This window comes from Pantherophis guttatus, chromosome 2 (genome assembly GCF_059756535.1).
Source record: "Pantherophis guttatus breed Tessera chromosome 2, ASM5975653v1, whole genome shotgun sequence".
In the NCBI taxonomy this organism is placed as follows: Eukaryota; Metazoa; Chordata; class Lepidosauria; order Squamata; family Colubridae; genus Pantherophis; species Pantherophis guttatus.
Genome location: NC_142064.1, coordinates 286,597,486 through 286,734,661, shown reverse-complemented (window position 1 = coordinate 286,734,661; position 137,176 = coordinate 286,597,486). Strand labels below are relative to the sequence as shown.

At 41.1% G+C, this 137,176-nt stretch overlaps 2 protein-coding genes across 2 annotated transcripts; both read right to left on the bottom strand.

Annotated features, from left to right (window-relative positions):
* Positions 1-17,159: 17,159 nt before the first annotated feature.
* Positions 17,160-19,051, bottom strand: LOC148116070 (uncharacterized). Its single transcript, XM_087888188.1, has one exon. The coding sequence runs from the start codon at positions 19,049-19,051 to the stop codon at positions 17,984-17,986; it is 1,068 nt and encodes a 355-aa protein (XP_087744314.1). The 3' UTR covers positions 17,160-17,983.
* A 16,426-nt stretch (positions 19,052-35,477) lies between these two features.
* On the bottom strand, positions 35,478-111,700 carry LOC148116069 (vomeronasal type-2 receptor 26-like). Its single transcript, XM_087885377.1, has 3 exons — positions 111,452-111,700; positions 36,728-36,854; positions 35,478-36,388 (listed from the first exon to the last, which is right to left on the bottom strand). Exons 1-3 carry the CDS (start codon positions 111,698-111,700, stop codon positions 35,478-35,480), a joined length of 1,287 nt encoding a protein of 428 aa, XP_087741503.1.
* Between the last annotated feature and the right edge of the window lie 25,476 nt (positions 111,701-137,176).

The window sequence follows — 137,176 nt, the reverse complement described above, 5'->3', positions numbered from 1 at the left end:
AGTCCTCAACACAGTCCTCTCAGCAGTTCCAAGAAGGCTCCACACCCACTTGCACTACTTAGGTGATCCTGAGAACACAGATCAACCTCCAAGTGGCCTCAATGACTCTCTAAAACAGGGGTATCAAACTCGTGGCCTGTGGGCCGGATGCGTCAAGTGCTGGCCCTGCTCCCACCTGGTTTAGTGAAGGGGGAAAAAGTCTCAGTACGTCACGTGTTGCCACCGAGACGACAGGAGTTTGACACTCCTGCTTTAAAAGGATGCAAATGACCAGATGTCTGCAAGGAGTATATATCCTTCCATTCTCCACCCTCCAGTCAGAGCTAAAGAAGCTTCTTGGATGAGAAGTGAAATGTCTTCAAAGAAAAGCAAAACAGTCCAGTTACCTCTTGAAAAAAGCACTTTTGGGACATCACCATACTAGAAAACTGCACTTCAACTGTAGTCCCAAATGATGGTGAAATTGAACAAAACAAAACAAAATAAAGGGTGAGTAGAGAGGCATTTGTTGCAAGGGGTGGAACTTCCATTTCACTGGGGACAGAACTTTACCTCAAATTTTGGATATTATGGGCATCAAATAAAATACCATCTTTTGTTCCTTAAGCTTTAATTCCTGATTCTGTAGATAGCTTCAGATCCCAATGATGGAGCATCACAATGGAGATGGTTGATGAACTAAGAGGCAATCCCTCCCCCCACATACCCAGCTCCTTCCCTCCCTATTGCTTAACTATAATTCTATTTTGATTCTAGTTTCCATTTTAATTATTTTATTTTTCTTTTATGATTTTAATGGTATAAGTTTCCCAGAGTTGTTTCGAAAGAAGATGGGTGGCAAATAAACTGAATGAACAAAGAAACAAATATACATTTGAAACAAGTTTACCAGTAAGTGGGTGGAATTCTCTTCAGTCCATTTACCATATTTTTTGGAGTATAAGACGCACCTTTCCCCACCAAAAAAAGAGGGTGAAAAACTGGGTGCATCTTATACTGCGAATGTAGCCCTGCCCAGCTTCTCAAATGGAGGTTTCAGAGGCTGAAAAGAGCATCAGAAAAGAAGCTTCAGAAAAGAAAAGCCCCCAAACAGAGCTTCAGAGGCTTTGTGAAATTTGAAAAAACAGCAAACCTCATAAAAAGTGAAACAGAGACCATGAACAAGTAAAAAGCAGATTTATTGTAAGGATATATGTATCCAATAAACTTTTGCAAAAGGATTCTCCCATGAAGGAGAGAGAATGTCTTATCACTCAGGTTACATGGTTTAAATACAGTTTCAGACAATCAGACGCCCCCACCAGATATTGTTTTCAGTTGTTATAATGTTTTGGCTTTCTTCACATGTTCCGCCCTGGAGTTCCCCTCCAAAATTACCCTCTAAAAATGCCCTCTAAATATGTATTCATAATTGTTTGTTATTGTTCTTATTAATTGGGCACTTAGTCTCTTCCTCCTTTTTCAATGGAACTTGGGTCAGCCTGACCAAACTTAGAATGTACCAAAACATCTGTTTCCTCAAAACAGGTATTTCTACATATCTTACTCAGCTTAACAGCTGAGGGTTAGATCAGGTTATGTAAAAGGTAAATATGGAGTCACTTAGGCTATATTCTTTACAGGAATAATTCTTCTTCTCTCAGGCTTTTATTCTGAAGCTCTGTTTCAGAGGCTTTCAGAGCAGGAAAAAAAGCAAGGCACAGAACTCACAACCAAGGAACCTGTTGCTAAAATTCACTTCTGGGAACAGCTGATTGGGAGTATTCCGGGAGGCCGCTCCACTTGCCAATCAGCTTTTTTCTTATTTTCCTCCTCAAAAACTAAGGGGCGTCTTATACTCTGAAAAATACGGTAAAAAGAAAGAATATTACATCTTTTCAACTTTGTAAAATCTTTATTTTTGCAATCTTTTGTAATATACAGCAAAGAGGTTATTTTAGAGTTGTTTTTGGAAAACTTTCCCCAGCTGAAACTGGGGAAAGTCTAAAACTCTTTTGGCCAGGTGTTCAGAGCCATTAATGAACCCAGTTCCTGACGTGCCAGAATGAGCTCATCCTCCCTTGAGCTGACTTCTGAGGAAGAATCTTTGGAGTTGTCCAAGGAGGACATCATACTGCCTGTTGTTTGTTTAGTAAACAAAGACACTTCAAAGTATAAAGGTTCTCGTTGTCTTACATGAATACTGAAGGGCAAGTAGAAAGAAAAAAGTCTATCCACATAATGTATTCCATATTAATCCAATGATACATTTGGCCAATTATCTATTTCCAGACCCTTTGTTTCAAATATCACCCAAAAATTGATATTTGTAGGGCAAATGAAATTTCACTATCACATGAGCAATTTTAAAATCACTTCCAATTTGTGATTAATACATGGAGATCTAAAAGAAAAGTAAATTAATTCCAGTTGGCACCGCGGGGATACAGACGGGGAATTAGTGGACTCTTCAGAGCCCCGCGAAAACCCCGTCTGCCAAGCCCCCGCCGGTAGTTCTTTGGACCTACCCTGTCCTGTAGGGACACGGGGATAGAGAAGGACCCCTCAGATGGCTGAGAGGAACGGGCAGGTTCCTCGGGGCCAGAGGCTTGCCCTCTGTGCCGGCAGTGGTGGAACGGCGGCCATGGTTGCTGCCCTGAGACCGCAGCAACCGGGATACAAGAATGCGGAGGAGGAGAAGAGGAGAAGCGGAGAATGGAGCCTGGAGTTCGCATGCCGGGTGAGTGGACATCAACCCAGGCAGGAACTGCCCACAAACGCTGAATTACAATTAGTCTGCCCCAGCCTTAACAGCGGCTGAGAACTATTGGGGCACAAAGACAAAAGACCTGTTGGTGGATAACATAAATTACTGACTTTTTCGAAATGTTTGACTACAGATCTGGATATATTTTTTCTTTACTTTTTGGTGGATAAATGAGATTGGACTATGTTTGGGAGAGAGGAAGGAGAAGGGGAAATAATTATGCCTTCAAAAGCAAAGGGAAAAGACAAACGGAGACGAATAAAATGGTTGCCAGCTGAAATGTGAAAGTGTAAATTCCAGGCTGCTTGTTACTTGAAAAGAGAAACTTTGTTGCTTGTTAATTAAACTTGACAATTTTGAGGAAAAGACTTAGAGAACTTGACTTAGGATACATAATCTGTCCACTGGAGAATTTATTGAAGATTCGAAAGAAGAAATTAAATGGAACAATGAAAACTGAACTAATAAACGTGGCAACAAAAGAAGGGTGTGGCAATAGAAGAAGGACATGATGATACCATATGTGGAATAGCTTCAGAATTAACTTTCTAGAACTCATAACTTTGATGACATTGAAATGGAAAAGATACATATTTGGACAGACCAGAGAAAGGAATAATGGAATATATTATGTAACAAGACAACAAAATATTATATTTTGATTTAAATGAATGTAATGGTTTCTGGGTAGTTGAATAATGCTAGGAGATACTTTTTTCTTTTTCTTCTCTATGCTCTCTCTCTACTTCTTTCTTTTAATATCTTTCTCTTTGTTTCTTTCCCCCCCTCTATTTTCTTTTTTAATCCATTTGACTTCTTTTGTTATATTTCTACTGTCTTCCTTTTTCCTCTTTCTTTTTTAATGTTGCTTTGTTTTTTTGTATTTCTTTTATTGTAATTATTATTATTATTGCTATTACTCTCTCCTTTTTTTCTATTATTATTCTCATATAAATATATAAACAATTTGATTAAGGAATAAGAGCATAAATGATTGAAGAAAAATATGATTTTTGGATGTTGTAATGCTTTTCTTAAACTTTGAATTTTTAACTAGCATTACCTACAGATGTAATAATCTGGAAGAAAATGTTTACCTTTAAAGGCATTGGATGTTAAAAAGAATTATTTATAGAATTAAGAACCATAAAAATTGATCTTAAAGTGTTTCAAAATGTTTTCTATTGAAAATAAGAAATAAGCACGGAATGGGAGAAAACTTAAGAGAGAATAGGAGATAAGGTATTTATTGAAATATACTTTTATCTTAAATTGGTAAGAGATATGGAGGAGAATAGATCAGAAAACAATATTGGTAACACATTTCAAAGTAATTTGGAGCTAAACAACTGAATAAGAGATAAATGTTATGAATTAGTTAAATAAATGAATTTAGGAGTGGAGGAAAGCATCATACTGGAGATCAGTTAAAGTAAATTGGGAACCAGTTACAAAGAAAAATAAGAGTTAGGAGTGGAGGAAAGCATGGGCTGGAAAACAGTTAAAGCAAAACTGTGAACTAGCCAAAAATAAAAAGTTAGGAGTGGAGGAGACTATACCTGGGGATCAATTGAAATAAAGTTGTGAACCAGTTAAAAATAGGGGCAGGAGTGGAGAAAAGCATTGCTGGAAGGCAACTACTTGAGTTGTGAACCAGTTTTCTCATAGATTTAGGAGGAGTTAAGGAGAAGGTTGGTGTGCAGTTAAAATTATACTGTGAACCAGCTAAAATAATTAAGGTAAGGAGTGGAGTAAAGCATTGCTGGAAAGCAGCCGATTAAGATGCAAACCAGCTAAAAAATAGATTTAGGAGGAAGTGGAAGAGATTTTACTGGAGAATAGTAGCTAAACTGTGAACCAATTTAAATAAATACAGACAGGAGTATTGGAAAATACTCCAATAACTCCAAGAAATTACTAATACTCCAAGAAATTTTTCAACAAAAATTAATTAAAGAAGCTTTTGTGGACTATTACACTAAACTATATGCTAAAGATGATGTGCAGAATGGACTTATAGAAAAATATTTAGATAATAAAAGAGTCACAAAAATTACAGATCAACAAAAGGAAAGAATGAATTATCCTATAACAGAGGAGGAGATATCGGCAGCAATTAAACAATTAAAAACAGCTAAAGCTCCTGGAACTGATGGCTTGACAGCAGTGTATTATAAAACTTTGCAAACAGAAATGGTGGAACAACTTAGAGATTTGTTTTGTAATATTCAACAAGGGGGTAAAATACCCCCATCATGGACAACAGCATATATTTCTTTGATACCAAAAGAACAAGCAGGTCCTAAAAAACCGGAGAATTATAGACCAATATCTCTTCTTAATACTGATTATAAAATTTATGCAAAAGTACTAGCCAACAGGCTGATGCCAGTAATTCAAAAGGTGATCCATGATGACCAAGCGGGATTTATCGAGGGTAGATACATGAAGGAGAATGTAAGGCAAGTAATAGATTTATTGGAATATCTTGAGAGGAATAAACAGGTACCTGCAGTGCTGGTCTTTTTGGATGCGGAAAAGGCCTTTGACAGAGTGGATTGGAATTTTCTATTAAAGACTTTAAAAAAGATGGACTTTGGGGACCAATTTATACAGGCGGTCTCAGCAATTTATCAAGAGCAAAAGGCACAGATTATTATTAATGGAAGTCTGACAACAGAGTTTAAAATTGAAAAAGGAACAAGACAGGGATGTCCGTTATCCCCATTGTTATTTATTTTAACATTAGAAGTCTTGTTAAATTCAATACGGGACTCTAATATCTTGAAAGGTATAACGATAAGGCAAGAGGATTACAGAATAAAAGCATTTGCAGATGATCTGGTCGTTACCCTAACACAGCCAATGGAATCAATAATCCAGATGAAGGACATTATACAAGACTATGGTAAAGTTTCAGGTTTTAGATTGAATCAGAAAAAAACTAAGATGATAGTTAAAAATATGACACAAGATCGTAAACATGAGCTTGAAAGGAGGGCAGGTTTTGAGATTGTACCAAAGGTAAAATATCTAGGAGTTCAGGTTGCAGAATCAAATATGAAATTGTTTCAAAATAATTATGAGGTTTTGTGGCGAGATGTGCAGAAAGATATGGAGACTTGGAAAAAACTGCAGCTGTCTTTACTTGGAAGAATAGCAGCAGTTAAGATAAACATTTTGCCAAGATTTCTTTTTTTGTTTCAAATGATTCCGGTGCTCAAAAGTGATAAGCAACTGAAAGTCTGGCAAACTGGAGTGAACAAGTTTGTCTGGAACGAGGAAAAACCGAGAGTGAAATTGAAAATTATGCAAGATGTTCCAGAAAGGGGAGGTCTTAAACTTCCAAACCTACAGTTATATTACGAAGCAGCAGCTTTGACTTCAGCAAGTGATTGGTTTGGAAGGAAAAAGACTGGAATATTGAATATTGAAAGTTTTGATCTTGAATTTGGATGGCATGCTTATTTATTTTATGATAACAAAGTGGATAAAGTATTTAAAAGCCATATACTTAGAGACTCTTTGATGAGAGTTTGGAAGAAGCACCGATTCAAATGGGATTATAAAATACCGCTATGGCTGGATCTTGGTCATATTATGTGGAATACAAATATAATGTCACTCGGGGGGGGGGGGGGTTATACAAAGAGGTTCTTTTTACAGATGCGGGCAGATGGCAGTTGAAGACACTACAGACACTGTTGGACGAAGGGATTAACTTAACTTGGTTACAATATAATCAATTACAATTGAGATGGAGAGAGGACCAAAAAACTGGTATTATGTTGCATGAGGAAGAATTGGTTAGACATATAAAAGAGAAAGGTCCAATGCATATTAAAAGGCTTTATAATGTTTTGTTGGAAAGGGATTCAGAAACTGAACTGGTTAAAGATTGTATGATTAAGTGGGCACAAAATTTTGAGGAGCCAGTGATGTTGGAAACATGGGAAAAAATTTGGGTTCAGAATGTTAAATTTACACAGTCGCAGAATCTGAGGGAAAATTTCTATAAAATGTTTTATAGATGGCATTTAGACCCCCCAAAATTGTCGTGTATGTATCCTAATGTTCAGCCAAAATGTTGCAGATGTGATTGTTTAGATGCTACATATTATCATGTGTGGTGGACTTGTAGGAAAGTTAAGGCTTTTTGGATAAAAATTTGGTGGGTCATGCAGAATGTTTTGAAGAAAAAAATTCAATTTTCTCCACAATTGTTCTTATTGGGTATAGTTAAGGGTTTTACTAAGGGTGAAACAAAGTTGATATTGTATATGATAACAGCTGTGAGATTATTGATAGGTAAATATTGGAAGAATGAAGTTTTGCCCACGATTGAGGAATGGACTTTGAAGATGGCCAGTTTTGCAGAGATGGCGAAGATCTCAGCATTTTTAAAAGACTGCTCACAAGAGACTTATGAATGGGAATGGAAAAAGTGGATAGATTATGTTCAGAATAAATATCAAACTAGGAAGTACCAAATAGCTTTTAATTGAAAATGATATTTTAAGATAGAAATATTTCAGTGTAATGAAGATGAAAAACTTACAAGGAGGAGGGAGGGGTTCAAGTTTTATATAAGTTTTATATTAAGGGTTTTTTTTTTTTACCTGATATAAGTATATTGTGTGGAAGTCCGGGGGGAGGGGAGGGTTAGGGAGGGTTAGGGAGGTTGGGAAGTTTGGGGTGGGTTGAGGGGGGGGGAAAGGGGTGAAAATATAATTGTAAAACTTTTGCAATAAAAAAAAAGATGCAAACCAGCTAAAAAATAAATTTAGGAGGAAGTGGAAGAGATTTTACTGGAGAATAGTAGCTAAACTGTGAACCAATTTAAATAAATATAGATAGGAGTATTGGAAAATACAGTTGGGCAATAGATATTTAAACTATGAACCAGTCAAAAATTAGATTTAATAAAATATGAGAATAAACTTGAAGTAAATAAAATAAAGTTTTGTAGAAGTAACAAATTATAGAAGGAAATGTTGATTGTTTATGAAATGACTTTAAGAGAGGAGGAAAATACTTTTTGTCAAGATTATGGATATTAGATGTCATTTAAGAGAAGTAAAATATAGATTTGAGGTAATGGGTTTTAGGATTGAGGAATATATATGAAATATTGATTGTTAAAATGATAAAGATTTAGAACGGTGTTTATTGTTTAGAATTTTGGGTGTAATAGTAGAATGATAAATGTTTAGAATAAGATTTTTTTTCTTTCTTTTTTTTTAAAGATGTAAACGGATAAAATTTGGAACAAAATTGATTGAGGGAATGTGAATAATTGTACTCATTTTATGCTGGACTAAACCCTTGCTCTAAAAAGATGTATTTTATGTTTTATGTTTAAAAAAAAATTTTTGGGGGGTGGAAAAAAATAAAGAAAAGGAAAGGAAATTACAAACAGATCCTATTCTTAACATTAGGCAGGTTTCACCGTTGCATATTTCTTTCTTAACATTAGAAGACTGCAGGAGTGGGTTCTAAATATTTTTACTACTGGTTCTGTGGGTGTGGCTTATTTTGTGGGTGTGGCTTGATGGTCATGTGACAATTATTTAGAATTTAGCAGAGGTACTGGTCTACCAGGCTTTTAACTGCTTGCAGAGCTGTACCGATCTACCCATTTATTTTTTGCAGGCACTGGTGTGCCCATTTATTTTTGCAGGCACTGGTCTACTCATGTATTTTTGCTGGCACTGGTCTACTCATTTGTTTTCTTTTAACACTGATCAGCTGTAGGGCGGCCCTTTGAAGCCCCATGGCAAGAGTTTAAACAGTTTTTTTCCTTCTAGCCATCGACTGGGACTCAGGAGGCAGCAATAGATTGAGGATGGGGCCAAATAAAAGGTAAGAATAATGCGGGGGGCGCAGGGGGTGGGTGGGTGGGCGCGGGGAGGGCCAGAACCGGTTCGGTGATGTCATATTGTCACCGCTACCAACTCAGGAGAACTGGGCCGAATTGGGAGAAACCCACCACTGGAAGACAGGCAGTATTAGAATTAAGCGTCATCAACCTAAGTGTCAGGGTTCCAAGTAACAGCCCCAACGAAAGAAGACTCCGAAGCTTGAATTTCCTCAATGTTCCATTTTATTGGAGATCTCATATTGGCACATCTAGGAAAACCCAAATCTGAAAGTTTCCAGGTTTTCCCCACCCAAAAGGAAGTTCAAATCCCTGCCCAGCACCCACATATTCATCACATGATCCAATCAGGCACCATCCAAAACTGGAGATGCCTCCCAGTCACCTCATTGCAGCTGCAGGGCAAGGTGGCCCTGACTCTCTGAGAAAAGAATGTTATTTTGATTACATATCACACGTCCCCTATGCCAGGGGTCCCCAACCTTTTGGACCTCAAGAACCACCAAGTTCATAATTTTAAATCCCGCAGACCACTAATATGAATCCAGTGCACCGCTTGCTGAAGCGCCTGGACTCCCAGGCGCTGGAGTCCTTCAGGCACTCTCCCTCCTCTCTCTCTCTCTCTCTCTCTCCCTTTCTATTTTTCTCCTGGTCCCCTGGTCCCCTCTCTCTTTCTCTTTCTGTCTCCCTCTCCCCCCTCTCTTTCTCTCTCTCCCACTCATTCTCTCTTATTCTTTCTCTGAATCCCTTTCTGTCTCTTTTTCTCTCTCTCTCTCTCATTCTCTCTCTCTTTCATTCAGTCTCTTTCTTTCTCTCTCTTTCATTCTCTCTCTCTTTCTCTTTCACTCTGTCTCTCTCTCTCTCATTCTCTTTCATTCTGTCTCTTTCTCTCTCTCATTCTCTCTCTTTCTTTCTCTCTCTCTCTCATTCTCTCTTTCCTTCATTCTGTCTCTTTTGCTATTTCTCTCTCATTCTCTCTCTCTCATTCTCTCTGTCGCTTTTTTCTCTCTCTCATTCTGTCTCTCTCTCTCTTTCTCTTTCATTCTCTGTCTGTCTGTCTCTCTCTGTCTCATTCTGATTCTCTCTGATTCTCTCCTTAATTCTCTGTCTCTCTGATTCTCTCTCTGTCTCTTTCTTTCTTTCTTTCTCTCTCTCTCATTCTCTCGTACTTTCATTCTGCCTCTCTCTCTTTCTCTCTCTCTCTCCCCCTCTCTCTTTCTCTCTGTCTCATCTCTCTTCCCCCTCTTTCCCTCTCATCTCTCTCCCCTTTTCTTTCTCTCTCTCTCCTACTCTTTCTCATTCTCTCTCTCTTTCATTCTCTCTCTGATTCTCTCTGTCTCTTTCTTTCTCTCTTTCTCTCTCATTCTTTCTCTTTCATTCTCTCTCTGATTCTCTTTCTCTCTCTCTTTCTCTTTCTCTCTCTCTTTCCCTCTCTCCCTCTCTCTTTCTCTCTGTCTCATCTCTCTTCCCCCTCTTTCCCTCTCTCATCTCTCTCCCCCTTTCTTTCTCTCTCTCCCACTCTTTCTCACTCTCTCTCTCTTTCATTCTCTCTCTGATTCTCTCTCTCTCTGATTTTCTTTCTCTCTCTCATCTCATGGGCCAGCCAGTGTCTGGGGGCTGAAAGGAAGTCAAGCATCTCCCTGAGAGACCAAGGTGCACAGAGCACCAACAAGGGCTGGAAGAAACGGCTGCGAGATCCAGCAAGAGACAAAACTTCACTCTTACGCTGGAATATGAGCAAAGCTCCATCCTCTGCCCTTCCTTCGCCAGGCGAGGAGTGACTGGGAAGGGAGGGTGAGGGGTGGGGACAGCTACTGGTGGGTTCAGCTGACAGGAAGCTACAGCAGGGGGAAGAAACAGCCTGGGTTCCTGCCACCCGTTGCTTCGGCCCACCTGCACTGCCACCCCCCCTTAAACCATTATCTCATTCCGGCCAGTTGCAAGTTGCATGAACCTCCCTCTACAGCAGAGATTTACAGCCCCACCATGAGCTGCCTGGCCAGTTCCATATTCCAGAGCTCTAGTCACAGGACTGTCCATTGCTCATACCAGAGCAGCTCCTCCACCCGGGTGCACTGTGGACCACCAACATTTTCTTGTAGAACACCACTGCGCCATGGACCACCGGTTGGTGACCACTGCTCTATGCAATCCCACCTCCCATATTCCCACAATAGAAAATGTGGCAGGCCTGAAGGCCCAAATATAAAAGATGGCTTCCAGGTCTGACACTAAAGTGTAACCAAACTCTATAGTTCTGGGTGATCTTCCCCAGGAGTCTCTGGAGACAAGAGAGTACATTGAAGGACAACACCCAATTTCCTGGGTGTCAAACTATCTTTCTTTAGCATCACTTTCTAGACATGTCCAGAAAGGAAGGACCACAACCACTTCAGACCAGTGCCCTCTAGGGGTATATCTATGATTTTTCACTATGCTTTTCTCCAACTACTCCTCTGCACATGGAGGCCCAGAAGTAGTTCAGGATTCCCAGAAGAGATGTTGCTTCTACAGTAATTATTAAAATCCTGATCTGTGAGATCTCTCCTGATATTTCTCCAGTGATCGCCTTTGATGTAAACATCAGACTGAAGCAACTTGAAAGGGATCTTGCATCAGAAAAGCATAAATGACTCAGGTCACACTTTGGGTGGCACAAATTTTGGGACATTCAGAGACTGTGCTTCTTGAATGTACCTTACTTTTCTCTCCTTTCCCGGTGAAGTTCTGTTAATCTCTCTCCTAGTCAAGAAAGTCACTCTCATTTCCATCTTTGAATGGTGCTTTGAATTCTTCGAATGCTCTTGTTCTTCCTTAGAAACAGGAAGGGGATTGATTCAGCCCCATGAATTATGGACCTCCTCCTTCTGCTTCTGCTGCTGCTGCTGATGTCCCAGCCAGTCTCTGGGAAGCCGAGAATGAAGTGCCTGCTGAGTTTGGAGGAACATGAGGGACGAAAACTATGGAGCTATTACAGGCCAGGAGACCACCTCATTAGTATAGTCTCCTTTGCCACAACAATATCCAATATAATGCTGTCTTTCAACATAGCTCCTTATTCTCAACCTCCCTCGTAAGTCATTCAGTGTGATGGAGTTGCCTTCCTTCCATTTGCAGTCCTAATATTCTTCATTTCTTTCAGTTGCTCCTATATTGCAGGACCTATTTATTTCCACGGTTTCTCTCTTATGTCTTATTTTAAGAGACCCAAATCCAAAGATGGAACAACCCCGCCCCCCACCCCAAGTCCAAATTATTTTCCCCTCTTGTACAATCCTGAGTTAATCACAACTAGCTTATTGAAAAGTTTGTAGTTGCCTCTGCCCAACCCATTTTCCTATCTTTATAACCATTCATTGATATTCAATGACACTTTTGGCTTAAGACTGAATGGGCTTGTGGAGAGAAAGAGGAATAAATGAAAATATATTTTGTTGTTGTTAGAGATGATGCTATGATGAACATTTTTTTACAGTATTTTATTTACTGATCCAGCAAGACTCCTAAGCTTCATTTTTGCCATTCAACAAGTCAACAAGAAATCTCAGCTTTTGTACAATCTCACACTTGGCTACAACATCCATGACAACTATTTGAGCACCCTTGGGACTTCAGATGCCTTGCTGGACATTCTATCTACTGGAGAAGCCAATGTTCCCAACTACAGCTGTGGAAAGAAAGACAACCTGATGGCTGTTCTTGATGGATCTATTGATGACATCTCCATTCAGATGTCAACATTAGTAGGCGCCTACAAAGTCCCACAGGTTTGTTTTTTTGTTTCTCTATCTGGCAGAGTGAACAGGTTGTTGATGTGGGGGGTAATAGATTCAATCATATCATTTCTATGGAATTCATGAGCTGCTTTTCACCATAGCCTTTGTCATGGCTAGGGATTGGGATCCACAGGAGACCTAAACATTTACTCGAGCAAGACTTGAGCAGCTGGACACAATGTTAAATAGGGAACATTTAAGCAAATCTCTAAAATGAACTGAGTTGCATTTGCAGTGCTCTAGAGATAGAAGACATAGGACGTCTATTATCTGAATGTCAATTTTATTAGAAAAGAGAAAGAGCAGTATCTTAGACTCCAGATTAGACAAATAATTATATTCAATCTTCCTAGTATTCTGCATTTTGTATTCTTTATCTTGATATGTCTTAGGGGGTTAAGAACAATAGACTGTTCCTGGTGTCACCAAGACTTCGGACTTCAGGGACCACCAAATTTATAATTTTAAATCCCGTGGATTTTTTAAAAAGATAAAGAGTATTTAGTGGAATATAAAAATGCAAATTATTTTTCTACAAACCACCAAAATTTTCTCACAGACCACCAGTGGTCTGTGGAAAACCAGTTGGTGACTGCTGGACTATTCTAATATGTTCGTGAGAACCACACTGGATGTGTTAAAAGCTTACATTTTGCACTTGATCTGATCTAACCATAATACACCATTCTTCATTGCTTCTTCAGATCAGTTATGGAATTGTTTCAGAGGCTCTGAGTGATAAAAGTCAAATTCCTTTTTTCCATCAGATGCTCCCCCAAAATGGGATCCAGTATCCAGGAATTATCCAACTCCTCCTCCAATTCAGATGGACTTTGATTGGTCTCTTTGCACCAGACTCAGAGGAGGGAGAGAAGTTCATGAGAACTTTCACTCCTATGCTTGTCAGAAATGAAATTTGTGTGGTAATCTCAATGCCTAGACATACAGAACCTCTCAGAAATGCCATCTCTAAGTGGAGAAAAGTCAATGTCTTTGTTCACTTCATAGAATTTTCTTCCATTGTGGATAGAATTCACCACATCCATTTAGCAATTGAAGGTTTGCCAGGACCTATTGAAGGGAAAGTCTGGATCACCACAATCGTGGAGAAAGTGACAATAAAAGGGCATCCACTTTCCAAATATATCCATAGCATTTGGGTCTTTGCTTTGCAGGAAAGAAAATGGCCAAATGATGACTCCTTTCAACCCAACCTTTTTAAGGATTCCAAATTTGAAGACCAGTCTTTTCGCTGTTCTTTTTCAAAGCATGCCTTTCTGTCATTGGCCGGAGACGATGCACCCAGATAGCACCACTGGACATGCAAGAGAAAAAGAATAGAATTCAGATAAAAAATGACCACCGTTTTTACAGTGTTGTTAAGACTCTGGCCCATGTCTTGAATGTTGCATATTCCTCAATATCTAGGAGGAGAAAAATGGAGAAGAAAGAGAGATTGGGGGCTACAAGGCTAGAGCCATGGCAGGTATGCGGTCCTGAGAAGGATCCATCATATCTAGTTTCTATTTAGAAAAAAATTCAGTGCTGATGTAGGAGAACCATTGTTCTAGAAAAAACCAACAGGTTTGGACTAGCTGAGGCCAGATTTAGTTCAAGGTATTATGTTTCAAAGAGCAGGCATTGTGACAATTATATTTTGATATTAAACATTGCTATTATAAAATCATTTAATGTGTATACATTGTAAATAAATTCCTGTACTTATGGGTTTGTAAGTAATGTGATAGAATTTTATATTCATAAATTGCAGCTAAACCTGGGAGCATTAGCCTAACCCCTTCCCAATGCAGAAATCCAGTTAAAGCCTTTCAGACTGATGGCTACTCAGTCTTTGCGTTTAGCCGTGCCATTTATGTGAATGCTAACCCTAACCCTAACCCTAACTCACTGCTCACTGCCAGGAGTTCAATCCTGACCAGCTCAAGGTTGATTCAGCCTTCCATCCTTTCCAGGTTGTTAAAATGGGTACCCAGATTGTTGCTGATTCTATAAACCACTAAGAGAGGGCTGTAAAAGCACTGTGAAGTGATATATAAGTCTGAATGTTATTGCTATTCAGGCAAATAGTGAAGAGGAGACTGAACATCTCTCGTTCACTAGCTCAGCTTTAAAATGGCTCCTCCTTTTAGGATATTTCAACTTGCTTTCAAAATTCCTGGATGTTTCAATTCTAGTTCCATCCCTTTCTGGAGAAGAATGAGTTTTGTAATTTTTCCTGGGAGAAACTGTACTTGGACCAAAGTGGAAATGTAGCAGCAGATCTGAATATCATAAGTTGGTTGGTTTTCTCCAAGGAAGATTCCATCAAAGAGCAACTGGGGAGTTTTGAAAGACAGAGGCTTATTATCAACCCAGATGCTCTTTCACGGCTAAAGTTGCTCAACAAGGTGGTTGAAAATATCGGCAACTTTTCTCTGTCTATAAGGTTGGTGTTAGGGTCCCCTGAAAGAGCAGGCTCAGATATTTTTTAACAGCCCATATCTGACCACAGTTATTCATGTCTCTGTTTCACCCCACTGGGATAGGCCTCCTGCTGCTAGGAAGGTCATCCAAGGTGTTCAATCAATATGGAACCACAATGACTTGTCCGATATGAGATAATGTCTTAAACTAGAAAAATGAAGGACTTAAATTTGCCTTGACTGCCCACCCCCCAAGTCCTTCATGATAATTGTAATAATGAGGGTCAGTCTGTAATATGATGCTACTTATATTTGGTCTTTGGCTTGTAGGCCATCTCAAAACCCTTTGAATGCAATTTGTTATCTTGACTGTCTTACATTAAAACGAAGAATTATCCAAGAGTTGGACACAACTAGCAATTAACAACAAAACTGTAATTCTTCAGTGGAAAGGTCCTTGTCTTGAATACCTCACTTGGCCTTAGAAATATCCTTTTCCCACACAGGGCTCATACTCATTTCTCATGTTCTGCAGCAAAAGAGTTAAACTTTTTGAGTGACATGTTCTCATGATTTCATCTCTACTCATCCTCACTATAATTCTAGAAACTAGACAGTAATCTTTAATCTTATTTCATCAGCATGGCAGCTGTACGAATTGGAAATATAAATGTACAGACATAACTTAATAATACTTCATTTGAATTTGGCAGTCCTAGTTTGTGAGGGATTTTTTCTTTATATTTTAACTGGAAGAAGGATTTGGATTATTTTCAAAGGAGAGGGGCTTTACAATCTTTTATGTTTTCCTGATATATTGCTCAGAAGTGTCTTTCTTAAGCACAGTTTCATTTTAAAATTAATTTTTAAATAAAAATTTGGCAGATATTTTAGAATGAATGTTATTTTTCTGCTTAGTCTCTGCCTCAGTCCAAATGTGTGGACAAGTGTCATCCTGGATTTGTAAAACGGACTCGGAAAGAAGAACCAATTTGCTGCTATGATTGTATTCCTTGTCCAGAGGGGACCATCTCCACACAGGAAGGTGAGTGACACCAGAGGAGAGGGATTGGATTCCACCAGAACCTCTTATCAAAGTGCATGTTAAGAGACAGATGTGAACGTGACTATTTTATTCTTCATTGCTATTTTCAACATGAAAAATATATTCCATAATGGGAGGAATAAGATCTTGAAGAATAAGGCAGGAAAGGATAGAAGAACGTAGTGGATTGGGCAAGATGCATTCTGCTAAAGGAAATATCTTTTCTACTACTCATCTAGGAAGTTTCCTTCCATGTTTACCATCTAAATTCTTTGAAACTTGAGGATTGGTTTCAGGTCAATGGGTTTTGCTCATCCAAATTAATTTTATCTTACAGGCCAAAAGATAGATCAGTCAGACAGTCGGTCAGCCAGCCAGCCAGTGAGTCAGTCAGTCAGTCAATATTTATTAAGATCATAGAACCATATAACCGAAAGATCTACTTGGGGGGACCTGGGAGGGAGAGTGTTTGGGTTCAAGGAACAAGAGAAAACAAAAGACTTAATATTGAAGTTTGCAGAAAACCCACATTCAGTGACCAATATTTTGATTCTCACCACCCACTGCAGTACAGAATGGATGTTATCAGAATCCTACATCACCGGGCTGAAGGTTTGCCTACCAGCAAAGAGGGAAAAGAAAAAGAACTAAAACACATAAAGGAAGCCCTCAGAATGTGTGGCTATCCCAACTAGGCCTTCATCAAATCCAAATAAAGAGCTCCTCCATAAGAGACAATGAAGGGAATAACATACAGAGCAACATTGTCATTCCATATGTTGCAGGAATATCTGAAGTGCTCAGGAGGATTTTCAACCAATACAATATACATCCACACTTTAAACCCAAACATACATTAAGGCAGAAGGGTCAGTTTCCTCGTTGTGCACCTAAGACACATAAGAGGCCATCTTGGAGGCTTCAAGTTTGCCAAGAAGCTTGTCTACTCCAAGGATAAAACACCCAGATACAAACTGAGCAATGTGGTATGTATGCAATATAGTGCAGTGATACATGTGCACATCTGTACTTTGGAGAAACAAAACAATCACTTCACAAATGCATGGCACAACATAGGAGAACAAAGCTATCAGGACAAGAATCAGCAACCCATTTGCATTTGCACAATAAAGGCCACTCTTTTGAAGACAATAAAGTCAGCCATACATACATACATTCATACACATATACATTCATACACATACACATACACATACACATACACACATACATACATACATGAAGCGGGATTCACTAATCCCAAATTAATCAGGAGACAAGACCACAGAGATCCAGAGAAAACAGGCTTTATTGAATATTGCTAGCAATAGGCCCAGTGCAGTAACCTGACAAATACTGAGCCCCGAGCAACGCCCTGAGGCAGGTTTTATAGGTTTCATGATCATAGCATACTTTCAGTTCCTCAATATGCATACATACAGATAGTTAAACTGGAAAAGTACAAATACAGAAGTAACCTGGAAAAGTACAAAAGCAGAAGTATATGGGTATACAATACGTGCCAGTTACACAATTACAATGGTTACAACATTATAGTTACGACAGATTGCTACAAATGTCAAGTTCCCTTCTAGGAGTACAGATGTAGGAGAAAGGGCAATACATTTATAGATGCGCTATAAATGATATAAAAGCAAGGCCTTTAAGATACATACTGTTAGGATACACCATATGAGGGGCTCTCCTTCATTCCCCCCTGTTGAGACTTTGCCAAGTAATACAATTACTGCAAAGTTTCATTTTCGATGTTACTTTCCTCGATAAGTTTCTGGTATTCCCACCAGGCCATGGCTCGGGCCGTGGCCTTTTTCTCAACCAATAAGGACAACGTGCTGGTACCAATGTAGGGGTCGTATTTCCTCCCAACTATGTCCAAATGTCATCCTCTGCGGGGAAGCGTTTGCCCTGGTCAAGAGGCGAAAGGGGACCCTCCAAGTCCAAGCTCCCCTTCCCCCCTGTTCCTAGCAAAACGCGATAAAGGTAAAGAGAGTTAATAATGATACTGAGTAGCAAAAGCACAATAACAACCCAAATGGAAGGCAAAAGGCCACGGCGAATACAAGGCGTCTCACGAATGCGCTGAGCTGGATCCATTTAAGACCAATGATAGGAATATGTAAGAGGTGGTTGACTAAGGGCTGTGAGAACCATAGGAGTTGCCGTTAGGGTAGAGACCCGTTGGCCAGAGGAATTGGAATAGAAGAATCCCTCAAGAACTTGTTCGATAACAACTATGTCACAAATAAGGGCACAGTCAATACACAAAACACAATCAATACAATGGGAACAGCAGCAGGAATCGCAGGGGCAGGGGCAAAACCAGCACATGAAATCAAGGAGATGACGAGGGGACCTGCCTCCCAGAGCGCAGGGTAAAGCGAGGAGCGTTGCCCGTGCGATGGGTATTAGCCTCCGGAGTAATACCTGCAGGGGGTTCCTCTTCGGCTCCCGTTCGTAGAGGGACAGCTTCCGGAGTGTCACCAGAAGGGGCAGCCACAGGTGCAGCGCGTGGACCTGATTAACCACATCCCAGGCCATGTGGCCTGGGAGGAAAACACGAGAATCGGGCAAGACCCACCAACCCCCCTGTAGGGAAGCATCGAGTTCACGGGCTTGGGCAAGTTCAGATGCACTATAATGAGGCTGCATAGAGTCTGGGGGATCCCATAAGGCGAGGCAGTGTGCCTGCGGTTTGAAAGGTCGCAACGCTGCATGGCGAGCCTCCTGGTCAGCCTTATGGTTACCCAGTTGTGTGTCCGAGGGTGATTTCTGATGGCCCCTACAGTGCATGACAGCCACCTTGCGAGGGGCCCAAACACTGTCCAGCAGGCGGAGGATTTGTGGACCATACCTGATGTCCTTTCCCCCTGCTGTAATAAGTCCCCTCTCTTTATACAATGCCCCGTGGACTTGAACTGTTAAAAAGGCATATTTTGAATCTGTGTAAATATTGACATTTAGATTTTTGGAAAGCTCAAGGGCTCTAGTTAAAGCGTGGAGCTCTGCCAACTGTGCACTAGTGCCAGGAGGGAGGGGTTCGGCTTCCCAGACATCTGTTAGAGTAACGACAGCATATCCGGCCTTGCGAACCCCATCCAGGAGGAAACCAGTGCCGTCGGTGTACAGTGCATAGTCAGGACGGGGAAGTGGGACATCTGACATATCAGGGCGGCTGGCATATGTTTCCCCAATAGTCTGAATTCAATCGTGGGCCGTATCAAGATCAGGTTCGGGAAGGAGAGTTGCCGGATTCAAAGAAGTAGATTGCTTTAAAACAATCATGGGGTTGTGAGTGATAAGACCTTGGTATTTGAGCATCCGGGGATTGGTTAACCACAAATGGCCTTTTGTTTCCAAGACAGCCTTCAAGGCGCGAGGGGTTTGTATTTCAAGCTCTTGTCCAAAGGTTAGCCTGCAAGACTCCTGAGTAAGAAGAGCCGTGCCAGCAACAGCCTTGAGACAGGCAGGCCAACCCCTCGCAACAGGATCCAGTTGCTTGGAAAGATAGGCTACAGGGCGATGCCAGGTTCCCAACCTTTGGGTGAGAACCCCAACAGCAACATTTTGTTTAGTATCCACAAATAACTGAAAAGGTTTGTCTAAGTCTGGCAAGCCCAAACTGGGGGCTTGCATCAGAGCATGTTTTAAACTTGAGAAACTTTTCTGTTCCTCTTTTCGCCAGAGGAGCGGCTCTCGGTCACTGCCTCTGGTAGCCTCATATAGGGGTTTTGCAAGGAGGCTAAAGTTAGGAATCCAAATACGGCAAAACCCAGCAGCCCCCAGAAACCCCCGGAGATCCTTTTTAGTCCGTGGGGTGGGGAGGCGGCAAATAGCTTCCTTTCTTTCATGACCCAAGGTGCGTTTTCCAGGCTCAATATCATAGCCCAAGTATCTAACTTTTTGCAAAACCAATTGTGCCTTTTTCCGAGAAGCCTTATAGCCCAGCCGCTGTAGAAGGTGTAGGAGATCATAAGTGTTTTGCCAGCATATATCCTTTGTCTGGCCAGTGACCAGCAGGTCATCAACATACTGCAGCAAGACCTCCGGCTTGGGGAGGTTCAAAGCTTCCAAATCAGCTGCGAGGGCATTCCCAAACAGAGTGGGGGAGTTCTTAAAACCTTGAGGCAACCTGGTCCAAGTATACTGTTGCTTACGACCAGTAGCCGGATTTTCCCACTCAAAAGCAAAGAGATGCTGACTCTTTTTATGGACTGGGATGGTAAAGAATGCATCCTTAAGGTCTATGACCGAAACCCATGACGCAGTCTGGGGAATCAGGCCCAGAATAACGTACGGATTTGGGACCAAAGGATGAATGGTCACTGTAGCGCTATTAACTGGCTTTAGATTTTGGACCATGCGGAAACGGCCATCCCCTTTCGGAATAGGCAAGATCGGGGTGTTCCAGGCCGATTCAGTAGGGGCCAGAATGTCATGTGCCAGATAGAGATCAATGACTTCCTGTATAGCCTGCATAATGTGTCTAGGGTAGGCCCGTTGACGAAGGCGAATTGGATGTTTGGCAGGGAGCTCCTCGACAATGATGGGTGTCTGATGGCTAGCAAATCCAGGGGGGTTGTCCTCAGCCCACAGGGAAGGGACATTAAAATCCTCCCAACCGGAGTTTGCTACAATTTCATGTAAAGCCATTAAGCGCCATGCTTCCTCCTGGGGAACATCCACCGAGACCTTGCCATATGTCAAGGAAGTAGAGCCGTCCGGCTCAAAAGAAATCTGAGCCCTTAATTTACTCAACAAGTCTCGCCCCATAAGGGGAAGAGGGCACTCCGGCATGTAAACAAATTGATGAGTTATCGTTTTACCCCCCCGTGTGACAAATTAGGGGGTTGAGGAATGGGCGTTTGATTGGCTGGCCTGTCGCCCCCTGGACCGTGATGGTATGTGAGGAGGGCTGGGCCAAGGGTTTGGTTATGACGGATCGGGTAGCCCCTGTGTCTACAAGGAAGGGAATAGGCTTGCCTCCAATTGTGAGACTGACCATGGGTTCAGGGAGGCGTGCCGAGCCCGGTCCGTTTCATTCCCATTCCTCGACTTCGGCCAGACCAATGAGGGGGGTATTGGACGCCCCTCGTCCCCTCCCTCGAAAGGGTCTGCCTCGTCCACCTCGGCCGTCTCGGGCATAACCTCCCCGATTTCCTTCCTTGGCACGTTCCAGTTCTTTTTCAGGGCATTCTCCCCTCCAGTGGCCAAATCGCTTGCATATGGCACACTGATTCCGCCCCAGGGGTCCCCCTGACCCCTGGCCCCTTGAGCCGCCTCAGGGGTCCCCCCGACCCCTCAAGCCTCTACCCATTCTTGGCCCATCGCGGGCCACTGGCCCGCCCATCAAAGCTGCAGCAAGCAGTTCTGCCTTTTTATGCATTTTTAGCTCCTGCTTTTGTTCTTCAATTTTATCCCTGTTCGCAAAAACCTTCCTTGCCACTTCCATCAGTTCACTCATTGATTTCCCAAGAGCTCCCTCCAATTTCTGCAATTTTCGCCGTATGTCAGGGGCTGATTGAGAAATGAAGGCCATTGCCAACATGCGAGCATTTTCAGGCTGAGTAGGGTCTATGGGGGTGTACATTCGGTAAGCATCTAACAGTCGGGCATAGAAGGCTTCCGGGGCTTCACTAGCACCTTGGATCACCAAAGAAGGTTTTGACATGTTGGTGGTGGGTTTCCCCGCCACCTGGATTGCCTGCACCACAAGGCGCTGGCAATCCTGAAGGGACCTAAGATCCTCAATCTTATAAGGGTCCCATCTTGGATCCTCAGAGGGAAAATTTCTAGCCACCCAGCGTTCAATAGTCATATCCCGGGCTGGCATAGTTCCTTTTAAGACTTTAAGGGCGGCATTCCTGATCTTTTCCCTCTCTTCCGGATTGAAGATGGTACTCATCAACTGCTGTAGATCCCTCCAAGTTGGATTGTGGGTATCTACAATAGTTTTAATCAAATCAGTAACCTCTGCTGGTTTGTTACAAAACGGACCATAATGCATTTTCCAGTTCAAAAGGTCCGAGGAGGTAAATGGGACGTGTTGAAACACAGAGACAATTACGGGCTCCCTGTTTGGTTCAACGACGGACTGATCTACCCTCCTGAGAGGGCTCAGGATCAGCTTCCTCACTCTGCCTGGTATTCTTTGAGCGAGTTCGATCAGCTATGGGGCCTTCCTGTTCCCCAAGGGGCAACTTCTGTCCCCCCACTGCTCCTTCTAATTCATCAGAGGAGGGGGTGATCTGTTCGCTTTTCTGGGTTTGTCGCTCCTTTGGGCGGGCCCCCTTGTCCGCTCCATCCAAACTGGTTTGGGTGGAGCGGTCAGCTGGGCTTGGTACCCCCGGTGAGTCGGGGATGCCCAAGTCATCGAGGGCTCTCAGGAAGGTATCAGCTCCTTCCCCTGCACTGCTAGAAACTGAGGTGCTTGCCCTAAAGCCTATTTGTTCCTCCCCCCGAGGGAGATATGGCGGCGGATTGGGCAGCTCCTCTGGGCAGCTAGGAAGGATGGTGGGGATTGTTTTTTCCTTTTATATGGCAAGGTGCGGGAAACCAATAATCTACACCTTGCAGCTTTGCACTTTTGTAGCCAAATGGGGGGATGTTGTACCAGAGTAAGCCAGACATCGATGTATGGGGCTTGGTCAGGATGTCCTGTGGTGGGGTGGAAGACCCTCTGGTGTACTTGTAGTACTATCCCTAGGTCCAGCGACCCCGCTGCTGGCCAGCCTACTCTGAGTTCTGGCCAGTCCACCTCACAGAACACCCGCAACCTCTGCCTACTCCATTTTATGCTGTAATCCTGGCTAATGTAGGCATCTTTAAAATATTTTAACATACATGCCAAGGGGGTCAAAGGCGTACTGCCACCTCCACCCATTTTCCTCCCAGGGCACCAGACAAGACAAGTAGGTAAAGGGATTTGGGAAGAAGGTAAGGGGTCCTTCTCTCCCAGGAAAACACGAAGGATTCTCAATCACGCTTCCCCGGCCGCCAGCCCCGGACACTCAACGGTCACTGGACGGAATCGCGGGGTACACTCACACCAGTCGTGCACGACAAACCTCCCACCTTGGGGTCCCTCCGACCCTGGGGTCCCTCCGACCCCTCGTACCTTCAGGGAAAGGGTGATCAGGCACTTCCCCCCCACTCCTCCACCCGTCCAGTTCCCAGTTACCTCTGCTGTCTGGATGAACTAGACCGGCTAGTGGTTATTCCCCTGGGTGACTCTCACCTGTTCCCAGTTACCTCTGCTGTCTGGATGAACTGGCTGGTCCCTATCCCAGGGGTTTAGGTACTTGCCTGCCGGCGTCCTTTTCTTCTCCCTCCAGCTGGATTGAAACGTGCCTGGTCTCGTGGTCTCTCTCTTAAGCGGTTCTTGGAAGCGTCAACCGATGCCGCGAAGGGCCGGCCCCACGGGGATGCCCCTCGGACTAAAAGAGTCCGATGGCGCCTGGGACTTTCCCCGATCCTCCGAGTCCTTCACAGCGTGGCAACGATCCAGAGGAATCTAAAAATTCCGTTGTCTCCTGGCTGGCTCGCCAGAAATGAAGCGGGATTCACTAATCCCAAATTAATCAGGAGACAAGACCACAGAGATCCAGAGAAAACAGGCTTTATTGAATATTGCTAGCAATAGGCCCAGTGCAGTAACCTGACAAATACTGAGCCCCGAGCAACGCCCTGAGGCAGGTTTTATAGGTTTCATGATCATAGCATACTTTCAGTTCCTCAATATGCATACATACAGATAGTTAAACTGGAAAAGTACAAATACAGAAGTAACCTGGAAAAGTACAAAAGCAGAAGTATATGGGTATACAATACGTGCCAGTTACACAATTACAATGGTTACAACATTATAGTTACGACAGATTGCTACAAATGTCAAGTTCCCTTCTAGGAGTACAGATGTAGGAGAAAGGGCAATACATTTATAGATGCGCTATAAATGATATAAAAGCAAGGCCTTTAAGATACATACTGTTAGGATACACCATATGAGGGGCTCTCCTTCACATACATACATACATACATACTGTCCATTTTGCATTCTGCAGAAAAAAAACACACCCTGAAAAATAAAACAGAAAAAACAGAAAAGAAGGGCTTAACACCTTGTACAGGACCTCTTAACCCCCTCTCCGCCATCCAGGCGGACCTTTTGGTTTCTCAGGGAATTTATCATGAAATTGTTTTACTAGAGTATCAGGATTCACATCCCAACTTTTCACCCAAGAAGCTTCAGACAATGGGTACCCTTTCCAGTGTCCCAAATATTGAAACCGACCCCTGTATAGTCTAGAGTCCAGGATCTCCTTCATTTCATAATGAGTCTCCCCTTGTATTACGAAAGGAGGGGTGGCAGAGCAGCTGGTAAGGGCCTTAAATTAGATTCTCTTGCTGGTTTCAATAAGCTACTGTGAAAAACTGGGCGTACTTTCCCTAATATGCAAGGGAGGCTAAGTTTGACAGCTTTGCATAAAGTTTGGCCGCTAGGAGTTTTTTCAGTACTTACTTGACTAATTTGACATGTTCTTCCATATTTTCGCTGAATATAAGAATGTCATCCAGATAAACAAGGACCCCCTTGTTTACAAGGTGCTCATGCAGAACTTCATGCATGAAGACTTTGGGGGGCCCTTGGAGTCCAAAAGGCATGACCCGGAATTGGAAGCTGCCCAGGGAGCAGTTAAAAGCAGTCTTCCATTCATCTCCCTCCTTTATGCGAATCCGGTAGTAGCCTTCCCTTAGATCTAACTTGGTGAAAATCTTGCCTTTTGACAAGTGGTTCAGCAAGTCTTTCATTAGTGGTAGGGGGTAGGTATTTTGTATGCAAATGGAGTTTACCTCCCTAAAGTCGACACACAATCTCAGCCCCCCATCTTTCTTTTGTCAGGGTTCCAAGGAACACCCCCAAGAAAATAAAATTCTGAGGCCTGAGGTTCCTCAAAGTTCCAAGTTATTAGAGGTGTCATGTTGGCACATCTGGGAAAACCCGAATCTGAAAGCCTCCAGGTTTTCACACCCAGCTAGCAGTTCACAGCCCTTCCCCACCCCCACAAATTCATCACATTGTCCAATCAACTCTTCACTCTCCACCGGATACAATCTTCAGGCAGTCTCCATCAGATGCAGGCAAAAGTCCTTGAATATGGAATGTTGTTATGACTAACTTTCAACCACTCCAACAAGAATCCCCTCCCAACTTCCCCAGCTAAAATATCTGGCAGTAAAGAAGCAAAAAAGAAAATTGCCTTCCAAAACTGACAGGCTTCCCCCCTCAGGAAAGGATTGCATCCTGGGACAAGACTGGAGTAAAGGGTTAACACAATTAGCACATTAACTACCTCCCCCCCCCAGGAGGACCCTTATGCTTATCAGGGAACTTATCATGAAATTGCCTAACAAAGGTGTCTGACTGAACATCCCAACTCTTCACCCACGTGGCTTCAGACAAGGGGTATCCCTTCCAATGAACCAAATATTGCAAACGTCCCCTCTGCAATCTAGAATCCAAAATCTTCTTCACCTCATAATGAGTCTCACCCAGCACCACAATCGGCTTTGGGAGAGCAGCAGGTTGAGGTCTCAATTTAGATATCACAGCAGGCTTCAACAGGCTGCAATGGAAAACAGGATGAATTTTTCCCAGTATGCAGGGGAGATTTAACTGTACAGTCACTGGGTTAATCCCTTTCACTATGGGGAAGGGACCTAAATATTTCAGTCCTAACTTCTTACTCTTCAACCTCAAACATAAGTATTTGGTGGAAAGATACACGTGATCTCCCACCCGAAAGGGGGTTGGAGAGATTGGTGTTTGTCTGCTTGCTTTTTGTATGCTTCGGCTGCTTCATTCAGGGCTTTTTTGGTATTCTCCCAGCCTTTCTTTAACAACTCCATCCATTCATTCAGAGTCATGGAAGAAGGCTTTTCTCTCAGCAGTTCTGGCATAGGGACAAATTCCATGCCGGTCGTAATCTGAAAGGGTGTCAGTCCTGTACTACTATGCATCGCATTATTGTAAGCCACTTCTGCGACAGGAAGCAAATCAGCCCAATTATCTTGCTGGTAATCTACATAACATCTGATGTATTGTTCCACCATGGCATTAGCACATTCCACAGCTCCAATCGTACTCGGATGGAAAGCCGAGCTAAGCCCCTGAGATGACCCAATGGACCTCAGGAACTCCCTCCAGAACGTAGCAGTGAAATGAACTCTTTGATCGGAGATCAACCATTGTGGAACACCATGCAGCTGGTAGATCTGTTTGACAAACATCTTGGCTAATCTCTTAGCTGAGGGAAGTCCAGAACAAGGAATAAAATGGGCCTGTTTGGAAAACAGGTCTATCACAGTCCATATTACAGTATTTCCGCCATTTTCTGGGAGCTCTACTATAAAGTCCATAGCTATTTCTTCCATTGGGTGGCTGGGCTCAACTACCTGTTGAAGCAAACCAGGAGGCTTCCTCGGTCTTGTCTTATTGCTGGCACATATGGCACAACTTTTTACATAGTCCTCCACATCAGCTTTCATCTTTGGCCACCAAAACTTCTGTCTAATCAGATGAAGGGTCTTTAGAAATCCAAAATGAGATTCAGCCCTACGCTGTAGCACCAGGAGTCTCAAGCTCTTCGGGACGTAAATTGTCGAACCTTTTCAAGCTAGTCCATCACGGATTGTCAAAGTGTCTTGATTGTTGGCTAGCCATGGATCAGTAGATAGTGCTCCCTTCAAGTCGGCAGTTAGCTTCCCATCGAGGGGATCAGTCCGCCTGCTGGCCTATCCCCTGATAGTGACTTGCGCCGCACTCTGCATGTCCGGGATGATAGCATGGATGACGTCCTCCCTCTGGCTGTCATATTGGGGTTTCCTTGAGAGGGCATCTGCAAGCAGGTTCTTCCCCCCAGGATGTATTTCAGCTTGAAATCAAACCGCTTGAAATACTGCACCCAGCGGACCTGTTTGGGGGAGAGCCTTCATGAGGTCTTTAAGGCTTCAAGGTTTTTATGGTCTGACCATACCTCAAAGGGTATCTTGGCTTCCTCTAGGACATGCCGCCATGATAGAAGAGCCCAACGAACAGCAAAGGCTTCCTTCTCCCATACTGCCATCTCTGCTCGGTGTCCATTAGTTTTTTGGACACATATGTGCAAGGAAGCAGCCATCCCTGGGGGTCTTCCTGGAAGAGCACGGCTGCCACTGCAACATCACTAGCGTCAGCCTGGACAATGAACTGCCTATCTAGGTCTGGGTGCTGAAGGATGGGCTCCTCTGCAAACAGCCATTTCAAGCTTTCAAACGCTTTTTGACAGCTTAGCGTCCAGGCTAACAACTGCATCGGCTGTGGCTTTGCAGGGGAGGGTCCTGTCTTTAGAAGTTGGTAAGCAGCAGAGCCACTTCCGCAAAGGCTGGGATGAATTGCCTGTAGAAGTTAGCAAAACCCAGGAAACTTTGCGGCTGTTTCCTGGTGTGAAGGGGCTGCCAGTCAAGTATGGATCGCACTTTCCCGGGATCCATCTCTATGCCTTCGTTTGACACTCGGTAGCCCAGGTAGTCCAGAGAAGTCTTGTGAAACTCACATTTGGAAGGCTTCACATAAAGTTTTGCAGCTAACAGTTTCTTTAGTACTTGTAACATACCTGTCCTATTGAACACCCTTCCCATTGAAACCCCACCCTCCTAATCAGCCGCCCCACCCTCCTAAACCTCCGGAGCAGTGTTGAAATGCAATTTTTTTTACTACTGTTTCTGTGGGTGTGGCTTCCCCCCTCAGGACTCTCCCACCCCATTCTGGGGCCAGCCAGAGGTGGTATTTGCCAGTTCTCTGAACTACTCTAAATTTCCGCTACCAGTTCTCTGAACTACTCAACATTTCTGCTACTGGTTCTCCAGAACCTGTCAGAACCTGCTGGATTTCACTCCCATTCTGGAGGTTGTTCTTCTAAGCATTGGGATGAAGTGATTACAACAAGGTATACTGCCTCAGTGAAGGGTGGGTGTGGTGTCAATTATTCCTCTTTTCGGTTTTGTTTATTGTTGATATTTTGATAGTCGTGTATATTGTGTTTTTTAAACTGGACTGTAAGCTGCCTACATTTGGTTTAAGAATTTTAGCTTTCTATGTCTATTTCTATATTTCGGTTTACCAATTTACCAATTACTATTGCTTTCTTGTCTCTCAATATCAGCTGCCATTGAAAGAAAGTCTTTCTTGGAATGTAAAAGGAGGAACTATAGAAATAATATTACTTACTGTTTTCTCAGATACTGAAAAATGCACCAAGTGCCCAGATGACAAATATCCCACTGATGACAGAATCCAATGTATCCCCAAAAGAATAACCCTCCTGGAGCCCATTTGGAAGTCGGAGCAGTGGTGGCGGCATTTTCGCCGGGGGCACCTGCTGTATAGCAATAGCCCCAGGCCCTGGGATTGTCCAAGATTGCCGTGGGGCTTGCCGGACTCCCTGAAGACCTCTGGGACACTGCCAGAACTTTGTGTGGCAGCAGGGGCAGCAGCGGCAGCTCTGGCGATGGTGGCAGTTGCGATGATGACCAGCTGGCCTTGGCGGGGAGGAGAGCGTCCTATGGATATGGTGATGGGGGGTTAATGCAGCCGAGGACCATTTGCCATTCGGGATGGGCGAGGACCTGGCCTGAGGGCTGCCCATTTGATGGGTCAGCTCCTTGCAAACATTGGGAGGCCTCCATTCTGGTTGTTCGGGGGCTGGGGGGTTAAAGACAAACTACCCCCTATTTTCCATCTCTTCCCTTCTGGGACTGTGTCCCTCTCAGACCGGCTGTTTGCTTTACTCGATTCACCTGACACCGATAATAAGCTCATTCCACGGCCTTTTCCCTAGCCGTGGGAGAACTATTTAAATTTGATTGGGAGCTGGTATATGACTCCATCCCACCATGTGAGGGGGCTGGGCATCAGACTAACCACCGTGAGAGGGTGGTCCTGGTTTTGAGTCCCTCAGGTTGAGCTGGGATGGCACCAGTTATTTTGCACCTTGCCAGCAGAGTGGATTGACCATCGGACCAACCGCCATGAGAGGGCGGTTTTGGACTCGAACCTTAGCTGCTGTGCTGCTTGCATTGGTTCATCACCAGTAGAGGGGTCTGACCATCAGACCAAACCGCCGTGAGAGGATGGTTGGTTACACCTTCCCCCCCTTGGACTGTGTCGACCTGGAAATGGACTTTGTCCTCTGTTGTGAGGGGACAATGGACTTGGTCTTGGTACTTTTGAGACTCCCATCATCTATGTTCTCCCTTGGACCTTTTCTTATATGGACCCTTTAGGATATGGTCACTCTCATCCTCTGTGGCAAGATGTATTCAGCAGCGTAGCTTCTTCTTCTGCGAGATTCCCTCCTCTGTCAGGATTGGCCCTCCACTCTATCAAGGGCCTACCTCGATGACGGGTTTTGGAACCCCGAGAGGTGGCATGCCACAAAGAGGGGGCTGAGGGGTTTTTTAAAATTGTCACTAGTTAATCTTTTAAGGGGCTCGGGGGGAGGGCTATTGGACGAGGGAGGGTTATAGGTCAGGCCTGGCACAGGGGCATGGAATGGGAGGTGCGGAGCGGGGTGTTGAGGGGTTTAGTGCTGGTAGGGAGGAGGGTGACTCCATCAGGACCGTAGTTGGGAGGGGCAGATATGGTGGGACCAGGGGGCCAGATCGTGTTGTGGGGCCACGCACCCGCTGTCTTCAAGCGGTGGCATGCCTCAGCCCCCAAGGCTCTTCTCGTTCCCCGGGTTGTCCAGAGCTGCAGAGCCCTGGCCTTAGGCTGATGCTGTGCAACGCCAGGTCCATGGTTAACAAGGCCCCCCTCATCTGCCAGTTAATTCAGGAGGGGGGAGCGGACCTGGCAGGTATTATAGAGATCTGGTTGGGCCAGGAGGGGGGATTCCCCCTCATAGAGATTGCTCACCAGGTTTTGGTGCATTTCAACAGCCGAGGGCCCAGGGCAGGGATGGGGGGGGTGGCAGTCGTTATAAAGGAAGGTCTTGATCTGAGGGAGGCCACTGTACCTCAGATAGCCGGTGGTGAGTCCCTCCTGGTGAAGTGGGGCCATGGGATGCAGGTGGGCTTGCTGATCATGTACCTGGCTCCCTGCCGCGTGACAGTGGCCCTGCCCGAGCTTCTCAACGTTATTGCCGGGGTGGCGGTTGATACCCCCAGACTTCTGGTCATGGGGGATTTCAACCTGCCATCCTCCAGTGAAGCGTCTGGGATGGCTTGGGAGTTCATGGCTTCCATGACAGCCATAGACCTGACTCAACTAATTCATGGCCCTACCCACATGGGAGGACACACTCTGGACTTGGTTTTTGTCTCTGGTCAGTGGTTGAATGGCCTGGATGTAGGGGATATAGCTACTAAACCCCTGTCATGGTCGGACCATTCTCTCCTGAGGCTGGACTTTCTGACCGCTGCACCCCACCACAGGGAGGCAGAACCGATTAGGTGGTTCCGCCCCAGGTGCCTGATGGATCCTGATAGGTTCCAGAGGGAGCTTGGGCCATTTCCTGAGACTCTGGCTCACAACTCAACTGAAGACCTGGTGGCCACCTGGGATAGGACGGCTGCTGATGCTTTGGACTGAGTCGTGCCTTTGCGGCCTCTGACCCAGCACTGAACCTGCCCGGCTCCTTGGTTTTCCGAGGAGCTGAGGGAGATGAAGTGCCAGAGAAGACGCCTAGAGAGTGGTTGGAGGGCTAGTTGTTCCGAATCCGATCGGACACTTATTAGGTCTCATATTAAGACCTATTTAGTGGCGATAAAAGCGGCAAAGTGTAATTACTTTTCCGCTCTTATTGCATCAGCAGATAATCACCCAGCTGCCCTGTTTAGAGTGACCCACTCCCTCCTTCATCAGGGAGCGTGGGAGGACCCCTTGCAAGGGCAAGCTGAGGATTTTGCACAGTACCTGCACGATAAAATTGCTCAAATTCAGGAAGGCTTGGACTCTGACTGGGTAGATTCCGGTGGGGTGTCTGAGGCGGGTCTTGTGAATGTTATCTGGGATGAGTTTGACCCTGTGACTCTTGAGGACGTGGACAGGATGCTGGGGAGGTTAAACGCAACCACATGTTTATTGGACCCATGTCCCTCCTGGCTGGTGCTGGCTACCTGGGAGGTTACATGAGGCTGGCTCCAGAGGATTATAAACGCTTCTCTGAGTGAGGGTTACTTGCCTCCCGCCTTGAAAGAGGTGGTGGTGAGGCCCCTCCTCAAGAAGCCTTCTCTGGACCCAGCTGTTTTGGCAAATTATTGTCCGGTCTCCAACCTTCGCTTTATTGCGAAGGTTGTTGAGAGTGTGGTTGCGCAACAGCTCCTGCAGTACCTGGATGAAACTGTCTATCTAGATCCATGCCAGTCCAGCTTTAGGCCTGGGTACAGCACAGAAATGGCATTGGTCGCATTGGTTGATGATCTCTGGAGGGCTTGGGACAGGGGTTGCTCCTCTGTTCTGGTCCTATTAGACCTCTCAGTGGCTTTTCATACCATTGACCATGGTATCATGCTGCACTGGCTGGAGGGATTGGGGGTGGGAGGCACCGTGTTGTGGTGGTTCTCCTCCTATCTCTCTGACCAGTCGCAGTCTGTGTTGGCAGGGGGGCAGAGGTCGACCTCAAGGTGCCTTGTTTGTAGGGTCCAACAAGGGTCGGTCCTCTCGCTGCTCCTGTTCAACATTTATGTGAAGCCGCTGGGTGAGATCATCCATGGGTTTGGGGTGCAGTGCCATCTGTACGCTGATGATACTCAGCTATACATCTCCACCCCAGACCACCCCAACGATGCCCTTGATGTGATGTCTTGCTACCTGGAGGCCGTACGAGTCTGGATGGGGAGGAACAGGCTCAAACTCAACCCTTCAAAGACCAAGTGGCTGTGGCTTCCGGCATCCTGGTATAGTCAGCTGGTGCCATCGCTGACTATTGGGGGTGAATCTTTGCCCCCCACAGAGAGGGCTTGCAATCTGGGCATCCTCCTGGATGCATGGCTGTCTTTAGAAGAGCATATGATGGCTGTGGCCAGAGGGACTTTTTATCAGGTTCACCTGATCCGCCAATTGCATCCCTTTCTGGACCGGGATGCCCTGCCCATGGTCACTCACACCCTTGTCACCTCCCGGCTGGACTACTGTATTTCTCTCTACATAGGGCTCCCCTTGAAGAGCACTCGGAAGCTCCAACTGGTCCAGAATGCAGCCGCACGGGTGGTTATGGGCGCAACCCGCTGCGCCCATGTAACACCTCTCCTGCACGAGCTGCACTGTCTCCCAGTGGTCTTCCGGGTGCAATTCAAGGTGCTGGTTACCACCTTTAAAGTGCTCCATGGCATAAGACCCAGGTACTTACAGGACTGCCTTCTGCCACCGATAGCCTCCCACCAGCCAGTTCGCTCCCACAGAGAAGGACTTCTCAGGGTACCGTTGGCCAAATTATGTCGGCTGGCAACACCCGGGGGGGAGCCTTCCTTGTGGGGGCTCCTGCCGTTTGGAACGAACTGCCCCCAGAAATATGTTAGATCTCTGACCTCCGAGTTTTCCGCTGTGCTCTCAAGACCCTACTGTTCTGACAGGTGGGGCTGTCTATTTAAATGATTTTAAATTGGAGTTTTAATTTGGGGTTTTAATTCTGGCCGAAACTGTCTAATGATTTTAGTAATTTTAATTATGATGTCTGTATATTTGTGTTTTAAATTGGCTGTACACTGCCCCGAGTCCTTTGGGAGACGGGCAGTATATAAATAAAATTAACATTAACATTACATGCAGGTAGGAGGCAGAGTCACCATTGAGGAGCTCCTGTGGCCATGTCCCTTGCGGGAAGCCCTGGCATTCCCTGCGAGCAGGCAAGGCAGTGGCACAGCGTCTCCTGGGTAGAGGGGGGCCAGATGGCGGCAGTAAGAAGGAAGCAGTGAACGGCAGGCGGGTCCCCCCACACCTTCTCCAGGAGGGAGGGCTCAGGCATCCAGGTGGAGGCGGGCACCGTAACAAGTGGGGCAGAGCCGGGGGGACGTGCAAGCTGAATGTTTGGAGCCACACATGGTGAGTTTGCAAGTAGGCTCAGCAGGGCCGTTTAGCAGAGCGAGAGACCCCAGACCATTTGGTTCACTTCAGTGTGGGATGGGAACACAGAAGGCAGAAGATATCTGTCCCTTTGCTCCCACTCTGGAATATGGAGCGAGTTTCCATCCCTCGCTGTCGCCCTTACCTTCTCAGGCCAGGCAATCCCTGACTGGGAGGAGAGGGAGAGGGGCAGGGCCAGCCAGTGATGGGATCACATGATAGGGAGCCTAAGCAGAGGGATGAAAGAGCCGCATTCAGCTCCAGAGCCGTGGGTTGCTAACATCCGGGCTAGGTAAATAGAAAGAACATTAAAGAGTGGGTAGAAATGTGCCTATCTCAGTTTGTGAATTTGCACCAGATGAGAGCCTAGGGAAGAGGAGGAGAAGTGGCTATTGCAATCTGTGGTTTGTTACAGGCTCTCTGGATCTGTTTTTCACCATCTTAGGGTGGTTGAGACTCGGTGTGTCAATGGAGGTCATATAAATCACTTCATTATCAGGGGCTGATTGCTCCTAGATTGTTTTGTTTGTTTGTTTTATTAGATTTATATACCGCCTTATACCCGAAAGACTCAGGGCGGTGAACAGGCACAAAATAAGATACATAAATACAAAAGTTAAAAAACATAATTAAAACCAAATTAAATAATTTAGCCCGAGACAATTAAAAAATCCCAATAATTTAAAACAAATTAAAATTTCAATTTAAAAGAATTTTAAAACAGGGGAGGAAATTAGGCCAGGCTGGCTTGCTGGAATAGGAGAGTCTTAAGAGCACGGTGGAAAGTGCGCAGATCCAGGATCCTCTGTATCTCTGGGGAGAGCTCGTTCCAGATAGTGGGTGCCCCCACAGAGAAGGCTCTCCCCCTGGGGGCCGCCAGTCGACATTGTTTAGCTGACGGCACCCGGAGGAGCCCCTCTCTATGAGAGCGTACCGGCCGGTGGGAGGCTGCTTGTGGTAGTAGGCAGTCCCGTAAATAACCAGGTCCTAAGCCATGGAGTGCTCTAAAGGTGGTGACCAGAACCTTGAAGCGTTCTGAAAAGATTCTTTTCAGTTCATTGGTGTCACACCTCCCTGCAAGGGGACAGTGTGTATTTAATTGGCTTGACCCAGATGGACCCATTGGGGTTCCACAGAGAGCTTGAGATTTTCTCTCACAATTTGGTGGTCCAGTCCCTACAGTTCCCAACTGCTTTCACTCATTGGATTGTCTGCTACAATCAAACTCTGGCCTTTTGTGAAAGATTAGTTTTTGTGCATAATGTTATTTTACTATTTTGTAAAGAGACTTCTAAATAAGTGTACTTTGTCAGTTATTATTTATTTATTTAGCATATTTATATAGCCACCCATCTCGCAAAAAAATGACACTGGGCATACAACACAATAGTTAAAAACAATCTAAAACCAGCCAAAGACCAGTAAAATAAAGATATAAATGAATATATAAAATTAAGGTATAAAACCCAAGAATGTGGGCAAATGTATATCCCTTGTTCTTCTATATCCACCTGGTGAGCCTTGCTTGGAAGCCCCAAGTCTGATGGAAAAAACCTGCTTTAAGAGCCTTCCAGAGATGGGGCTATTCTCACCTTGGGGTTGAGGGGGAGAGGGAAAGATGTTGCAGAGTGCAGGGCCTCACATAGGGTAAGGACAAAGGAAATATATGATGCCTTTACTTCTCAAAAGAATTCAGTGGCTGTCTTGTGATTCTATTATTCAAGGATGAGGGCCATTACCTTCCAGCTGCCCTTTAATCATTAACTTTACTTACTTTATTTACTTTATTTGATTTGTATACCGCCCTACTCCCGAAAGACTCAGGGCGGTGAACAGCCAAACAATAAAATACATCAATACAAAATTTAAAAGCAGAGTAAAATCAAATTAAATGATTTGGCCCAGACAGATTAAAACACCCCAATCCTTTAAAAAACCAATTAAAATTTGCATAATTTAAAAAAAGGGGAAATGATTAGGCCAGGCCCGCCTGGTAGAATAAAAAGGTCTTAAGAGCGCGGCAGAAGGTACGCAGATCCAGGATCCTCTGTATCTCCGGGGGGAGCTCATTCCAGATAGTAGGTGCCCCCACAGAGAAGGCACTCCCCCTAGGGGCCGCCAGTCGACATTGTTTGTCTGACAGCACCCGGAGGAGCCCATCTCTATGAGAGCGTACCGGCCGGTGGGAGATTATTGGTGGTAGTAGGCGGTCCCATAGGTAACCAGGTCCTAAGCCATGGAGCGCTCTGAAGGTGGTAACCAGAACGTTGAAGCGCACTCGGAAGACCACCGGGAGCCAATGCAACTCGCGCAGGAGAGGTGTTACATGGGAACTCCACGCTGCTCCCATAACCACCCGCGCGGCCGCACTCTGCGCCAGTTGGAGCCTCCGGGTGCTCCTCATTAACAGTTAGCTCACTTATGTATGGAGAACACTTTGGGTTAATACCAAGTTTTAGCCTATTGGAGCATGTTGAATGATGAAATTTCTCACATTTTTAAATTTCTTCTGGTTGTAAGTTGCTCCTTTGTATTCATGTCTGGCCTTAGAATAATAATGAAGCATTTGGGGATGAAGATGCAGCCCAGCAGCACAGCACTGGAGGCCAAGATGGAGAAAATCTGCACGGCCACCATGTATTTCCCTTTGGTGCTCAGATAGGTGGGCACAAAGGAGACCCAGACACTGCAGAAGACCAGCATGCTGAAAGTGATCAGCTTGGCTTCATTGAAGGCCCCAGGGAGATTCCTGGCCAGGAAAGCCACTGTGAAGCAGATGGCAGCCAGGAAGCCCATGTAGCTGAGGGTGATATAGAACATGACAACAAACCCTTCATTGCATTGCAGGATAATTTCTCCAGGCTGGGAATAGAGGTCAGAATCAGGGAATGGAGGAGAAACTCCCAGCCAGATGGAACAGTTGATTATTTGGATAGCAGAACATGAAAGTATGATGGAGTTGGCCAAGCTCTTCCCCAGCCATCTTTTCACTCGGTTTCCTGGTTTTGTGGCCATGAAAGCCATCACCACTGTGATGGTTTTGGCCAAGAGAGAAGAAACAGCAACTGAGAAGATGATGCTGAAAACAGTTTGTCGGAGAAGGCAGGTGGCTTTTCTTGGTTGACCAATGAAGAGAAAAGGAGACAAGAAGCAAAGCAGGAGGGAGACCAGGAAGATGTAGGAGAGATCCCGGTTGTTGGCTTTGACAATGGGAGTGTCTCGGTATTGAATGAATAGGATTAAAACAAAGCCTGTGGTTAGGAACAGGAATAGGGCAAAGGCGACAAGGATAATTCCCAGATGTTCTTCATAGGATAGGAAGATTATTCTTTTGGGGATACATTGGACTCTGTTCTCAGTTGGATACTGATCTTCTGGGCACTTGGTGCATTTTTCAGTATCTGAGAAAACAAAAAGTAATTATATTTTTATCATTCCTCAAGTTTCAAAGAATTCAGGTGTTCCTAAGAAAGGCAAAATCAAAGGACACTTCAAAACTGACAAGTAGAAAAGAGATTCCCTTTGATAGAAGTAAGCTTGCCCAATCCACAATATCCTTCTATTATCTTGCTTTCTCATCCTTCAAGATATTTTTGTTATTTCTACCATTATGGAAGAAAATGGTCATGTTGAAAATTAATTACAACCAAATAGTCAAGTTTAGATGTGTCTCTTTTAACATGCACATTGATCAAAATATGCTGGAAGAATCCAGCACTCTTTCCTCTGGGGTCACCCACCTTCCTGAGTAGAGATGGTCCCCTCTGGACAAGGAACACAGTCATAGCAGCAAACTGGCTCTCCTTCCCGAACTTGTTTGACAAATCCAGGATGACAATTTTCTACACATTGGGACTGAGGAAAAGACTAAGCAGAAAACCAAGGATCATCAAAGAAAACAAGACAAATCATTGATGGAAAATAGTCGTTGACATAAACATTAACAAAATAGTCTCTGGGTTTCACTTTAGGTAAATATGCATCTTTAAAAGTTGCAAACTACTGACATATTACATTGCAAGATGGGACTTTTCCTCTTAATAAGGTCTGGAAAGATGGAATTGGGAAAAGATTTAACCATTAAGTGACAATCAGTGGGTTCCTCTTATGGCCATATTAACATGCATTCCTCCATTCTTTATATATCCATAATTAATTCATATTAAATTTCAGAATAAAATTTATTTATTGATTTTATTTATTAGTCAGATTTCTATGCTGCCCACTCTCTGAGGACTCTGGGCAGCTTACACCAAAGACTGTATACTAAATAGCATATTGCCCCCTAACAATCTGGGTCCTCATTTTACCCACCTCGGAAGGATGGAAGGCTGAATCAACCTTGAGCTGATGAGATTTGATCCGCTGATCTGCTGAACTAGCAGTCAGCTGAAGTAGCTGCAGTACTGCACCTTAACCTTGCGCCACCTCGGCTCATTTATTAACTTCTTATTCTATTGCAGTGACTAAAATAGAATAAATTTGTGATGAAAAAAGAAACCCCTGACTGGTAGGTCTGGGAAGGTTTCTTTGAGACTACATGTCAGATCTGCCATCTTCAGCTTTGTGTTTTGCTGGCATCCCGTCATAAATTATTAGGGAGGAGGAGGAGGGCAATTGGAATATAGAGATTAGAGATGAGAGGAAAGAGGGATGATAAGTTTGGGGAATAGGACATCTTGCCACAGCGAACTCACTGCAGCAAGCTCACAGCAGCCAACTCACTGTGGGACAATTTTACAATTCTATTTAATTATTTAAAATAAATATTATTTTAATTTTTGCCTTTCACATTTCATTCTGTCCCTCCTTTTGCATATGTTCTTTAATGATACTATTCCACCATTTCTTTGATATTAGTATAGATAACTCTTGTCCTGCAGTGAGTTGTCCTGGGACGAGATGGCCATGGCAAGTTGACCATGGCAAGTTGGCCATTGTGAGTTGACCATAGCAAGTTGGCTGTGGTGAATTGTCATAGACCCATAAGTTTGATGGAAACCAGAAGTGTGAGTACCAGCCTGTTGCACTCTACAGGGACACCTAGCATGGGAAAATAATATGAAATTTCACCAAGTGGCACCAATCACCCAAGCTTTTCCCAAAACACCTAAAACAGCACACCATCACACAGAGATGGACCAGCCAAGGGGGGAGAGCTGGGGAAAGAGACAAAACTGTAATATTTTGCACAGGAATTTCAGATCTAGCCTTGTTTTTGCTGCAACCACTAATTCTTAGTAAAAGAACCTATCACTTCAATCAAATGGAGTCAAGGTTCTTTCCTTCCTAGGGATCTAGCAGGGGCAGATCTGACACTATATAAAACATAGCAAAACCATTGCCCTTTGAAAATAATCCAAAATTATCTCTCAGCTAAGGTTCAAAGAAAAATTCCTTACCCATTAGGGCTCTTAATCTTACAGAAGATGTTCTTTGTTTCTCTTTACATCTTCAATTCATCTGGCAGCCATGCTGATGAACTAAGATTAAAACTAAGACTAAAACCAACTACCTATTTTCTAGAACTGAAGTGAAATGAGATGGAGGTGAGGTGATGAGAACGTGTCCCTCAAAAAGAGTAAGCCAACATCTTAGCTCATTGGAATTGTAAGTGGTCTACTCCCCACATTCAATTCTTTGGGAAGGTTATCCACCTTGGTGAATTGGCTTAGCCCACTTAAAATGGATTCTAAGGCTTTGGAAAACAGAGAAAATATGTTAATATTTCATGCACCTTGTTGAGCAACTTTAGCTGTGAAAGAACATCTTGGTTGATAATAAGTCTCTGCCATTCAAACCTCCCCAGTTGCAGTGTGATGGGATCTTCCTTGGGGAGAATCACAATGCTCCTGATATCCAGATCTGCTGCTAGGTCTCCATTTTTGTCTAAGTAACATTTGAATGTGGAAATATTGCAGAACTCATTCTTCTTCAGAAAGGGATGGAACTAGAATGGAAACATAGAGGAATTTTAAGAGCAGAATTATTGGTTTCTTATCCCACCTATTCTTTCCATATCTGAATTTTTTACAATTGTCAAACTAGCAAATACTCTTATTTGGGAGAAAAGCAGTATCTTCAGAAATGAAAATCAGAGACTTCCAGCAGTGACGTCAGCATGCATGGAGCGAGAGAGCAGGGCTCCATTCTTGTAGCTCCAATATTCCCAGCCAGGAAGCTGAATTAGGCACTATTGATCCCAGAGAGATTAATAGAAAAAAGAGGAATCTTCAAGGACCTCGGGGGGGGGGGGAAAGCAATTGTCCCGAAGTTTCAGGAGAAACCTCTTAATTCCGGTGGGGAAAAAAAACAGCTATTTTGACTGGCCCGAAGCACTGACGGCCGAGGTGTAGGAAGCGAAAATTGAATCAAGAGATCACAACAGTATGAGAAGAGACTTTTTTAAAAAAGGGAGGTACAGCTATATCATGGAATGGAAGAGCAGAGAGATTGAGGCTCCAAAATCAGTGACAGATTTGCAGCCAGATAAATGTGGCAACGAAAAGGGAGAGGAGCGGAAGAAGGAACTTTGACAGGTAGTGACTGTGTGAAAGGTGAGAGAGTGGGTGAGAGGAGGAAGAAAACTCCAATGGATATATTTTGAGGCTTGAGAGAGGTGCTGTCTACAGAATAAATAGATTTTCTAGAAGACGGTGCATTGGACCAGGACTGTGAGATTGACAGAAGGCTTTAAAGATCAGAAAAGAGATAATGAGCGGCAGAACTGGAGTGGTGATTGAAGAAGTGGTGGTTCTAACAGAAGTATAGATGGATCAGAGTTGGAAAATAAAGAGTTTGGAACTTTCTATCTAAAATTGTTGAAATTGGATACTTGGACATTTTTGGAGAGTGGCAGTAAAAACTATATTTGAAGAGAATCGAAGTGGAGCTTAAGCGGCAGACAAAGGAGGGGAAAAAAAGGACTGAGCAGAGGACTGAGCAGAGAATGATGCAAGAGTGAGAGAGGACTGTATGGAAGAAGAATAACAAAATATATGTACATAGACCAAGTGATTAATGATAAATATTTGATTATTCTAATTAGAATTAATTATTAGTAATTGTTGATTATTAATTGATAATTAGTGGTTAACGATTGAGACAAACTGGATTATTGATTTTGAATATTAACCTTAAGTAACTGCTAGTTATATTTATCTATCTTCATATTTGATTATATATACAGTGCTAACTATACTATTAACAAATTAATGAATTTTTAGAGTTTTATAATTTTTCCCTCATTCTCCTCATTTTTCTTCTCTTTCATAAACGTATAGAGTCCTAAATAAGGATATAGAAGGATATAGAATATATATAGTAAAATACATAGCCTTGTAGAGTGATAACTGTATTTATACAACTATAGTCATAATACTGTAAATATAGATTGACAATTAAGGATTTGCACTATTTAGGTTAAATTTAAAAACTATTTAAGTGACTCTTATAGGTAACAAATTTAAGGATATTAAAAGTAAGTTATTATATGAAAATTTGAAAGAATTTGTAGCAAATAGTAAAAATGACAAGCACAGGCACAATGATAACCAAAATAAATAAGAAAACAACCTCAAATCAGGCATCTCTTACAGCATCTCCAGCACAGCAAAGATCCATAGAAAGCATGCTGGGAGCAGATAAAGAAAAGGCAGGCTCCATTTCCAGTGTACAAAATATTCAATCAGTGTTGGCAATGATCCAGGAGGCAATGAACAAGACACAAGAAACCATTGCGAATAACCACGAGGAAACAAAAAGAAACCATGAGGACCTTAAATCCGATGTGGGAGAAATAACAGAGAATATTTAAAAGATGGATGATAAAATAGAAAAAATGCAACAGAATATTTCTAGGAATGAGCAAAGGATCCAAAAAGTAAAATAAAAAATGGAACAAACAGATAAGAAAATAGAGACTTTGGAACAAAAACAGGTGTCAATTAGTAAGGAACTAGAATAATCGATTGTGCATCTGGAAATGGAGAAAGCATCATTTTATCTTAGGTTCCAGAATATTATGGAAAATAAGGATGAAGTCTTAGGAGAGATAATGGCAGAAATCCTGGCAGAAACAACACAAAGAGATAAGGAGGATATACAAAGGGACATTGACGAGGTCTATAGAGTGCACACAAATTATGCACATAGGCACCAATTGCCAAAGGAAGTGCATGTTAGATTTACTAAAAAAACAATAAAGGAAGAAATTTATTAAAAAAAATGAGAGATGAGGCAATACTGTATAAAGGAAAGGAGATAATAACATTCAAACAAATTCCAAGAAGAGTAAGAGACCAGAGGAAAAATTATAATTTTCTAACATCACAATTAAACAAATACAAAGTCATGTTGCAATGGCTGATACCAGAGGGCATCCTAATCTCTTGGCAAGAGAAGAAATTTAAGATAGATACCTTGGAAAAGGCCCAGGAATTTTTTTAACATCATTTTGCCTTGGAGGAAGATCAAGAAAGCAGGGAGGAATCAGAGAGTAAAAGCCAGGAAGAATATGTTACAGAAGAAACTGAAGGCGAACAAGAGGAAAAGAGAAGATTGGAAAGAGAACGAATAGAGAGAGAGGGAGCAAGGAAAAAAACACAAATAGTAACAAGAAATAGAAGAAGACTAAGGACATCGAACAAATAAGAACGAAGATGGAGCAAGAAATGTTGCACGGTCACTCATGTGCTCGTCACCTCTCGTATTGACTACTGTAATGCTCTCTACATGGGGCTGCCCCTGAAGACCACTCGGAGGCTTCAGCTGGTGCAGAATGTGGCCACGCAGGTAGTGATGGGAGTGTCTGGACACTCCCATGTTACAACTCTCTTGCGCGACTTGCATTGGCTACCAGTTGCCCTCCGGGTGAGATTCAAGGTGCTGGTGATTACCTATAAAGCCCTACATGGCCTAGGCCCGGGATATTTGGTGGACCATCTGCAGCCAGCAACAGCTTCCCATCGCCCGGTGTGTTCCCACAGGGAGGGCCTGCTCAGGGTGCTGTCGGCCAGACAGTGTTGGCTGGCGACCCCCAGGAGAGAGCTTTCTCTGTGGGTGCATCCGCCCTTTCGAATCAACTCCCTCTGGAGCTCCAGGTGGCCCCCGACCTTTACTCTTTCGGCCGTGGGCTGAAAATTTGGCTATTTCACCTGGCCGCCTTGGACTGATGGAGGTTTTAATCTGGGTTTTATTGAATTTCTTAATTTTAACTTGGACTTCTGTTTTAATGGTCTGTTTGTTCTGTTTTAATCGTTGTGAGCCGCCCTGAGTCCTGTGGAGATAGGGCGGCATACAAGTCCCATTAAATAAATAAATAAATAAATAAATAAATAAATAAATAAATAAATAAGAAATAAAAATGATTTCAATAAACATAAACGGTTTAAATGCACCAGCCAAAAGAATGCAAACATTTACAAAGTTACAAAGATTGGAGATGGATATCATAAATTTGCAGGAAGTACACATTAAGAAAGATGCTAGAGTACCCAAGACTAGAAAATTTATATACTTCATTAGCAGAACAAAAAAAGCGAGGAATAGCAGTTTACATCAAAAAGCATTTGAAAACAAAACAAATACACAGAGATGAGGAGGGAAGGATCTTAATGATTGAAATACAAACAGAACAAAAAACAATATTATTGATTTCAATTTATGCACCAAATAATAACCAAAATGAATTTTATAAAAAGATACATGACAAAGTAAAAGAATTAGAATACGAAAACATCTGCATAATATGTGACTTCAATGCAATTACAGACGTGAAAAAAGACTACCAGAGTAACAAGAAAAATAAAACTAAGAAAAAGACACTTCCAGATATGTTTAAAGAGATGATATAGGAATTATGTCTTCAAGATACATGGAGGGAAGTAAATAAAGAGAAAAAACAATACACATTCTATTCTAGTCCACACCAATCATAGCCTAGAATAGACATGGTATGGATGGTGACAGAACTTAGAAAAGATGTAGAAGAAGTGGAAATAATGACCAAAGGAAAAATAAATTTGATAAAACATAAAATTAATTTGACCACTCAAATAGAGATTACACGGAAAATTAAGTCAGCAAAGCAAAACCATTTTGAATGTGCGAATAAAATGGGACGTTGGTTGGCGTATAAACTGAAAAAAGAAAAAGAGAAAAGAACGATACATCAATTACAAGATGAGAAAGGAGAGACGCATTATAGAAATGAGGATAAAAAAATATAGCATTTTTTTTTTCAAAAACTATATGAGCAAGAGGAGATATTTGAAGAAGACATTAAACAATATTTAAATAAATCAGATTTAAGTGAATTAGAAGAGACACACAAGGCAATATTGAATAGGCCAATTAGTATGATTGAATTAATGGAGGCAACGAAAAACAGAAAAATAATAAAACTCCAGGTCCAAATGGCATCCCGGCAGAATTTTATAAGTCTTGTCCACTAGATGAACTTATACTTGAAACTTTTAATGATGCATTTTTGAAGGCCAAAATACCCAACTCTTGGACGGAAGCCATTATCATGCTTATCCCAAAAGAGGAGACGGACCAATCACAAATTAAAAATTATAGACCAATATCATTACTAAATGTAGACTACAAATTATTCACATTGATTATTGCGGAAAGACTAAAAAAAGTAATAAACAAATATATTCACTCTGATCAGAACAGCTTTTTGCCAAAAAGACAAATAAAAAATAATATGAGAATAATAATTGATGTATTGGAATTCTACAAAGCAAACCCAGATAAACAAATGGCACTAGTATTCTTGGATGCACAAAAGGCCTTCAACAATTTAAATTGGAAATTCCTTACTTTACAATTGGAAAATATGAAATTTGGCGATAAATTTGTAAATATGATAAAGAAACTATACTCATCTCAAACAGCAAAAATAACAATAAATGGAGATATGACTGAACAATTTATAATAACAAAAGGAGTGAGACAGGGATGCCTTTTATCCCCTTTATTGTTCATACTATCCTTAGAGATACAGTTAAATTAAATTAGAAGAGACAAGGAAATAAAAGGACTGAAAGTTAAAAAAGAGGACTATAAACTTCAAGCCTTTGCCGATGATTTGGTCTTAATCATAGAGCAGCTAATATCGACAGGACCCAAATTGTTATCACAATAGAAGAATATGGGAAGGTAGCAGGACTCAAAATTAACAGGCAAAAAACAAAGGTACTAACGAAAAATCTCACAAAACAACAAGAGAAAGAATTAGAAGACAGAATGGGTATACAAATGACAAAAAAAGTAAAATATTTAGGAATATGGCTAACAAACAAAGGATCATCGATTAGAGAAGACAACTACAACAAATTAACAAGACAAATAAAGAAAGATCTAGAAATTTGGAGCAAGCTACAGTTAACATTTCTACATTCAAAATGAATGTGCTACCAAAAATGTTATTTTTATTCCAAGTGATACCGATAAAATTGGGGAAGAATTTTTAAAAAGATTTTAACAAACTTACAGCGAATTACATTTGACGGGAAGAAAGCAAGAATCAAAACAAAACATTTACAAGACACGAGGGAGAGAGGAGGATTAGCATTCCCAGACTGGAAACATATTACAAAGCAACTTCATTGATATGGATTAAAGAGTGGATGGAACTAAAAAACAAAAGAATACTGTCATTAGAGGGGTTCGATCTACAAAGAGGATGGCATGCTTTCTTGTGGGAGGGAAAAAGTAGACAGCACTGATATTTTCAAAGACATTTGATCAGGGAAGCGTTGCTACAGACATGGCAGGGGATAAAAAAGAACCATTATGATAAAATTCCGGAATGGCTATCCACTATGGAGGCACAAATCTACTCCAATGCTCTAGATATTGGTAAAATGAAAACTTACAAAGATCTGTTGAATAATCAACGGGAATTAAGAACAAGACAGGAATTGAAAGAATTGGGTACAGACATTGATTGGTGGCCCTATATGCAAATAAAATCTAGATACAGGACAGATTTGGCACAATTTGGATTTCAAAAGGGAACATACGAATTAGATAAAATTCTTCATGGAACAGAGGATAAATTGATTTAAAAAACCTATAATTATTTATCAAAATACAAATTGGAAGAAGAAGTAGTTAAAGAAAATATGTTAATTTGGGCGAAAAAATTTGGGTACAATATTGAATTAGATAAAAGAAATTATGGAATATAAATTACAAACTAACAATGTCTGTATCCTATAAAGAAAATATGTATAAAATGTTTTATAGGTGGCATCTCCCACCTGCCAGATTGGCAAAGATGTTTCCAAATACCTCCCCGCTATGTTGGAAATGTAAACATCAAAAAGGAACTTATTATCACATGTGGTGGTCCTGCCATAAGGCAAAACAATTTTGGCAAACAATTAAAACACAAATAGAAGAAATTATAAATCAACAAATAGAAATGAGGCCAGAAACTTTCTTACTGGGAATAATTACCGAGTCATATGAAAAAGAAATAAGATACTTAATTATTCACATAATGACAGCAGCACGAATAGTTTTCTCCCAAAATTGGAAAAACAATGACATACCATCAGAAGATAAGGTGATTAGAAAAATTATGGAGTGTGTGGAAATGGTTAAGGTCACAAAGGAGATACACGAAAAAGATGAAACAGAATACTACTTAGTCTGGGAGAAATGGTATAAATGGTTGGAGGAGAAAGGGGGGAAAAGGGGGAGGGGACAATAGAAAACTAAACAATGTTAAATTAGGTGGAGAAATATGGAAACAAATGAGAAGATATAAATTGTGGAAAGGAAACTAGGTACCTGCTAATGTTAAATGTAAATAAAATATTTAGATTAAGAGAATATATATATATATGTATGATATACTAGAAATATACATATAAAAGATAGATTAAGATAAGAAAGAGAAATGTATAAATATAGATTACTGATGCAAAGATATTGAAAAGAAGATGTAAATATCGGTTTTTGTTTGTTTTTTGTTTTTTGTTTGTTGGTTTGTTGGTTTGTTTTTTTAAAAAAACTGTTCAATAAAAATTATTTTTTTAAAAAAGAAATGAAAATCAGAGATTTAGTAAACTTTTATCAGCCATGTTTTTACAAAATAAAGGTTAACAGAATAACAGAGTTGGAAGGGACTTTGCAGGTCTACTAGTCCAAACCTCTGCTCAGGCAGGAAACCCTATACCATTTCAGACAAATGGTTGTCCAAACTCTTATTTAAAATGTCCAGATCTGGAGCATTCACAACTTCTGGAGGCAAGTTGTTCCACTGATTAATTGTTCTAACTGTCAGGAAATTGTTCCTTAGTTCTAGGTTGCTTCTCTCCTTGATTAGTTTCCATCCATTGCTTCTTGACATGCCTTCAGGTGCTTTGGAGGATAGTTTGACTCCCTCTTCTTTGTGGCAACCCCTACGATATTGGAGCAATTAGATTGGCCAAACCTGATGTCCTTTTGTAGCACTAGTAGGTTGTCAAGTTATCCTCCTTCTGTGTTGGATTCCACTTATAAAGAAACTAAATTCAATGAACCATATTGGGACCCTGTACCTGCCATGGATAGAGCTTTGAGGCCCCCAATCTTTCTTCAACCCCCTTTCTTCTCCTCCTGGATCTGGACGAATATGCAGCATGCAAAGCATGGGCCAGAGTCTTAATGACACTGTAAAAATGGTGGTAACTTATGATCTTGATCGTGTTCCTTTTCTGTCGTGTCTCCAGCGGCACTTTCTGGCTGCATCTTCTCCGGCCTTTGACAGAGAAGACATGCTTTATAAAAGAACAGTGAAAAGACTGGTCTCCAAATGGTGGTTCCACAAAGAATTTGGGTTCAAAGGTATCATCTTTTAGCCTTTGTTTTCCTGAAAAAGAAAAAGTCCAGACACTATGGATGTACTTGAGAAGTTTGTGTTTTTTCATTCTTTGTACTCCGACCATTGTCATGATCCAGACTTTCTTTTCAATGTATCCGGGCAAAAGTCCAAATGTTAAATGGACAGGAAGAATTATGTCCCAAAAGGAATCAAGTTCGACGAATAGAAAAAAGACATTGACTTGTCTCCAGGTAGAGATGGCATCCATGAGAGAGTCTGGTTGTCTAGTTTTTGAGAATCTTTGTTCTAACACAACACAGATTCCATTCCTGACAAGCAAAGAAGTCAAAGTCCTCATGAAATTGTCTCCTATTTCTGTGTCTGGAGCAAACAGACCAATCAAATTCCATCTGAAATGGAGAAGCAGTTGAATAGTTGCTGGGTAGAGGATCCCATTTTTGGGGAAAAGTGAGTGATAAAAGGACAATTGACTTTTATCATGCAGAGACTCTGAAAAAATTTCAAAACAGATCTGAAAAAGCAATGAAAAATGCTGTATTATGCTTCCAGTCAGATCAGTTCCAAAATATTAATTCATAATAAATACAACTTGGATCTCATGAACATATTAAAAAATAGGTTATTGTTGATTAGTCTTTAGGCCACATTAACATACAAAATACACAACAAAGAACATTAGCAATATAATTAAAGAAACTAAGTAAAACAGAATAAGAATAAAGAATGCAAATCATATTTCTGCATCATCTTACCATTCACTAGAATCTGAGCCAGCTATGCAGATCTAAAGTGGGGGAAAGAAATGTTGAAAGAAAGGGCCATATTATACTTAATTTTGGGATTTTGACCTCACAGGAAATGTGTTGTTTTAATATAAGGAACCCAATAGATCATACATCTAATATGGAGTCCACGATACTGATCTCCCTCTTCCTTATACTACTGACATTGAAATAATTGATGTGTTATGTTATGACATCTCTGGAGCTCCACAAAGACTAGTCTATTTATTATAAGGAACTTGGTTGATTTTTCCATATTTTTTTATTGTGTCCAACTGCTCAAATCTTGCTTGAGTAAATACTGCTCTAAAATGTTTAGGCATTTCTGCATTTCAGAAATTGTCAATTTGGAGGGTCCATCTGTAGTGGATCATCCCTTTCAATACTCCAACGTTGCTGGGGATAGCTCTATCTTTCTCGCCTTTGATATCCATATTTTTTGTGCGGCAAGCTTGTTCTTCAAGTGCAGAAGAGACAGGTAGATCACAGCTCTTAATTTATCAGTTGTACACTCCAAGATGTTTTTAATACTCTTGGGGTTCTGTCAGTTTCCATAGCTTAAATTTTATACCACTGACTATGTGCCCTGATTTTAGACAAAGAACGAATTGTAAAAATTCCCAATTCAACTCTGAGGGCAGCAGTTGAAATCCTTTTTTTCTTTTTTTGCACAGCTAAAATACTTCTCAAGAGATGTAATTGTGTGTGTGTTCTTGTAGCGATATATTTTAAGGTCCAAAGCTCATCTCCATACATCCTATGCAACCCAACTTGGCAGTATAGTATTAGCGCTAGCACTTAGACTTATAGACTGTTTCGCAGTGCTTTTACAGCCCTCTCTAAGCAGTTTACAGATATTGCCCCCAACAATTTAGGTCCTCATTTTACCCACCACAGAAGGATGGAAGTCTGAGTCAACCTTGAGCCTGGTGAAATTCGAACTGCCATATTGCAGGCAGCCAGCAGGCAGCAGAAGTAGCCTGCAGTACTGTATCCTAACCACTGCACCACCGCAGCTCTGTATGTGGTGTATGATAAAACATCACATCATCAACATATAACAAGGTGTTATTATATGTATTTATCATTTTAGGTGTGTGTACATCAGGTTCCTTCATTAGCCCTGATAAATCATTAACTGAATAGCAATGGTTCAAGTATGCACTTTTGTGTTACCCCTTAATAACAATCTATCTTGCTTTCCATGGCTCTATTGAGACCAAGCTACACTCTCAAAAAAAAAAGTGCTTTTAGGGAGAGCCAACAGTCTGGGTTCTTAAGGGCCATAAGTTTCTTCCAAAATATTTTTTTTACTTACTTTTTAAAATGCTGCACTAAGATCTACAAAGCCAGAAAACCATGGTTTAATTTGACTGACATAGTTTGTAAGGAACTGACCGGTTGGAACACTTTTTTCAAATAATTCAGTCAATAAAAAGTTCTTTCTGGGGGCTCTTCAAAATTTATGATAAATTTCATCATAAAAATACTAGAGTAAAAATAAGTGATGTTCACCTATTTTAAAAAATAAACTGATTAATTAATTATAGCAGTCCCTACGAGTCAATAAGAAATATGTGGGCCTAGTGGTGAAGATGCTCGCTTCCCACTCAGAAGGTTGAGAATTCAATCCTAGGTAGTGGCAGATATTTCTCTCCTGGGGTGCAAAGGGAAAAAAAAAAATCTGCTGTGAACTCCACCTGGCATCAGGAAGGGCATCCGGCCAGTAAATGCTCAGCTCACCTCTACCCCAGTAAATGCTCAGTCGCCCTCACCTCTATCCCAAGTTAATGGATTAGAGAGCCATAAAAAGAGTTTAAGGGGACCCTGCTAAAGCACTACGAAAAAGAAGAAGTAGAATAACACTAGGGGAAAAAAGAGGTAGCATAATCCATTGGGATTCTTTACACAAATCTGGGATTTGTTTACCATTTCAAATATCATTATTTTGGCTAATATTATTATGAGTATCCCATCACTGCTGCACCTTCCTTTTGTGCTGGAGACCTTTTGATTAGACACAAGCCTCTCCTCATCTTCATCTGTATGCAAGAAAAGCTCCCAAAGCAATGAAGATTTGTCATGACGGGATATGGATGCTTTGATCCTTGCATCCTTCACACTGTGGAACTCAATCCCTATCCATGACACCTAAAATGCTCACAGAGAAAAGCAGTACATGAATTCCAAAGGGAAGATATAACTGGATCTACTACTCACCCACCACTACCCTACTGACTTAACAAAAATAAAGAAACACACATACAAACCTGTGGAACTTTGTAGGTGCCTACTAATGTTGACATCTGAATGGAGATGTCACTGGCAGCTCCATCAATAAGAGCCAAAAGGTTGTCCTTCCTTCCACAGCTGTAGTTGGGAACATTGGCTTCTCCAGTAGAGAGCATGTCCAGCAAAGCATCTGATGTTCCAAATGTGTTCAAATAATTGTCATGAATGTTGTAGCCAAGTGTGAAATTGTGCAGGAGTCGGCGATCCTTGTTGATGACTTGAATAGCAAAAATGTAACGTAGTATTCTTAGCTTGTCCAAAGGTAAACTATTGCAAAAATGTGTTCAGCTTATTATCAGCATTATTAACAGCAATAATAAAATACTTTAAAAAAAAATAAGCTTTTGTTTTCAAAAGACCTCTGAGTGTTAAGCCAATTCTTTTTTTTTTTTAATTTGATTTATATGCCGCCCTTCTCCGGAGACTCAGGGCGGCTTACAATGCGTTAAGCAATAGCCTTCATACTTGTGTATATTTATACAAAGTCAGCTTATTGCCCCCACAAACTGGGTCCTCATTTAACCTACCTTAGAAAGGATGGAAGGCTGAGTCAACCTTGAGCCTGGTAAGATTCGAACCTGCAGAAATTGCAGGCAGCTGTGTTAATAACAGGGTGCATTAAACCACTGTACTACCAAGGCTCCTGGATTCTGATCCAAAACCAGAGACAAATGATATTCACCCATCACCATTCCATTTTAATGACTGTTGAGAAGATGAGATGAAAGTTAAGAATAATATATGCCCCATTATATATTGCAATACTACTTTTCATCTTCCCAAGGACCAGGATTCCAAATCATTCAATAATTAAAGTAGAACCATCATATTGGATATAAACGAGCTGCTGTAAAAATATTGAAATGTCTGGACAGAGGCAACTATAACCCTTTCAACCACTACTTTAGACAAAAGTTAGCATTCTAACTGATAAACTGAGGATTGGATGTAATCTGGACTTCTTTCATGGTTTTTTTTCCAAATCCATGTTTGGATTTGAGTCTCTTTCTCAAAGTGAGACAAAAGAGGGAAGTCATGGGAATGAAAACAATTCAAGAAATTTGACAGATCATGCACTTTAGAAGTACATAAGTAAGAAGAAAAGAAGAAGAGTGTTACAAGTGCAGTTGGAGGGGATGCAATTCCATCACACTGAAAGACTTACAATTGTGTCTGACTGTAAGGAACCATGTTGAAAGGCAACATTACACGCAAAATTTCTGTGGCAGAGAGGATTACATTAATGAGATGGTCTCCTGGTCTGTAATAGCTCCATGGTCTTTCTCCATCCTGGTGCTCCAAATGCAGCAGGCACTTCGTTTTATGTCTCCCAGAGACTGGCAGAGACATCCACAGCATTAGAAGCAGGAGCAGGAGCTCCATAATCCATAGGACACTGAATCAATCTCCTTCCTGCTTCTCACCAAGTACAATAAGAGATAAAAGAATTCAAAGCTCTATCACAATATGGAAATTCCAGCGACTTTCCTAATTCAGAGATACAGAAACTGAGCTTCACATGGAAAGGAGAGAAAGGTACATTCAAGGCTACAGCCCCTGCCTCTCCAAAAAACTTTGCTACACAGAGCATGACTGATGCATTTATCCTCTTGTGATGCAAGATCCCTTTCATGTTGCTTCAGTCTGATGTTTACATCAAAAGCAGTCACTGGAGAAGGAGCAGAAGATGGTGATAATTACAGTAAGACTTCCTTCTGCTCTTGGGATACCAAAGTACTTTGGGGCAACAAATTCCAAGGGGTACCAGGAAAAAAAACATGTTATTGAAAAATCACAGATACACCCCAGGAGGCACAGTTCTGTAGTAGTTGTGATCTTTATGAACGTGTCAAGACATGTTCATAAAGTGGTGCTAGTGTCAGGGTCCCAAGGAACACCCCCAACAAAATAAAGCTCTGAGGCCTGAGGTTCCTCAAAGTTCCAGTTTATTAGAGTTGTCATGTTGGCACATCTGGGAAAACCCGAATCTGAAAGCTTCCAGGTTCCCCCCACCCAGCTAAGAGTTCACAGCCCTGCCCCACACCCACAAGTTCATCACATTGTCCAATCAACTCTTCACACTCCACCGGATACAATCTTCAGGCAGTCTCCATCAGACGCAGGCAAAAGTCCTTGAATACGGAATGTTGTTATGACTAACTTTCTACCGCTCCAACAACAACCCCCTCCCAATTTCCCCAGCTAAAATATGTGGCAGTTTAGAAGCAAAAAGAAAATTGTCTTCCAAAACTGACAGCTAGAGGAAAACAGTTCATCACCCAGGGAATTAACTTCTGTTGTTCATCAACAAGGACCCTTGTCTCCAGAAACTGCTGGCAAGTTCACCCAGAGCTATGCAGTTTAGTCCCACCCTCAGTTCGTGACAATTCTAACTTCAAGGAAGCCATCAATACCCAGGAATCCTGTCTAATGTTAAGAGTGAGACCTTATTTTCTTTTCCATTAGATCTCCGTATATTAATCCTAAATTGGAGCTTATTTTAAAATTGCTCAGGGTTGAAGTGAAACTCCATCTGTTCTCAAAATATCGGTCAATTCAGATGACAGATGACTAAATGGATCATTGGGTAAAGATTGTAGTTGAATGGACAGAAGAGGGTAGAAACTGTATCTTGTTAGATGACACTTTCCATCGGAAGACCTGGGCATCATCCTGGTCTTCTTTGCCCTACTGTTGTCCCTTAAAAGCTTTGTTTTAATCATACTTATTAAATATCTAAGAACTTCTATTGTCAATGCCAACATCTGGAACTTCTCCTACATCCTCCTGGTCTCCCTCATATAAGCTTCCTGTCCTCCTCCTTCTTCATTCACCAACCAAGGTAAAACCCCTCCCTTTTATGATAGCGTTCAGCAACTTCTTCTCAGCTGCCATGTCTTCTATCTTGGCCAAAACAATCACAGTGGTGCTGGCCTTCCTGACCTCAGAACCAGGGAACAAGATATTGAGACAGTTGGGGAAAGGACTGTCTTGTGAACAGGAGATAGAACTTTCAGCAATTTCAAGAAGGTTCCACACCCATTTGTGCTATTCAGGTGACCCTGAAGGCACAGAAAAATCTCCAAGGGGCCTCAACAACTCTCAGAAAGAGTGCTAATGACCAGAGGACCACAAAGAATATAAAGCCTTCCCTCCTCCATCATTCAGTCATAATCGGAGAAGTTTCTTGGATGAGAAGTGAAATGTCTTCAAAGAAAAAACAAAGAAAGCCCAGTTGCCTTTTGAAAAAGAACTTTTGGGACAACTATGACCTGATGACTGGATATCTCCATAGATATTCTTGGCTGTATCTTCCTAGCATCCAAAATGTTTTCAGCCTGTCTCATCCCCTTCCTGCATGAATATGCAGCATTAGAATAATTTTATTGTCACTTGAATGTACACTAATCGGCATACTGCCGGCTCTTTCTAAAATCTACAGTGATCTCCTTTGTTTTTATTAACATTTAGAATCAGGTTATTTTTATTGCACCAGCCCAGTAGAGCCTTCACCTCTTCCCTATAAGCATCTTCATAGTCATCCCTAATAAGACCCACTACTGTAGTGGTGAAATCTGAACTGGTTTACTACCAGTTTGCTGGCTGCGCATGTGCACTGTGCACCAAATGTGCACTGCAGGCACGCACACACAGTGCCCGCCATGCACCAAATGTGAGGTGCACGGATGCACGTGCATGCACAGTACATGCCAAAAGGAGGCATGGGTTAAGTAGAACAGCACCGGATGGTGTGTGATCAGCTGTGCTGCGTGATCGTCAAAGCCTTCTCTTTTTTACTTTTTTAAAGCATTTTTACTACCGGTTCCAGAGAAATGGGCTGCATGCGGACTCCTCAGAGGGGTGGGGCAGGGTGGAGTGGGCAGGGCCAGCCAAGAGTGGGATTTGGGGGTTCTCCAAACTGCACAAAATCTTAGCTAGAGGTTCTCCAAAATCCCTGCAAATTTGTAGCAGATTCAGCACAGCAGTCATGGGTTATCAAGGTGAACAGTGGTGGACCCAAAACACAGACTTTCTCCTCTTAATGAGTCAGAAGGAAGTAATACACATTTGGAGTTAAAGTTCGGTACTTGCAAATCTGATCTCTCCTGAGTTTGCTCAGCCTGCTTCCAAATGATGTTTATTCCAAGCGTTATTTGCAGGGTGGTCGCGGCGTCTTCTTCTGCTTAAAGCAGAAACGTCGCGGATCCGGAGCTCTGTCGGGCTTCCAGGGAGCTTTCACCCTTTGAGCCCCAGAATTGTTCCTGGGGCTCCTTGGGGAGCTCTACCTATGCCCGTCTGCTCTCTTCCTCCCCTTTTCCCGGAAAGAAAGTTTTCAAGCTGCTAGACAGCTGATTTGCACTGTTCTAGCGGCTTTACGAGATCGCAGGGCTGGCGCTCACAAAAGGAGCGTCTTCGGCGCCTGCGGTGCCACCAGAAGTCGATCCCCAACATTTCTTGGTAGGATAGGAAAGTTTCAATCTTAGGTATACATCCATCTCGGTTGATGCTTGCATGCTGACCCAATGGACATTTTGTGCATTTTTCAGCATCTGAAAAGAGCAAGATTAACATCTACCATAAAGCAGATTCTTCCATCACATGCAGAGTTGGAAGAAAACTAATAATAATGTCGAAGAATGTGTGTGTCAGTCCTGGAGCCATTTTCCCCCTCCACCTTCAGGACTGCCACAACAGAGATGAGTCGAGCTGTGGGAACAGGAGGGGGGAGGTAGAGATAGCTGGGGGATGGTATATTAGTATAGTATATTAGGAATATGACATGCCTAATAAATCTATACTTTGAGGAACATGCCTTGATTCCATTGAGTGTGTTACTTGGAACCCTGACAGTGTATAGAGAAAGAAGTATGCAGCAGTAGCTAGCAAGTTTAAGCAATCTATTGCAGAAGGACAATTTTCTATGGAGGAGAGGAGAGGAGAGGAGAGGAGAGGAGAGGAGAGGAGAGGAGATGAGGGAGAGGAAAGGAGAGGAGAGGAGAGGAGAGGAGAGGAGGGAGAGGAGAGGAGAGGAGAGGAGAGGAGAGGAGAGGAGAGGAGAACAAAGCAGAGCATCAAAATTTCTCCATTTCTGCAGAGACATGAAGAAAAAATGCCAGAGGTTCACCAATAAATAAGATGAAGAAAAAGAAACGCCATTTCTCTTCTAATTCCAATTCTTGATTGATCTGCTGTTTTTAATATCCTGCGCCTTATTTAAATTATCAGACTATTTCTTTTAACTCCCTATAAATTATACATATTAAAAGAAATTATTTTTTTTAAAGTCACGTTTTAAAATGCCTTTCAAAACATGCTTTCATGAGCCAGTCAGAGGCCATGGTCTTCCCAAAAGTGTGCCTCTTTTCTCTGCTATCACTCACCTTCCGTGGTGGAGATGGTTCCTTCTGGACAAGGAAGACAATGGTAGCAACAGATGGGTTTCCCTTCCAAAACCACCTTCATGAATCCAGGATGACAGCTTTCCACACACCTGGAAGTCGGTAGGGTCTGAGGAATGAAAGGAAGTACATCCAGAAAATCAATATTTAGACCAACTGAATATCTCATAAAGATGATATTTGGACTGTTGAGAACCTGATCAGCTGACATGAAAACTCAAAAGCAACGAAAGAAAACTCACACACTTCCCAAAATTGTAATCCCGTTTTTGCCACATTTAGTAGAATAAAATAAATATTAATCCCAGTGTCAGCATTTCTACTTGTCCAATGTTCCTCTGGTCAATGGTAACTTTAAAATCCTGCATTGTCTGTTTTTCTACACTTCCAGTTTTCATTCTCTTAACAGATTTGTTTGGAAAAACAATCCAGTTCAAAATGTGCAGATCAGCTGTCAGATCTCCTTTCTCATCCAAATATATCCCAGCTATGGAATTATTGTGAAACTGAGGGCTTTGAAGGAAAGGGTGAAGCTGGAAAGGAAAGGGAAAGAAAAGTTTAGAAAGGAAATTGGAAGTATTTGTTTATTTGTATGTATGTATCCCACTTTTATTACATTTACAAATAACTCAAGGTGGCAAATTTATGCAACACACCTTCCTCCTCCTACTTTCCCCACAACAACATCCCTGTGAGGTGAGTTGGGCTGAGAAAGAGTGACTGATCCAAGGACAGCAAGCCGGCTTTCGTAGGTAAGCTGGGAGTGGAACCTTTTGGTCTACAGTAGTGGCCAAAATTGTGGGAACCTTTTGGCAAAAGTGTATTTTTGAGGTTTGATGGCTAATAACACCACTTTTTTTTTTTTTGAGTTTCAAGATAATCCATTCCATTGCTGGAATGGCCTGGGAATAGCCAATTAACCCAATTGAAAATCTATGGCGCTGACTAAAGAAACTTGTTAGTCAGAAGCAACCCAGCAATGAAACCCAGTTAATAGAAGCAATCATTCAATCTTGGTTTCACATGATAATAGCTGCAGAACTAAAAGACTTGGTTCACTCTATATTTGTACTGTATATCTCGTTTTTTCTACATGCTTCAGTTTTCTTCTTTATACCGTAACTGCTATTCTAATAGCAAATCCTTCATAAAAGTTATTGCATTACATTCTTGATTAAATTATCTTTCCATTGATATATAATTTTATGTTAATATTCCAAAAAAAAAAAAAAGTGGTATTACTAACTAGTTTTAGAAAATACACTTTTCTCAAAGTCCCACAATTTTGGCTACTACTGTATGTTGGGGAGAATCTGGCCATTTCTCTCTCTCTCTCAAAAACCAGATTTTATTTTCAGTTTCTAACTTGCATCTTTAAAAATTTGTTTGGGTTCTAATCTTTCTTTAACATACAGTACCACTCCTCTTTTGCTTTGTTGTATCAATGATGTAAATAGTACTCCTAGTTTTGGGTGTTGTAATAATTTTAAATGCTGTTTTCTAATATGCACTTCCTGTAAGCATATAATATCCATTTTCAAACTATTTAATTTGGTCAATATTCTATTTCTTTTTATCGCCGCATTCAGTCCATTTACGTTTAAAGTTATTGCTTTTGTCTCCTCCTCCATATTTTCTTGCTGCTAGTTTTTAATTTCATCACCCTGGTCTCTCTTTGTTCCAGTGGGTCTTTAGCTCTCACACCTTCTCTGAGGGCCCTTTCCTCTTTGCTTTTCTCCTCTTTGTCTTTGTCTTCATCTTTCTTTTTTGCAGCATCTGCTAATCCTAAATCTCCATCCAATGGTTCACAGAATTGTTGGTAAAATGTTTTTGCTTTCTCAATCGAGTCGAGTCTGTATCTTTGTTCTTGCCATGTCACCATAATCCCTTCTGGTATCAGCCATCTAAAGTTCACTCCTTTGAATATTAGGAATTTCATTAGAAATTGATATTCTCTCCTCAATTCTCTAACCCTTCTAGGTATTTGTCGCAAGACAACTAGTTCTTTATCTTTGTGCTTCAATGTTGAAGTCCTAGCTCCTTGTAATATCTCTGTTTTCATTGCCCTCTTCGTAAATCTTACATGTAATTCTCTTGTAATTTATTCCTTGTTGCATATCTGGTATATATTCTAAATGCTTCATCAATCTCATTTAAGATCATTTCCTGAGGTTGTTCCAGGGCTTCAGCCAGAATCTCTGCAATTACCTCTGGTAGATTTTCTCCTTTTTCTTCTTCTATATTTTGAAATCTTAAGTAGATTTCAGATCATTCCATCTCCAACAAAGTAATTGATCTCTCTTGTGACCTATCTTTTAAAACCAATTTTTCTTCCAACTCCTCCACTTCCTTTTCTGTCTTTTCTGCCTTTTCTTCTACTTTCTGGATTCTCTCCTCATTCTTCTCCATTATTTCTTTCATTTCTTTTAGTTCCTGTTTTATGTCAGCCAGAAGTGACTGCTTCAAATTTTGCAATTCTATTATCTCTGAAGACATGTGCATATCTGCTGCTGATGGACTTGGTGCTGGTTGTGTAAATTTCCTCATCTTCTCTTCTTCAAGTATTTATAGTCCACTAAAATTCTGGTTGTAATTTAAATACCTAATTCAACCAATGGTTGAATTGGTAATATTAGGCTAAAATGTGATATAGTAAAATAGTAAAATTCTCAGATCTTTCCTCCCCTTCAAAATGTAATAGTAATAACAAACATGAAGGAGGGAGAAGGAAAAAGGAAAAAAAAAGGGGGGGGGGAAGAAAGGGAAAAATTTAAGAAGTATAGTTTTAAGTTCAGAATCAAAAATCAAGCTCGAATTAACACCAGAGGAAAAAGATAAATAGATCCCAAATAAGAGGAAAAAAGAAAATAAGAAAAAACTAAAACTAAAACTAAAACTAAAACTAAAACTAAAACTAAAACTAAAACTAAAACTAAAACTAAAACTAAAACTAAAACTAAAACTAAAACTAAAACTAAAACTAAAACTAAAACTAAAACTAAAACTAAAACTAAAACTAAAACTAAAACTAAAACTAAAACTAAAGGTTTCCACAATTTTGGCCACTACTACTGTATGTTGGGGAGGATGTGACCATTTCTCTCTCTCTCTCAAAAACCAGATTTTATTTTCAGTTTCAAACTTGGTTAGGAGAGTATTAATAGACATAAGAATAATAACAGTTGCTGACATCATCAGATATTAAGCATCTGGGGATGCAGATAACTAACAATCTGAACTGGTCTCTCCACACATCATCCTTAGTGAAGTGTGCAAATCAGCATCTGCATTTCCAGCGTCGGATGAGGAGAGCACATCTTTCTCCTTCTGTTCTGGGCCCGTTGCGAACCGGTAGTAAAGGTAAGTAGAACCCACCCCTGGTTGGAAGGGACTGTAGAGGTCTTCTAGTTCAACTCTCTGCTCAAGCAAGAAACCCTATACCATTTCAGAAAAATGGTTGTCCAACCCCTTCTTGAAAATCTCCAGCAATGGAGCATCTACATCTAGAGGCAAATCGTTCCACTGATTAGTTCATAAGTTTGATAATCATAAGTTTATTTGTCAAGCATATATAAGATAACAGGTAAAAGTATAAACATAATTTGAATACATGAAAAGAGTAAGTAAAAAAGGAATATTAGGTCAGGGACGGTAGGCACTCTGGTGCACTTCTGCACACCCCTCACACCCCTCTTAGGAATCGGGTGAGGTCAAGAGTAGACAGTTTAAGGTTAAAGTTTTGGGGGTTTGGGGAAGAAACTACAGAGTCAGGTAGTGCATTCCAGGCATTGACCACTCTGTTACTGAAGTCATATTTTCTGCAATCGAGGTTTACCTTGAGTTTGTATCTATTATTTGCTCATGTATTGTTGTGGTTGAAGCTGAAGTAGTCATTGATAGGAAGGACATTGTGGCAGATAATTTTATGTACTATGCTTAGGTCAGACTGAAGTCGGCATAGTTCTAAGTTGTCTAAGCCCAAAATTTGGAGTCTGGTTGCATAAGGTATTTTACTGCAGTTAGCGGAATGGAGGACTCTTCTCATAAAATATCTCTGGATTCTCTCAATTGTATTTATGTCTGATATGCAATGTGGATTCCAGAGAGATGAGATGTATTCAAGAATTGGTCTAGCAAATGTATTGTATGCTTTAGTTAGTAGTACAACATTACCAGAGAAGAAGCTACGCAAGATTAAGTTAACAACTCTTAATGTCCTGCCGGGACTCGCCATTACTGGGGGGGGGGAATCTGAAGTCATCAGAGACGTCACCTGAATGGTGGGGAGAGCCAGACAGCAGACAGCAGTTTCGGACCACCAAATGGCATACAGCGATCCCTGCAGCTAGGGGAGTGATGGCATAGCTCTGCCCTCGCTGGACCACGAATGCCAACACCCCCTCATTTAGGAACTTCTTTCCAGGGTTGGAGGGAGAGGCAATGGATGGAAGATGATGAAGGGGAGTGGTGTTACCCTACAGGTCCGGGCCCTAGTACCATGGACATACTTCAGGAACATTTTGGGGAGGCCGGCTTTCGCGATGCTCCATCCTGGCAACTGTGGGTTACAGGTTTGGAACCTCCACAGGCCATTCTTGGCAGGACATGGGGATGACCAGCCCAGAGACCCAGTTCCATCTCACCAGTCCCAAGCTGCGGCTAGACCAGGCACCCAGTCAGGCAGTGGACCATCCGGTGTCCTGGGACCAGGGGTTGTCGCAGGGGGAGAGTGCTGTTGTGCGTGGCACTGAGAACCAACCCCAGAAATCACAGGGAGTACTGGCTATAGGGATTCAAGGAGCTTCAAGAGGTCAACCACGGCTGCCGGATCGGAGGGATACCGATGCGGGGAGATCTCCAGAGCCACTGGCATGGCCTCCAGGGATGTGGACTCCTCAGGCTGTTTGGGGCTCGCCTGCCTTACAGGCCACTTTTGATGGAAGCCCGGAGTGGGTGGCCCTATTTTTAAGTAAGGTAATAAGCCATACGGCTCAATACGGCCGATGGTATCCTTCACAGTGGGCCATGGTGGTGGCTATTATGTTGGTATTGATGGGAGAAGCAGCCGATTGGGTGGCGAGCCTTCATACAAACCATGCAAGGGAACTAGTGGATATGGGAAAGTTCCTGGAGGCTCTCCATTCCAGATTTGAAGACTGAGACTAGCACGCAGGTAGCGGAAGGGGACCTGTTCGCACTTAGGCAGAGGGGCGTGCCGGCCAAGGATTATGTTTGTGAATTTTGGAAGATTGCAGGATGTTTGGTGGGTTGGCCAGAACGTCTTTTGGTCCATCAATTCCGTATGGGATTGGATCAAGACCTTTGGCAGGCTTGCGTGTACTGAAGGTTACCTTCCAAGCTGAACGTATGGTTTAAGGCAGCGATAGAACTGGATGTGGGCCTCAGAGAGTTCCGAGTCCGGGGTGAAGGAGTCCCGGGACAGCCAAAAAGACCAGTTGAACGGCCACAGACCCCCAGGGAGACTAAACCCAGCGTCATCCCAGAGCCAATGGATAGGGTGGCCAATGTTTTGATGTTTTAGATGTAACCAGATTGGCCACTGGGCAGCTGAGTGCCAAAATCTAGTGCCACGAAACCTGACCCAAAAACCACGTACTGTGGTCTTGACGAGGCATGACCAACAACGACCGAACGGTCTCAAGTGACTCAAACATCCACTGCAGAAATGGAGGTACTGGCCAGAGATACCAGAACTGCACTGATTACGGGAAAGTTCCCGGTGGTTTCGGGGGATAGTGATGACAAGGATCCGGAGGACCCAATGGTGAGCGAACCCATCCGTCCATTCGTGATACCGATTGTACTACAGAACCCTCACTCGGCCACTGGATGCCAATATGGGGCATTGGTGGATTCGGGGTGCACCCATTGTCTTATAAGTTGGGCTGTAGTAGATGACCTAGGACTATGTGCCATACAATTGAAAATTCCTATCATCTTTGAACAAATGGATGGGTCTTTGTTGGGTGGGGTACTGGCAACTCCTGTGACAGAGTGTGTGCACCTGGAGATAGGGGACCATACTGAAACCATTCGGTTCATAATAGTTGAGAAAATGATTGAACCAATAATATTGGGTTTGGCATGGCTTGATAAATGGGGCCCCACGATATGGTGGGAAGGAGGTTACCGGAAACTTTGGTTCACGCTCAGCCCAGATCCGCCTGCAGTGGCAGTGGAGAGAGTGGGGGGGTCAGAAATGGGATGTCTTTCAATAACATCTCATTCAAAACAGGAATTCCCTAGTATTTATGAAGACCTAGCTACAGTTTTCAGTGAAGAAGAAGGTGAGATTCTACCTCCTCATCGGTCAACAGACTGTGCCATTGAGTTAATTCCTGGGGCTAAATTGCCAAAACCAAGGATGTACTCAATGACACAGAAAGAACTAGAAGAATTGAGGAAATACATAGATAAAAATTTGGCAAGAGGTTTTATCAAGCCTAGTAGATCCCGTATGGCAGCTCCTGTACTTTTTAGAAAAAAGAAGGATGGAGGACTGCGTTTGTGTGTTGATTTCAGGGATCTCAATGAATTTTGTGTGGAGCACTTATACCCACTCCCATTGAAGAAAGACCTATTGGCAACCCTGGTGACTGCCCATATCTTTACAAAACTCGACCTGCACGAAGCATATTACTGGGTGCCCATTAAACCAGGGGATGAGTGGAAGACAATGTTCAACTGTCCCCTAGGGAGTTATCAGTTTCAGGTCATGCCGTTTGGGTTACAAGGTGCCCCTGCAGTGTTTATGCAGCTGATCAATGAGGTCTTTCATGAACATCTGTATAGGGTTGTGCTTGTATACCTGAATGACATTTTGATTTATACCCAGACCATAGAAGAACATACCCAGCTAGTACGCCAAGTGCTCAAAAAGTTATTGGCCGCCAAGTTGTTTGTGAAACTATCGAAATGTGAGTTTCACAAAACAAAAATAGACTATTTAGGCAATAGAATATCAGAGAGTGGGGTGGAGATGGATCCACAGAAGGTTCAGGCAGTTGTAGATTGGCAAGTCCAAGGACTAGGAAACAACTATAGAGTTTCCTCAGGTTTGCCAATTTCTATTGGCAGTTTGTTCCTGCTTTCGCTAAAATAACATTACCTTTGATAGACCTGTTGCAAACTAAAACATCATTGTCAAAGCCGAGACCGGGTCAGCCCCTGGTGTGGACGTCCACATATCAAATGGTGTTTGAGCAGTTAAAACAGCTCTTTGCTCAAGAACCGGTCGTCAAACACCCAGATCCAACTCAGGAATTCGTAATACAAGTGGATGCTAGTGATGTGGCTGTGGGGGTGGTGCTGTTACAAAAAAATGAGCAAGGGCAATTACAACCATGTGCTTATACTTCCCGAAAATTGACCCCTACAGAACACGGTTGGGCAATTTGGGAGAAAGAGGTGTTTGCTGTACATTAGGCATTGATGACATGGCAACATCTCCTTGAAGGGGCATCACATCCGTTTGAGGTGTGGACGGATCATAAGAACCTGGAAGCCCTGCAAATGCCAAGGCGATTGTCTCCGAAACAAGTACGGTGGGCACAGTACTTCCAATGGTTCTCTTTCCATCTATGGTATGTCCCAGCTGGGAAGAATTTTCTAGCCGATGCCCTGTCTCACATGCCACAATATAACAGCAAACGAGAAGAGATAGTAGAAGTCCTCATGCCCCTTAAACTGCCTTCCCAAAAAATGTTAATGACAGGTCTTTCTCCCTTTCAAGTAGTTTTTGGTAGAGAGTTTTCAGCTATTCCAGAACTGGATCCACCATCAACAGATGGGGAAACTCCAGCTGGGTGGGCAGAGAAAATCCGCCTCATATGACCAAGTGTGAAGATAGCTTTACAGAAAGTGGCAGACGAGTATAAAGCATATGTAGACAAGAAAAGGATGGATCCAAAACCATTCCAGGTGGGGGATCAAGTCTATCTGTCGACTAAGTATTTAAAACTTAGGTTACCAAGTCGGAAATTAGGACCAAAGTATTTAGGGCCTTTCCCGATAACCCAGGTAATCAATCCGGTTACTGTAGCTCTTAAACTACCCCCCGCCTTTTAGGCAGAATACATACTGTGTTTCACACTAGCCTGTTAAAGCCTGTGACAGTAGAAAGACCCAGTGGTTCTACTGGCCCACCGGGTCCGGTACATACGGACCAATATGAAATAGACCGGATATTGGATTACAGACTCTGTAGGAGTAACGTCCAATATCTAGTGCAATGGAAAGGGTATCCTGTTTCACTTGGGTGGCAGCACCAGATGTTCATGCTGCAAAATTGATAAGGCGATTTCATCGCAAATACCCAGACAAACCAGGGAAAACCAATTGACCACCAAACGCACACAGAGATCCCTGCAGCTATCAGCTCCTGGCTCGGTTCCTGGCCAGCGACGTGTGATGACGTCACAGAAGTTCGGCGTGAACTACGAAACTGCTGAACAGCTGATAGGGGTTTTGGTGGGGTTAATAATTGCCGGATGGTGGTTTCCTAATTAAGGAACGAGATAAATAGCGCTGTGTGGCAGTTGCACACAGCGCTGACTTTGAACTGACCATCCAGCTTGTTCTGTGCTTTTGGCTGTGTTACTGCAATACCTTTAGTAAAAATTGCAAACTCATCTTTGCTTATTGTGTTTTGTGCCATTCACGGACCGAGATGAGAGACAAGCCAAGACTTAATGCCTTTTTGGCGATGTTGTTACAGTGGGCACTGGCACTTAGATCATTAGAGATGAGTTCTTCAAGGCCCTTGACAGAGTGAGGGTCATCTACAAGGTCGTGTCCACCCACCTTGTATTTTGTGTTCTGTTGGTTTTTTTTTCTTTGCCAATGTGTAAGACAGAGCATTTGTTGGTTGAGATTTGAAATTGCCAATTGTTTGACCATTCTGACACATAGTCAAGCTCTTTTTGAAGGGTAGCAGCATTGTCGGTGGGGTTGAATAGTTTTACATCATCAGCAAAGAGAACACAGTTGCTTATAATATGATCGCAAAGGTCATTTATGTAAAGTATAAAGAGTGTTGGCCCTAAAATACTGCCTTGGGGGACACCGCTGTTAACAGGTACAGGATTTGAGAGGGTGCTCCCTATTTTGAGCATCTGTTGCCTGTTTGACAGGAATGCAGCTATCCAATTATGCAGGGGTCCAGAAATGCCATAAGATTTTAGTTTTAGAAGTAGTTTATTGTGTACCACTGAATCAAAGGCTTTGCAGAAGTCTATGTAAATTGTGTCTATTGCTTTGCCCTGATCGAGTTGTGTAGTCCATATGTTTTTGCAGTGTAGGAGTTGCAGATAACAGGATAAATTTTTCCTGAAACCAAATTGTTTGTTAATTAACAATGGCTGGATAATGCTTCAGAATCCCTGAATACTTTAAAGATGACCATAAAAAATAGTTACAGGTTACCAATCAGCACTGGGATGTTAGACTGTGGACATTTAACTCCTATTTCAAATCTAGATACAATTCAATACACACAAGCACCTGAGGAATTTTGTAGGTACCCAACATGGTTGAAATCTGTGTGGAGATGTCCGTGGAGGCCTGTTCAAGAAGAGCAAGGATGTTTTTCTGCCTTCCACAGCTATAGTTGGGAATGTTGGCCTCTCCAGTTCAAAGCAGGTCCAGCAGAACATCAGAAGTCATTTTCACATCAAAATAGCTGTCCTGGATTGTGTAGCCCAAAGTGATGTTGGGTAAGAAATTTGGATTCTGATTGAACCCTGACACTTAGGTTGATGACGCTTAATTCTAATACTGCCTGTCTTCTAATGTTAAGGAAGAAATCTTTAACCATGAAGCCTGCCTAATGTTAAGAATAGGACCTGTTTGTAATTTACTTTTCTATTAGATCTCCATATATAGATCACAAATTGGAAGTGATTCTAAAAATGCTTATATGATAGTGAAATTTCTTGGCATGACAGGAACTGAGTTAATTAATGGCTCTCAACAGTTACCCAAAACAGCTTTAGAGGAGGCTTCAGGTGGGGAAAGTTTTCAAAAATGACTCTAAAATCACGTCATTGCTGTATATTACAAAACATTACAAAAAATTAAAAAATGTTATTTCTTTTACATTTCTTTTTACATGTACTGAAGAGGATCCCATCCAGTGACTAGTAAAGTTGTTTCAAACATATCTCTGTTTATTTATTCAGTCAGTCTGTCCTATATGATAATAAAATCTCATTTCTTATCTTGTCCTTCACTAGTTTCATGACAATTTAAATTATTAATTAATTTATTTTACACTTTAATAATTATCTTAAATTAGTTTTACATTCTTTGTATGTTTATTTCTTTTGATTTTAAATAACCTTAATTGTCAAAATAAGCATACAAACTCATTGTATGCTGTAACTGTAATAAATAATTAAGTGTTATGAGCTTAAGAAACTACTTCATGATCAGATACCGACTTTTATCATTAAATGTTCCTTAGTATTTAGATCTGGTCTCAGGATGATAATGTAGCACTTGGGGAAGAAGATGCAGCCCAGCAGGCCAGCCCCAGAAGCCAAGATGGAGAAAACCTGCACGGCCACCATGTATTTCCCTTTGGTGCTCAAGTAGGTGGGCAGGAAGGAGATCCAGACGCTGCAGAAGACCAGCATGCTGAAGGTGATCAGTTTGGCTTCGTTGAAGGCCCCAGGCAGGTTCCTGGCCAGGAAAGCCACTGTGAAGCAAATGGCAGCAAGGAAACCCATGTAGCAGAGAACCACATAAAACATGGTCACAGAGCCTTCATTGCACTGAAGGATGATCACTCCTGATTGGGAGTGCAGGTCAAAATCAGGAAACGGAGGAGAAACTCCCAGCCAGATTCCACAAATTACAATTTCTCCAGCAGAACCAGAAAGGATGATGGAGTTGGCCAAGCTCTTCCCCAACCATCTCCTCACCCTGTTCCCTGGTTTCGTGGCCAGGAAGGCCAGCACTACCATGATTGTTTTGGCTAACACACAAGACACAGCTACTGAGAAGATGATGCTGAACATTGTTTGTCGGAGAAGGCAGGTGGCTTTCCTTGGTCGGCCAATGAAGAAAAAGGAGGACAAGAAGCAAAGCAAGAGGGAAACCAGGAGGATGTAGGACAGGTCACGGTTGTTAGCTTTGACAATGGGAGTTTCTAGGTATTTAAGGAATATGACTAAAACAAGGCCTGTTGTTAGAAACAAGAGTACAGCAAAGGAGACCAAGATGATGCCCAGATGTTCTTCATAGGACAGGAAGGTTATTCTTTTGGGGATACATTGGATTCTGTCATCAGTGGGATATTTGTCATCTGGGCACTTGGTGCATTTTTCAGTATCTGAGAAAACAGTAAGTAATATTATTTCTATAGTTCCTCCATTCACATTCCAAGAAAGACCTTCTTTGGATGACAGCTGATACCGAGAGACAGGAAAGACAGAGTTTCTCTGGTGTCACCCACCTTCCTGTGTGGAGATGGTCCCCTCTGGACAAGGAATACAATCATAGCAGCAAATTGGTTCTTCTTTCCGAGCCCGTTTTACAAATCCAGGGTGACACTTCTCCACACATTTGGACTGAGGCAGAGACTAAGCAGAAAAACAAAATTCATTACAAAATATCTGCCAAATATTTGTTTATTAGATAGATTGATTGATTAATGATTAAAATAAAATGAAACTGTGCTTAAGAAAGACACTTCTGATCAATAGATCAGGAAAACATAAAACATTGTAAAGCCACTCACTCCCCTTTGAAAATAATGCAAATCCTTGTTATGATATAAAGAATAAATTCCTCACCGACTAGCGCTGTCAATTTCAAATGAGGTATGATTTAGTTATATCTGTACATTTATATTTTCAATTCATACAGCAGCCATGCTGGTGAAATAAGACTAAACATTACTGCCTAGTTTCTAGAACTATAGTGAGGATGAGTGGAGGTGAAATCTTGAGAACATGTCACTTAAAAAGGGTAAGCCAGGCATGTTTTCCTGCAGCCCATGGGACATGAGTATGAACCCTGTGCGAGAAAGGGATATTTCTAAGGCCAAGTGAGGGATTTAAGAAAAGGTCGTTTCCATTGAAGAATTACAGTTTTGTTGTCAGTCGCTACTTGTGTCCAACTTTTTCAGCCCCCAAGAACCAAAGCACTCCGGAACCCCCTGTCCTACACTGCCTCTCAAAATTAGAACTACAATTAGATGACATGGAAAGACAGACCCACCTTTATTTACTACTTAAATTTGGAGAATTCTTTGTTTCAGTGGAAGACTTAAGGTAGCTGACAATCAAGATAAACAATTGCATTCAAGGGGATTTTAGATGGATTACAAGCCAAAGATCAAATCTAAGTAGCATTATATTACAAATTGACCCTCATTGTCTCATTATTTCAAGAGTCAAGAAAGTTTTTTGGAGGGGTTAAAGTCATTTTCAGTTCATCATTTTTCTATTTTAAGGCATTATCTCATATCAGACAAGTCATTATGGTTCCATTTTGATTGAACATCATGGATAACCTTCCTAGCAGCAGGAGGTCTATCCCAGTGGGGTGAAACAGAGGCATTAATAACTGTGGTCAGATATTGTCTCTTAAAATATATCTAAACCTGCTCTTTCAGGGGACGCTAACACCAACCATATAGACCAAGAAAAGTTGCCAATATTTTCAACCACCTTGTTGAACAACTTTAGCCGTGAAAGAGCATCTTGGCTGATAATAAGCCTCTGTCTTTCAATACTCCCCAGTTGCTCTTTGATGGAATCTTCCTTGGAGAAAAGTAACCAACTTATGATATTCAGATCTGCTGCTACATTTCCACTTTGGTCCAAGTACAGTTTCTCCCAGGAAAAATTGCAAAACTCATTCTTCTCCAGAAAGGGATGGAACTAGAATTGAAACATCCAGGAATTTTGAAAGCAAGTTGAAATATCCTAAAAGGAGGAGCAATTTTAAAGCTGAGCCAGTGAACAAGAGATGTTCAGTCCCCTCTTTGCTACTTGCCTGAATAGCAATAGCACTAAACTAATATACTACTTCATAGTGCTATTACAGCCCTCTCTAAATGGTTTATTGAATCAGCATATTGCCTCCAACAGTCTGGGTTCCCATTTTATCAAACTTGGTGTGATGGAAGGCTGAGTCAACCTTGAGCTGGTCAGGATCGAACTCCTGGCAGTGAGCAGTGAGTAAGGGTAAGGGTTAGTGTTAGTGTTAGCATAAATGCCGCGGCTAAATGCAAAGTCTGAGCAGTCATCAGTCTGAAAATCTTTAATTTGATTCCTGCACTGAGGAGGGATTAGGCTAAATGCTCCCAGGTTTAGCTTAAATTTATGAGTATAAAATTCTATCATGCTAATTACAAACCCATAAGTACAGGAATTTATTTACAATATATACATTTTAAATAATTTTATAATAGCAATGTTTAATATAAAAATATAATTGTCATAGTGCCTGCTCTTTGGAACATAATCCTGTGAACTAAATCTTGCCTCAGCTTGGCCAAACCTGTTGGGTTTTTGTAGAACAATGGTTCCCCTACATCAGCATTGGATTTTTTTTTCTAAATAGGAACTAGGTTTGATGGATCCTTCTCAGGACCCCATACCTGCCATGGCTCTAGCCTTGCAGCCCCCAATCTCTCTTTCTTCTCCATTTTTCTCCTCCTAGATATTGAGGAATATGCAACATTCAAGACATGAGCCAGAGTCTTAGCAACAGTACAAAAACGGTGGTTATTTTTTATCTGAAATCTATCCTTTTTCTCTTGCATGTCCAGTGGTGCTATCTGGGTGCATCGTCTCCGGCCCTTGACAGAAAGGACATGCTTTGAAAAAGAACAGTGAAAAGACTGGTCTTCAAATTTGGAATCCTTAAAAAGACTGGGTTGAAAGGCGTCATCATTTGGCCATTTTCTTTCCTGAAAAGCAAAGACCCAAATACTATGGATATATTTGGTAAATGGATGTCTTTTAATTGTCACTTTCTCCACAATTGTGGTGATCCAGACTTTCCCTTCAATGGGTCCTGGCAAACCTTCAATTGTTACATGGATGTGTTGAATTCTATCCAAAAGGGAAGCATATTCTACGAAGTGAACAAAGACATTGACTTTTCTCCACTTAGAGATGGCATTTCTGAGAGGTTCTGTATATCTAGGCATTGAGATTACCACACAAATTCCATTTCTGACAAGCATAGGAGTGAAAGTTCTCATGAACTTCTCTCCCTCCTCTGTGTCTGGTGCAAAGAGACCAATCAAAGTCCAACTGAAATGGAGGAGGAGTTGGACAATTCCTGGATACTGGATCCCATTTTTGGGGAGCATCTGATGAAAAAAAGGCATTTGACTTTTATCACTCAGAGCCTCTGAAACAATTCCATAACTGATCTGAAGAAGCAATGAAGAATCGTGTACTATGGTTAGATCAGATCAAGTCCAAAATGTAAGTTTTTAACACATCCAGTGTGGTTCTCACAAACATATTAGAATAATAGATTGTTCTTAACCCTTAAGCCATATCAATATAAAGAATACGAAATGCAGAATATTAGCAACATTAAATATAATCATTTGTCTAATCTAAAGTCCAAAATACTGCTCTTTCCCTTTTCCCTGAATGTCAATAAAATTGACATTCAGACAATAGACGTGTTATGTCTTCTATCTCTAGAGCACTGCAAATGCAAATCTGTTCATTTTAGAGATTTGCTTAAATGTTCCATATTTAACATTGTGTCTAGCTGCTCAATTGTTGCTCAAGTAAATGTTTAGGACTCATGTGGATGAGCCATGACAAAGGCCATGATGAAAAGCAGCTCATGAATTCCATAGAAAAGATATGATTGAATCTATTACCCACCCACCAACAACCTGCTCACTTTGACAGATAGAGAAACACACAAGCACACCTGTGGGACTTTGTAGGGGCCTACTAATGTTGACATCTGAATAGAGATATCATCAAGAGATCCATCAAGAACAGCCATCAGATTGTCCTTCTTGCCACAGCTGTAGTTGGGAACATTGGCTTCTCCAGTCGACAGCATGTCCAGCAACGCATCTGAAGTCCCAAGGGTGTTGAAATAGTTGTCATGGATGTTGTAGCCAAGTGTGAGATTGTACAAAAGCTGAGATTTCTTGTTGACTTGTTGAATGGCAAAAATGAAGCACAGGATTCTTGCTGCCCTATTAGGTGAACTATGGTAAAAAAATGTTCATGATAACATCGTCTCAAACAACAACAGAATATATTTTCATTTATTCCTCTTTCTCGCCACAAGCTCATTCAGTCTTAAGCTAAAAGAGTTCAAAGCCTTGATAGTACAGTGGTTTAGTGCACCCTGTTATTAACACAGCTGCCTGCAATTTCTGCTGGTTCGAATCTCTCCAAGGCTCAAGGTTGACTCAGCCTTCCATCCTTTCTAAGGTAGGTGAAATGAGGACCCAGTTTGTGGGAGCAATAAGCTGACTTTGTATAAAATATACAAAAGAATGAAGGCTATTGCTTAACGCATTATAAGCTGCCCTGAGTCTCCGGAGAAGGGCGGCATATAAATCAAATTAAAAAAAAAAAAAGCAACAATCAAATTATAGTCACCCATCACCATTTTTCTTTCATCATTCTTTCTGTGACAACTCAGAAAGCCCAAACTGCCCAAGGAGCTGGTGATCCATTTCTACAGAGGAATTATTGAGTCTCTCATCTGCACCTCTATAACTGTCTGCTTTGGTTCTGCAACCCAACAAGACAAACACAGACTTCAATGGATAATTAGAACTGCAGAAAAAACAATTGCTACCAACCTGCCTTCCACTGAGGATCTGTGTACTGCACGAGTCAAAAAGAGGGCTTTGAAAGTATCTACAGACCACTCACATCATGGAGATAAATTGTTTAACTTCTACCCTCAAAACGATGCTATAAGGCACTGTACACCAGAACAACTAGACACAAGGACATTTTCCCCCAAATGCCATCACTCTGCTTAACAACTAATTCCCACAATTCTGTCAAATAATTTACTAAGACTATATTACTATTATTCTTCACTTCCTTACTAGTATCTATCTCTTCCCACTTATTACTATAACCATGTTGCTTGTATCTTTCAATTTATATTGTTTTTATTTGTTTCCTAGTACGATTTGATAGCTTATTAGTAACCTTGACTATCACTAAGTGTTGTATCTTTTTATTCCTGATGAATGTATTTTATTCTCCTTACCTACACTGAGAGCATATACACTAAAGACAAATTCCTTGTGTGTCCAATCACACTTGGCCAATAAAGAATTCTATTCTATTCTAATTTTTATGAATGTTGAGAAGGTGGGATGGAGATTTAACATATTCACAAATATATCATTATTTGTAATAGTGCAATGACCAAGATTCAAAATTATTCAATTAAATTATTCATTAAAATAGAATTATCAGCAAAGAGGAGTTATAAATGATCCAGAAAAGCTATTCTAAAAAAAAGCCATCCTCTATTCCAAAGCAGAGTCAGGCATTGAATATCAATTTATTGATTATAAACTATTGGTTATAAAAATAGGGAAATGGGTTGGGCAGAGGCAACTACAAACCTTTCAATAAGCTAGTTGTGATTAACTGAGGATTGTACGAGAGGGGAAAATAATTTATACTTTGGCGAGTGGGTTTGCCCTGACTTTGGATTTGGGTCTCTTAAAATAAGACATAAGAGAGAAGCTATGGAAAGCTAAATGATTATTATTATTAGGAATACCTACAAGCAAATATGAAAAAGAAATAATATATTTAATAACACACATTTTAACTGCAGCAAGAATCATATTCGCACAAAATTGGAAACAAGAAAAGGTCTTGACTCAAGAGAAATTAATATCCAAAATTATGGAATGCGCTGAGATGGATAGACTCACCAAGGAGATCCAAGGAAAGGAAGAATCTGAATATGATCTGGTCTGGCAAAAGTGGTATAAATGGTTAGAGGGAAGTGAAAAAAAAGAGAAGAAGAAAGAAAGAAAAATTAAATAAAAGAAAAGATATCAATAGAGTAAAATAAATTTTTACATCAAATGAAATTTAAGAAAGAGACACCAGATATCAATAAAATAATATCATTATATAAGGTGAGAGAAATAATGTATACTGAAGAATATAGGATATTGATATTGTAACAATTCAGATATTATAAGTAGATGTAATTAAGATGATGCTTGTTGTAAATTGTTTTACTTGCATTTATAAATGTATTATGTGGTTTCTTAAATTAATAAAAATTTAAATTTTTTTTAAAAAACAACAACACTCCAGTCAATCTGCAACCCTAAAAAAAAAAAAGAGAGAGAGAGAATCCATGGAAATCCAAATGATTCAAGAAATTAAGCAGGTCCTGCAATATAGGAGTAACTGAAAGAAAAGAAGAAGAGTGTGAGGACTACAAATGGAAGGAATGCAACTCCATCACACTGAATGACTTACGAGGGAGTATAAGGAGCTGTGTTGAAAGACAGCGTTATATGGGATATTATTGTGGCAATGGTGACTATACCAATGAGGTGGTCTCCTGGCCTGTAATAGCTCCGTAGTTTTTTTTCCTCATGTTCCTCCAAACTCAGCAGGCACTTCATTCTCAGCTTCCCAGAGACTGGCTGGGACATCAACAGGAACAGAAGCAGAAGAAGGAGGTCCATAATTCAGGGGGCTGAATCAATCCCCTTCCTATTTCTAAGGAATAAGAAGAGTTCTAAGAATTCAAAGCACCATTCAAATATGGAAATGAGAGTGACTTCCTTGACTGAGAGAGAAATAAACAGAACTTCACCTGGAAAAGAGAGAAAGGAAAGGTACATTCAATAAGTACAATACCTGAACGTCCCAAAATTTGTGCCACACAGAGTGTGACCTGAGTCATTTATCCTTTTCTCATGCAAGATCCCTTTCAAGTTGCTTCAGTCTGATGTTTACATCAAAGGCGATCACTGGAGGAATATCAGGAGAAATCTCACAGACCAGGATTTTAATAATTACTGTAAGAAGCAATATCTCCTCTGGGAATCCTGAACTACTTCTGGGCTTCTGGAGAAGTTGGAGAAAAGCATATTGAATAATCATAGATATACCCCTAGAGGGCACTGATCTGAAGAGGTTGTGGTCCTTCCTTTCTGAACATGTCTAGATGCTGAAGAAAGATAGTTGACACCCAGGAAATTGGGTGTTGTCCTTCAATGTACTCTCTTGTCTCCAGAGACTCCTGGGGAAGGTCACCCAGAACTATAGAATTTGATTCCACCTTAGTGTCAGACCTGGAAGCCATCTTTTATATTTGGGCCTTCAGACCTGCCACATTTTCTACTGTGGGAAAATGGGAGGGGGAATTGCATAGAGTATGGGTGATATGTAGTCAAAATAACATTCTTTTCTCAGAGAATCAAGGCCACCTTGCCCTGCAGCTGCAATGAGGTGACTGGGAGGTATCTCCAGTTTTGGATGGTGCCTGATTGGATCATGTGATTGATATGTGGGTGCTGGGCAGGGACTTGAATTTCCTTTTGGGTGGGGAAAACCTGGAAACTTTCAGATTTGGGCTTTCCCAGATGTGCCAATATGAGATCTCCAATAAAATGGAACTTTGAGGAAATTCAAGCTTCGGAGTCTTCTTTCGTTGGGGCTGTTACTTGGAACCCTGACACTTAGGTTGATGACACTTAATTCTAATACTGCCTGTCTCCTAATATTAAGAAAGAAACCTGTAACCATGAGCCCTGCCTAATGTTAAGAATAGGACCTGTTTGTAATTTACTTTTCTTTTAGATCTCCCTGTATTAATCACAAATTGGAAGTGATTTTAAAATTGCTCATGCGATAGTGAAATTTATTTCTCTTAGAAATATCAATTTTGGGGTGATATTTGAGACAAAGGGTCCGGAAATAGATATTGGCCAACTGTATCATTGGATAAATATGGAATACGCTATGGGGATAGACTTTTTTTCTTTATACTTTCCCTTCAGTATTCATGTAAGACACCGAGAACCTTGATACCATGAAGTGTCTTTGTTTACTAAACAAACAGCAGACAGTATGATGTCCCCCTTGGACCACTCCCCAGATTCCTCCTCAGAAGTGAGCTCATTCCTGGCACGTCAGGAACTGGGTTCATTAATGGCTCTGAACACCTGGCCAAAAGAGTTTTAGACTTTCCGCAGTTTCAGCTGAGGAAAGTTTTCCAAAAATGACTCTAAAATCACCTTTTAGCTGTATATTACAAAAGATTACAAAAAATAAAGATTTTACAAAGTGGGAAAGATGTGATGTTTTTTTTCTTTTTAAATGGGCTGAAGAGGATCCCAAACACTGGATGGTAAACTTGTTTCAAACATATATCTGTTTATTTATTCAGTCAGTCAGTCAGTCCTTTACGATAATAAAATCTCATTTCTTATCTTGTACTTTCATGACAATTTAAATTATTAATTTATTCATTTTAAACTTTGATGATTATTTTACGTTAGTCTTACATTCTTTGTATGTTTATTTCTTTTGATTTTAAATAACCTTAATTGTCAAAACAAGCATACAAACTCAATAATAACTGCAATAAATAATTAAGTGTTATGAGCTTAAGAAACTACTTCATGATCAGATACCGACTTTGATCATTAAATGTTCCTTAGTATTTAGATCTGGTCTCAGGATGATAATGTAGCACTTGGGGAAGAAGATGCAGCCCAGCAGGCCAGCCCCAGAAGCCAAGATGGAGAAAACCTGCACGGCCACCATGTATTTCCCTTTGGTGCTCAAGTAGGTGGGCAGGAAGGAGATCCAGACGCTGCAGAAGACCAGCATGCTGAAGGTGATCAGTTTGGCTTCGTTGAAGGCCCCAGGCAGGTTCCTGGCCAGGAAAGCCACTGTGAAGCAAATGGCAGCAAGGAAACCCATGTAGCAGAGAACCACATAAAACATGGTCACAGAGCCTTCATTGCACTGAAGGATGATCTCTCCTGATTGGGAGTGCAGGTCAAAATCAGGAAACGGAGGAGAAACTCCCAGCCAGATTGCACAAATGACAATTTCTCCAGCAGAACCAGAAAGGATGATGCAGTTGGCCAAGCTCTTCCCCAACCATCTCCTCACCCTGTTCCCTGGTTTCGTGGCCAGGAAGGCCAGCACTACCATGATTGTTTTGGCTAACACACAAGACACAGCTACTGAGAAGATGATGCTGAACATTGTTTGTCGGAGAAGGCAGGTGGCTTTCCTTGGTCGGCCAATGAAGAAAAAGGAGGACAAGAAGCAAAGCAAGAGGGAAACCAGGAGGATGTAGGACAGGTCCCGGTTGTTAGCTTTGACAATGGGAGTTTCTAGGTATTTAAGGAATATGACTAAAACAAGGCCTGTTGTTAGAAACAAGAGTACAGCAAAGGAGACCAGGATGATGCCCAGAAGTTCTTCATAGGACAGGAAGGTTTTTCTTTTGGGGATACATTGGATTCTGTCCTCAGTGGGATATTTGTCATCTGGGCACTTGGTGCATTTTTCAGTATCTGAGAAAACAGTAATATTATTTTTATAGTCTCTTTTTTCACATTCCAAGAAAGACCTTCTTTGGATGACAGCTGATACCGAGAGACAGGAAAGCCAGAGTTCCTCTTGTGTTACTCACCTTCCTGTGTGGAGATGGTATTCTCCGGACAAGGAATACAATCATAGCAACAAATTGGTTCTTCTTTCCGAGCCCGTTTTACAAATCCAGGGTGACATTTGTCCACACATTTGGATTGAGGCAGAGACTAAGCAGAAAAACAACATTCATTCCAAAATATCTGCCAAATTTGTGTTTATTATGTTGGTTAAAATAAAATGAAACTGTGCTTAAGAAAGAAACTTCTGAGCAGTAGATCAAGAAAAGGTTTCTTCTGGACTACATAAAATATTGCAAAGCCCCTCCCCTTTGAAAATAATCCTAATCCTTATTCCAGTTAAGATATGAAGAAAAAAATCCTCACCAACTAGGACTGTCAACCTCGAATGATGTATTATTTAGTTATATCTGTACATTTTCAATTCATACAGCTGCCATACTAGTGAAATAAGACTAAACATTACTACCTAATTTCTAGAATTATACTGAGGAGGAGTGGAGATGAAATCATGAGAACATGTCACTTAAAAAGGGCAAGACAGGCATGTTTTCCTGCAGCCCATGGGACATGAATATGAACCCTGTGTGGGAAAGGGCTATTTCTAAGGCCAAGTGAGGGATTTAAGACAAGGTCCTTTCCATTGAAGAATTACAGTTTTGTTGTTAGTCGCTACGTGTGTCCAACTCTTTCAGCCCCCAAGAACCATAGCACTCCAGGACTCCCTGTCCTCCATTGCCTCCCAAAATTAGAACTACAGTTAGATGACATGGAAAGACAGACCCACATTTATGTAATACATAAATTTGGAGAATTCTTTATTTCAGTGGAAGACTTAAGGTAGCTGACAATCAAGATAAGCAATTGCATTTAAAGGATTTGTAGATGGCTTGCAAGTCAAAGACCAAATCTAAGTAGTATTTCATTATAAAATGACCATCATTATTTCAAGTGTCAAGAACGACACTTGAACGGGGTTGGGGGTGAAGGTAACTTTCAGTCCTTCATTTTTCTAGGTGAAGGCAAAATCTCGCCTCAGAAAAGTCATTGTGGTTCTATTTTGATTGAACACCTTGGATCACCTTTGTAGCATCAGGATGTCTGTCCTAGTGGGGTGAAACAAAGGCATGAATAACTGTAGTCAAATATGGGCTCTTTAAAAATATCTGAGCCTGCTCTTTCACAAGATACTAACAGACAAAAATATACAGACAGAAAAGTTGCTGATATTTTCAACCACCTTGTTGAGCAACTTTAGCCGTGAAAGAGCATCTTGGTCAATAATAAGCCTCTGTCTTTCAAAACTCCCCAGTTGCTCTTGGATGGGATCCTCCTTGGGGAAAAGCAACCAACTTATGATATTCAGATCTGCTGCTACATTTCCACTTTGGTCCAAGTACAGTTTCTCCCAGGAAAAATTGCAAAACTCATTCTTCTCCAGAAAGGGATGGAGCTAGAATTGAAACATCCAGGAATTTTGAAAGCAACTTGAAACATCATAAAAAGAGGAGCCATTTTAAAGCTTAGCTAGTGAACAAGAGATGTTCAGTCCCCTTTTCACTATATGCCTAATTAGCAACAGCACTAGACTTATACACCACTTCACAGTGCTTTTACAGCCCTCTCTAAATGGTTTATACAATCAGCATATTGCCCCCAACAATCTGGTTTCCCATTTTGCCAAACATGGAAGGATGGAAAGCTGAGTCAAACTTGAGCTGGTCAGGATTGAACTCCTGGCAGTGAGCAGTGAGTTAGGGTTAGGGTTAGGGTTAGGGTTAGGGTTAGGGTTAGCATAAATGCCATGGCTAAATGCAAAGACCGAGTAGCCATCAGTCTGAAAAGTTTTTTTTTTCAATTTTAAAAAACAAACTTTATTAGATTTTTTTTAAAAATTGTATAAAACATTCACAACCTTAAAATACAATCAACAGTATCAACAAACAACAAATAAAGTATATATAATGTATATAAGTACACATATATACAAAAACTTATTTTCCTTTTTTTCCCCCTTAATGACGGTGTATAATTATTACTTTTAATTTCTTACTAAATTTTGACTTTACCTTCTTTTCCATTGGTTTATCCACTGATACCAACTGTCCCAGATCTTAAAATACTGTGAGTCTTCCTTATCTTTCAATTTCAACATTAGTCTATCCATTTCTGCACATGTGTAAATTTTTTGAATTATTTGCTGCTCCATTGGCAATTGATCTGTTTTCCAGACTTGTGCTAGGGCTAACCTAGCTGCCGTAATTATATGTAATATTAGGTACTTTTTTCCTTTCTAATGTTTTGTTTAAGCATTCCTAACAAAAAAATTTCTGGTTCTAACTCAATATCCTCCTCAATTATTTCTGATATCCAAATTTTGATTTTTATCCAATATTTCTTAATTTTTGGGCAAAGCCACCAGACATGAAAGAAGGTTCCCTGTGTAGTCTGAAAAGTTTTAATTAAATTCCTGCAGTGAGCAGGGATTAGGCTAAATGCTCGCAGGCTTGCCTTAAATTTTTGAATATATAATGACAAACCCATAATTACTAACCCATATCTACAGGAATTTTATAATAGCAGTTTTTAATATTTATTTATTTATTTATTTATTTATTTATTTATCTATTTATTTATTTATTTATTTATTTATTTATTTAATTAATTAATTTATATCCCGCCCTTCTCCCCGAAGGGACTCAGGACGGTGAACAGCCAAGAATTAAAATAACATACAATATAAAAGTTAAAATAATTAAAAATAAATTAAATTAAACGGCTGCCCCAATTTAAAACCCCTAGCAATACAATTTAAAAAAAACCCTAAAACCTATTCAGGCCAGGCCAGCTTGCTGAAATAAAAACGTCTTCAGGGCCTTACGAAAAGTGGGGAGATCCGGAATCAGCTGTATTCTGGGAGGTAGCTCGTTCCAGAGGGCGGGTGCTCCCACAGAGAAGGCTCTCCCCCTGGGGGCTGTCAGCCGACATTGCTTGACCGATGGCACCCTGAGGAGGCCCTCTCTGTGAGAGCGTATTGGCCGGTGGGAGGCTATCGGTAGCAGCAGGCGGTCTCGTAAATACCCTGGCCCTAAGCCATGGAGCGCTTTGAAGGTGAGAACTAACACCTTGAAGCGCACCCAGAAGACCACCGGGAGCCAGTGCAGCTCGCACAGGAGAGGTGTTATATGGGAGCGCCATGTCGCTCCCATGATCACCTGCGCGGCCGCATTCTGGACCAGTTGGAGCCTCTGGGTGCTCCTCAAGGGGAGCCCCATGTAGAGAGCATTAGCGTAGTCCAGGCGAGAAGTGACGAGAGCATGAGTGACTGTGCATAAGATATCCCGACTCAGAAAGGGGCGCAACTGGCGTATCAGGCGAACCTGATAAAAAGCCCCCCTGGCCACGGCCGTCATATGCTCTTCTAAAGACAGCCGTGTGTCCAGGAGGACACCCAAGTTGCGAGCCCCCTCTGTGGGGGTCAATGACTCGCCCCCAATAGCCAGCAATGGCGCCAGCTGGCTATATCGGGATGCCGGCATCCACAGCCACTCGGTCTTGGAAGGGTTGAGTCGAAGCCTGTTCATCCCCATCCAGACCCGCACGGCCTACAGAGACTGGGACATCACCTCAAGGGCATCGTTGGGGTGGTTTGGGGTGAAGATGTACAGCTGAGTGTCATCAGCATACAGATGGCATCGCACCCCAAATCCACGGATGATCTCACCCAGCGGCTTCACATAAATGTTGAACAGGAGTGGCGAGAGGACCGACCCTTGTGGCACCCCACAAACAAGGCGCCTCGAGGTCGACCTCCCCCCCTGCCAACACAGACTGCGACCAGTCGGAGAGATAGGAGGAGAACCACCACAACACGGTGCCTCCCATCCCCAATCCCTCCAGCCGGTGCAGCATGATACCATGGTTGATGGTATCAAAAGCCACTGAGAGATCTAATAGGACCACAACAGAGGAGCAACCCCTGTCCCGAGATCATCAACCAACGTGACCAATGCCATTTCCGTGCTGTACCCAGGCCTGAAGCCGGACTGGCATGGGTCTAGATAGACGGTTTCATCCAGGTACTGCGGGAGCTGTTGCGCAACCACACTCTCAACAACCTTCGCAATAAAGCGAAGGTTGGAGACAGGACAGTAGTTAGCCATAACAGCCGGATCCAGAGAAGGCTTCTTAAGGAGGGGCCTCACGACCACCTCTTTCAAAGCAGGCGGCAGGAAACCCTCCCCCAAAGAAGCATTTATAATCCTCTGGAAACAGCCTCACATAACCTCCCGGGTAGCCAGTACCAGCCAGGAGGGACACGGGTCCAGTAAACATGTGGTTGCATTTAACCTCCCCAGAATCCTGTCCACGTCCTAAGGAGACACAGGATCGAACTCGAATATCAAAATAGAATTGTCACAGTGCCTGCTCTTTGGAACATAATCTTGTAAGCTAACCTTAAGCTGGTCAGGATCGAACTCCTGGCAGTGAGGAGTGAGTTAGCCAGCAATATTTTCCTTGTAACCTCTGCACCACCATGGCTAAAGGCCAAGACTGAGTAGCCATCAGTCTGAAATGCTTTAATTAGATTCCTGCAGTGAGCAGGGATTAGGTTAAATGCTCCCAGGTTTAGCTCAAATTTATAAATATAAAATTTTATCATGCTAATTACAAATCCATAAGTACAGGAATTTATTTACAATATATACTTTTTAAATATTTTTATATTAGCAGTGTTTAATATCAAAATATAATTGTCCCAGTGCCTGCTCTTTGGAACATAATCTTGTGAACTAAATCTGGCCTCATCTTGGCCAAATCTGTTGGGTTTTTGTAGAACAATGGTTCCCCTACTTCAGCATTGGATTTTTTTCTAAATAGGAAATAAGTTTGATGGATCCTTGTCAGGAGCCCATACCTGCCATGGCTCTAGCCTTGGAGTCCCCAATCTCTCTTTCTTCTCCATTTTTTTCCTCGTAGATATTGAGGAATATGCAACATTCAAGACATGGCCCAGAGTGTTAACAACAGTATAAAAACGGCGGTCATTTTGTATCTGAATTCTATTCTTTTTCTCTTGCATGTCCAGTGGTGCTATCTGGGTGCATCGTCTCTGGCCCTTGACAAAAAGGCCATGCTTTGAAAAAGAACAGCGAAAAGATTGGTCTTCAAATTTGGAATCCTTAAAAAGATTGGGTTGAAAGGCATCATCATTTGGCCATTTTCTTTCCTGAAAAGCAAAGTTCCAAATGCTATGGATATATTTGAAATGTGCATGCCTTGTCACTGTCAATTTGTCCGCAATTGTGGTGATCCAGACTTTCCCTTCAATGGGTCCTGACAAACCTTCAATTGTTAAATGGATGTGGCGAACTCTATCCACAATGGAAGCATATTCTACGAAGTGAACATAGACATTGACTTTTCTCCACTTAGAGATGGCATTTCTGAGAGGTTCTGTATGTCTAGTCATTGAGATAACCACACAAATTCCATTTCTGACAAGCATAGGAGTGAAAGTTCTCATGACATTCTCTCCCTCCTCTGTGTCTGCTGAAAAGAGACCAATCAAAGTCCAACTGAAATGGAGGAGGAGTTGGACAATTCCTGGGTACTGGATCCCATTTTTGGGAAGCAGCTGATGGAAAAAAGGCATTTGACTTTTATCACTCTGAGCCTCTGAAACAATTCCATAACTGATCTGAAGAAACAATGAAGAATGGTGTATTATGGTTAGATCAGATAAAGTCCAAAATGTAAGCTTTTAACACATCCAGTGTGGTTCTCACGAACATATTAGAATAGTCCAGCAATCATCCACTGGTTGTCCACGGACCACTGGTGGTCTGCGAGAAAATTTTGATGGTCTGCAGAAAAATTATTTGCATATTTTATATTGCACTAAATACAATTTATCTTTTGAAAAAAAAATCATATTAGTGGTCTATTTGATTTAAAATTAGGAATTTGGTAGTCCCTGAGTTCAGAAAAGTTGGTGACCCCTGGAATAGTCTATTGTTATTAACCCTTAAGCCATATCAAGTTAAAGAATACAAAATGCAAAATATTAGCAAGATTGAATATAATCATTTGTCTAATCTGGGGTCTAAGATATTGCTCTTTCTCTTTTCTAATAAAATTGACATTCAGATAATAGACATGTTATGTCTTCTATCTCTAGATCACTGCAAATACAAATCAGTTTGCTTAAATGTTCCCTATTTAACTGTGTCCAGCTGCTCAAATCTTGCTCAAGTAAATGTTTAGGCCTCCTGTGGATCTCAATCCCTAGCCATGACAATGACCATGGTGAAAAGCAGCTCATGAATTGCATCGAAAAGATATGATTGAATCTATTACCCACCCACCAACAACTTGCTCACTTTGACAGATAGAGAAACACACAAACACACCTGTGGGACTTTGTAGGTGCCTACTAATGTTGACATCTGAATGGAGATGTCATCAAGAGATCCATCAAGAACAGCCATCAGGTTGTCCTTCTTGCCACAGCTGTAGTTGGGAATATTGGCTTCTCCAGTTGAGAGTATGTCCAGCAAGGCATCTGAAGTCCGAAGGGTGTTCAAATAATTGTCATGGATGTTGTAGCCAAGTGTGAGATTGTACAAAAGCTGAGATTTCTTGTTGACTTGTTGAATGGCAAAAATGAAGGTTAGGATTCTTTCTGAATCAGTAACTGAATGACTGTAAAAAAATGTTCATCATAGCATCATCTCTAACAACAACAAAATATATTTTCATTTGTTCCTCTTTCTCTCCACAAGCCCATTCACTCTTAAGCCAAAAGTGTCCAAAATAAGAATAAAGTTATAGTCACCATCACCATTTAATTGTTATGAGTGTTGAGAAGGTGGGATGGAGATTTAATATTTAAAATATATCAGTATTTGTAATAGTGCTCATTTTTAATTTGTGAAATGACCAAGATTCAAAATCATTGAATCATTAAAATAGAATCATCAGGAAAGAGGACTTATACATGATCCAGAAAAGCAATTCTAAAAACAAGCCATCCCCTATTCCATACCAGGGTCAGGCACTGAATATCAATGAATGGTTATGAAAATAGAGAAATGGGTGGGGCAGAGGCAACTACAAACTTTTCAATAAGATAGTTGTGATTAACTCAGGATTGTACAAGAGGAGAAAATAATTTGGACTTTGTGGGCCGGGGCTGTTCCATCTTTGAATTTGGGTCTCTTAAAATAAGACATAGGAGAGAATCCATGGAAATCTAAAGGATTCAAGAAATTAAACATGTCCTGCAATATTAGGAGTAACTGAAAAAAAAGAAGAAGAGTGTTAGGACTGCAAATGGAAGGATTGCAACTCCATCACACTGAATGACTTACGAGGGAGCTTGAGTATAAGGAGCTGTGTTGAAAGACAGCATTATTTCGGATATTAATGTGGCAAAGGAGACTATACCAATGAGATGGTCTCCTGGCCTGTAATAGCTCCATAGTTTTCTTCCCTCATGTTCCTCCAAACTCAGCAGGCACTTCATTCTCGGCTTCCCAGAGACTGGCTGGGACATCAGCAGCAGCAGAAGCAGAAGGAGGAGGTCCATAATTCATGGGTCTAAATCAATCCCCTTCCTATTTCTTAGGAAGAACAGGAGAGTTCAAAGAATTCAAAGCACCATTCAAAGATGGAAATGAGGGTGACTTTCTTGACCGAGAGAGATATTAACAGAACTTCACCTGGAAAGGAGAGAAAGGTAAGGTACATTCAAGAAGCACAGTCCCTGAATGTCTCAAAATTGTGCCACCCGAAGTGTGACCTGAGTCATTTATCCTTTTCTGATGCAAGATCCCTTTCAAGTTGCTTCAGTCTGATGTTTACATTGAAGGTGATCACTGGAGAAATATCAGGAGAGATCTCACAGACCAGGATTTTAATAATTACTGTAAGAAGTAACATCTCCTCTAGGGATCCTGAACTACCTCTGGGCCTCCATGTGCAGAGGAGAAGCTGGAGAAAAGCATAGTGAAAAATCATAGATATATCCCTAGAGGGCACTGTTCTGAAGTGGTTGTGGTCCTTCCTTTCTGAACATGTCTAGAAAGTGATGCTGAAGAAAGAAAGTTGACACGCAGGAAATTGGGTGTTGTCCTTCAATCTATTCTCTTGTCTCCAGAGACTCCTGGGGAAAGTCACCCAGAAGTATAGAGTTTGGTTCCACCTTAGTGTCAAACATGGAAGCCATCTTTTACATTTGGGCCTTCAGGCCTGCCACATTTTCTACGGTGGAAAATGGGAGTGGGGACTGCATAGAGTAGGGGTGATATGTAGCCAAAATAATATTCTTTTCTCAGAGAGCCAAGGCCACCTATCCTGAAGCTGTGATGAGGTGACTGGGAGGCATCTCCAGTTTTGGATGGTGCCTGATTGGATCATGTGATTGAAAGATGGGTGCTGGGCCAGGACTTGAAGTTTCTTTTGGGTGGGGAAAACCTGGAAACATTCAGATTTGGGTTTTTCCAGATGTGCCATCTCCAATAAAATGGAACATTGAGGAAATTCAAGCTTCAGAGTCTTCTTTCGTTTGGGCTGTTACTTGGAACTCTGACACTTAGGTTGATGACGCTTAATTCTAATACTGCCTGTCTTTTAATATTAAGGAAGAAATCTGTAACCGTGAGCCCTGCCTAATGTTAAGAATAGGAACTGTTTGTAATTTCCTTTTCTATTAGATCTCCATATATTAATCACAAATTGGAAGTGATTTTAAAATTGCTCATGCGAGAGTGAAATTTCATTTGCCCTAGAAATATCAACTTTGGGGTGATATTTGAGACAAAGAGTCTGGAAATAGATAATTGGCCAACTGTTTCATGGGGTAAATATGGAATACATTATGGGGATAGACTTTTTTTTCTTTATACTTGCCCTTCAGTATTCATGTAAGACACCAAGAACCAGGGGTGAAATCCTCCCGGTTCAGACCGGATTGCCCAATCCAGTAGCAGTGTTGGCAGGTAGCAAAAATCCCTCCCCACCACCACATGCCCAGCTAAGCCACACAATCATCAGAGGCTTTTCTTAAATTAATTTTAAAAGCATTTTTTCTACAACCTCTTTGGCTGAAAAATGCTTTTAACTGTAAAAGAAGAAAAGCCTCTAATGATCAGGAAACTCAGCTGCAATTGTCAGAGGCTTTTAAAAGCATTTTTTAAAACAATCTCTTCAGCCTAAGAGGTTGTAGAAAAAATGTTTTCAAAAGAAAAAAAAAGCCTCTAATGATCAGGCAACTCAGTTGGGATTGTCAGAGGCTTTTAAAAGGAGAAAAAGCCTCTGATGATTAGGCAACTCAGTTGGGATTATCAGTGACTATTAAAAGCATTTTTTAACAACTTCTTCAGCTGAAGAGGTTGTAAGAAAAAATGCTTTTAAAAGTATGTGACGATCCCATTGGAGTTGCCTGATCATCAGAGGCTTTTAAAAGCATTTTTTCTTACAACCTCTTCAGCTGAAGAAGTTGTTTAAAAAAATGCTTTTAAAAGTCACTGATAATCCCAACTGAGTTGCCTAATCATCAGAGGCTTTTAAAAGCATTTTTTACAATTTTTTTTACAAAAATTTCTTCGGCTGAAGAAATGGTTTTAAAAGTTAAAAAAAAAGTTGGCCACACCCACTCAGTCACATTACCTCTACCAAGCCACACCCACAGAACTGGTAGTAACAAATTTTACATTTCATCACTGCTGAGAATCTTTATACTTTCAAGTGCCTTCATTTACTAATCAAATAGCAGGCAGTATAATGTCCCCCTTGGAAAACTCTCCAGATTCTTCCTCAGAGTCAGCTCAAGGGAGGATGAGCTCATTCCGGGAACGTCAGGAACTGGGTTCATTAATGGCTCTGAACACCTGGACAAAGGAGTTTTAGACTTTCCCCAGTTTCAGCTGGGAAACGTTTTCCAAAAAAACCCTCTAAAACCACCTCTTTGCTGTATATTACAAAACATTTTACAAATTGGAAAGATATGATGTTGTTTCCTTTTAAATGTACTGAGGAGGATCCCACCCATTGACTGGTAAACTTGTTTCAAACATTTCTCTGTTTATTTATTCAGTCAGTCAGATGATAATAAAATCTCATTTCTTATCATGTCCTTCCCTAGTTTCATGACAATTCAAATTATTAATTTATTTATTTTACATTTTTATGATTATCTTTAGTTAGTCTCACATTCTCTGCATGTATATTTCTTTTAATTTTAAATAACCTTAATTGTCCCAACAACCATACAAACTCAATAATAACTGTAATAAATAATTAAGTTTTATGACCTTAGAAACTACTTCATGATCAGATACCAACTTTTATCATTAAATGTTCCTTGGTATTTAGATTTGGTCTCAGGATGATAATGTAGCACTTGGGGAAGAAGATGCAGCCCAGCAGGCCAGCCCCAGAAGCCAAGATGGAGAAAACCTGCACGGCCACCATGTATTTCCCTTTGGTGCTCAAGTAGGTGGGCAGGAAGGAGATCCAGACGCTGCAGAAGACCAGCATGCTGAAGGTGATCAGTTTGGCTTCATTGAAGGCCCCAGGCAGGTTCCTGGCCAGGAAAGCCACTGTGAAGCAAATGGCAGCAAGGAAACCCATGTAGCAGAGAACCACATAAAACATGGTCACAGAGCCTTCATTGCACTGAAGGATGATCACTCCTGATTGGGAGTGCAGGTCAAAATCAGGAAACGGAGGAGAAACTCCCAGCCAGATTGCACAAATGACAATTTTTCCAGCAGAACCAGAAAGGATGATGGAGTTGGCCAAGCTCTTCCCCAACCATCTCCTCACCCTGTTCCCTGGTTTCGTGGCCAGGAAGGCCAGCACTACCATGATTGTTTTGGCTAACACACAAGACACAGCTACTGAGAAGATGATGCTGAACATTGTTTGTCGGAGAAGGCAGGTGGCTTTCCTTGGTCGGCCAATGAAGAAAAAGGAGGACAAGAAGCAAAGCAAGAGGGAAACCAGGAGGATGTAGGACAGGTCCCGGTTGTTAGCTTTGACAATGGGAGTTTCTAGGTATTTAAGGAATATGACTAAAACAAGGCCTGTTGTTAGAAACAAGAGTACAGCAAAGGAGACCAGGATGATGCCCAGAAGTTCTTCATAGGACAGGAAGGTTATTCTTTTGGGGATACATTGGATTCTGTCATCAGTGGGATATTTATCATCTGGGCACTTGGTGCATTTTTCAGTATCTGAGAAAACAGTAAGTAATATTATTTTTATAGTCTGTCCTTTCACATTCCAAGAAAGACCTTCTTTGGATGACAGCTGATACCGAGAGACAGGTAAGCCAGAGTTCCTCTGGTGTCACTCACCTTCCTGTGTGGAGATGGTCCCCTCCGGACAAGGAATACAATCATAGCAGCAAATGGGTTCTTCTTTCCGAGCCCGTTTTAGAAATCCAGGTTGACAATTGTCCACACATTTGGACTCAGGCAGAGACTAAGCATAAAAATAAAATCATTCCAAAATATCTGCCAAATTTTTATTTATTATAATGATTGTTTAAAATAAAATGAAACTGTGCTTAAGAAAGACACTTCTGAGCAATAGATCAGGAAAAGGTTTCTTTTGAACTATGTAAAAGATTGCAAAGCCACTCCCCTTTGAAAATAATCAAAATCTTTGTTCCAGTTAAGATATAAAGAAAAAAATCCTCAGCAACTAGGACTGTCAACCTCAAATGAGGTATGATTTAGTTATATCTGTACATTTATATTTTTAATTCATCCAGCTGCCATGCTGGTGAAATAAGACTAAACATTACTGCGTAGTTTCTCCACCCCTGACCACTCTAGGGATGCCCTTTCCGTGATGTCCCACTGCCTGGAAGCGGTGCGGGTTTGGATGGGGAGGAACAGACTTAGACTCAACCCTTCCAAGACTGAGTGGCTGTGGATGCCGGCATCCTGGGATCTGGAGGTTCCATCTTTAATGATCGGGGGAGAAACACTTGCTTCCTCTGATAGGGTCCGCAACTTGGGTGTCCTCCTGGATTTTCGGCTTTCTTTAGAGGACCATCTGAAGGCCGTAACCAGGGGGGCCTTCGCACAGGTGCGTCTTGTGCACCAATTGCGCCCTTTTCTAGACCGGGATGCCCTCACCATGGTCACTTATGCCCTCGTTATCTCTAAGTTGGACTACTGTAACACCCTCTACATGGGGCTGCCCTTGGGATGCGTCCGGAGGCTCCAGATAGTCCAGAATGCAGCCGCGTGGGTAGTTATGGGGGCGTCTAGATACTCCCGTGTAACATATCTCCTGCGTGAGTTGCACTGGCTGCTGGTGGCGCTCTGGATACATTTCAAGGTGCTGGTGCTCACCTATAAAGCCCTTCATGGCTTAGGCCCGGGGTACTTGCAGGACCATCTCCAGCCGCACTCCCACCATCCTGTGCGCTCTCACAGAGTCAGCCTCCTCACGGTGCTGTCAGCCAAACAATGTCGGCTGACAGCCCCCAGGAGGAGAGCGTTCTCTGTGGGAGCCCCGACCACCTGGAATGGATTGCCCACTGAGCTCAGGACAGCTCCCAACCTTCTTTCCTTCCGTCGCGATGTGGCTCTTCTGTCAACTCAACTGATCCGTTTGGGGGTACACTGTCATAATTTTAAACTGTTTTTAATAGGGTTGCGGATTTTAATTTTATTTCATTGTGATTTGTATTAGAATTTGTCATTTTGTAAGCTGCCTTGAGTCCCCAGGGAGAAAGGCGGCATATAAATCGCAATAATAAATAAATAAATAAATAGAATTGTAGTGAGAATGAGTGGAGGTGAAATCATGAGAAAATGTCACTTAAAAAGGGTAAGCCAGGCATGTTTTCCTGCAGCCCATGGGACATGAGTATGAACCCTGTGTGGGAAAGGGATATTTCTAAGGTCAAGTGAGGGATTTAAAACAAGGTCCTTTCCATTGAAGAATTAGAGTTTTGTTGTTAGTCGCTACTTGTGTCCAACTTTTTCAGCCCCCAAGAACCAAAGCACGCCGGGACCCACTGTCCTATATTGCCTCTCAAAATTAGAACTACAATTAGATGACATGGAAAGACAGACCCACATTTATTTATTACTTAAATTTGGAGAAATCTTTGTTTCAGTGGAAGACTTAAGGTAGCTGACAATCAAGATAAACAATTGCATTCAAGGATTTTTTAGATGGATTACAAGCCAAAGATCAAATCTAGGTAGCATTTCATTACAAATGGATCCTCATTGTCTCATGATTTCAAGAGTCAAGAAAGTTTTTTGGGAGAGTCAAAGTCATTTTCCATCCTTCATTTTTCTGGTTTAAGTCATTATCTCATATTGGACAAGTCCTTGTAGTTCCATATTGATTGAACACCTTGGATGACCTTCCTAGCAGCAGGAGGCCTATCCCAGTGGGGTGAAACAAAGGCATGAATAATTGTGGTCAGATAAGGGCTGTTAAAAATATCTGAGCCTGCTCTTTCAGGAGACCCTAACACCAACTATATAGACCGAGAAAAGTTGCCAATATTTTCAACTACCTTGTTGAGCAACTTTAGCCGTGAAAGAGCATCTTGGTTGATAATAAGCCTCTGTCTTTCAAAACTCCCCAGTTGCTCTTTGATGGGATCCTCCTTGGAGAGAAATAAGCAACTTATGATATTCAGATCTGCTGCTACATTTCCACTTTGGTCCAAGTACAGTTTCTCCCAGGAAAAATTGCAAAACTCATTCTTCTCCAGAAAGGGATGGAACTAGAATTGAAACATCCAGGAATTTTGAAAGCAACTTGAAACACCCTAAAAGGAGGAGCCATTTTAAAGCTGAGCTAGTGAATAAGAGATGTTCAGTCCCCTCTACAATATTTGCCTGAATAGCAATAGCACCTAGACTTATATACCTCTTCACAGTGCATTTACAGCCCTCTCTAAGTGATTTATAGAATCAGTAACAATCTAGAAACCCATTTTACCAACTTGGAAAGGATGGAAGGCTGAGTCAACCTTGAGCTGGTCAGGATCGAACTCCTGGCAGTGAGCAGTGAGTTAGGTTTAGTGTTAGGGGTAGGGGTAGGGGTAGGGGTAGCATAAGCATAAGCATAAGCATTAGCATTAGCATTAGCATTAGCATTAGCATTAGCATTAGCATTAGCATTAGCATTAGAATTAGCATAAATGGCATGGCTAAATGAAAAGACTGAGTAGCCATCAGTCTGAAAGGCTTTAACTGGATTCTTGCAGTGAGCAGGGATTAGGCAAAATGCTCCCAGGTTTAGCTGAAATTTATGAATATATAATGACAAACAAATATAATTGCCACAGTGCCTGCTCTTTGGAACATAATCTTATAAGCTAACCTTAAGGTGGTCAGGATTGAATTCCTGGCAATGAGGAGTGAGTTAGCCAGCAATATTTGCCTTGTAACCTCTGCACCACCATGGCTAAATGCAAAGACTGAGTAGCCATCAGTCTGAAATGCTTTAATTGGATTCCTGCAGTGAGCAGGGATTAGGCGAAATGCTCCCAGGTTTAGCTGAAATTTATGAATATAAAATTCTATCATGCTAATTACAAACCCATAAATACAGGAATTTATTTACAATGTATACATTTTAAATAATTTTATAATAGCAGTTTTTAATATCAAAATATAATTGCCACAGTGCCTGCTCTTTGGAACATTATTTATTTATTTATTATTTAAAATTTTATACCGCCCTTCTCCCGAAGGACTCAGGGCGGTCCACAGCCAACAATAAAACACACATATACATAAAATTTAAAAACAGTTTAAAATATATTAAATAGTTTGGCCCTGATATTATTAAAAAACTGAAAACAACCCTTAAAAATCATTAAAAATCGTGTTTAGGCCAGCCCAGCTTGTTGGAACAATACCATCTTGAGGGCACGGCGAAAGGTGCGTAGGTCAGGGATCACCCGTATCTCCGGGGGCAATTCATTCAAGAGGGCAGGTGACCCCACAGAGAAGGCTCTCCCCCTGGGGGTCGACAGTTGACATTGTTGGACCGACGGACACACTGAGGAGTCCCTCTCTGTGGAAGCATATTGGTCGGTGGGAGGCTATCGGTAGCAGAAGGTGATAATCCTGTGAACTAAATCTGGACTCAGCTTGGCCAAACCTGTTGGTTTTTTGGAGAAGAATGGTTCCCCTACATCAGCATTGGATTTTTTTCTAAATAGGAACTAGGTATGATGAATCCTTGTCAGGACCCCATACCTGCCATGGCTCTAGCCTTGCAGCCCCCAATCTCTCTTTCTTCTCTGTTTTTCTCCTCGTAGATATTGAGGAATATGCAACATTCAAAACATGGGCCAGAGTCTTAGCAACAGTATAAAAACGGTGCTCATTTTTTATCTGAATTCTATTCTTTTTCTCTTGCATGTCCAGTGGTGCTATCTGGGTGCATCGTCTCCGGCCCTTGACAGAAAGGACATGCTTTGAAAAAGAACAGCGAAAAGATTGGTCTTCAAATTTGGAATCCTTAAAAAGACTGGGTTGAAAGGCTTCATCATTTGGCCATTTTTTTTCCTGAAAAGCTAAGTTCCAAATGCTATGTATATGTTTGAAAAGTCTATGCCTTGTAATTGTCAATTTCTCCACAATTGTGGTGATCCAGACTTTCCCTTCAATGGGTCCTGGCAAACTTTCAATTGTTAAATGGATGTGGCGAACTCTATCCACAATGGAAGCAAATTCTATGAAGTGAACAAAGACATTGACTTTTCTCCACTTAGAGATGGCATTTCTGAGAGGTTCTGTAGGTCTAGTCATTGAGAATTGTTGTGAGATAACTACACAAATTCCATTTCTGACAAGCGTAGGAGTGAAAGTTCTCATGAAATTCTCTCCCTCCTCTGTGTCTGTTGAAAAGAGACCAATCAAAGTCCATCTGAAATGGAGGAGGAGTTGAACAATTCCTGGATACTGGATCCCATTTTTTGGAAGCATCTGATGGAAAAAAGGAATGTGTCTTTTATCACTCAGAGCCTCTGAAACAATTCCATAACTGATCTGAAGAAAAAACGAAAAATGGTGTATTATGGTTAGATCAGATCAAGTCCAAAATGTAAGCTTTTAACACATCCAGTGTGTTTCTCAAGAATATATTAGGATAGTCGATTGTTCTTAACCCTTAAGCCATATCAAGATAAAGAATACAAAGTGCAGAATATTAACAGGATTGAATATAATCATTTCTCTAACCTGGGGTCTAAGTTACTGCTCTTTCTCTTTTCTAATAAAATTGACATTCAGATAAGAGATGTGCTATGTCTTCTATCTGTAGAGCACTGCAAGTGCAAATCAGTTCATTTTAGAGATTTACTTAAAGGTTCCATATTTAACATTGTGTTCAGCTGCTGAAGTCTTGCTCGAGTAAATGTTTATGCCCTCTGTGGATCCCAATCCCTACCCATGACAATGGCCATGAGAAAAGCAGTTCATGATTTTCATAGAAAAGATATGATTGAATCTATTACCCACCCACCAACACCCTGCTCACTTTGCCAGATAGAGAAACAAAAAACAAACCTGTGGGACTTTGTAGGTGCCTACTAATGTTGACATCTGAATGGAGATGTCATCAAAAGATCCATCAAGAACAGCCATCAGGTTGTCCTTCTTTCCACAGCTGTAGTTGGGAACATTGGCTTCTCCAGTCGAGAGCATGTCCAGCAAGGCATCTGAAGTGCCACGGGTGTTGAAATAATTGTCATGGATGTTGTAGCCAAGTGTGAGATTGTACAAAAGCTGAGAATTCTTGTTGACTTGTTGAATGGCAAAAATGAAGCTTAGGAGTCTTCCTGGATCAGTATGTGAACTACTGTAAACAATGTTCATGATAACATCATCTCTAACAACAACAACAAAATATATTTTTTATTTGTTCCTCTTTCTCTCCACAACCCAATCAGACTTAAGCCAAAAGTGTGGAAAATAAGAATAAAATTATAATCACCCATCACCATTTAATTGTTATGAGTGTTGAGAAGGTGGGATGGAGATTTAATATTTCAAATATATCAGTATTAATACATATTCTAACGGCAGCTCGAATAACATACGCAAAGAATTGGAAACAAGAAAAAATCCCAATGGAAGAAGAGTTAACAGATAAAATCGCACAGTGTGCTGAAATGGATAGATTAACAAAAGAGATCAAGGAAAAAGAAGAGACAGAGTACTATAGAATATGGGACAAATGGTATAACGTCGCTAATAAAGAAATATAGGTGCAAGAAAAATAGAATAAAGATGTAAACAGATATATTAATAATTTCCTATGGACAAGTAAACATGAACAGGGGTTTCAAAACAAAAGTATAATTCAAATATAAAGACTGTTAAGAAATCCTAACGGGAGGGGAAAAAAGAGAAGGGGGGGAGAAAATAGAATGGGAAAAACTACTAGGCGAAACATAAGGGGAAAATCACAACTGTATTAATTGAAGAACCACTACGAAATATTGCTTTAAGAAGAAAATTTACTTATACGTTGTATGTTTTGTAAATGTTTTTTATATGTGTTTTATATGTGTTTTAATAAAGTTTATAAATTTATATATATATATATATATATATATATATATATATATATATATATATATATAATCAGTATTTGTAATAGTGCTCATTTTTAATTTGTGCAATGATCAAGATGCAAAGTCATTCAATCATTAAAATAGAATCATCAGCAAAGAAGACTAATAAATGATCCAGAAAAGCAATTCTAAAAACAAGCCATCCTCTATTCCATACTAGGGTCAGGCACTGAATATCAATGAATGGTTATAAAAATAGAGAAATGAGTGGGGCAGAGGAAACTACAAACTTTTCAATAAGCTAGTTGTGATTAACTCAGGATTGTACAAGAGGAGAAAATAATTCGGACTTTGGGGGCTGGGGTTGTGCATCTTTGGATATGGGTCTCTTAAAATAAGACGTAAGAGAGAAGCCATGGAAATCCAAATGATTCAAGAAATTAAACAGTTCCTGCAATATAAGAGTAACTGAAAGAAACGAAGAAGAGTGTTAGGACTGCAAATGGAAGGAAAGCAACTCCATCACACTGAATGACTTACGAGGTGGCTTGAGTATAAGGAGCTGTGTTGAAAGAAAGCATTATATGGGATATTACTGTGGCAATGGTGACTATACCAATGAGGTGGTCTCCTGGCCTGTAATAGCTCCGTAGGTTTTTTCCCTCATGTTCCTCCAACCTCAGCAGGCACTTCATTCTCAGTTTCCCAGAGACTGGCTGGGACATCATCAGCAGCAGAAGCAGAAGGAGGAGGTCCATAATTCATGGGGCTGAATCAATCTCCTTCCTCTTTCTAAGGAAGAACAAGAGCATTCGAAAAATTCAAAGCACCATTCAAAAATGGAAATGAGAGTGACTTTCTTGACTGAGAGAGAGATTAACAGAACTTCACCGGGAAAGGAAAGAAAGGAAAGGTACATTCAAGAAGTCCCTGAATGTCCCCAAATTTGTGCCACACGGAGTGTGACCTGAGTCATTTATGCTTTTCTGAAGCAAGATCCCTTTCAAGTTGCTTCAGTCTGATGTTTACATCAAAGGCGATCACTGGAGGAATATCAGGAGAGATCTCACAGACCAGGATTTTAATAATTACTGTAAGAAGCAACATCTCCTCTGGGGATCCTGAACTACTTCTGGGCCTCCATGTGCAGAGGAGAAGCTGGAGAAAAGCATAGTGAAAAATCATAGATATACCCCTATAGGGCCCTGGTCTGAAGTGGTTGTGGTCCTTCCTTTCTGGACATGTCTAGAAAGTGATGCTAAACAAAGATAGTTGACACCCAGGAAATTGGATGTTGTCCTTCAATGTACTCTCTTGTCCCCAGAGGCTCCTGGGGAAGATCACCCAGAACTATAGAGTTTGGTTCCACTTTAGTGTCAGACCTGGAAGCCATCTTTTACATTTGGGCCTCCAGGCCTGCCACATTTTCTATGTGGCAGGCTGAAGGGGAAATGTAAAGACGATTGCATAGAGTAGGGGTAATAGGTAGTCAAAATAACATTCTTTTCTCATAGAGTCAAGGCCACCTTGCCAGTGGTCACCAACCGGTGGTCCGTGTCGTAGTGGTGTTCTACAATAAAATTTTGGTGGTCTGCAGTGCACCCTGGTGGAGGAGCTGCTCCGGTATGACAATGGACAGTCCTGTGACTAGAGCTCTGGGATATGGAACTGGCCAGGCAGCTCATGGTGGGGCTGTAAATCTCCGCTGTCGAGGGAGGTTCATGCAACTTGTAACTTTGTAGCACAGCCCCCGCTGGCCAGAATGAGATAATGATGCACGGTGGGGGGGGTGGCAGTGCAGGCGGGCCGAAGCAATGGGTGGCTGGAACCCCAGGCTGTTTCTTCCCCCTGCTGTAGCTTCCTGTCAGCTGAACCCACCAGTAGCTGTCTCCACCCCTCGCCCTCACTTCTCAGTCACTTCTCGCCTGGCGAGGGAAGGGCAGGGGATGGAGATTCGCTCCATATTCCAGAGTAAGAGTGAAGTTTTGTCTCTTACTGGATCTCGCAGCCGTTTCTTCCGGCCCTTGTTGGTGCTCTGCACACCTCGGTCTCTCAGGGAGATGCTTGACTTCCTATCAGCTCCAAGACATTGGTTGGCCCATGAGATGAGAGGGAGAAAGAGAATCAGAGAGAGAATGAAAGAATGAGAGAGAAAGAGAGAAAGAAAGAGACAGAGAGAGAATCAGAGACAGAATGAAAGTGAGAGAGAATGAGAAAGAGTGGGGGAGAGAGAGAGAAAGAAAGGGGGAGAGAGATGAGAGAGGGGAAGTGGGGGAAGAGAATGAGTCAGAGAGAAAGAGAGAGGGGGAGAGAGAGAGAAAATGAGAGAATGAAAGAGAGACAGAGAATGAAAGAGAGAGTAAGAGAGAGAGGCAGAATGAAAGAAAGAGAATGAGAGAGAGGGAGAGAAAGAGACAGAGAGAGAATCAGAGAGAATCAGAATGAGACAGAGAGAAACAGAGTATGAAAGAGAAAGAGAGAGAGAGAAAGAGACAGAATGAAAGAGAGAGAATGAGAGACAGAGACAGAGACAGAGACACAGAATGAAAGAGAAAGAGACAGAGAATGAAAAAGAGAGAAAGAAAGAGACTGAATGAAAGAGAGAGAGAATGAGAGAGAGAGAAAGAAAGAGACAGAGAGGGATTCAGAGGGAGAAAGGAAGAGAGAGAGAGAGAGAGAGAGAGAGAGAGAGAGAGAGAGAGAGAGAGAGAGAGAGAGAGAGAGAGAGGGCCTGAAGGACACCAACCCTTCACTGGGAGTCCAGGAGCTTCAGCAAGCAGCGCACTGGATTCATATTAGTGGTCTGCGGGCGTCTCCAGTATTGGATGGTGCCTGATTGGATCATGTGATGGACATGTGGGTGCTGGGAAGGGACTTGAACTTCCTTTTGTGTGGGGAAAACCTGGAAACTTTCAGATTTGGGTTTTCCCAGATGTGCCAATATGACATCTCCAATAAAATGGAACATTGAGGAAATTCAAGCTTCAGAGTCTTCTTTCGTTGGGGCTGTTACTTGCAACCCTGACACTTAGCTTGATGACGCTTAATTCTAATATTGCCTGTCTTCTAATGTTAAGGAAGAAATCTGTAACCGTGAAGCCTGCCTTATGTTAAGAATAGGATATGTTTGTAATTTAGTTTTCTTTTAGATCTCCATGTATTAATCCCAAATTGGAAGTGATTTTAAAATTGCTCATGCGATAGTGAAATTTCATTTGCCCTAGAAATATCAACTTTGGGGTGATATTTGAGACAAAGGGTCTGGAAATAGATAATTGGACAACTGTATCATTGGGTAAATATGGAATACATTATGGGGATAGACTTTTTTTTCTTTCTACTTGCCCTTCAGTATTCATGTAAGACACCGAGAACATTTATACTTTGAAGTGTCTTTGTTTACTAAATAAATAGCAGGCAGTATGATGTCCCCCTTGGACAACTCGCCAGATTCCTCCTCAGAAGTCAGCTCAAGGGAGGATGAGCTCATTCCTGGCAGGTCAGGAACTAGGTTAATTAATGACTCTGAACACCTGGCCAAAAGAGTTTTAGACCTTCCCCAGTTTCAGCTGGGGAAAGTTTTCCAAAAACAACTCTAAAATCACCTCTTTGCATTATATTACAAAAGATTGCAAAAAATAAAGTTTTACAAAGTTGAAAAGATGTTCATTCTTTTTACCGTATTTTTCAGAGTATAAGACGCAACTTAGTTTTTGGAGAGGAGAATAAGAAAAAAGCTGATTGGCAGGTGGATCGGCGGCCCGGAATACTCCCAATCAGCTGTTCCCAGAGGAGAATTTTAGCAACAGGTTCCTTGGTTGTGAGCTCTGTGCCTTGCTTTTTTTTTTTTTTTTTTTTTGCTTTTTTTCCTGCTCTGAAAGCCTCTGAAACAGAGCTTCAGAATAAAAGCCTGAGAGAAAAAGAATTATTCCTGTAAAGAATACAGCTGAGTAACATATATAGAAATGCCTGTTTTGAGGAAACAGATGTTTTGGTACATTCTAAGTTGGGTCAGGCTGACCCAAGTTCCATTGAAAAAGGAGGAAGAGACTAAGTGCCCAATTAATAAGAACAATAACAAACAATTATGAATACATATTTAGAGGGCATTTTTAGAGGGTAATTTTGGAGGGGAACTCCAGGGCGGAACATGTGAAGAAAGCCAAAACATTATAACAACTGAAAACAATATCTGGTGGGGGCGTCTGATTGTCTGAAACTGTATTTAAACCATGTAACCTGAGTGATAAGACGTTCTCTCTCCTTCATGGGAGAATCCTTTTGCAAAAGTTTATTGGATACATATATCCTTACAATAAATCTGCTTTTTACTTGTTCATGGTCTCTGTTTCACTTTTTATGAGGTTTGCTGTTTTTTCAAATTTCACAAAGCCTCTGAAGCTCTGTTTGGGGGCTTTTTTTTCTGAAACTTCTTTTCTCATGCTATTTTCAGCCTCTGAAACTTCCATTTGAGAAGCTGGGCAGGGCTACATTCGCAGTATAAGATGCACCCAGTTTTTCACCCTCTTTTTTTGGTGGGGAAAGGTGCGTCTTATACTCCAAAAAATATGGTAAATGGACTGAAGAGAATTCCACCCACTTACTGCTAAACTTGTTTCAAATGTATATTTGTTTCTTTGTTCATTCAGTTTATTTGCCACCCATCTTGTTTTGAAACAACTCTGGGAAACCTATAGCATTAAAATCATAAATGAGAAATATTTCTAAAATAATTAAAATGGAAACTAGAATCAAAATAGAATTATAGTTAAACAATAGGGAGGGAAGGAGCTGGATATGTGGGGGGTGGGATTGCCTCTTAGTTCATCAACCATCTCCATTGTGATGCTCCATCATTGGGATCTGAAGCTATCTACAGAATCAGGACTTAAAGCTTAAGGAACAAAATATGGTATTTTATTTGATGCCCATAATATCCAAAATTTGAGGTAAAGTTCTGTCCCCAGTGAAATGGAAGTTCCACCCCTTGCAATGAAGGCCTCTCTACTCACCCTTTATTTTGTTTTCTTTTGTTCAATTTCATCATCATTTGAGACTACAGTTGAAGTGCAGTTTTCTAGTATGGTGATGTCCCAAAGGTGCGTTTTTCAAGAGGTAACTGGACTGTTTTGTTTTTCTTTGAAGACATTTCACTTCTCATCCAAGAAGCTTCTTTAGCTCTGACTGGAGGGTGGAGAATGGAAGGATTTATACTCCTTGCAGACATCTGGTCATTTGCATCCTTTTAGAGCAGGAGTGTCAAACTCCTGTCATCTCGGTGGCAACACGTAACATATTGGGACTTTTTTTCCCTTCACTAAACCAGGTGGGAGCAGGGCCAGCACTTAACGCATCCAGCCCGCAGGCCACAAGATTGACACCCCTGTTTTAGAGAGTCATTGAGGCCACTTGGAGGTTGATCTGTGTCCTTGGGGTAACCTAAGTACAGCAAATGGGTGTGGAGCCTTCTTGGAACTGCTGAGAGGACTGTGTTGAGGACTGGAGAAAGATGATGTAATATCCCTCCCTCTCACCCCAATCTGGGAAGTCTTGTCTTCTCTGCAGATGCATTATATTAACATAACTAACTCATTTATTATTTTGCCCTTCCCTAGTTTCATGACAATTTAAATTATTAATTAATTCATTTTACACTTTAATAATTATCTTAAATTAGTTTTACATTCTTTGTATGTTTATTTCTTTTGATTTTAAATAACCTTAATTGTCAAAACAACCATACAAACTCAGTAATAACTGCAATAAATAATTAAGTGTTATGAGCTTAAGAAACTACTTCGTGATCAGATACCGACTTTTATCATTAAATGTTCCTTAGTATTTAGATCTGGTCTCAGGATGATAATGTAGCACTTGGGGAAGAAGATGCAGCCCAGCAGGCCAGCACCAGAAGCCAAGATGGAGAAAACCTGCACGGCCACCATGTATTTCCCTTTGGTGCTCAAGTAGGTGGGCAGGAAGGAGATCCAGACGCTGCAGAAGACCAGCATGCTGAAGGTGATCAGTTTGGCTTCGTTGAAGGCCCCAGGCAGGTTCCTGGCCAGGAAAGCTACTGTGAAGCAAATGGCAGCAAGGAAACCCATGTAGCAGAGAACCACATAAAACATGGTCACAGAGCCTTCATTGCACTGAAGGATGATCACTCCTGATTGGGAGTGCAGGTCAAAATCAGGAAACGGAGGAGAAACTCCTAGCCAGATTGCACAAATGACAATTTTTCCAGCAGAACCAGAAAGGATGATGGAGTTGGCCAAGCTCTTCCCCAACCATCTCCTCACCCTGTTCCCTGGTTTCGTGGCCAGGAAGGCCAGCACTACCATGATTGTTTTGGCTAACACACAAGACACAGCTACTGAGAAGATGATGCTGAACATTGTTTGTCGGAGAAGGCAGGTGGCTTTCCTTGGTCGGCCAATGAAGAAAAAGGAGGACAAGAAGCAAAGCAAGAGGGAAACCAGGAGGATGTAGGACAGGTCACGGTTGTTAGCTTTGACAATGGGAGTTTCTAGGTTTTTAAGGAATATGACTAAAACAAGGCCTGTTGTTAGAAACAAGAGTACAGCAAAGGAGACCAGGATGATGCCCAGAAGTTCTTCATAGGACAGGAAGGTTATTCTTTTGGGGATACATTGGATTCTGTCATCAGTGGGATATTTGTCATCTGGGCACTTGGTGCATTTTTCAGTATCTGAGAAAACAATAAGTAATATTATTGTTATCGTCTCTCATTTCACATTCCAAGAAAGACCTTCTTTGAATGACAGCTGATACCGAGAGACAGGAAAGCCAGAGTTCCTCTGGTGTCACTCACCTTCCTGTGTGGAGAATGTCCCCTCCGGACAAGGAATACAATCATAGCAGCAAATGGGTTCTTCTTTCCGAGCCCGTTTTACAAATCCAGGGTGACAATTGTCCACACATTTGGACTCAGGCAGAGACTAAGCAGAAAAACAACATTCATTCTAAAATATCTGCCAAATGTTTATTTATTAGATTGATTTACTAAAATAAAATGAAACTGTGCTTAAGAAAGAAACTCTGAGCAGTAGATCAAGAAAAGGTTTCTCCTGGACTAAGTAAAATATTGCAAAAGCCCCTCCCCTTTGAAAATCACCCAAATCTTTGTTCCAGTTAAGATATGAAGAAAAAAATCTTCACCAACTAGGGCAGTCAACCTCAAATGAGGTATTATTGAGTTATATCTGTACACTTATATTTTCAATTCATACAGCTGCCATGCTGGTGAAATAAGACTAAACATTACTACCTAATTTCTAGAACTATAGTGAGGATGGGTGGGGATGAAATCATGAGAACATATCACTTAAAAAGGGTGAGCCAGGCATGTTTTTGTGCAGCACATGGGACATGAGTATGAACCCTGTGTGGGAAAGGGATATTTCTAAGGCCAAGTGAGCAGGGATGGGTTGTAAAATTTTTTACTACCGGTTCTGTGGGTGTGGCTTATTTTGTGGGCATGGCTTGCTGGCCATGTGACACTGGGTGTGGTTTGATGGTCATGTGACTGTGTGGGTGTGGCCAACTCAATGTCACTCACGTCAAGCGGTGCCTCGCCTGGCCCCTCCCCTCCCAGCCATTCCTTATCACACCCAGCCTCAACGTATCTATAGTTCTGTAAAAATGTTGTTCACCTTTTTTCAACTTTATTATCTACATACTATAGATGTATTTTCATGGGCCACTGAAAGGAGGAAATGGCTCCCATGCTTTGCCCAAGAGTGTGACAGGCAACAGGCTTTTAAGGGGCTGCCAGAAAGAAGCGGGAGGGGCAATGTATTTTCCAAAGCCCCAGAAGGCAAAACAAGAAGCAATGGATGGAAACTGAACAAAGAGAGAAGCAACCTAAAACTAAGGAGAAACTTTCTGACAGTGAGAACCAATATAGGTGCAGAAATATTTCAGTCATAATTTCACATATAAAATAGCCATTCGCGCATATTGTTCAAAACAGTCATTAGTATTATGGCTGATGTTTATGGCTGAAGCCTAAAAGTCAAAGATCACAAGAGTGCTTCTTTCTCTGTATGTATACAAAGCATCACATACCAGGAATAGCATATTAAGATGGACTTATGCCACCTGATGTACAAAATAAACACACACATATTTATGCTCTGGACTATAGACATTGAATGCATGTAAATCCCTGAAAAATATGTGGTAGTCCTGGGCAAAAGAAAGGCAATAAAATTACTCTAGGTGTAGGGACGGTGTAAAATATTAACACATGATAAATAATGGAAAAATTAAAAATAAAAGCACAGCGTTTTCTCTCTCTCTCTCTCCCTTCCTCCTCCTCCTCCTCCTCCTCCTCCTCCTCCTCCTCCTCCTCCTCCTCCTCCTCTTCCTTCTTCTTCTTCTTCTTCTTCTTCTTCTTCTTCTTCTTCTTCTTCTTCTTCTTTCTTTCATTCATTCATTCATTCATTCATTCATTCATTCATTCATTTATTTATTAGTTCGATTTATATGCCACCATTCTCCGGAGACTCAGGGCGGCTTATAATGTGTTAAGCAATAGCCTTCATACTTTTGTATATACCTGCTTAGTAGGGCTTTTTTGCCCCCTCCCCCCCAAAGCGGTGTTCTTTTTTATACAAAGTCAGCTTATTGCCCCTACAATCCGTCTCTCTCATACACACAAACATACAATCTCCCGTCCTTTCTTTTTCTTCCTCTTCCTCTTTCTTTCTTGTATCTCTCCCCCTTCCTTCCTTCCTCTTTCTTTCTTCCTCTTTCTTTTTTCTTTCTTTGTCTCTTTTTCTTTCTTGTCTCTCTCTCTCCCCCTTCCTTTCTTTCTTTTTCTTTTTCTTTCTCTGTCTCATTTCTCTATCTCCCTCCCTTTCTTTCTTTCTTTCTTTCTTTCTTTCTTTCTTTCTTTTTTTCTGTCTTGTCTCTTTCTCCCTTCCTCTCTGTCTTTCTTTGTCTCTCCCTCTTCTCTCTCTCTCACACACAATTTCTCTTTCTTTCTTTTTCTTTCTTTCTCTTTCTTTCTTTTTTTCTTTCTTCTCTCTCTCTCTCTCTCTCTCTCTCTCTCTCTCTCTCTCTCTCTCTCACACACACACACACACACACACACACACACACACACACACACAGAGAGAGACACACACACATGGTCTGGGCACAAAGTATCTGTTGTTACAGAAGTTCTAATTTCTCTCTATAATACACCTAATACTAATCAATACCCTATCTCTCAACTACATAAAGCCTATGCATGTTTACTTGGCAGTAAGGCTACTCCCTTTCAGTAGGATTTAATCCTAATAGATACATATGATTGCAGGCAGACAGCTAGCTCCGTTGTTTAATAGGCTGTAAGTAAAATTTCTACATTAACAAAATTTATACCTAAACAACAGAATATAGGAGCAAAAAATCAAAGCAATTGTCTGAGCTAGGCTTTTCTTCTTTCAATGGAAGTACTACCCATTTTAACCAGACATTAAGACTTGTTAGTTTGGAATACCTGCACTGAACCTTGACAGTAGTTGGTTGTTATAGAACCAGCAACTAAGTAGAAATTGCTATGGAATTAAAACAATGAAAAATTTGCCCTTCCCCTGTTCCTACCCTCCCTCTTTTTCTCCCCTCCAGTTTCTTTTAGCTTTGGCTCTGGTGCCGAAAGAGAGAATTCTCTTTTGTTTGTGAACTCCTCCTCCATTTTTTCCCACACAGCTGGAGAAAGACAGGAGAGGGCTCCTGCTGCCCCTATCAGTCCCAGCACAACAGCTGCATGCAACACTGGCGGCTTCAGGAAGCACTGGCCGGCAGGGAGATGGGAGCCTGCAATCTTTGTAGCCATGCAGCTGCAGAGCTTCCCGAGATCCCCCCCATCCCCCACCCCACCTGCCACCCCAAATTGCGCCCCACTGCGAGACGTGCATTTTACCAGAGAGTGACAGCTCCAGGTCATCTCTCAGCCGTTGCATGCAGGGAAAAACTTTTCCACAGTAAAGAAAAACTTCTTGCGACTGCGAGGCAATTAAATTCTCACACTCAAGAGAAATTTTTTTTTACTTTGCAAGGTTTTTCCCTGCACACAACGGCTGAGAGACAACCCAGAGCTGCCAGTCTGCGCTCTGCCAGGCGAGCAGCAGAGCAAGGGATCTGCCGGCTTCCTGTAATCTGCAGTTTACTTGAGAGCATCATGTTCACGAGTAAACTTGCTCACAAGTAAACTGCAGAATAGAGGCAGCCAGCAGATCGCTGGTTTACTCAATCTGCGGATCGCAGCCAGCAGCTCACAGGCAGTGAAAGAAACTGCTGCCTCCTGCCTCTGTGCATCGAGGAGGCCGAGCAGCAGTGGGAAGAGCACAGGACGGGAGGTGCAGGAAGTGGCTGCCAGAAATGCCCTCAGGTGAACATGTTGTGGGTGGGGAGGCTCGACCCTCCCCCTTAGGAGCCTCAGTTTACTAGTGAGCACCATTGGCCTTTCTCCCTTACTCTCCCGGCCAATATTGCTTATGAGTAAACTTCAGCTAGGATCTCCCACATGCTTCCCTCGCAGGCCAGACCGGCTGGTGGAAACACACCGGAAGAACTCCAGTGCCACGATCTCCCGCATGCTCCCCTCCCTCCCCACGTGCATCGGTCCACCACCCACTGCTGATATCACCCCTCCACCAGCTCTCCCTCCCCTGCCCACCCACTGGCCAATGCCCTTCGGCCTTACCTTTGCCAGCAGCGGTGAGCAGAAGGACGTGGCTAGATTCTGCAAGTAGTGGTTGGGCAGAGCGGGTGGGCAGGCAGGGCAAGCGAGAATCAGGTGAGAGGGGTGAGCAAGCAGGGACTGGTTCAGGGGTGTGGCCAGTCAGAGGTCACTATCTGTTTGGGGAACCACACCAAATTTCCACTAACAGTTCTCCCAAACTGGTATAAACTGGTAGCAACCCACTTCTGCAAGTCACGTATTTAAGACAAGGTCCTTTCCATTGAAGAATTACAGTTTTGTTGTTAGTCACTACTTGTTTCCAACTCTTTCAGCCCCCAAGAACCATAGCACTCCAGGACCCCCTGTCCTCCACTGCCTCCCAAAATTAGAACTATCTGAGCCTGCTCTTTCAGGGGACCCTAACACCAACCATACAGAGAGAAAAATTGCCAATATTTTCAACCACCTTGTTGAGCAACTTTAGCCGTGAAAGAGCATCTTGGTTGATAATAAGCCTCTGTCTTTCAAAACTCCCCAGTTGCTCTTTGATGGGATCCTCCTTGGAGAGAAATAACCAACCTATGATATTCAGATCTGCTGCTACATTTCCACTTTGGTCCAAGTACAGTTTCTCCGAGGAAAAATTGCAAAACTCATTCTTCTCCAAAAAGGGATGTAACTAGAATTGAAACATCCAGGAATTTTGAAAGCAACTTGAAACATCCTAAAAGGAGGAGCAATTTTAAAGCTGAGCTTGTGAATAAGAGAAGTTCAATCCCCTCTTCACTATTTGCCTGAATAGCAATAATACCTAGACTTATATACCACTTCACACTGCTTTTACAGCCCTCTCTAAGTGGTTTATAAAATCATCATATTGCCCCCAACAATCTGGGTACCCATTTTACCAACCTTGGAAGGATGGAAAGCTAAGTCAACCTTGATCTGGTCAGGATCAGACTCCTGGAAGTGAGTAGTGAGTTACAGGTGGAGTGAGGGTTAGGGCTAAGGCTAGGGCTAGGGCTAGGGCTAGGGTTAGGGTTAGGGTTAGGGTTAGGGTTAGGGTTAGGGTTAGGGTTAGGGTTAGGGTTAGGGTTAGGGTAAATGCCGTGGCTAAATGCCAAGACTGAGTAGCCATCAGTCTGAAAAGCTTTAATTGGATTCCTGCACTGAGGGGGGATTAAACTAAATGCTCCCAGGTTTAGCTTAAATTTATGAGTATAAAATTCTATCATGCTAATTACAAACCCATAAGTACAGAAATTTATTTACAATGTATACATTTTAACTAATTTTATAATAGCAGTGTTTAATATAAAAATATAATTGTCACTATGCCTGCTCTTTGGAACATAATCCTGTGAACTAAATCTGGCCTCCGCTTGGCCAAACCTGTTGGTTTTTTGGAGAACAATGGTTCCCCTACATCAGCATTGGATTTTTTTCTAAATAGGAAATACGATTAATGGAACCTTGTCAGGACCCCATACCTGTCATGGCTCTAGCCTTGCAGCCCCCAATTTCTCTTTCTTCTCCATTTTTATCCTCCTAGATAGTGAGGAAATCTGGCCTCATCTTAACCAAACCTTTGGTGTTTGGAAGAACAAAGTTTAGTTTAGTTTAGTTTAGTTTAGTTTAGTTTAGTTTAGTTTAGTTTAGTTTAGTTTAGTTTAGTTTAGTTTAGTTTAGTTTAGTTTAGTTTAGTTTAGTTTAGTTTAGTTTAGTTTAGTTTATTGAATTTATATATCGCCCTACTCCCGAAGGACTCAGGTTCCACCACATCAACTGGATTTTTTTCTAAATATTAACTAGATTTGATGGATCCTTGTCAGGACCCCATACCTGCCATGGCTCCAGCCTTGCAGCCCCCAGTCTCTCTTTCTTCTCCGTTGTTCTCCTCCTAGATATTGAGGAATATGCAACATTCAAGACATGGGCCAGAGTCTTAACAACAGTATAAAAACGGCCATCATTTTGTATCTGAATTCTATTCTTTTTCTCTTGCATGTCCAGTGGTGCTATCTGGGTGCATCGTCTCCGGCCCTTGACAGAAAGGACATGCTTTGAAAAAGAACAGTGAAAAGACTGGTCTTCAAATTTGGAATCCTGAAAAAGATTGGGTTGAAAGGCGTCATCATTTGGCCATTTTCTTTCCTGAAAAGGAAAGGCCCAAATGCTATGGATATATTTGAAAAGCGTATGCCTTATCATTGGCAATTTCTCCACAATTGTTGTGATCCAGACTTTCCCTTCAATGGGTCCTGGCAAACCTTCAATTGCTAAATGGATGTGGCGAATTCTATCCACAAGGGAAGCAAATTCTCTGAAGTGAACAAAGACATTGACTCTTCTCCACTTAGAGATGGCATTTCTGAGAGGTTCTGTAGGTGTAGTCATTGAGATAACCACACAAATTCCATTTCTGACAAGCATAGGAGTGAAAGTTCTCATGAAATTCTCTCCCTCCTCTGTGTCTGGTGCAAAGAGACCAATCAAAGTCCACCTGAAATGGAGGAGGAGTTGGACAATTCCTGGATACTGGATCCCATTATGGGGGAGCATCTTATGGAAAAATGGAATTTTACTTTTATCACTCAGAGCCTCTGAAACAATTCCATAACTGATCTGAAGAAGCAATGAAGAATGGTGTATTATGGTTAGATCAGATCAAGTCCAAAATGTAAGCTTTTAACACATCCAATGTGGTTCTCACAAACATATTAGAATAGTCCAGCAGTCACCAACTGGTGGTCCAAGGACCACTGGTGGTCTGCGAGAAAATTTTTGTGGTCTGTAGAAAAATTATTTGCATTTTTATATTGCACTAAATACTATTTATCTTTTGAAAAAAAAATCATATTAGTGGTCCACAGGATTTAAAATAATGAATTTGGTGGTCCCTGAGTTCTGAAAGATTGGTGACCCCTGGAATAGTCTATTGTTCTTAACCCTTAAGCCATATCAACATAAGGAATACAAAATGCAGAATATTAACAAGATTGAATATAATCATTTATCTAATCTGAGGTCTGAGATACTGCTCTTTCTCTTTTCTAATAACATTAACATTCAGATAATAGATGTGCTATGTCTTCTATCTCTAGAGCACTGCAAATGCAACTCAGTTCATTTTAGAGATTTGCTTAAATGTTCCATATTTAACATTGTGTCCAGCTGCTCAAGTCTTGCTCAAGTAAATGTTTAGGCCTGCTGTGGATCCCAATCCCTAGCCATGACAATGGCCATGAGAAAATCAGTTCATGATTCCGATAGAAAAGGTATGATTGAATCTATTACCCACCCACTAAATACCTGCTCACTTTGCCAGGTAGAGAAACACACAAACACACCTGTGGGACTTTGTAGGTGCCTACTAATGTTGACATCTGAATGGAAATGTCATCAACAGATCCATCAAGAACAGCCATCAGGTTGTCCTTCCTTCCACAGCTGTAGTTGGGAACATTGGCTTCTCCAGTCGATAGAATGTCCAGCAAGGCATCTGAAGTGCCAAGGGTGTTGAAATAATTGTCATGGATGTTGTAGCCAAGTGTGAGATTGTACAAAAGCTGAGGTTTCTCATTGACTTGCTGAATGGAAAAAATGAAGTTTAGGAGTCTTCCTGGATCAGTAAATAACCTACTGTAAAAAAATGTTCATCATAGCATCATCTCTAACAACAACAACAAAACATATTTTCATTTGTTCCTCTTTCTCTCCACAAGACCATTCAGTCTTAAGCCAAAAGTGTCCAAAACAAGAATCAAATGATCGTGACCCATCACCGTTTAATTGTTATGAGTGTTGAGAACGTAGGATGGAGTTTACTATTTAAAATATATCATTATTAGTAATGTAATTTGTAATTACATTATTTGTAATTATTTTTAATTTGTGCAATGACCAAGATTCAAAATTATTCAATCATTAAAATAAAGTCATCAGCAAAGAGGATTTATAAAATCCAGAAAAGCCATTCTAAAAACAAGCCATCCTCAATTCCGTACCAGGGTCAGGCATTGAATATCAATGAATGGTTATAAAAATAGGAAAATGGGTGGAGCAGAGGAAACTACAAACTTTTCAATGAGCTAGTTGTGATTAACTCAGGATTGTATGAGAGGGGGAAATAATTTGGACTTGGGGGGGGCGGGGTTGTTCCATCTTTGGATTTGGGTCTCTTAAAATAAGACATAAGAGAGAATCCATGGAAATCTAAATGATTCAAGAAATTAAACAGGTCTTCCAATATAAGAGTAACTGAAAGAAACGAAGAAGAGTGTTAGGACTGCAAATGGAAGGAATGCAACTCCATCATACTGAATGACTTACGAGGGAGCTTGAGTATAAGGAGCTGTGCTGAAAGATAGCATTATATGGGATATTAATGTGGCAAAGGAGACGATACTAACGAGATGGTCTCCTGGCATGTAATAGCTCTGTAGGTTTTTTCCCTCATGTTCCTCCAAACTCAGCAGGCACTTCATTCTCGGCTTCCCAGAGACTGGCTGGGACATCAGCAGCAGCAGAAGCAGAAGGAGGAAGTCCATAATTCATGGGGCTGAATCAATCCCCTTCCTGTTTCTAAGGAAGAAGAAGAGAGTTCAAAGAATTCAAAGCACTGTCACAAGATGAAAATGAGATTAACTTTCTTGACTGAGAGAGAGATAAACAGAACTGTACCTGGAAAGGAGAAAAAGGAAAGTACATTCAAGAAACACAGTCAATGAATGTCCCAAAATTTGTGCCACATGGAGTTTGACCTGAGACATTTATCCTTATTTCATGTAAGATTCCTTTCAAGTTGCTTCAGTCTGTTGTTTACGTCAAAGGCAATCACTGGAGGAATATCATGAGAGATCTCACAAACCACGATGTTAATAATAATAATAAGTAAGAAGAAATCTCCTCTGGGGATCCTGAACTACCTCTGGACCTCCAGAGGAGAAGAAACTGTAGAAAAATATAGTGAAAAATCATTGATAGTCACTGGTCTGAATCACAAATTGGAAGTGATTTTAAAATTGCTCAGGGGATAGTGAAATTTCATTTGCCTTAGAGATATCAACTTTGGGGTGATCTTTGAGACGCGTTGGATCTTCCACTTGGTGCAGAGTTTGTCTCCCAGTTGATGTCAGGGTAGTTAAAATCCCCCATTACTATTGTGATGTGCTTCCTACATACCTTAGTTAGCTGACTAGCAAAAAGTTCATCTACTTGCTCTGTTTGTGGGTGGACTATAGTATAGACCTATGGGAAGATCATTCCCCCCCCTTTAATATTGACCCTAATGCATTCAAGATAATTTTCATCATTTTTGTGCTCTATTTCTGTAGAGATGTAGTTATTTCTTCTATATAGTGCAACTCCACCTCCTCTTTTGGTCTATTTCTTTTAAATAGTTTGTATCCCTCTAGCTGTATGTTCCATTTGTGGGTTTCATCCCACCAAGTTTCCGTAATGGCAACAAAATCATATCTGCCCTCATTTACTTGAATTTCTAATTCACCCGGTTTATTCCTCATACTCTGTGCATTGGTGTATAGACATTTGAGTCCATTTTGATTGACCCTATGTTTACTCTCTACATAACCTGTGTCGTGCCTGACTGCACCTACTTTCTTGCCACCTGTTTGATTAATGTACATGGTATAGCATTCGCTATTAAATGCTTGGTTATCACCAGGGGTGATAATCTTACTTGCAGAGACATCTATGTTACATGCACTGATAGCCCTATTAATTTTGGATTGCTGGTTTCTCTATTTATTTAATTGGTTTCTACTAATATGTTGAATTGTATTATTTGGAATAGCTGATAAAAGAACCATTGGTGATTAGAATAAGAGAATTTAAGGAAATAATTGGGGATTGTACAATATTATATGGATATAAATTTAGGGGTTCAAATTTTAAGGAAAGAAAAGAAAATTTGAACTATAATAGGATGAGAAGTTATGATGAAGGGTAATATTGGTTTCTTAAAATTAGAGAGAATAAATGCTATGAGCAAAATTGAACATATAAAATTGTGTTAAAGATGAACAAAAATCTGTACAAATTTAAGACCGGGAAAATATTCTGTTCAGAAAAGATGTCTTATATGTTTGTTTGTGTGTTTAAAAAATAAAAAAAACTTTACCAAAAGGAAAAGCAGTCAGTTCAAGGGAGGATGAGCTCATTCCTGGCACGTCAAGAACTGGGTTCATTAATGGCTCTGAACACCTGGCCAAAAGAGATTTAGACTTTCCCCAGTTTCAGCTGGGGAAAGTTTTCCAAAAACGACTCTAAAATCACCTCTTTGCAGTATATTACAAAACATTACAAAAAATAAAGATTTTACAAAGTTTGAAAGATGTGGTGTTCTTTCTTTTTAAATGGACTGAAGAGGATCCCACCCACTGACTGGTATACTTGCTTCAAACATTTGTTTGTTTGCTTGTTTGTTTGTTTGTTTGTTTGTTTGTTTGTTTGTTTGTTCGTTCGTTCATTCATTCATTCATTCATTCATTCAGCTTATTTGCCACCCATCTTGTTTTGAATCAACTCGGGGAACCTTATACCATTAAAATTATAAAAGAAAAATAAAATAATTAAAATGGAAACTACAATCAAAATAGAATTATAGTTAAAAAATAGCGAGGGAAGGACCTGGATATGTGGGGGGTGGGATTGCCTCTTAGTTCATCAACCATCTCCATTGTGATGCAGCATCATTGGGATCTGAAGTTATCTACAGAATCAGGTTGTTACGTGTTTCCAAGGATCCAACCCAATAACTCCAACGCAGGATAAGATTAATTCAAAGAATCTTTATTTACATCGTATTTACAGGTGAACATCTGGAGTGCTGGCTGGCCTCCTGGACAATACCTTATATACCTGGGAGGCGGAGCCAAGGGAAGGAGGAGTCAAGGGAAGGGTTTGGTGGGTGGATGACGTTAACCCCTGCCCTGCCATGGGGGATTAGTGTTAGGCATTTATATGTAACAAATCCCCCTCTAAATGCCTAACAGCTGGAGGTGTGTGTGTATGCTGCACGTGCACACCTAACTTCGAGGTAAGGTAAGCGTGCTCTTTGTTCTGTAGTGGTTTGGTTAGTATGCCCGCAATTTGCTCGACAGTCTCACAATGTACGGCCTTGATGAATCCAATGCTTGACAGTTGCCTAACGTGTTTATATTTGATATCTATATGTCTTGATCTTTGACCTACGGCATCTGCCATGGATATGTCTATAGCCGCTTTATTGTCTTCATGTATAATTATTGGGTAAGCTGGCTCAGTCCAGATGTTGGAAAGCAGGTCATCGAACCACGTTAGATTGTTGGCTGCCTTTGACAGGCAGATGTACTCTGCTTCTGCTGTGGAGGTGGCTACCAGATTTTGCTTTCCGGTGTACCAGTGTACCGGGCAGTTGTTGATGAAAAATACGTAGCCGGAAATACTTTTCCTGCTCTTCATGTCCCCTGCCAAGTCGGCATCCACATAACAGGTTAAGATGGGTTCTCTGGAGTTTGCTGGTTCTAAACATAGGGAAGCATCTAAGCTGTATTTTAGGTACCTGAGTATTCATTTTGCGCCCTCCCAGTGATACGTTGTTGGTTTGCTGACGTGCGTAGACAGGAGGTTGACCGCTAGGATGATGTCTGGTCTGGTCCAGTTGGCTATGTACAATAGGGATCCAATGACAGATCTATATAGTGTGTTGTCCTTGAATGGTTTGCCCTTATCGTACATGTGTTTTAGGAAGTCGGCCTGCATGGGTGTCTCACACGGTTTGGCCTCCTTCATGTTGCATTTGTGTAAGAGTTCCAATATCTTTTCTTTCTGGGAGATTCTGAATCCACTCTGTGTTCTGTTGATTTGTACCCCTAGGTACTTGTTCACCTTCCCCAATGTCTTAAGTGTGAAGTGTTTCCCTAATCTCTCTGCAAACTCATCGCATTTATGTTTGTGTTGGCCAAAGTATAATATATCGTCCATGTAAATGAGAACGTACTCAATAGACATGCCTTCTTTCTTGAGGAAGAAGCAGAGATCAGCAAAAGTGGCCGTGAAGCCCATGTCCTTGAGAATTTTTGCTAAGCATTCATACCACCTCTTTCCAGACTGCTTCAAGCCATACAAACTTTTGTTCAACAACCAAGTATCTCCCTAGATAAATTTCTTTATCTAGTTCAGCGTGGAGATAGGCGGTCTGCACGTCAAATTGGTATACTTCGAGGCCAAGGAGGGATGCTATTACCAGAGCACTCTTGACACTTTCGGCCCTGACTGTGGGTGAGTATGTGTCTGTATAGTCATCGGGATATTTCTGAGCAAACCCCTGTGCTACTAGTCTGGCTTTATATAGAGTCTGGTTGTCCTCAAGTTCTTTGATCTTAAAGACCCACTTTGTCCCAATGGTGCTTTGTCAGCTGGTGCCTTAGAGGGAGTGTATATATTTAATTCCCTCAGGCTGGTCATCTCTTTATCCATGGCTTGTTCCCACCTCACACTTTCTTCCGGTGGCAGCCTGAAGACCTCTTTGTATGAGTTGGGTGTTGTTTTGCCTGTGTGTATTGATAGGATGTAGTCCTCGAGTCTTTTGGGGGTCTTATTTCTGTTGGATCTAATGGGTCTGTTGGGTTGTGTCTCTGTGTCATGCATGTATCTAGTCTCCCTTTTTGTGAGTGTATCTATTTTTATGATGGGATGGTCCTCCTTCCACTCTTTGGTAGTTACCCCCTGGTGTCTAGGTTTGTGCTTCTCATGTGTTTTGGTGTCTAATGTGTCTTGCTTGTCCTCATCCCTTGCACTGTCTGTGTTTTCCTGTCTGTGGAGTACTTCATTGAGGTGTATTTTGGATCAATTGGTATTTTCATGAAACACCGCTGTCCTGGATATGATAAACTTATTGTCTTTGTCGATGAATCGATACCCTTTGTCCCAGTTTCATACCCCATGAACCTTAACCTTTTCGAGACCTTGTCGCCCTTGCGTCTCAGTTTTTTTGGGATATGCACATCTGCCGTGACCCCAAATATATGTAGATGTGCTATTTGGGGTTTTTTGTTGTACATTGTCTCATAAGGGGTCTTATCTACTACACTGGACCATAGCCTGTTCAGGGTATAGTTAGAGTATGTGAGTACCTCAGCCCAGAAGGATTGTCCTAGCCCTGCGTCTCTAGCACGCACCTGGTCATGGTTTGTAATACACCATTTTTTTTCATTCCGCTACTCCATTCGGGAATGCGGAGAATGGCGAAGATGTGAAATGCAATACTCCGGATTCATTCTCGTCCAGCAGTCGTTGAAGAAGGAGCTTCTGTTCGTGGCTCTTGGGTGAAGGTTCCAATCGGCGGGATGGCTCCATGGCTCGGCCTTGAGTGGTCTCGGTCGGTCGTGGTCCAGTTGGGAAGTGATCTGGGTTGCCGAATTGCCCCTTGGGGGGTCAGGAGGTTTGGAGGTCCCACGGTGATCGGTTGGGTGTCCGGATGGCTCGACTCGACGTGGAAGCCGTGGACTGGGTTCGGGACAAAGCTCTCGCTGGCTGGATGTTCCAGATGCCTTGGAGCAGGTCATCAGATTGGTAAGCGTTGGGCGATTCCCCTGGGATCCGGTGAGGGCCTTGGATGTGGTGAGTAGGGATCCCCGGTGGGTGGCTGTGGACGCGGTGCCCAGTTTGCGGTGGCTATACGGTAGGTTGCTCTTGTGGCCCTTAGTGTGTCAGTTGCCCCTTTTGGTCTCTTCGGTGTGTTCGGGTACGGGCCCGGTAGGCTTATTTTGGTGCCAAAGGCCGCGGTTAGTATCCGCATGGCCTTGTCTATCTCTAGCTTGGTAGGCGAGCTAACTTGGTCATCTCCCCATTCATTTTGGTCGTTGTTGGCGTTTTCTTCGGCGGTTTGCGAGTAGGCCTCGGTTCCCGCAAAGAAATTCAAATCCCGGGTCCCATTGGTTGTTGGTCGGCCATCTTGGGTGACGTCATTACCCAAGGTGGCTGCCATGAGGAAGGTGAGCGTTCGGCCTCGGTTTCTTTGGTGGGGAAACATTTAGTACATATTTTTCCTACCATGTTGTCTTTTTCGTGGCTAGGCTCAGCTCCCTCTTCCTCTGTCGCTGCTCCGCAGTCCTCGATCAGGGCTCGGAGTTCCGCGATGAGTTCTAGGTTGGTCAGGGCTGCCTCAACGAGGTCTAGCAACTTGATTTTCAAATTGCTTCTCTTTTTTGTATTGGTCGCGGGGTCGTCATCTCTTTCGGGTTTTGCTGGGGTCCCTGGGCTGGAGCTCTGCTCGCTCTCATCCGCCGTCTCTCTTGGCATGGTCCCTGTGGTAGATGCCTGCACCGCCATTCTCTTTGTGTATGCTCGGATGTTAGGTCTCCCCTTCTTCTCAGGCAGTTTGGGGGTTCCTTGCATACCTTGGTTTAATTGGATTGTTAACCATCCTCTGCTACCAATCTGTTATGTGTTTCCAAGGATCCAACCCAATAACTCCAATGCAGGATAAGATTAATTCAAAGGATCTTTATTTACATCATATTTACTCTTACAGGTGAACATCTGGAGTGCTGGCTGGACTCCTGGACAATACCTTATATACCTGGGAGGCGGAGCCAAGGTAAGGAGAGGTCAAGGGAAGGGTTTGGTGGGTGGATGAGGTTAACCCCTGCCCTGCCATGGGGGATTAGTGTTAGGCATTTATATGTAACACAGGTCTTAAAGCTTAAGGAACAAAATATGGTATTTTATTTGATACCCATAATATCCAAAATTTGAGGTAAAGTTCTGTCCCCAGTGAAATGGAAATTCCACACCTTGCAATGAAGGCCTGTCTACTCACCCTTTATTTTGTTTTATTTTGTTCAATTTCACCATCATTTGAGACTATAGTTGAAGTGTAGATATGTAGTAAGGTGATGTCCCAAAGGTGCTTTTTTCAAGAGGTAACTGGACTGTTTTATTTTTCTTTGAAGACATTTCACTACTCATCCAAGAAGCTTCTTCAGCTCTGACTGGAGGGTGGGGAATGGAAGGATTTATATTCCTTGCTGATAGCTGGTCATTTGCATCCTTTTAGAGAGTCATGAAAGTCACCTGGAGGTTTATCTGTGTCCTCGGGGTCACCTGAGTGGTGCAAATGGGGGTGGAGCCTTTTTGGAACTGCTGAGAGGACTGTGTTGAGGACTGGAGAAAGATGATGTCGTATCCCTCCCCCTCACCCCAATCTGGGAAGTCTTGTCTTCTCTGAAGATGCATGATGTTAATATAACTATTTCATTTCTTATCTTGTCCTTCACTAGTTTCATGACAATTTAAATCATTAAATAATTTATTTACACTTTGATGATTATCTTAAGTTAGTCTTATATTCTTTGTATGTTTATTTCTTTTGATTCTAAATAACCTTATTAACAACCTAAATAACCTAAATAACAAACATTCTTTATTTGTTTCTTTGTTTGTTTGTTCGTTCATTCATTCATTCAGGTTATTTGCCATCCATCTTGTTTCAAAACAACTCTGGGAAACTTATACCATTAAAATCATAAAAGAAAAATTAAATAATTCAAATGGAAACTACAATCAAAATAGAATTATAGTTAAACAATAGGGAGGGAAGGAGCTGGATATGTGGGGGGTGGGACTGCCTCTAAGTTCATCAACCATCTCCATTGTGATGCTTCATCATTGCTATCTACATTATTAGGTCTTAAAGCTTAAGGAAAATATGGTATTTTATTTGATCCCCATAATATCCAAAATTTGAGGTAAAGTTCTGTCCCCAGTGAAACTCGTTTAAATTATTAATTAATTTATTTTACACTTTGATAATTATCTTAAATTAATCTTAAATTTTTTGTATGTTTATTTCTTTTGATTTTAAATAACCTTAATTCAGGGGTGAAATGCTCCCAGTTCGGACTGGCTCGGGACAGTAGGTAGCTGTTGTGGCTCCGTCCTCTTAGCCTATCTTATCGGAGGAAGAAGGCTCCGAACATGAAGGAGAGGAGACGGCCAGGCCTCCCTCTCCAGGACCCTCTTCTCTGGCAATGCCTCAGGTGTCTCCCTAAGGAGAAGAGATTGGCTAGGAGCCAGGTGTTTCCGAGCCATTGGATAGTGACGATGAAACATTGTGGTTGGACCCACGCCAGCATCGGAGAGACAAGTGTGTGTAGCAGAAAAGGAGGCATGCCAGAGATTAAGCTGAGTCACTGGACCACACTCCACAGGCTATAAAAAGGAGAGTGGTGGCCATTCGGACTCTGTGACGGACAAAGCTAAATCTCTGGCAAGTCACTTTGCACCTTTGGACACAACGCCTATTTGCTGTGGATTTAATTACAAACTGAACTATTCAAACTGTGTGTATTTTTGTCTGTGTTATCGGAGTAAAAGTTCTTGGCAGGCAGCTATGGAGTTGCTGCCAAGTTCCTTATCACTGACGTTGAGTGTTTGAAGACTTTATTTAACCCTTGGCTGGATGGTTTGGGTGCATGTTTGGGACGGGGATAGAACAGTAGCGATGATGGCCAGTGGTTCAGAGAACCGGTAGCAATGGCAGCTGAAGGCTCCGCCCGCCCGCCCACCCACCCACCCCATTCCCCGGAGTCACATTTCTCCCACAGCTGGCTGTAAGGGAAGGCAAGCGCCCAAAAGGTACCGGAGTCATTCACTCTCCTTCTTGAATGAGCCATTCTGGTCCATGCACCGGCTGTGCAAGTACACACCATTTATTTAATTCAGTGGCAGGTTGGATGTGTGCTTGCACAGCCGGTGCGGGGACCAGAGCGGCTCATTCAAGAAGGAGAGTGAGTGACTCCGGAACCTTTCGAGTGCTTGCCTTCCTTGACAGCCAGCTGCGGGAGAAAGGTGAGCAGTAGAAGTCAGGGAATGGTGCATTACCCAACTCCGGGGAATGGGGCAGGTGGGCGGAGCCACGTGGTGAAGGGAGAGCAGGCAGGGGCTCCACAGCAAGGCTGGAGTCAGGGAATGGTGCATTCCCTGACTCTGGGGAATGGGGCGGATTGGCGGAACCACAGGAGAAAGGTAAGGACACACCGGCAGAATAGAAATTCAAAGTTTTCCTACCGGGTTCTGTGGGCATGGCTTTGTGGGAGGGGGTCTTCTGACTAAGTGGGCATGGCTATGAGTGACATCGAGTTGGCCACACCCACTCAGTCACAGACACCCCCCCCACCAAGCCACACCCACAGAACTGGTAGGGAAAAACTTTAGATTTCATCCCTGCCTTAATTGTCAAAACAAGCATACAAACTCAATAATAACTGCAATAAATAATTAAGTGTTATGAGCTTAAGAAACTACTTCATGATCAGATACCGACTTTTATCATTAAATGTTCCTTAGTATTTAGATCTGGTCTCAGGATGATAATGTAGCACTTGGGGAAGAAGATGCAGCCCAGCAGACCAGCCCCAGAAGCCAAGATGGAGAAAACCTGCACGGCCACCATGTATTTCCCTTTGGTGCTCAAGTAGGTGGGCAGGAAGGAGATCCAGACGCTGCAGAAGACCAGCATGCTGAAGGTGATCAGTTTGGCTTCGTTGAAGGCCCCAGGCAGGTTCCTGGCCAGGAAAGCCACTGTGAAGCAAACGGCAGCAAGGAAACCCATGTAGCAGAGAACCACATAAAACATGGTCACAGAGCCTTCATTACACTGAAGGATGATCACTCCTGATTGGGAGTGCAGGTCAAAATCAGGAAACGGAGGAGAAACTCCCAGCCAGATTGCACAAATGACCATTTTTCCAGCAGAACCAGAAAGGATGATGGAGTTGGCCAAGCTCTTCCCCAACCATCTCCTCACCCTGTTCCCTGGTTTCGTGGCCAGGAAGGCCAGCACTACCATGATTGTTTTGGCTAACACACAAGACACAGCTACTGAGAAGATGATGCTGAACATTGTTTGTCGGAGAAGGCAGGTGGCTTTCCTTGGTCGGCCAATGAAGAAAAAGGAGGACAAGAAGCAAAGCAAGAGGGAAACCAGGAGGATGTAGGACAGGTCCCGGTTGTTAGCTTTGACAATGGGAGTTTCTAGGTATTTAAGGAATATGACTAAAACAAGGCCTGTTGTTAGAAACAGGAGTACAGCAAAGGAGACCAGGATGATGCCCAGAAGTTCTTCATAGGACAGGAAGGTTATTCTTTTGGGGATACATTGGATTCTGTCATCAGTGGGATATTTGTCATCTGGGCACTTGGTGCATTTTTCAGTATCTGAGAAAACAGTAAGTATTATTATTTTTATAGTCCCTCCTTTCACATTCCAAGAAATTCTTTGGATGACAGTTGATACTGAGAGATAGGAAAGCCAGAATTTCTCTGGTGTCACCCACCTTCCTGTGTGGAGATGGTCCCCTCCGGACAAGGAATACAATCGTAGCAGCAAATTGGTTCCTCTTTCCGAGCCCGTTTTACAAATCCAGGGTGACACTTCTCCACACATTTGGACTGAGGCAGAGACTAAGCAGAAAAACAAAATTCATTCCAAAATATCTGCCAAATCCGCCTTCTACCGCATAGCTCCCAATTACCGATAAGAACCCACAGAGTTGGTTTCCTCCAGGTCCCGTAAGCTAAACAATGCCGACTGGCGGGCCCGCGGGAGTGGGCCTTCTCTGTGGCTGCCCCAGCTCTCTGGAACCAGTTACCTACTGAGATCCGGACCATCCCCACCCTATTGGCCTTCCGAAAAGTGGTGCAGACCTGGCTTTTCCGGCAGGCCTAGGCCGTTGATCTCGCTGTTGCGATCTGGTGAGATCCCTCCATGAATCCTGTGAATGGGTTTTAATTGTTTTTAATGTTTTAATTTTTAATGTTTTTATATATGGTTTTTAAATGCATTGTGAGCCGCCTTGAGACTTTGGAGAAAGGCGGCATACAAGTTGAACAAATAAATAAATAATAAATAAATAAATAATTTTTTATTTCTTAGATTGACTGATTAAAATGAAACTGTGCTTAAGAAAGACACTTCTGAGCAATAGATCAGGAAAACATAAAATATTGTAAAGCCACTCCCCTTTGAAAATAATCCAAATCCTTGTTCCAGTTAAGATATAAAGAAAAAATCCCTCACAAACTACGGCTGCCAAATTCAAATGAGGTATTATTAAGTTATATCTGTACATATATATTTTCAATTTGTACAGCTGCCATGCTGATGAAATAAGATTAAAGATTACTGTCTAGTTTCTAGAATTATAGTGAGGACGAGTAGAGATGAAATCACGAGAACATGTCACTCAAAAAGGTTAAGTCAGGCATCTTTTGCTGCAGCACATGGGACATGAGAATGAGCCCTGTGTGGGAAAGGGATATTTCTAAGGCCAAGTGAGGTATTCAAGACAAGGCCCTTTCCACTGAAGAATTACAGTTTTGTTGTTAATTGCTAGTTGTGTCCAACTCTTGGATAATTCTTTGTTTTAATGTAAGACAATCAAGATAAAAAATTGCATTCAAAGGGTTTTGAGATGGCTTACAAGCCAAAGACCAAATATAAGTAGCATTATATTACAAATTGACCCTCATTATTACAAGTATCAAGAAGGACTTGGGAGGTGGGCAGTCAAGGCAAATTTAAGTCTTCCATTTTTCTAAATTAAGGCATTATCTCAAATTATACAAATCATTGTGGTTCTATTTTGATTAAACATCTTGGATCACCTTCCAAGCAGCAGGAGGCCTATCCCAGTGGGGTGAAACAAAAGCATGAATAACTGTGGTCAGATATGGGCTGTTAAAAATAATATCTGAGCCTGCTCTTTCAGGGGACACTAACACCAACCATATAGACCAAGAAAAGTTACCAATATTTTCAACCACCTTGTTCAGCAACTTTAGACGTGAAAGAGCATCTTGGTCGATAATAAGCCTCTGTCTTTCAAAACTCCCCAGTTGCTCTTTGATGGGATCCTCATTGGGGAAAATCAACCAATTTATGATATTCAGATCTGCTGCTAATTTTCCACTTTTGTCCAAGTACAGTTTCTCCCAGGAAAAATTGCGAAACTCATTCTTCTCCAGAAAGGGATGGAACTAGAATTGAAACATCCAGGAATTTTGAAAACAATTTGAGACACCCTAAAAGGAGGACCCATTTTAAAGCTGAGCTTGTGAATGAGAGATGTCCAGTCCACTCTTCACTATTTTTTTTTTAATTTGATTTATATGCTGCCCTTCTCCGGAGACTCAGGGCGGCTTACAGTGTGTTAAGCAATAGCCTTCATACTTTAGTATATTTATACAAAGTCAGCTTATTGCCCCCACAAACTGGGTCCTCAATTTACCTACCTTAGAAAGGATGGAAGGCTGAGTCAACCTTGAGCCTGGCAAGATTCGAACTTACTTTAATTGCAGACAGCTGGTGTTAAATTACAGTGCCTTCTCTTCAGAGCTATTCAGGCTCCTATTTGCCTGAATAGCAATAGCACTTAGATTTATATACTGCTTCACAGTGCTTTTACAGCCCTCTCTAAGTGGGTTATAGAATCAGTATATTGCCCCCAACAATCTAGGCACCCATTTTACCAACATTGATAGAAAGGAAGGCTGAGTCAACCTTGAGCTGGTCAGGATCAAACTCCTGGTAGTGAGCAGTGAGTTATGGTTAGGGTTAGGGTTAGAGTCAGTGCAAAGACTGAGTATCCATCAGTCTGAAAGGCTTTAACTGGATTCTTGCAGTGAGGAGGGGTTAGGCGAAATGCTCCCAGGTTTAGCTACAATTTATGAATATAAAATTCTGTCATTCTAGTTACAAACCCATACAAATCTGGTTTCCCATTTTGCCAACCTTGGAAGGATGGAAGGCGGAGTCAACATTGAGCTGGTCAGGATCGAACTCCTGGCAGTGAGCAGTGAGTTAGGGATAGGGTTAGGATTAGCATTAGCATAAATGCCACGGCTAAATGCAAAGACTGAGTAGCCATCAGTCTGAAAAGTTTTAATTAGATTCCTGCAGTGAGCAGGGATTAGGCTAAATGCTTGCAGGCTTGCCTGAAATTTATGATATATAATTACAAACCCATAATTACAAACCCATATCTACAGGAATTTTATAATAGCAGTTTTTAATATCAAAATATAATTGTCACAGTGCCTGCTCTTTGAAACATAATCTTTTAAACTAACCTTAAGATGGTCAGGATCAAACTCCTGGCAATGAGGAATGAGTTAGCCAGTAATATTTGCCTTGTAACCTCTGCACCACCATGGCTAAATGCAAAGACTGAGGAACCATATGTCTGAAATGCTTTAATTGGATTCCTGCAGTGAGCAGGGATTAAGCTAAATGCTCCCAGGTTTAGCTGAAATTCATGAATATAAAATTCTATCATGCTAATTAAAACCCATAAGTACAGGAATTTATTTACAATGTATACATTTTATGTTGCAATATTTTCAGGATCAGACTCAATAAGATTAGCAAGAGTTAAAGTTTTAACTATATATTCTTTTATTTACATTAGGCATTCTATATTCACTGAATATTCACAGATAGAAGCAAGGGAAAGGGTGTAGGTAGCTCCTTATATATACAATGGGTGGAGCTATATGTGGGAGAGGTGAATTATGAATACATTAAGAAGTGAAGAATAAGTTAACCCCTGATACCCTGTTTGTACACTATTTACACATTAGAGAATAAGGCATTTACATCTGACAAATCCCCCTCTAAATGCCGATTCGTTATACAACACCAGTTACACTCAGATTCAGGACAATACAAAACATACAACTTAGAGGTTAAATATTTATGCTGCTTAGAAGGTAAAGGCTTTGTCAATATATCAGCTAATTGTTCTGAAGTGTCGCAATGCACTGCTTTAATAAATCCATCCTGAGATAATTGTCTCACATGTTTAAATTTTATATCTATATGTCTGGACCTTTGTCCAATGGCATCAGATCTAGATATTTCAATGGCTGCTTTATTGTCTTCACGCATAACAAAGGGCAGAGCAGGTTTTTTCCAGACATCTGAAATTAAATCATTAAACCATACAAGGTTATTTGCGGCTTTGGATAAACAAACATATTCCGCTTCTGTCGTTGAAGTGGCCACTAGTTCTTGTTTACCAGTGTACCAGTAAACTGGACAGTCATTTAAGAGAAATACATAACCAGATGTACTTTTTCTGCATGAGGTGTCTCCAGCCCAATCTGCATCTGCATAACACGTAAGCTTTGGTTCTTTAATATCATTAGGCTCTAACATTAAACAAAAGTCTAGTGTACTTTTTAGATATCTTAAAATTCTTTTAACAGCTTCCCAGTGATACATTGTTGGTTTGCTGACATGCCTAGATAATAAATTGAGTGGTAAAGCGATATCTGGTCTAGTCCAATTAGATATGTAAAGGAGTGAACCTATGATTGATCTATAGAATGTATTGTCCTTGAACTCGGGAGAAGATTCATCAGAATTTCTTAGAAAGTCAGTTTGCATAGGGGTATCACAAGGTTTGGCATTGTTTAAGTTGCATTTATTTAAAAGTTCTATGATCTTATCTCTCTGGGTAAGTTTGAATCCCCTTTTTGTCTTATTAATTTGGACACCAAGGTATTTGTTTACCTTGCCTAAAGATTTCAATGAGAAATGCTCATTTAGTTTAGTTACAAAAGTTTCTCTTCTTTCTTTATGTTTTCCTATGTATAAAATGTCATCCACATAAATCAATACAAATTCAATGTAATCATCACCCCTCTTGACAAAGAAACAATTATCAGCAGTGGTAGCGTTGAAGTCCATGGTCTTAAGTACTTTTACTAAACAATCATACCACCGTTTACCAGATTGTTTTAGCCCGTATAAACTCTTGTTTAACAACCAAGTCTCATTTCTGTTTGTGTATTGACTATGAGGTGCTCTCACGTATATTTCTTTATCTAATTTTGCGTGTAGGTACGCAGTCTGTATGTCATATTGGAATACATCAAGATTGAGTGCTGATGCTACCACTAGAGCTGTTTTGACACTCTCTGTTCTTACAGTGGGGGAATACGTGTCAGTATAGTCCTCCGGATATTTCTGTGCATAACCCTGTGCAACTAATCTAGCTTTGTATAGAGTATTTCCTCCCTCTAAATTCTTAATTTTATATATCCACCTGGTACCAATAATTGTCTTATCTTTAGGTGCAATTGCAGGTGTAAATACATTTAATCTTTGTAAACTTTCCATCTCTTTCTTCATTGCTAATTCCCATTTTTCTTTTTCTTCGTGAGGAAGTTTTAACACTTCCTCATATGTATTGGGTGTTGTTGGTTCACCATCCATGTGCATTACATAATCCTTGTATTTATTTGGCATTTGATTTCTGGTGTTTCTAATGATTTTTTCGGGTTTACTATCGTTATCATGCAAATATCTTGCTTCCTTTTTTGTTAGTGTGTCTGTCTTTATTTTGTGTTGGCTATTTGTCCAAGTTTTGGTTTTGTTTTTATATTTGTTGATATTTTGCTTTTCTATAGTCCCTTTCTCATGAGGTTTTGTATCTTCATGTTTATTTGGGAATATCTCATTAAGATGTAATTTAGACCAGTTAGCTTGTTCATGGAACACAGCTGTTCTGGAGACTATAAATTTGTTGTTACTATCAATGAATCTGTATCCTTTAGTGCCAGTCTCATATCCCATAAATCTGAGTCTTCTGGACACATTTTCTCCCTTTCTTCTTAATTGTTTCGGTATGTGTACGTCTGCTGTGACTCCAAATATATGCATGTGTGCTAATTTTGGTTTTCTATTATACATCACTTCATATGGTGTCTTATTTACAATGCTGGACCATGTTCTATTTTGTGTGTAATTTGAATAATGTAAGGCTTCTGACCAGAATTGTTTGCTTAAGCCAGCATCTTCCAATGTGCATCTAATCATGGTTTGTAATGTGGAATTTTTTCTCTCTGCAATCCCGTTTTGGAACGCAGAAAATGGACTAGATGTGTAATGTAACATTCCTTTGTCTTTTAACCATTGTGAGAATTCTTTAGACATGAATTCGCATCCTCTGTCTGTCATAATTTGTTTTATTTTGATGTTGTGTTGTGTTTCTATGCGTTTGTAAAATTCTTTAAATTTTTGAAATGTTTCATCTTTGTGTTTTAATGTATAAACAAATCCATAGCGGCTATAATCGTCCACTATTGTCAGGAAGTAACGTTTTCTATAAGTGATTGATGGAGTTAATGGACCAACTAAGTCCATGTGCACTAAATCAAAAATTTTGTTAGTTGATCTGGTAGATTTTCTTGGCCTGGGACTAGTTTTTAGTTTTGTAGATTTACATACTGAGCATTCCAGATAATTTTCACAATTTTTTATTTTAACACCTTCTGCGTGTTCAGTCATTTTTTGCACTACAGGAAAACTGGCATGTCCTAACTTCCTATGCAATATGTGAGCACACTCATCATGAATTGGTTTACCTATCTTTGGCTTCTTATCGTTGTGTGCATCTGTGTGATCATGAGATATTTTACATTCATCATTGTCACTGTTGCTAACATTCTCATCATCTATTTCAATACAATCTTCCATATTTGAATCAATGTTATGTAACCATTTTTCTTTTGTTATCAGATAAGGTAGGCCTCCTTTAGTCACCACAGTGCCTACATTTATTTTATTCTTTTCCAAAGTTGCCTTTCCTTTTGAAAAGACAATGTTAATGTCAGAATCTCTGCTTAGTTTTATGGCACTTAATATGTTATGAGGTATTTCAGGTATTAGTAATACCCCCTCTATTTTTCCTAGACCAGGCAAGGTTACATTTCCTCTACCTAATACTTGAACCTTTTCTTGGTTAGCTACCTTAATTACAAATTTATCTTCTGCAAATGAAGACAATATACTTTTGTTATTAGTGGTGTGATTAGTTGCTCCAGAATCAATAAGCCAATTATTGTTCTCACTTTGTTGTGTGTTAGTGTTGTCTTGTTTATTTAATCCATTCAGTGAACCAGACTTTCTATCCTTTGAATTGTCTCTGCCCCCTCTATTCTCCCTGTGATTTGGTGGGCTCCTATATCTATGCCTTTCTATGGAAGGCTGTCTATAATCGTATTTGTTTCTGTATTCTGATCTATATCTTTCTTTTAAGAATTTTGGGCAATCTCTTCTATTGTGTTCCCTGGATCCACAATTATGACATTTAAATGTTCCACTATATTTTTCTTGGAAAGCTACTTTCCTATATGGTTTATGTTCTGTGTGATTGTTAGAACGATTCCTTCTAGAATTATCTTCTGTTATCAATTTGTTAGATAGACTTTCTATGGATAAATATCCTAGATTGATTGTGTCTAAGTGTGACATAAAATTGTCCCATGATGGATCAAGTGAGTTGATAATAACACTTTTCATTGTTTGGTCTGAAATCACCTCCCCCCTCAAATGCAGTTCAGCTCTTATTTTGTTCAAAGATATTAAATGTTCACTTATGGAAACCCCTGGTTTTATCCTAGATGAAAAGAAGTCTTTAGATATCCTTGTGGTGGTAGCTACACTGTCACTGTGAAACAAATTAAACATGCATTGAATAATTTCTGAAACAGTCAAATTTGGCTTAATGCTGTGATACATTGCAGGAGACACACTAGATATTATTAAGAAAAAAGCTCTATGGTGTAAACAATCTATTTTTAGTGTCCAAGGTCTTTTTGGGGGACTAGTGATAAAAAACAGTAAGTTTTCCTTCATAAAGACAACCTGGAGCTGTTGATACCATTCTTGTAAATTAATGCCATCAACCCTTAGTTTTGGGAAGTCACTGGGTAAATTTCCGACATTATTGGGTCCATTACTTACAACCTGAGGTAGTCCGTGGTCTCGTAAATGCAGAAAATTGCAAAACGGCGTGGGGATGCTCGCTACGAGTCTGCATGATCTTCTCTCCAGTTCATGTCTTCCCGGATCGTCAGCGTAGTTTCGCGCATGCGCGTTGCTCATTTCTTCTTCGGCGTCGTCGTGGAAGGTTCTCCTCATTGCGGCTTGCTCGCTCTGCTCTTCTTCAGACGAGTTGGTCTCTGGTTCGACTTTGGGGGTTCTGACGACGGTGGCTGTTCTTCCTCTTCTATTGAGAGCGTTGGTGCTTGCTTCGGTCTGCGGCGTAGGGCGGTATCGGCAGGGCTCTCTGGGTTCTGGCGTCAGCGCTCTAGTAGTCAGGATGGGAGCGGGTAGGTCTTGAGGCATTGGCTTGCTCGCTCGCTTTTTCGGCATCTTTTTAGTAATTTTCAGTTTTGGCCCAAATGCAGCAAAGAGCGTTTTCATCGCTGATTTTATTTGGTGTTTTGTTGGATCTTCCTCACTTTCTGGTTCTGATTCTTCTGAGGTGTTTGAATCTTCTTTTTCGTTTTCGTTGTCTGATAACATTTTTCGCGCCAGAAATTTTGAATTGAGCTTGCTGATTGGTTCTGCTTCGTTCATCTTGGAGGCCGGTTGAAACCAAGATGGCCGCCATTCAAATTTTCGCGCGGGATCATCGTTTTTCTTCCTTGTAATGATTTTCTCCGCAGTCATATCACTCACTATTTTTGGATCTTTAGGTTTTTCATTGGTGATGTTTTTCTCTCTCGCTGCTCCGCTGTTCTTCAGCATATCTTGGAGGTTCGCGATGAGGCTTTCATCATTCTTCTGGCTTTTTAATAATTTTAATATCTCTGACCTGAGTTCGTTATTTTCTATTTCGATTTCCTCCTGGTCATCAATTATTTCTTCGTCTTCAGTGGTGTATTCTTCGGATTCTCTCGAAATTGCATTTGTGGATTCGTTGATTATTTCTTGTTCCGTTTCCATTTCTTTGCTGTAGGCCCTGGTGTTGGGCCTATCTTTCTTAGACATTTTAAAGTTTTTTTATTGAGTCAATTAACCATCCTCTGCTACCAATTTGTTGCAATATTTTCAGGATCAGACTCAATAAGATTAGCAAGAGTTAAAGTTTTAACTATATATTCTTTTATTTACATTAGGCATTCTATATTCACTGAATATTCACAGATAGAAGCAAGGGAAAGGGTGTAGGTAGCTCCTTATATATACAATGGGTGGAGCTATATGTGGGAGTGGTGAATTATGAATACATTAAGAAGTGAAGAATAAGTTAACCCCTGATACCCTGTTTGTACACTATTTACACATTAGAGAATAAGGCATTTACATCTGACATTTTAAATATTTTTATAATAGCAGTGTTTAATATAAAATATAATTGTCACAGTGCCTGCTCTTTGGAACATAATCTTGTGAACTAAATCTGGCCTCATCTTGGCCAAACCTGTTGGGTTTTTGTAGAACAATGGTTCCCCTACTTCAGCATTGGATTTTTTTCTAAATAGGAAATAGGATTAATGGATCCTTGTCAGGACCCCATACCTGCCATGGCTCTAGCCTTGGAGTCCCCAAACTCTCTTTCTTCTCCATTTTTCTCCTCCTAGAGATTGAGGAATATGCAACATTCAAGACATGGGCCAGAGTCTTAACAACAGTATAAAAACGGTGCTCATTTTGTATCGGAATTCTATTCTTTTTCTCTTGCATGTCCAGTGGTGCTATCTGGGTGCATCGTCTCCAGCCCTTGACAGAAAGGACATGCTTTGAAAAAAAACAGTGAAAAGACTGGTCTTCAAATTTGGAATCCTGAAAAAGATTGGGTTGAAAGGCATCATCATTTGGCCATTTTTTTTCCTGCAAAGCAAAGGCCCAAATGCTATGGATATATTTGAAAAGTGTATTGCTTCTCATTGTCATTTTCCCCACAATTGTTGTGATCCAGACTTTCCCTTCAATGGGTCCTGACAAACCTTCAATTGCTAAATGGATGTGGCAAATTCTATCCACAATAGAAGAAAATTCTATGAAGTGAACAAAGACATTGACTTTTCTCCACTTAGAGATGGCATTTCTGAGAGGTTCTGTATGTCTAGTCATTGAGATAACCACACAAATTCCATTTCTGACAAGCATAGGAGTGAAAGTTCTCATGAAATTCTCTCCCTCCTCTGAGTCTGGTGCAAAGAGACCAATCAAAATCCATCTGAAATGGAGGAGGAGTTGGACAATTCCTGGATACTGGATCCCATTTTTTGGAAGCATCTGATGGAAAAAAGGCATTTGACTTTTATCACTCTGAGCCTCTGAAACAATTCCATAACTGATCTGAAGAAGCAATGAAGAATCATGTATTATGGTTAGATCAGATCAAGTCCAAAATGTAAGCTTTTAACACATCCAATGTGGTTCTCACAAACATATTAGAATAGTCCAGCAGTCACCAACTGGTGGTCCAAGGACCACTGGTGGTCTGCGAGAAAATTTTGGTGGTCTGTAGAAAAATTGTTTGCATGTTTATATTTGAAAAAAAAATCATATTAGTGGTCCACAGGATTTAAAATTTTGAATTTGGTGGTCCCTGATTTCCGAAAGATTGGTGACCCCTGGAATAGTCTATGGTTCGTAACCCTTAAGCCATATCAACATAAAGAATATAAAATGCAGAATATTAACAAGATTGAATATAATCATTTATCTAATCTGAGGTCTGAGATACTGCTCTTTGTCTTTTCTAATAAAATTGACATTCAGATAATAGATGTGCTACGTCTTCTATCTCTAGAGTACTGCAAATGCAACTCAGTTCATTTTAGAGATTTGCTTAAATGTTCCATATTTAACATTGTGTCCAGCTGCTCAAGTCTTGCTCAATTAAATGTTTAGGCCTGCTGTGGATCCCAATCCCTAGCCATGACAATGGCCATGGTGAAAAGCAGCTCATGAATTCCATAGAGAAGGTATGATTGAATCTATTACCCACCCACCAAATATCTGCTCACTTTGCCAGGTAGAGAAACACACAAACACACCTGTGGGACTTTGTAGGTGCCTACTAATGTTGACACCTGAATGGAAATGTCATCAAGAGATCCATCAAGAACAGCCATCAGGTTGTCCTTCCTTCCACAGCTGTAGTTGGGAATATTGGCTTCTCCAGTCGATAGAATGTCCAGCAAGGCATCTGAAGTGCCAAGGGTGTTGAAATAATTGTCATGGATGTTGTAGCCAAGTGTGAGATTGTACAAAAGCTGAGATTTCTTATTGACTTGCTGAATGGCAAAAATGAAGCTTAGGATTCTTTCTGGATCAGTAAATAAACTACTGTAAAAAAATGTTCATCATAGCATCATCTCTAACAACAACAACAAAACATATTTTCATTTGTTCCTCTTTCTCTCCACAAGACCATTCAGTCTTAAGACAAAAGTGTCCAAAACAAGAATCAAATGATCGTCACGCATCACCGTTTAATTGTTATGAGTGTTGAGAACGTAGGATGGAGTTTTAATATTTAAAATATATCATTATTTGTAATGTAATTTGTAATTACATTATTTGTAATTATTTTTAATTTGTGCAATGACCAAGATTCAAAATTATTCAATCATTAAAATAGAACCATCAGCAAAGAGGACTTATAAATGATCCAGAAAAGCAATTCTAAAAACAAGCCATCCTCAATTCCATACCAGGGTCAGGCATTGAATATCAATGAATGGTTATAAAAATAGAAAAATGGGTGGGGCAGAGGAAACTACAAACTTTTCAATCAGCTAGTTGTGATTAACTCAGGATTCTACGAGAGGGGGAAATAATTTGGACTTTGGGGGGGCGGGGTTGTTCCATCTTTGGATTTTGGTCTCTTAAAATAAGACATAAGAGAGAATCCATGGAAATCTAAATGATTCAAGAAATTAAACAGGTCTTCCAATATAAGAGTAACTGAAAGAAACGAAGAAGAGTGTTAGGACTGCAAATGGAAGGAAAGCAACTCCATCACACTGAATGACTTACGAGGCAGCTTGAGTATAAGGAGCTGTGCTGAAAGACAGTGTTATATGGGATATTAATGTGGCAAAGGAGACGATACTAATGAGGTGGTCTCCTGGCCTGTAATAGCTCCGTAGGTTTTTTCCCTCATGTTCCTCCAAACTCAGCAGGCACTTCATTGTCAGCTTCCCAATGACTGGCTGGGACATCAGCAGCAGCAGAAGCAGAAGGAGGATGTCCATAATTCATGGGGCTGAATCAATCCCCTTCCTGTTTCTAAGGAAGAACAAGAGAGTTCAAAGAATTCAAAGCACTGTCACAAGATGAAAATGAGCTTAACTTTCTTGACTGAGAGAGAGATAAACAGAATTGTACCTGGAAAGGAGAAAAAGGAAAGTACATTCAAGAAACACAGTCAATGAATGTCCCAAAATTTGTGCCACATGGAGTTTGACCTGAGACATTTATCCTTATTTCATGTAAGATTCCTTTCAAGTTGCTTCAGTCTGTTGTTTACATCAAAGGCAATCACTGGAGGAATATCATGAGAGATCTCACAAACCACGATGTTAATAATAATAATAAGTAAGAAGACATCTCCTCTGGGGATCCTGAACTACCTATGGACCTCCATGTGCAGAGGAGAAACTGGAGAAAAGTATAGTGAAAAATCATAGATAGTCACTGGTCTGAATCACAAATTGGAAGTGATTTTAAAATTGCTCAGGGAATAGTGAAATTTCATTTGCCTTAGAGATATCAACTTTGGGGTGATCTTTGAGACCTGTTGGATCTTCCACTTGGTGCAGAGTTTGTCTCCCAGTTGATGTCAGGGTAGTTAAAATCCCCCATTACTATTGTGATGTGCTTCCTACATACCTTAGTTAGCTGACGAGCAAAAAGTTCATCTACTTCCTCTGTTTGGTTGGGCGGCCTATAATATAGACCTATGACAAGGTCATCCCCCCACCACTTTAATATTGACCCAAATGCATTCAAGATAATTTTCATCATTGTTGTGCTCTATTTCTGTAGAGTTGTAGTTATTTCTTATATATAGTGCAAATCCACCTCCTCTTTTATTTGGTCTATTTCTTTTAAATAGTTTGTATCCCTCTAGCTGTATGTTCCATTTGTGGGTTTCATCCCACCAAGTTTCCGTAATGCCAACAATGTCATATCTGCCCTCGTTTACTTGAATTTCTAATTCACCCGGTTTATTCCTCATACTCTGTGCATTGGTGTATAGACATTTGAGTCCATTTTGATTGACCCTGTGTTTACTCTCTACATAACTTGTGTCGTGCATGACTGCCCCTACTTTCTTGCCACCTGTTTGATTAATGCACATGATATGGCACTTGCTATTAAATGCTTGGTTTTGGTTGACACCAGGGGTGAAAATCTTACTTGCACAGACATCTATGTTACATGCACTGCTAGCCCTATTAATTTTGGATTGCTGGTTTCTCTATTTATTTAATTGGTTTCTACTAATATAGTGAATTGTATTATTTGGAATAGCTGAAAAAAGAATCATTGGTGATTAGAATAAGAGAATTTAAAGAAATAATTGGGGATTGAACTATGTTTTGTGAATGTAAATTTAGGGGTTCAAATTTTAAGGAGGGAAAAGAAAAATTGAACTATAATAGGATGAGAAGTTATGAGGAAAGGTAATATTGACTTCTTAAAATTAGAGAGAATAAATGCTATGAGAAAAATTGAACATATAAAATTGTGTTAAAGATGAACAAAAATCTGTACAAGTTTAAGACCGAGCCAATATTCTGTTCAGAAAAGATGTATTGTATGTTTGTTTGTGTGTTTAAAAAATAAAAAAACTTTACCAAAAGAAAAAGCGGTCAGTTCAAGGGAGGATGAGCTCATTCCTGGCATGTCAGGAACTGGGTTCATTAATGGCTCTGAACACCTGGCTAAAAAAGTTTTAGACCTTCCCCAGTTTCAGCTGGGGAAAGTTTTCCAAAAACAACTCTAAAATCACTTCTTTGCTGTATATTACGAAAGATTGCAGAAAATAAAGATTTTACAAAATTGAAAAGATCTAATGTTCTTTCTTTTTACCGTATTTTTTGGAGTACAAGACGCACCTTAGTTTTGGGGGAGGAAAATAAGAAAAAAGCTGATTGGCAGGTGGATCGGCCTCCCGGAATACTCCCAATCAGCTGTTCCCAGAGGTAAATTTTAGCAACAGGTTCCTTGGTTGTGAACTCTGTGCCTTGCTTTTTTTTGCTTTTTTTTCTGCTCTGAAAGCCTCTGAAACAGAGCTTCAGAATAAAAGCCTGAGAGAAGAAGAATTATTCCTGTAAAGAATAATAAAGAATACAGCCTAAGTGACTCCATATTTACCCTTTACATAACCTGAGCTAACCTTCAGCTATTAATCTGAGTAAGAGATATAGAATTGCCTGTTTTGAGGAAACAGATGTTTTGGTACATTCTAAGTTGGGTCAGGCTGACCCAAGCTCCATTGAAAAAGGAGGAAGAGACTAAGTGTCCAATTAATAAGAACAATAACAAACAAATAAGAATACATTTTTAGAGGGTATTTTTAGAGGGTAATTTTGGAGGGGAACTCCAGGGCAGAACATGTGAAGAAAGCCAAAAGATTATATAAAAACTGAAAACAATATATGGTGGGGGCGTTCTAATTGTTTTGCTGATCGTCTGAAACTGTATTTAAACCATGTAACCTGAGTGATAAGACGTTCTCTCTCTTTCATGGGAGAATCCTTTTGCAAAAGTTTATGGGATATATATATCCTTACAATAAATCTGCTTTTTACTTGTTCATGGTCTCTGTTTCACTTTTTATGAGGTTTGCTGTTTTTTTAAAATCTCACAAAGCCTCTGAAGCTCTGTTTGGGGGCTTCTTTTCTGAAGCTTCTTTTCTGATGCTTTTTTCAGCCTCTGAAACCTCCATTTGAGAAGCTGGGCAGGGCTACATTTGGAGTATAAGACGCACCCAGATTTCCACCCTCTTTTTTTGGCCGGGGGGAAGGTGAGTCTTATATTCCAAAAAATGTGGTAAATGGACTGAAGAGGATTCCACCCACTGACTGGTAAACTTGTTTCAGACGTTTGTTTGTTTGTTTGTTTGTTCGTTCCTTCATTCAGCTTATTTGCCACCCATCTTGTTTTGAAACAACTCTGGGAAACTTATACCATTAAAATCATAAAAGAAAAATAAAATAATTAAAATGGAAACTATAATCAAAATAGAATTATAGTTAAACAATAGGGAGGGAAGGAGCTGGATATGTGGGGGCTGGGACTGCCTCTTAGTTCATCAACCATCTCCATTGTGATGCTCCATCATTGGGATCTGAATCTATCTACAGAATCAGGACTTAAAGTTTAAGGAACAAAATATGGTATTTTATTTGATACCCATAATATCCAAAATTTGAGGTAAAGTTCTGTCGCCAGTGAAATGGAAGTTCCACCCCTTGCAGTGAAGGCCTCTCTACTCATCCTTTATTTTGTTTTATTTTGTTCAATTTCAGCATCATTTGAGACTACAGTTGAAGTGCAGTTTTCTAGTATGGTGATGTCCCAAAGGTGCCTTTTTCAAGAGGTAACTGGATTGTTTTGTTTTTCTTTGAAGACATTTCACTACTCATCCAAGAAGCTTCTTCAGCTCTGACTGGAGGGTGGGGAATGGAAGGATTTATACTCCTTGCAGACATCATTTGCATTCTTTCAGAGCAGGAGTGTCAAACTCATGTCATCACAGTGGCAACTCATGACATATCGAGACTTTTTTCCCCTTCGCTAAACCAGGTGGGAGCAGGGCCAGCACTTGACGCATCCGGCCCACAGGCCACGAGTTTGACACCCCTGTTTTAGAGAGTCATTGAGGCCAGTTGGAGGTTGATCTGTGTCATCGGGGTCACCTGAATGATGCAAATGGATGTGGAGCCTTTTTGGAACTGTTGAGAGGACTGTGTTGAGGACTGGAGAAAGATGATGTCATATCCCTCCCCCTTACCCCAATCTGGGAAGTCTTGTCTCCTCTGCAGATGCATTATATTAACATAACTAACTCATTTCTTATTTTGTCCTTCCCTAGTTTCATCACAATTTAATTATTAAATAATTTATTTTACAGTTTAATGATTATCTTAAGTTTTTTTTTTTAATTTGATTTATATGCCGCCCTTCTCCGGAGACTCAGGGCGGCTTACAATGTGCTAATATATTATATTACATTATATTATCATTTACCCTAGAAATATTAACTTTGGGGTGATATTTGAGACAAAGGGTTTGGAAATAGATAATTGGCCAACTGTATCATTGGGTAAATATGGAATGCATTATGGGGATAGACTTTTTTTCTTTCTACTTGTACTTCAGTATTCATGTAAGACACCGAGAACCTTTATACTTTGAAGTGTCTTTGTTTACTAAACAACCAGTAGGCAGTATGATGTCCCCCTTGGACAACTCCCCAGATTCCTCCTCAGAAGTCAGCTCAAGGGAGGATGAGCTCATTCCTGGCACATCAGGAACTGGGTTCATTAATGGCTCTGAACATCTGGCCAAAAGAGTTTTAGACTTTCCCTAGTATCAGCCGGGGAAAGTTTTCCAAAAACGACTCTAAAATCACCTCTTTGCTGTATATTCCAAAAGATTACAAAAAATAAAGATTTTACAAAGTGGAAAAGATGTTATGTTCTTTCTTTTTAAATGCACTAAAGAGGATCCTAACCACTGACTGGTAAACTTGTTTCAAACATATGTCTGTTATTTATTTAGTCAGTCAGTCCTATACGATAATAAAATCTCATTTCTTCTCTTGTCCTTCCCTAGTTTCATGACCATTTAAATTATTAATTAATTTATTTTACACTTTGATGATTATCTTAAGTTAGCCTTACATTCTTTGTATGTTTATTTCTTTTGATTTTAAATAACCTTAATTGTCAAAACAAGCATACAAACTCAATAATAACTGCAATAAATAATTAAGCCACTGTGAAGCAAATGGCAGCAAGGAAACCCATGTAGCAGAGAACCACATAAAACATGGTCACAGAGCCTTCATTGCACTGAAGGATGATCACTCCTGATTGGGAGTGCAGGTCAAAATCAGGAAACGGAGGAGAAACTCCCAGCCAGATGGCACAAATTACAATTTTTCCAGCAGAACCAGAAAGGATGATGGAGTTGGCCAGGCTCTTCCCCAACCATCTCCTCACCCTGTTCCCTGGTTTCGTGGCCAGGAAGGCCAGCACTACCATGATTGTTTTGGCTAACACACAAGACACAGCTACTGAGAAGATGATGCTGAACATTGTTTGTCGGAGAAGGCAGGTGGCTTTCCTTGGTCGGCCAATGAAGAAAAAGGAGGACAAGAAGCAAAGCAAGAGGGAAACCAGGAGAATGTAGGACAGGTCACGGTTGTTAGCTTTGACAATGGGAGTTTCTAGGTATTTAAGGAATATGACTAAAACAAGGCCTGTTGTTAGAAACAAGAGTACAGCAAAGGAGACCAGGATGATGCCCAGATGTTCTTCATAGGACAGGAAGGCTATTCTCTTGGGGATACATTGGATTCTGTCATCAGTTGGATATTTATCATCTGGGCACTTGGTGCATTTTTCAGTATCTGAGAAAACAGTAAGTAATATTATTTCTATAGACCCTCTTTTCACATTCCAAAGAAAGAACTTCTTTGGATGACAGCTGATACCGAGAGACAGGAAAGCAATAGTAATTGATAAATTGATAAACTGAAATATAGATACAGACAGGCAGCTTACAGTCCAGTTTAAAAAACACAATATATATGACTATCAAAATATCAACAATAAATAAAACCCGAAAGAGAAATAATTGACGCCACAACCACCCTTCACCGAGACAATATACCTTGCTGTAATCACTTCATCCTAACGATCTTAATAAATATTGACTGACTGTCTGATTGAGATATCTTTTGCCCTTTAAGATAAAATTGATTTGGATGAGCAAAACCCATTGACCTGAAACCAATCCTCAAGTTTCAAAGAATTTAGATGGTAAACATGGAAGGAAACTTCTGAGCTGACAAGTAGAAAAGATAATTCCTTTAGCAGAATTCATACTACATTCTTCTATCTCTTCCTGCCTTATTCTTCAAGATCTTATTCCTCCCATTATGGAATATATTGGTCATGTTGAAAATAGCAATGAAGAATAAAATAGTCATGTTCACATGTGTCTTTTAACATGCACTTTGATAAAATGTTGTGGTTGAATCCAATCCCTTTCCTCTGGTGTCACTCACCTTCCTGTGTGGAGATAGTCCCCTCCGGACAAGGAATACAATTATAGCAGCAAATCGGTTCTTCTTTCCGGGCCCGTTTTACAAATCCAGGGTGACACTTGTCCACACATTTGGACTGAGGCAGAGACTAAGCAGAAAAACAACATTCATTCCAAAATATCTGCCAAATTTTTATTTATTAGATTGATTGATTAAAATAAAATGAGAATGTGCTTAAGAAAGACACTTCTTAGCAATAGATCAGAAAAACGTAAAATATTGTAAAGCCACTCCCCTTTGAAAATAATCCAAATCCTTCTTCCAGTTAAGATATAAAGAAAAAATCCCTCACAAACTAGGGCTGCCAAATTCAAATGAAGTATTGTTTACTCATATCTGTACATTTATATTTTTAATTCACACATCTGCCATGCTGGTGAAATAAGACTAAACATTACTGCCTAGTTTCTAGAACTATAGTGAGGATGAGTGGAGGTGAAATCATGAGAACATGTCACTTAAAAAGGGTGAGCCAGGCATGTTTTCCTGCAGCCCATGGGACATGAGTATGAACCCTGTGTGGTAAAGGGATATTTCTAAGGCCAAGTGAGGGATTCAAGACAAGGTCCTTTCCATTGAAGAATTATAGTTTTGTTGTTAGTCGCTACTTGTGTCCAACTTTTTCAGCCCCCAAGAACCAAAGCACTCCGGGACCCACTTTCCTATATTGCCTCTCAAAATTAGAGCTACAATTAGATGACATGGAAAGACAGACCCACGTTTATTTACTACTTAAATTTGGAGAATTCTTTCTTTCAGTGGAAGATTTAAGGTAGCT

Bases quoted from the DNA above. Each gene is read 5' to 3' on its own strand.
- LOC148116070 (XM_087888188.1), bottom strand. From the start codon at position 19,051: ATGTCAGATGTCCCACTTCCCCGTCCTGACTATGCACTGTACACCGAC.
- LOC148116069 (XM_087885377.1), bottom strand. From the start codon at position 111,700: ATGAAGAGCAGGAAAAGTATTTCCGGCTACGTATTTTTCATCAACAAC. The intron at 36,855-111,451 runs GTAGGTCAAAGA...TTTTCTGCTTAG, and splicing joins ACATATCCATGGCAGATGCC to TCTTTTCCTCAGTCCCAATG. The intron at 36,389-36,727 runs GTGGGTGACCCC...TTGTTTTCTCAG, and splicing joins GACCATCTCTACTCAGGAAG to ATACTGAAAAATGCACCAAG.